The sequence below is a fragment of the Lygodium microphyllum genome, chromosome 9 (genome assembly GCF_053477565.2).
Source record: "Lygodium microphyllum isolate KBCC chromosome 9, Lygodium_microphyllum_v1.1.10, whole genome shotgun sequence".
Classification (NCBI taxonomy): Eukaryota; Viridiplantae; Streptophyta; class Polypodiopsida; order Schizaeales; family Lygodiaceae; genus Lygodium; species Lygodium microphyllum.
Genome location: NC_141143.1, coordinates 106139303 through 106283481, shown reverse-complemented (window position 1 = coordinate 106283481; position 144179 = coordinate 106139303). Strand labels below are relative to the sequence as shown.

Genomic DNA, 144179 nt, shown 5'->3' with positions numbered 1-144179 from the left:
AGATTTGCATAGTCCTCACATTCTCCCAAAAAAGTTTGTATTTCCCCTCTCTCCATTTGCTCGTACATGAACCTGACTTGCAAAGTCACCATTACATTTCTAGAATGGATTGCAAGATAGCACCGCAAACACGCTATTAAAAAAGGATATCGTAAAGTATCTATGCACAAAAGCCTCTATGCTGCCAACTTCATTAACTTCTGTGACTCTATTTCTTCACCTATCTTGAAATCATGGAAGACAATGCGAAACATTTGCTCTCTATGTTTTCTCTTTATCTCCTATGTATATTGGAAGAACAAATCATGTTCCACTCGAATGTTATAGTAGTCCTCCCAACTCAAAAGCAATCTCTTTCCCCGCCATCTTGCAACATGGCCCAAAAGGTCTCTTTGTCTTACCCAACTTCGAAATGGTGCATTTCCATATGTTCAAATCAAAGTTATGCCATTTAATACCAATTCGTCGGACTTATGATGCTGCACATAATTTAGACGAACAAGAATAACCTACGTTCAAGCATGCCCATCAACGTTCAAATTTTCCTATCATAACTCTCCATGGCCTTCAATGTCCTTATGTGATCCGCCTCATTTAGCTTTGAGGATGCCAATGTGTACACGCTCTCCTAGTTCAATACACCCCCCATCTTGGATCCCCACTCTAAGCATGAGACAATTCTACATTGACAGAAACATTGTTACTCTAGACCAATGTAGTCTGAGTACATATAAATGGTAGGTACAAAGAGGCAGTAACTTATTGATACCACTCCTCTTTGAGGCCAAGGTATGCAACTCTTAGCAAATGTTGAGTTTTGTTGACAAGATTTTCATTAATACTATAGTATGCCTTGACCCACTTGGTTCTAAACTTAGAATCGAAGAGTTGTGTCCATTTATTTGATTGGTCACATTGCCACATCATACTCATCTTGCAATTGGTAATTAAGGATAATGTCATTGCACTAGGAAAAAATGCATCATAAAAAACATTGTTAAGTTAGCTTGAAGAACTACCTACCTTCCACATGATGTGGGCAAGTGCAATCAATGGTGCCTTGTACCATGCAAGAATGGGCACTGACTTTCTGTGCACTTGCACCCATGCCTTTACCTCATCAGTTAACTTGTCAAAAATAGTTGTGTGGTCAGCCTACCCTAGCATCCTTGCTTCGCAAAACAAGGTCTAGATACAAGGTATGGATAACCCCCTTTTGTGCCAGCCTATGTACATTCTATATTAGGGTCTCATGCATAATTCATCATCCACATCAAAGATAATCCAAGCATATGAGAACATGGTCCATTGCATACTTGTTTGTATGAGATATAGTTGACAATATCTCCCCCTCTACCACACTTGTTACTTTAATAAGGTGATAATCAATGCACACATGTTGCTCATGTTATTTGGAAAGGTTGTTGCAAACAATCAATTATGTTAATGATGATGTAAGCAACAAACACATTGCAAAATGTTAAGGTCCTATGGTTTAGGACCACTCACATGTGCATGTCTCATTCATCCATATTGTGAGTAGATGGTTACCATCCCAAATATAAAACATGCAAATTGACAAAAAGACCTAATCGGTGTCGTTGATTTCTACCTTAAAGTCCTCATGCTTCTTTAGCCAATGTGGGGTCCCACTCATTCCTAATCATATCATCAATCTCCTTACACTAGTGCCTTGGAGTTTGTAATGATACTATGAATATACCCATCCCTCTAATGTACCCATTGCTAAAAAAGGTCTCCAAGAGTTGCTTGTACCTTGATGTATGTGACTTGTTTGATTGTAGGCATAGGATCTAAACAACATAATGGGATGGCGACAAAGGGGTGGATGTCCTCATTTGAATGAAACGACGAAGTAATTAATGTCCACATCAATGTAAAGAAATAAAAACCATAACCTCAATCATCATACCATCTCTTACAAGCACTCACCGATTCAAAGTTTCCAAAACTAGTCTTCTATGCATGCTTGCACAATATGTCTATCGCAAGTGACTGCGAGAGCGGTCACACCAGTTGTTTCACTGATCTTTGTCATGCGCTCCTTTTCAGTGCTTTTCGTTCGCTTCTTCTTGCTTTGCAAGCAGCCACACCCCTACTCTGCACTAAAGGACTCGATGCTTTGATATTCGTTGCTTTCCTCATTAGTATCACTTTGCGATACTACAAGCTTTATCTTACCCTTCCTCATTTGCATCATCAAAGCATGCCCATCTTCTCCTGATGTCACTCCCTCCCCACATGCAATTGCAACAGCTGCTTGTAGCTCGATAGAAGTCAATGATCACATTTGTGTTGCTCTCCCCTTTCTCTTGGAGGGCGACTCCCCCCTTGTGATTGCATGTTGCTCTGGTGACAATAGTCTGTCCTACTCTAGGTCATGGAGGCAAGTCAGAGTCCTCGAAAGACTTCTTTGATCGTTGCTCTCTTTCTTGCAAATAATTATTCGAAATAGGCTAAGGAGGGGAGATAGAGCGGCTATAACAAAAATCAAGAGAGGGACTGCTTATTGTCTATTCCATTGGCCATTGTACAATTGTGTTTTCCTCAATGTCAATTTCAGTATTGCCTTTGCCATGGGCCTTCATACCTCTCTGATGCACGATGGTGACAAGAACTCCCACTCGTCCAAGAAGCAAGCTCAATGAGGGGAACATTTGTAAAAATAAACCTTCTGTAATTCTTTCATCGCCCTTGAAAAGGGTGACATGATCTTGTATTTTGAAATTTGATTTGGCCATGATAGAGGGGCTTAGGGTTACTTCTTGTAGATATATTGCTTCCTTGATTTCTTGCCATCAAATACCAATTGAGAGAGAGAGAGAGAGAGAGAGAGAGAGAGAGAGAGAGAGAGAGAGAGAGAGAGAGAGAGAGAGAGAGGGGAAAAGCCTAGGAGAGAAAGGTGAGATAGAGTATGTGTGACTGTGAGAGAGAGAGAGAGGTGGAGAGAGAGAGAGAGAAATGGGGGAGAGAGAGAGAGAGAACCATGCCGAGGATAGGGACAAAAAACACGAACTTGAATTGCAAGGGGAGGGGGGTCCTTTTAAACATAAAAGAGAGGAGAGTGAGGGAGGGATAGAGAGAGAGAGCCACATACTGAGAGTCGTGGGAACGATTCGCAATGTGAAAAGGGGGGATGGGTTATTTTTATAGGTGGAGAGAGAAAATGGGGGTGAGAGAGAAAGAGTGATGAGAGAGAGGGGGAAGAGAGAGAGCATGCGATATGTGTATTTTTTTATTGCCAGAAAGGGGTCGCTACAGTAGCCCCTTATCAAACAACTTTTTTTTTGGCGATCCATTCCTTGTGAGATTAAATTTTTGCCCAAATGTATTTGTGGGACGACCCCTTCTCGGTGAAAAAAACAAACCATAGTTCCGAGAATAGACAACATAGGGAGAAGAGAGAGCAATGATGTAGGTTTTTTTTTTCGCTCAAGAAGGGGTTGTCGACGACCCCTTGTTGTAAAGAAAAAAACCCACGTCCGAGAATAGAGAGCATGGGGGAAAGAGAGAGTAATAGAGTGATGAGAGAGGGAAAGCATGAAATATTTTTTCATCCAAGAAAGGACTGCTGTTGATGCCTTCTTAGTGAGAAAAAATAGTACATATTGGATGCTCTCTCTCTCTCTCTCTCTCTCTCTCTCTCTCTCTCTCTCTCTCACTCTCACTCTCTCTCCCGCCCCATCACTCTATTACTCTCTCTCTCCCCCCCATGTATTATTGGACATGTGGTTTTTTTTCCACTAAGAAGGGGTCGCTGGTAGCCCCTTCTTGGGCGAAAAAAAAACCCACACTTTGTTGCTCTCTCTTCTTCCCATGCTATCTATTCTCAATACTATGGTTTTTTTTGTCCACCGAGAAGGGGTCACCGGTAGCCCTTTACTGAGCGTAAAAAAACCTATAAATTCAGTTGGATGATAATTTACTCTTGCGAAGAATGGATGGACGGAAAAAAATTTCATCCAATAAAGGGCTACCGATGACCCTTTCTAACAAGAAAAAATTACACATATCGCATGCTCTCTCTCTTCCCCTCCTCTCTCTCATCACTCTTTCTCTCTCTTTCCTCGTTTTCTCAACCAATTAACTCATAATTACTTAATTAACTTTATGAGAGAGGGATATAATTTTAAATAATAAATTAATTAGGTAATTAAATAATTATCTACTTAAATAGATATTAATTACTAATTAAATCTAATTAATAATTAATAATGATTAATTATTACTTACTAGTTATATTTTAATGGTGACTAGTTACTAAATATCGATTACTGATTTAAATTATAAACTAATGATGAACTAATTATTAATTATTAACTACTACTTATAAAGTACGTACTAGTCACTATTAATTATTCACTACTTTTTAACTACTTATGAACTAATTAATTAATTAATAATTAATAAGTAAAAATTAGAATTATTTTAAACTAATTATTAACAAAATTTATAACAAACCATTAATAAAATAATTAAATTAAATAACTAGCTAATTGAATTTTCTCAACTCATAAAAATATTAATAATTAAAAAAATATCTAAATAAAAAATAAACTAACAAAATTATTAATATAATTTTGAGTAATTAAAATATTAATAAACTAATTAACTTTTTAATTATTAACTAACTAATTAATATCGATTCAAAAATAAAATGGTTAATTATCAATAAAATTAATTGACTAATTAAATTAGTTAAGTGACAATTTTTTTATTTATCAACAATTTAAATGACTAATTAAATTGGTTAAGTAACAAATTTTTTAATTATCAACAAAAATTTTAATCGATTTAATTCACTTAATTTAAAACTAATTGACTAATGAACTGACTAATTATTAATTAAATAATTACATTAATTTAACATATTAAATTTAACTAGCTAAATTAAACTAAATTTGAAGGGGATGCCAAGCTTGTGTGTTTTTGGGGGTGAAGTTTTTGGGGGGGGGGGGGGGGCGCAATGCAAAGGGGACTGAGGCAAAAATTTTTGCACGTGAGAAGGGAGCACTGCCACCCCCTTGTGGGATTTTCTCTCTCTCTCTCTCTCTCTCTCTCTCTCTCTACACACACACACACACACATGCACGCACATCTATTTATATAGAAAAAAACATGTTTTGCTTTTCTTAAGTAAATAATAAATAAACTAATTAATTAATTAACTAATAAAAAATCAGTAATAACTTCTTTAAATTAATTAGTTAATTAATATCTAATTAATGACTTTTTGAAATAAATTAGTTAATTAGTAAATTTTTAAAATTAACTAATTAACTTATTAATAATCAATTGACCAATTAATTAAGTAAGTAACTAATTAATCATTTATTTAATAATAAATAAATAACTAATACAATTATCAATTAGTTAAAATTAATAAATAATTACTTAAAATTAATAATTATTTAATAACTAATTGATTAAATAATCATTAAGTTAATTAATTAATTAGAAAGTTTATTTATTAGTTGAAATTAATAACTAATTACTAATAACCAATAATTAATTACTTAAAATCAATTAAACTAATTATTTATAACCAATAAATATCTTTAATTCAAGTAGTAATTACTAATTTTATTTTCATGTATTTATTTTATTTAATTATTATTAAATTATTTTATGACATAATGATTTAGTAATTAATACTATTTAGTACTCAATTAATTAATATTAACCTATTAATTAAATTATTAATTATTTTTAAATTAGTATAAAAAGTAAATAACACATATATAAATCAATTAATATTTATATAGATGGTGTTGATTAGATAATTAGTGTATCAATCAAATTATATCAATTAGATTATTAATTAATATTAGTTAGCTTGTTCATTAATTCATGCATATCAACTAGTTTATTAACTAATTAGTTATTATAGTGATCAATGAGTATGAAGTGAACCATTGGTATATTATTATTATTTAACTTGTTTATTAATTTATATGTGATTATTAATCATTTTATATAAATAAATATATTAGCATAGTAATACTAATTAATTAGTTAATATGATAGTACATTAATATGTTAGTTGTATGGGCTTTTTTTTGAAAGGGAATGAAGAGAGAGTGTATGTGCATGTGGATTAGGATCATTTCTGCCTGCAGAGAAAGGGGTCATCGGCACTTGCATCTATATTAGTTATTTAGGTTTAGGGTCCAAGGTATGTGGGAGAAAGTGTGTGTGGGCGAGGATGGTTGAAAATAGAGAGTGCATGTGGACTAGGATCATTCTATCACCAAAGAAGGCGTCGCTGACACCCCAATATTTGGTATAGAAAAATATGACAAGCACCCATCCTCCCCCCTGTCACGACTCTCTTTATATGGCACATGTCTCTCAATCTCCCTCTCTCCCTCTCCCTCTCCCTCTCCCTCTCCCTCTCCCTCTCCCTCTCTCTCTCTCTCTCTCTCTCTCTCTCTCTCTCTCTCTCTCTCTCTCTCTCTCTCTCTCTCTCTCTCTCTCTCTCTCTCTCTCTCTCTCTCTCTCTCTTTGTGACATGCATTTAATGCCCCACTATCTCAAAGTGGTTATATAAGGCCACACACCCCCTATGACATATTCTCTCCCCCTCCCTCAAGTTCTGGAATATTTTCTTAATCTCATAAGTACGTATACCTCTCTCTCTCTCTCTCTCTCTCTCTCTCTCTCTCTCTCTCTCTCTCTCTCTCTCTCTCTCTATTCGTCACTCCCCGTCTCTCTCCATGGCTCACTCTTACTGCTCTCCACCCCCTCTCTCTCTGTGGCACCCACATCCACTCACACACATACACTCTATCTCCCTCCCATACAAATCTATATATCCTTACACACACACACACACACACACACACACACACACACACTCTCTCTCTCTCTCTCTCTCTCTCTCTCTCTCTCTCTCTCTCTCTCTCTCTCTCTCTCTCTCTCTCTCTCTCTCTCTCATGCACACACTTTATATATTCTCCTCTCTCTCTCCCTCATATATGACATACACCCCCATTCTAAGTCTTTCGATGACACCCATATCTTGCATGTGTATTCGTACATGTGTAGATAGCTTTGGAAATGGATCCAACATCAAGAGATATACCAAATACCAAGGTTTGCATATATGTATTCTCCCTCTCTGCCAAACCTATTATGCACTATGCAAGTAGTTGATTCTTGATGTTGAAGAATGAAGACATTTGCAATGGAAATGGCTACCATGTTCTTGCTATCACCCATGTAAATGGCCGAATACAAAGCACGCCGATCCATTGTTACAATGACCATGAGGCTAGCTAGGTATATGTTTTGGATACCTTGGTCTTGCAAGACTATATTGTCAAACAAGGAAATGGGCCTACATTATAGCCTTCCCCCACCATAGACCTCACCCAAAGTCCTTGCAGTGTCAAGAAAACAACAATCATCATGGAAGCCTCGCCACCCCCTGGACATTGAAAAAAACAAAGCAATCCCTATCACGCTTGATGTGAAAGAGGAGGGGATGCAACAATCCTCTTATGTTGTAAATGTGGTTGAGTACATAATGTCTTCAGGGGCCCGACACCAAGTGTTACGTCAAAATCTTCATAATATGAGCGCTATAGAGAGAGTGGAGGAGATCCTAGTTTTGTATTATGGCAATGTGGCATACGAGCTTTCACTAGTAGTAGTAAACAATATGTGGAGCAAAAGTACGATGGCCATTGCTAGACAAAGCCTATGTCAAGATTGATGGCATTCCTCGGTATTTTTTGCCAAAGAAAATGTGTTGGAGAACTAGAGTATCCCAATAGAAATTGTGCTTGGCATGTCAATTTCTGGCTCCCCAAACAAGGTGGCATGGACAAGCATAAGATTCTTCATTTGCTCCACTATCATTCAAATGATTGCAAAGTCGCACGACATTGTTCTAGTACCCTATTGCAAGTAAATCATATCAATCAAGTTCTAATACATGCCATGCATTTAAACTCAATACCAACATACCGACTGTCAAAATGTCAACCGATGGTCTCGGAAGCCTTGGATGCTTCTATTGTAAGAACCCCTTCATCTTGCTTTGCAAGTGCGAGTGTGTAATATATTATGTGATGTTAGTGAGCCTAATGTCAAGATTGTTCATTCATCAAGGCAGACATAACCACGAGGTGCAAAGAGGTACGTGCAAAGCTAATGTTAAAGAGGAGTGAAGGACCATAGAGGAAATGGTAAGAGACTTTAGTGTAGTTGGACATTGACACTTGCAAATAACTATGGCTAGAAGGCTAGTGACAAGTGCCTTGATTCATCACTAGTGAGCAAGGTGTCCCCATGTTTGACACTGAACTCTTGACGATGCTCGAGGAACTCCAATCACTCATTCAGAGGAATATATAACATATTCTTCCATTCACAACACATTCCAAAATATCATTAAAAAGTCATGCATATGAAGATCAATATTCTGTGCATGCAAGTTCAAACACATGGTCTGTGCAGCAATTAGGGAATGGAATCTCATCTTCTAAAGTTAAAGCAACATTGTGCATACATATTTTTCCATGGTAGCTTATTCCATGGGCAAGCCGTTGACAATGGTAGTAGGTGCTTTATATTCAAAATGTCAATGATTGGGCCAAGCTCAGGGGTTGACTCAGTGAATTGTATGTGAAGGAATGGCACTTAGAACTTACACAACAATTGGATATGCTTTAACCACGTGCATCACATTAATGATTGGACCACCATGGCAGCACATGTGTATGATCCAATGTAGTTTCTCTTAAACAATTCTACCATCGCAACACGAACTTAACGAACGTATTTCTCCTTACTTTTCCATTCCTATCTTGTGTTTCTATAGTATACAATAGTTGATGAATCTGGCAATATGTGAGATGAAGGAAGAGGATACAGATGCATACGCTCTTTTCTGGACAAAGATGAGTGAAGTGATGGAGAAGTGTGAACAGCCAAGCACTGATTTTTGAGGATTCATTGCAAACGAGGTAGCTGCCAATTAGAGGGCCGTCTGCATAATATTCAATGGTGGTCCAAAAAACATAATGCAAGGAAGGGAGAGATCTTGCTTATTTCATTAAGAACAAAGTTTCCAAATACACACATCATAGTATGTGCACAAGAGTTTCCAAGATGAGCATAAGCACTTGTGCCGCATGTGGAGGTGTGCAACCACAGAAGATGATCTAACAATGTAATATTGACTCATTTGGGCTTGGTGGGCCTTAGGAAAAGTTGCAGATTGCAATATACCAACAATGGATTGTTAGCTTAGTTGCTGATGGCATATTAGATATCCACATTGGAGGTGACACTTTGTCAGGGCAAGACTAATTCATAATAGTAGGATGTGATGTGTGGTGCATTTGTTTTCTCGTGCTCCACACCTTCCCATGCTGTACTTTTGTCTAGGTGATGGATGACATTTCTCATATGCCAACCATGAACCTAGTAGAGCCAATGCATGCAAATTGATTGGTAGGGGAGGGATTCAAGGGATCTATGAGCTTGTACAATGCATGTGTCACTACAGAGCACAAAACAACATGCATTCATTGGTGGAAAGTCCCATGGTGCAGGACCTAGTGCTGCAGAGAAGCTCTTGAGTCAATTCTACAACAAGGAATTAGCCCCACACCTCGAGCAATGGCAAGGATGGTTGAGGAGGTGGCAGGAGGAACTAAATTGCATTAATGTCTTGATTTTTGAGGGGATAATGTGACTGTAGCAAGAAAATGTAAGGTTGATGGGAAAGTGGAGTCTGAGGAAGCTAACATCTCTCATAGGATTGAGTATGTGATTGAAAACATACCTAGAAGAAAGGGTATTAAAAAAACTAAAATTTGAGGACATTTTGCCTTCAAACCAATTAAGGGCAATATCACTAAATTCTTTAGAGGAAATGGTGGTGGAGACAGTCCTTCATGATACCGTTGGGAGCTAGAGAGGGAAAATGCATTGTAATCGTGTACAATATCATTGACGGTTGGGAGCTAGAGAGGGAAAATGCAAAAAACCTATCAAAAATACAACGGATGGGGTGGTTGCACCTTCGTTTTGGGGCATCATGGAGTGGTCTAGCTCAAGAGGAGAAGCTAGCAATCAACATGGAATACGGTACTAGTTCATATGGTTTTGTAATGATAGTGTGGACCATACATGGAATGTTTGTTCTTCCATTCATCGCACACCACCCAAGGTTCCACAAGTATGGCTAGTGGCATGAGGCACAAATTTGACTGCATAAGAATTTCACATGTTGGAGAGTGGTGGGTTTGTTTTACAAAAGGTGGCACAAGAGATGGATGCTAACGAGGGATTGTGTAGATATCGAAGAGGAGTTTCACAAGCTATAAGGAAAAGGATAGACTCGGCATTGGCTCTAGATGCAAATGTGAAGGGCTACATAGTGGTGAAGTCCTTGAAGCATGAGGTTTTCAAACTAAAGACACCTAACTCAGGTGTCGTGCATGAGTGTTATGATGTGCACATTGCAAAGAATCCACCATGTAATTGCCAAGATTTCATGGACCATGTTGTAGAAGGAAAAGCGTATTTGGCATGCAAGCACCTATACTATGTGTACCTTCGAGTGTTTGGAATGGATACAAATGCCAACATGTTTATACACCAACCCACACTCATTGAAGAAAACTTGCACATTGTATTTGGAAGTAGAAGAAATTTTCCAGCACTGCCTACATGATGACCAACAATGCAATGCCAACACTACCTCTTAGCACAATCGCTTTATTTTGTCGAGAAAGTACTATTATACAATTTAATTGGATGGCTTGTGTCAAAATTTTGACGCAAAAGCACTTTTTCTGGAGTTAACATAATATAAATGTACATTTGGATTGCTTGTATAAATTGTATTGTATCAAATTTGTTGGGGGGGAGGGGAGAAGAGAGAGGGGGAGGGGAGGGAGCTATCAATCCATTGCAATTAAAGTTCTAAAAACATAGAGTGGCAACACAAGCATTCACATTATGAGAGAGAGAGAGAGAGAGAGAGAGAGAGAGAGAGAGAGAGAGAGAGAGAGAGAGAGAGAGAGAGAGAGAGAGAGAGAGAGAGAGGTATTTAGGATTTAAGAGAGAATGGTTTGTTGCAATACGGGCCATAATCTAATGTGAGGTATTAGTATATAATGTGGATTGATTGCATGCATGAGAGAGAAAGTGAGAGAGAGAGAGGGAGATAAACACAGAGAGTAAGTGAGTGATTGAGATTTATATACACATACATATATAGGTGAGAGAGAGGGGGGAGGAGAGAGAGAGAGAGAGAGAGAGAGAGAGAGAGAGAGATCATTTACACAAGATGGAGTGTTATTTGATCGAGTGTGCTAGAAAGAGAAAAACAGGATATACACATAGAGAGAGAAACTAAGAAACTGCAAATGAGAGACGAGAGAGAGAAAGAGAAGTACATAGAGTGAAGGTAGTGGTGGTGATTGTGGAGGTAGTGAGGGTAATGGTAGTGGTGGTGGAGGTGGCAACAATGGTGGCGGCAAAGATGGTGGTAGTAGTGGTGGTGATGGTTCTATCAATCCATTGCAATTAAAGTTCTAAAAACATAGAGTGGCCGCACAAGCATTCAGAGATACACACACACACACACACACATAGTGAGAAATGAATATAAGGGTCATGTACAAATACATACATATACACACACATATGTTGAGAAGTAAGCATGTGAACTCTCCTTATACTAGACAGGATAAGGGTAGCTAGGTGTAAATGAACTGGAGGACAGGGGAGAAAGGGGAAACCCTAACCCTAACTTCTCTAGAGGCTATATAAACTGCCTAAACGTCACTTTCACAGCTGAGGAGAGTGTAGTAGTTGTACTTTTGAACAACTTACTAAGCAATATCTTCTTCTTGTACTTGAGCTCTCTCTCTCCCTCTTATACATACTCTCTCATGCTTTCAACTCCGATTTTCCACATGGTATCAAAGCCATCTCTAATCCTATAGCTTCCCTTAGCTTACTTACATCATTAAGTGCACATAAGCTTTCAACTTCTACCTCTTGCCTCTTGACCACCATAGCCACATATTGACCCACCTCTATTGGAGGACCTGGGGAGAGCATTTCAGCTCAAGGTTCCTTCTCGAGACTTCATCCTCAACACAAGGCACTTCATCACGGCACGTCAAACGTGGAGATTGGGTAGCTAGGAAGACGTCATTGTAGAAATCATGAATTTGGTATAGATTTCGTAGCCTCCAATTCAGCTCCTTGGCGTGGCTTGTAGTGGGCGCAATCGTGGTGGCTATCATGGGGCTTTGTTAGCCCCCCCAGTGGGACATCTCCCTCTAAGAGGGTTTGAATAAATTCCTCCTCTCCTGGCTGCTGTGAACAAAACCCTAACTGTGGGTTTCTAGCAGCCATAGCCAAGAAGCTTCAAGCTTCTTATTTTTCCACTTTTTCAATCTAGAATCATTAACAATGATTCTAATCACTAAAGCATATGCTCTAAATGTGTTCCTGGTCTGTGAGTAACTCAAACACTCGGGGGACATCATAAGTTCACCAAGAAGCGTGACAATACCGGTAATAAGTCAAGTGTCTCACCAAGCTTGACAAGGTAATACCTAAACATCTCAATCTTGAGATGAGTGCTTCTAGGGAGTGAAAAGGCATTTAATGACATCAGTACTACTGCCCTATGAATATTGATGTGATTGAATTCTCCTCAAACTCTTCACCAAGTGTCGAGGTCATTAATCGACCTTGCTTAACAAAATGCTCATACACTACACCATAAGGTGGGGGGAGCCAAAAGTCCAGTCAAAGTTCACCTCATTGAAACCTAGAAAATAGTAAAACTTAAATCAAGGGTTGTTTGAAGGATGGGACCTCCAAAATCTTACCTTGAGATATTACATATGTATGATTTCCAACCTTTTTCATATTTACAGCTTTAAAGTTGGTTATCATTTGTAGGGCTAACAATTCTGCTATTTGGTTCATACTAGGCCACTTGTAAAGGACTAGACACTGCCATTGCCTAAGGCAATAGGTAAGACCTTCCTATAATGGCCATGGCCTATGCAGATGCAAGGCCTCAAATACGCAAGTTAATGGAAAAGATTTCTATCCTTGGCAAGTCCTGGTAAAATGTAAAATGATGGAATGAGGCTACTGGCCCTTCATAAAAGGGACCAAAGTTATTAACCCATCAAATCCCCTTGATGTAGAAGATGATGAAAGAGCTTAGGCCATCATTATGCTTCATTTGGATGAATCTTTAATTCATCATATTGATTAACTCTCCACTAGCAACAAGGAGAAGTGAGATGAGCTTAAAAGGCTCTATGGTGCTATAGGGAAAAACTCCAAGATCTTTCTAAAGATTGAGTTATTTAGCTTGGAGTATAAACAGGGAGAAGATCTAAGCAAGTTTATTTCACATATGAAGGGGCTCATGGCACAGCTGGCCTCCGTTCAAACACCAATTCATGACGAAGATGCCATTGCCATCCTTCTGAAGTCTGTAAAAAAGGTCTTTCCAACCCTTGTTACTACCCTTACTAATATCCCAAACCCAACCTTGGCAAGTACCATCCAGTCATGCCTGGATGAAGAGAAAAGGAACCATAACGAAGGTGCTTTAGTATTTACTTCTTGAGAGCAAGTGTTAGTCCATACAGCTTCTACAAAGTGCTCCTTCTGTCATTAAAAAATGGCATATTGTGAGCAATTGCTGGAAGAAATATCCTGACAAAATGAAGTGCAATAAATGTAAAAAGATTGGGCATATCACGAGAAAGTGCCCCAGTGTTCCCGAAGTACCTAAGGAATCGGAGGCCCACTTTGTCTCCCAATCCACAGACGATCGACTCTTTTGAGTCTTGTAACACTCTCTACCTATAACATCTTTTGTAGCCTAAGTTATAAAGGCATCTCATTGTGGATTAAGGGGGGGCATTCTATCATGCTTTATCTAATGCCATCTGGCATTGAGGGGGTGGCTGTTAAGAAGTAAGCATGTGAACTCTCCTTATACTGGAGAGCTAGGTGTAAAATGAACTAGAGGATAGGGGAGCAAGGGGAAACCCTAACCCTAACTTCTCCAGAGGCTATATAAATTGCCTAAAGGTCACTCTCACAGTTGAGGAGAGTGTACTAGTTGTACATTTGAACAACTTACTAAGCAAGATCTTCTTCTTATACTCGAGCTCTCTCTCTCTCTCCCTCTTGTGACACTCTCTCAGGCTTCCAACTTTGATTTTCCACAACATACATATAGAGAGAGAGACACATACACACATACACTACTCAATTTATTGCTTAATTAATAACTTAATAACTAATTATTTTTTAATTAATTAGTAAATATAAATATAAAGAGATAGAGACAAATGATATATATATATATATATATATATCTTGCTTAGACTTTTTTTGGGTTAAGAAGCGGGTTGCTAGCAACTTGTTGAGAAGAGGGTTGCTTGCAACCCCTTTTCAATATATATATTTTTTTCACAAGTCTCCTCCATCATTTCTTTGAGGAAAATTGTGAAAAAAAATTTGTCGAACAGGGGGTTGCCACCAATCCCTTCTTAGTGAAAGTTTTTTTCATAAGTCCTCTCTAAACTTTTTTTCATTGAACATGGAGTTGTCAGCAACCCCTTCCAACAAAAAAAAAAATCATAAGTCCCCTCAAAGAGATGGAGGCAACTTGTAAATTTTTTTTACTGAGAAGGGGTTGCCAGCAACCACTATTTGGTGATAAAAAATTTCACGTTCCCTTAGAGAGATAATGGAGGGAAGTTGTGATTCAAAACTGTGTGTGTGTGTGTGTGTGTGTGTGTGTGTGTGTGTTGAGAAGGGATTGCTAGAAATCCTTGTTCAAGGAAAAAAATTTTGCATCCCCTTAAAGAGATGATTATAAAGTCATAAAATCTCCCTCCCTCTCTCTCTCTCTCTCTCTCTCTCTCTCTCAAAATGAGGAAACTACTACAACATTTAAGTAGACAAATATTTGTTCTTTTAGTTCATATAGGAGATAAAGAGAATTTCAAACCAGATGATGATATTGAGACTCAAAAGTCATGCAAGTTAGTAGCATGGAGACTTCTCTATAAGCATAACTTGGTATACTTCTATAGAAGTATATTTGCAATGGTATCTTGTTGATGTGCTCTCTATATGTAATAGAACTATGAATGGTAAGTTCATGTGTGGACAATTGGAGAAGGGGATGTTGCAAACTTTGCCAGGGAAATGTATAGATTAGGTGCACTTGAAGGAGGAGTAACCCATATATAAGGATCACTAGATTGAACATCAATGGAATGAGGAGGTGTACCAGAGATGTTCTATCTTCCTCAACTGCCTAAAGGTGAATTTCCCTCTGATTAGAATGCATTACAAAAAAAATACTTGAAGAAAAAAATGTGCAAGGGACATAAGGATTCAGATTCTAGTAAGTAATTCCACATGTATTCTTTAGAATACGTCACGCTTTTATGTCTTCTTCTAATAGAATATGGCTGATCATATGAAAGTGATACCTCGAGTGCATTTGTTCTTGTAACACATTCTTTGGTAAGGAGTCAAGGTGAAGCCACAATTTCTAAAATATTTTGATGATATTGATTGGCCACACTTCAGCCCTACAATGATACTATTTGTGGATGATAGCGTAGAGAAGATGCAATGTAACCAACCTAACTCGTTTACATATCCATTTGCATTTCCAGAAAATCCCATGGATACCATCCTCTTCAAACACATGCTTCCCTATTTGATCGAGAAAAATCCCATCAATACTATGCTCTTGGAATATATGCTTCCATGCTTGCTTGACTGAGCTAGGAGGTTTTTTTATGAGGGAATCTAGGAGTTTGTTATAGAACATCCATTTCACCCTCCAGCAAGGGACAGTTGGATTGATATTTAATGTTTGCAATAAATATGTTCATTTTCTTTGCATATAGTAGTTGACTAACTTACAAATGCATTTGTGGATTTAGTATATTTTTTGTAGTAAGTTTATGTAGTACAATGTGAAATATATCTATATATTAAAATATTTAATTGTTGAAGTTTGGAGTTTAAAATGAAGAATTCTTGAAAGTAATAACAACTAAAAGTAATAAAGCAATATGGAGCTATATTTTACGGAGTTTGTGAAGCAATTGCATGCAAGGGTCTATTGTAAACAAATGCATAACTTCAATCCATATGCAAGCCTTATCAAATGAGGAAGAGAGAGAGCAATATGCAAGCATAAGTGGATGTGTTTGTAGTTTGCTCGTGTGTACATAGTTAAAGTACTAACACATCAAGATGTAATTATAAAATACGTGCAAAGAAGGGAGAGGGGGGGGGTTGTGAATGTATATTTAGTGTGATATCTCGTATGTATGCATAATTGAACCATTGACATTGTGATAATATTATCAAAGATAAGCACATAACCTTAATCTAGTGATGTAAATAAGTTAAGGTGAGAAAATGACTAATGCATTGTTAGAGAGAGAGAGAGAGAGAGAGAGAGAGAGAGAGAGAGAGAGAGAGAGAGAGAGAGGAATGTGTAAGTGTGAGAAGTGTATCTAGTTTTTCTCATGTGTGCACAATTGAAATATTAATACATCATGATGTAATTATAACATATATGCAAATAGTTAAGAGAGGGAGATGTGAATGTATATGGAGTGTGATATTGCTTGTGTATGTGTAATACAACTACTAACATTGTGATAATATTATAAAAAATAACATAAGCTTAATGTAGTGATGTAGAATAATTAAGGAGAGAATTACTAATCTATTTTATATATATATATCTCCGTTGTGGTTCTGTGATGAGGAGGTGGAGAGTAAGATGTGGTGGTGTAGTGGTGGTGCTAATGCTAGTTATGTTATTGAGGGGAGTGAGATGTCGGTGGTGGCTGGTCCTCAACATATGAGAGAGAGAGAGAGAGAGAGAGAGAGAGAGAGAGAGAGAGAGAGAGGATAATTGATTGTAGTTCTAATGGGGAGGGGGAGAGTAAGATGTTGTGGTGGCAGGGGTGGTGGCGGCAATGGAAGAGCAGCATTGGTGCTTGATATATGGCCAAAAGAAAATGAGGACTAAGCGGATTGTGTGGAATAAAACTCGAGGTTGCTAAAAAAAGCTCACTCCAAAAGCTCGGTTCTCGCACGTAGTGTGTTTGTTATGTAGCATATGGTGAATGCTATTACAGGAAAGGAGACACGTGATGATATATAGTGTGTTGATTCAGGTACATCTAATCATATGACCAATCATACTAAATGGTTTGGAGAGATGAAGGACTTATAAAATTGAGGTTATGTACAAACGAATGATGATTCATGCCACCTAATTTCACACATTAGAAAGGTTCCCTTGTCCTTACATGATAGCTAGACAAAGAGTCTATCAGATGCATTACATGTGCCATCAATCACAAAGAATTTAGTATCTATTGTTAGCCAAATGGTAGAGCACGAGTTGCAGGTTAGATTTAATGCAAAAGGTTGTTTTGTAGAAGATTTTAATGATAAGTGTAGGTTGGTTGCAAAAGGAAGCAGAGTTGGTCGCATGTTCACTTTACATGCTAGAATTCTTGCAATGAATGCTACTATGTATGCTAAAGGAAAATGAGTGCTTGTAGACATTGAAATATGACATAAACGTATTGGACATGTAAATGTGCAAAGGTTGAATTTAATGCAGTCCAAGGGATTGGTTGCAGAGTTGTCTACTTTTAGAGTTGTAGAATTTCATAAAGTGTGTGAAGCATGTCAGTTTGGTAAGCAGACAAGACAATCTTTTTTGCATGATAGAAATATGAGTAGAAACATACTTGGTGTTGTACATATAGATGTTTGGGGGTCTACACAGAATATATCTCTTGATGGCAGCAAATATTTTATTATGTTCATTGATGATTGTTCAAGGAACATGTGGGTATATTTCATGAAGGAAAAGAGTGATATATTTGAGTACTTTAAAACTTTCAAGGTTGCATTGGCTTGAAAATTAAGTGCTTGAGATCAAATGGAGGGAGAGAGTACCTCTCTAATGAGTTTAGCACCTTCTTGAGGTCTCATGGGATAAAGAGACTGTTTACTATAGATATACCCCATAACAAAATGCGATTGCAGAAAGAAAAAATAAGCATATTGCAGAAGTTGCAAGCGCATTGATGGACTGATAATAATATGCAAGAAGTTCATGAGATGACCCTTGAAGAATTCTTTATAGGCAAGAAGCATGATGCATCACACTTGAAGGTGTCACACTTGAAGAATTCTTTATAGGCAAGAAGTATGATGTGTCACACTTGAAGGTGTTTGACTATATCACATATATTCATGTGCCAGATGAGCTACAAAAGAAACTTGATCCAAAGGCTAAACAATGTATTTCTATTGGATACTCTTAAAAGCAAAAAGGGTATGATTGTTATAATCCTCTCACAAGTGAGTTCAAAGTGAGTAGGGATGTTATTTTTTATGAGATGCGTAGTTGGTATACATCTAGTGCTAATGCATTAGATGATGATAATGGTCATGATAGTTATGTGCATAAAGAAAAGCAAGGATCAAGAATCCTTAGTGGACCAAAAATATAATCTAGTATTGCATTTACAATTAGCCTTTGGTTTGGGAGACTAAGGAGTAGCCCCACATCTTCACATGGATCTACAAGTGTCGCAAGTAAAGACAAAGGAAAGAAGAAAGTGTTGGATGGTAATAATGCATATAGTAGTCATTTGAGATTTGATGGAGATTCTAGTGGTTCAGAGAGTTTGGATGATGGGCTTGATATTTCTTCAATCAAGACACTAGGTGTACAAAAAGAAGAGCACATGCTAATGTAAAGGTTCCATTAATCAATCTAGTGATATGCAGGTCAGATAACTTGTTAAAAGATTTGGTTTTGAAGGTTATGTAGCTCACCAATTATGCTTATATGGTAAACGTAGTTGAGGATGTTGAGCCCACTTATTTTGAGGATGTTGTTGGTCATGCTCATTGGGATGTAGCAATGGATGAAGAGATGGCTGCATTAGAGGCCAATAGGACTTAGAATTTGGTACCCTTTCCCAAGGGCAAGAAAACTATTGGCCATAAGTGGGTTTTTAAAATTAAGCATAATTTATATGGTTCAATTAGCATGTACAAGGCTAGGTTGGTTGCAAAAGGGTATGCTCAAACATATGGCATAGATTGTGAAGAGATATTCAGCCTAGTTACTAGGATGGCAACTATTAGATGCGTGATTACTTTGGTAGTAGCCAAAGGTTGGAATTGGATGTCAAGAATGCCTCATTGCATGGTGAATTGCAAGAAGAGGTGTATGTGGAGTAGCCAACAAGTTACAAGGATTTAGAGTATCCCACATATATGTGCAGGTTAACAAAAGTGCTCTATGGACTAAAGCAAGCACCTAGAGTATGGTTTGCCAAGATTGGAGAGTTTTAGTCAACATTGGCTTTTATGTTTTTGATGTTGACCATTAACTTTATGTGAGAAATGAAGATGCATGCTTGGTCATCATAGTCATCTATGTGGATGACTTGATTATTATAGGTGATAGTGACAATGGGATTGTTGAAGTTAAGGACTTTTTGAAGAAGAAGTTTAAGATGAAGGATTTGGGTGAGCTGAAGTACTTTCTTGGTATTGAGGTGATAAGATGTGATGATGATATATGGCTATCCCAAAGGCAATATGACTTGGATATATACTTTTTTGGTATTGAGGTGATTAGATGTGATGATGATATATGGCTATCCCAAAAGCAGTATGACTTGGATATGTTATCCAACTATGGCATGATAGCATGTAGGTCTCTTTTAGTACCGTTGAAGCAAAATGTGAAGTTGAGTGCTGATGTTAGGAATGAGATAGGAGGCCCTACTATGTTTAGGAGGATAGTAGAGATTTTAATTTACATGACTATCATAAGGCCAAACTTGAGCTATGCTATTGGCCTTATCAGTCAATTTATGCAGATATCAAGAAAGCCTCATTTGGATGCAGTTAGACGCATATTGAGGTATGTGAAGTCCACTTTACATTATGGAATTTCTTATGAGGTAGGTAAGGATGTATAGGTGTTTGGATACACAGATGCAGATTGGGCTAGTAGCATGTTAGACAAAAGATCTACCAAAAGATTTATGTTTTTCCTTGGTAGTGCAGCAATTACATGGGGTAGCAAAAAGCAACCTACAATTGCTTTATCGAGTATAGAGAATGAGTATAGAGGTGTTGCTATGGCAGTATGTGAGGTGGTATAGCTGCAAAAGTTACTAGGTGATTTGGAAGATGGTCTACTTGTCATTCATTGTGACAACATGAGCAGCATACATCTAGCCAAGGACCCAATGTTCCACATTATGAGAAAACACATTGAGATGTACTACTACTTTGTGAAAGAGAATGTACTTGCAGGAGAGATTGACTTGGTATATGTCAGGCACACAAAATCAGATAGTAGACATTTTCATACAGGAATTAGGTGCAAAGAAGCTTTAAAAGTTAGAAGCTTACTTGGAGTTGCAGAGATACAGTTGAGCTTGAGGGAGAGTGTTGAGATGGCAAGCTTCACAATTGTAGACATTGATGATGGACCGCCTGGCTAGATGGGTCCACATGTCTACAATTAGCATGTTAGTGGTCATCATGATCCTCACATAGCCACTGACTTAGCACTTCTTATATTTAGTTTATTGCACCTACCTACACTAGCATATTTATAGTGCTAGTTGATTAGTATAGTCAATTATGCATTGTTTCACTTTGTAGGCCACTTTCCTTTATGTTGTATCTTATCTACACTTTATGTATGTTGTATTATGCATGGAAGAAAAATAAGGAACCAGTAAGAAAACATTTTGACCTCCATCACTATTCTTGTGTTCTTGAGTGAGCTTTCTCTTGTGTGTATAGTGTGTGTTTGGTGCAGCAACTCAAGGAGGTCCCCCACCATGCGATTCTTGACAAAGACAACACCATTAGAGCTAAGAAAGTAAGTGCTAACACTTCCACTGATAGGTGCTAGTCTATTTTATCATAAGAGGCAATGCCAAGCATCTACACAAGCTCAAAAAGCACTTAATTAATCACCTTGATTGTAGTCTCCATCATCTCAAATGTTGGTATTTCATGCCAAAAAGCACCTTGGCTATTTAACTAGTGGTTCTTTCCCCAATAGGTGGTGCCAATCTATTTCATCATTGACATAGTCTACTTAGTAGTATATTATATTTTTGTACTTTGTAGCCTTCCTTGATCTACAAAGTATTATGAGATACATTTGATGAGCCTCTAAAATCTATATTTCCACAACCTCAAACCAGATCTATGTCTCTACCATTGATTTATTCACCAAAAGAATGCTGAAAATGGGAATTTCTTTAGTTTTCATATGCCTGCACATAAGCGATTGTTGTTAGATCTAACTTAACCAACACAATAAAACCTACTAGCACCCCCATTGTACATATAATTCTTTGTCCAATGGGTATCAATTTGGCATAAATCACATCACATTTGGCGAAGGCTTCTTTCAATATTCTAAGAAAGCGTTGGTGTTGTCTCTTGATGCACTAAAGGGCTTGCCTTAACTCAGAATACATCTTAGAATAGATACTGCGGAGTGCTAGCACTTTGATTGTTTTGAGGGATATGAAGTTCCAAATTAGCCTTGTGATCTACTATGCTATCCACTTTTCTTGTCTCACCTTGGCTCAAGGGGCATAGCACTAGTGCACCTTAAAAAGAAGGAGAATGGCTGGCACACCTTCACTGTTGGCTATGGAGATCTTCCTCTTCATGACAACCTCCAAGATTTGCGGCATACTTAGTCACATACTATACGCACCCAGTATGCCCACACTTAGTCACAATATATATGCACACTATAGCCACATACTCTTAAGTACTAAGCATGCACACTATACACAATTAGTCACTATACACACATACTAAATGTGTGCGCGTGTGCGCGTGTGCACGCACGTGCGTGCACACACACACACACACACACACACACACACAGAGTTTTTTGAATATAAGACTTAGTAGCATTGCATACTCAAGTGTGACCACTCCATCATCTCTATCATCAGGGCCATCCCTAACATTGGTTAATAGTGTGACCATTCCATTATCTCTAACATTGGCTAATAGTGACTCTACTAATGCATGGGGACATATCCATAATTTCCAAGGCTATAATGGGGCAATAGGAAAATTACAAAAAAGCCATCATGTAAGTGAAAAAGTAATTAGACAAGTAATAAAAACCTTGAACATGTTACATTTTTAAATGGTTGATATGGACTAATTATAGCATCATATGCCTTGTTATAGCTTTATTTCCTATCTTCATTGTTATACCAAATTAGCAGGAATAAATGGTTAACAACATGCCAAATGTAAGTCTCTTTTACCATTCAAACTAATGTGCTTGTTTGCTCATGACTAATCTCTTCTACTTTAATTCTAAATGCCAACCTACCGTAGGCCTCAAAACCACCTCCGTGGAATGGACTTTTTTTAGAGAAGCTTGTTTGGAATCTTGAGGGGATTAAACCAAGTTACATATAGATATTAGAGATATTATAAAAGAAACTACGGATCATAAAAATCAATGCTTTTCTTTTACAACCTTAACATTTTTCTTGTATGTAGCCCATCCTCCATACATGTGACATTGAGATCACCTAAAAAATGGCCCATTGGTGATGTCACAAAATAGTTGCATGAAAACTTCAAGATTAATTGTAGCCACTTTTTTGGTATTCCCTTTCATTGAACTGCTACACACACACACACACACACACACACACACACACACACACACACACACACACACACACACACACACACACACACACACACACACACACACACACACACACACACACACTTAAGATAGCCATAGTCCTACAATTACATTACTAATCCCCTAACCCACATATCTAAAATATTATAGGTTAAGCTAGCGTTACATTTTTCCAACATAACATACGATGGATGCTTGTACATAACCTCGTAACATATAATTTAGGATGCATATGATGCGTAATATGTGTCAATAAGGATTATGCACTTAAAGTTAATTCACTCAATAGGATAAGCTATATCAACAACAAATTCTTAACCCCAGACGACTAGCGTAATTGAACTAACCTTAAAGTTCGGTTTGGTAGGGAAAGAAGGTATGGATGCTCGTTTATCGCATTAACAGGCATGACTAGTGATATTAACAACTAAACTATTAACTTGGAAAGCAAAAATGCGATCGAGTGTTGCGAATACATGCAATGCACGTGTGATGTGATCATCTTGGGTATAAAGCTACCCTCCATCCACCTTCTAAGTTCTCGTGTGTACCTATCTATGCATACCATGACAGTGCACGGCCACCTTTTGTATCCACCTCACTGAGGCTCCATCTCTTCATGTACTAAGTTCTAATGACCCACAAGTTGCCTCACACTCAGCATACTTGCCATTCTCACGCCCAGTGTTCACGAAAACATTTTTTATAGGTAATACAAAAACCTTTAAACATGTGAAAATGTAGTTTTTCCTCAAATTTTATAATTCACAAATTTATTTCTTAAAATTTTAAGGTATTTTACATTCAAATTCATAATGTAACTATTGACAACCTTGTATCAAATAATCTTGCATTCTAAAAAATTTTAATTTGCAAGATAGAGCTAATCACAAATAGGGATCCAAGATAATAGAGAGAAAGTGAACGAATCATACAAGGTAGCTCTATTCGTACTACAAAAAGAAGCTACTACCTTGAAGCTATATCAAGTGCATACTAGAAGTTTAACTATTGTCCTTTGACATTGGATGAGTCACATAGTCCCCATGCAATTTTTATTTTACAAAGTAAGACATGCAATTGTCCCAAAATTCCATGTTAGGAGTCATCTTCAAGCAAAAAAGCATCACCTTCACATAAAAAAGAGAGGTTATGTTAGCTTCAAAACAACTTTTTAAATATCTCAAACATATGTAAAGACAATGGCAAGACTCAACTCCTTAAGTAGGAGATGAAGAAGCCAATCGGTGAGCAAGTCCACACCTGTAAAATACATAATTTGAAAGCTCAAACATAAGTAATAGTTACATAAATATACTTTATAATAACATGAAAGTAAATATAACAAAATATAGAGCATTAAAAACCTTACAAATCAAGGTTAATGAGCACCATAGATATGCCTTGATGTTTTGCAAATTTTCCATGCTTCAATTGCTCTGGTAAAGTCCATTTCTTGTAGAGTACTGCCCTAAATAGAAATCATCATTAAAGCTTCCATATGTGTTGTATCTAGCTGATTTCTATTGCATGTCTTGACTAGGTTTTGAATGGAAAAGCCTCTTTCACAAATGGCAATGCTTGAATACTGCAATAGTGCAATTTGACTAAGCTTTAATAAGTTTTGATACTTCTTGCATAGCACTCAGTTGAAGCTAATTCGAGTCCAAGTATCTTTTAAAGCTAGGTTTTTCCAATCTAAGGAACCTTGGACTTTGAAAATCTGAAATACCCTCCTTAAGCTCACATCATCAATCACACCTTCGTATACATGACTATCAATTGTTTTAGGAGATGCATAAAATTCAATCAAGGCATTCACTTCTTCAATCCCATACATCTTGAAAAGTTGTCCAATGGGGAAGGAAGAGGGACATAATATGTTTAAGTTCTTCAAGATGGAGTTGTCTTCAAACCTCTCTCTCAAACCACCCAACAATTGAGAGCAATAGTCTTTTTGAAAAGTAAGAGCAATATGAAAATTAGTCCCTATCGCACATCTTTGTAAGTTCACACCATGAAAACAATCACCTTTCATAGATGATCTCAAAGATGCCAAGTGACCTATCTTAAAGCCATAATCAAGAATAATAGGATATCCTTTGCTATCATGATTCCAAGCATTAACATCCACAATTGGGTCAATAATAAACTCTAACTCAATGGCTCCAATAGCAGCATTAATAATACTAGGAATGGTTGTGACATCCACAAAATCATTCTGAAATGTGTAGCTCAAATGTGATACATGTTCCAACAAATCAGCAAGAAAATGCATGATGTAAACAAACTCAAAGCATGATACCTGCTCAGAAAGAGATGGATTTTGAATGCACAAAAATTCCAAAAGTTGCTCAAAAACCTCACAAATGGTTTGAAGAACTTTGTGCCAGCTTAGCCATCCGATTTTATGAATGTTCTTTACATGAAGCGTAGAACAATCAAACTCTTGCTCTAATTGTTCTAACATTTTTATACGTGAAGGACTTCATTTTATGAAGGCACCAATTTCATTAAGAATCATATCTACTTTGCATGCATAATCACTTTCCCTCATTGCATCACCTGCACATAGATGCAGTCGATGTGCAACACAATGGACTGCATTAAGAAATGGACTAACTTTCTTTAACATACTAACAATGCCATTTTCTTTTCCCACCATTATTGATGCACCATCTGATCCAAAACTAACCATATTTGACACATCAACTCCATGTTTTGCAAAAAGTTCTGAAAGCAATGCATACAATCCTTTTGCTGACTTGTCATATACTTCTAGCAAACCAAGAAAAGAAACATGTGGCTCATTTCTCCACATGTAGCTAACATACACAATCATATGTGAAGTAGCTGAGACATCTATAGATTCATCTACATATAGCTCAAAGAAAGAAGATTGCTTTACCTTGTCAATAATATCATTTTTCATAGAATCAACAATAAAAGACACAGACATGGCTGCAACCTTGTCGTTGTTATACATGTATTCTAGAACATTTTTAGCACCACAACAACACAATAGTTCCAACTATGGAGCAAACTTCAAAAAAGACATATTATGCTTTGCAATGAAAAAAGCTACTCTAAACAGACATAGCACACTATCATCTGCATTATCTTACTGTCTTTGTAACCCATTTTCAAATGCCTTTTGATTGTGTCCTTACACATAAGCTGCAAACTTATGTGCCTTGGAGTCTGCGTGCTGCTCTATCGCACTAAGTTGAATATGATTTTTGCATATGTTACACTTCTTACACTTCTTATGATTTTTGCATATGATACAAAATACTCTTTCTAGTGATCCTAATATTCATCCCATGTGCACCATGCTCTTTTAATACGAATTACCTCTTCCTCACCCATATTTTCTGCAATGCATGCATCTACCTCTGAGATGCTACCATTGCTTTCAACATTCGAGTCCTTAGAGTTTTCTACTTTCATTGATGTAAAGCATGGTATAGTTAAGAGTGATGTTTGCTTTTGCTTCTTTTTCTTTTGCTGAGTATCTTTCATTTTCTACAACTAAACAAAAGAAAATTAAGATTACTATTATTTTTATTTCAAAAGTTTACCCCATCAGTATTAAGGCCTCCTCATAAGATCATTAGAGACCATTGCAAAAGGGGTGTAAGCTATTATACAAACTTAGATTAATTGATACTTAGTAACATTTTCATCCATTCATTCATTCTTCTATCCATGCCCCCAATGAAATCAACAATGCTTGCTTTGTTGCTTGATCAAATGAGAGAGGAAGATGAAGAAGCAAAAAAGAGCTCCTAGCCAAATGATGTGTTCCAAACTTAGATGTACAAATTTTGCTTGCTTGCAAATGATTGTGCATGGTGGGTAATGCCAACTTTTCTTGTACTAAAACAATTCATTATGCAAAATTCACGGTATAACTAGTGCAAGGCCCTCACACACACACACACACACACACACACACACACGCACACGCACGCGCACGCGCACGCACACCCACCCACGCACGCACGCACGCACGCACACACACACACATTTCTAGTTTTGGTGAATCTCAAATGAATACCAAGATTAACTATCTTCTAAGGTTCTCATTGGTGTATATAGGTAGAGCTTCTAATCTCGCATGAATCTCAAATGAATTTCAAAATTAACTATGCTCTAAAGCATTCTCACAACTATATTTAGAGCTGTCACAACTAGATTTAGAGCTACTACAACTAGAACTACCGCAAATTTGATTCAAGACAAATAATTTCATCATCAAAATAAATTTTGAATTGCCTAGTAGGCAACCCTGGCACCTGTTGTAGCACTCAAGGAGATCGTAGAAGTGGGATCCTGTTGGAGGAGCCCATGGAGCCATCAATAGCACTAGAGGAGCTGCAAGAGGACTGTTGGAGGTGCCACAAGAGGATGGGGGCTGGAGCAAGAAGAGGACGTGAAGGAGGACACTGTGCTGGGCCACTAGAGGAGCCACAGGAGGAGGCAGCACCGTTGGAGGAGCTTTAGGATGGAGGAGGCAGTGCCGTTGGAGGAGCTACAAGAGGACGGGGCTTGGAACGTTGTGCTGGAGCTAGAGGCAGTGCCACACTGGAGAAGCTGCAGGATTGCTGGAGGTGTCACAAGAGGGCAAGGGGATGGAGTAAGAAGAGGACACGGAGGATGATGTGTTGGAGCCAGAGGAGGCAGTGCCACTCGAGGAGTTGCAGGAGGACTATTGGAGGCGCCATTGGAGGAGGTAGTGTTGGAGGTGGAGGAGCACTTTTGGAGGAGGAGTCGGAGGATGCAGTGCTGCCGCTACTAGTGTGGGTGTAGGAGGGGGGCATCGTAAGAGTGGTGGGGGTTTGAAGAAGGAGGGGGAGAGAGATGGAGTAGTGGAAGAAGGAGGGGGAGATGGAGGAGTTGAAGAAGGAGTTGGAGATGGAGGGGGGAGTCACAGCTCTCAGAGGTGGAGGAGTGGAAGGAGTGAGAGATGGAGTTGAAGAAGAAGAGGGAGATGAAGGCCACGACTACCCATTTTCAAACTTTGTCAAGATGAAGACTCAAGGGACCATTTAATAAATTTAAATTTGCTCAGTTTGACAGTCACACTAAATATTATTGAAAGTTGAATCTTACCATGCGAATCATAATTGCCAAGTCATGACTCATCATTCATGAGTTATGCTTCATGAGTCATGACTCATGAGTAAAGATGCAAGAGTTTTTATTATTTAATAATTTAAAATGATATATTAAATAAAATAATTGTAACTAAAAATATATTTATAATACATATCATTCAAATACGTTTTAGGAATATAATATCGAGTCAAAAATTTTATACTTGATAATTTTTTCATTTATTTATTGTTTCAAATATTGTTTTACATGCAAATAATTTATCTTCTCTTTTTAATGAAATTTGCTAAACCTTTTATCTATATTTTTAAAGGTGATTTTTATAAATTTGCAATTCATTTTACATTAAACCTCGATTTTTCGTGAACACTACTTCGGCGTCTCGCATTGCATTCTACCCGCCTCATCACTTTCTTTGCACCTCGCCTCATCTCCATCAACTAGTTTTATACTAGACCACGACACCTGAGTCTTGCGTAGCCTAGCCCATGTACACCTCCTGGTCACCATCATTAGCCACATGTTGTTGGCCAGCCAATCCACGTAACGAGCGCTTATGGTACACCTCGCCACTTATAAGACGGTAACTCGAGTGAGCTACTCGAATGGCGGCAATATTAGTCAACACTCGAACCACATTGTGAGCTCATTCCACGGTCATATATTATCATTCCCCATTTATTACTAAGACTAATCTCACCATAACCTCCCTACTACTACTGATGCTCATAGGTTAGATGTGAAGTGTTGCTTGGATACACGAACAACTGGCAGCTACTAATTTGTGTCAGCTAGTGTATATATAAACATGTCGACTATAGTATAGTTACTAGTCAGCATGGGCTCATTGCCAACCCACCACACTCTCTTGGAGTGCGATGATTTTAAGGGGTTGATATTGCACCTAATTGTTTTAAGATTTGATATTGGATGATTATCTAACATTGGACAGATGCACATGTTCGTAGTTACATCCTACTTTTAGTACTCCACCCCCTCCCCCCTATGACCTCTTATCACATCTACTTAGGCACCTATCTACAGTATTCTTGGGCATGGCATTTAGTGTAGCCTTCTTGCATACAAGCTCCAGATTAATGTGGTGTTAACATATAATGGGATATAGTTAGGGGTTCATACACCTCTAATATTGGCATATAGACTTGGTATCAAGCTCTAAATTAATGTGGTGTTAACATACAATGGGATCAATCCCTTTTAGAACCTTATAGGACCAAGTTAACACATCCAAGTTCTCTTTTAGTAAGTCACAAAGGACCGATAACTCCTCCTTATGAAGGCTACTATCCACTTTGAGGTGACATTCAATACCATATACATCAACAAAGGTTAACTGCTTTTCATCTTCCACTTCTTTGATAAAGGTCCTGTATACAAGTTTTGGGTACAAACTAGACTCCTTCAAGGGAGTTGCTGATGCTCCAGTAGAACTAGCCTCTTCTTCCTTCTTTGACTGTAACTGCTTTGATATTGGTGGTTGCTAAAATGAGATAAGGGTTATTTCTAATTTTATTTTAGGGATAACTACTTCTTGACTCAAGGATTTATAGTTCGAGGATGTGTCTAGGAATGTCACTGAATAAGGATTATCTTATTTGCTTTTCTTTTGTGGCATTGGTGCTTGTTGGCAAGATGCATCATCGTTATCTTTACTTGAGAAAGGTGAATCATGGCAATAAAAGTCACTAGTGAAGGAAATCCTAGTTTGCTTAATCCATTTGTTGTACAACCTCTGTATGCTTTGAGGACCATTAATCAGCTTCAAAGGGACCATCGTCATTCCATCTAATACTAAGGGATCCTCATAATTTGTCTTCTCTCTTGATTGAATCAATTTATTTGCTTCACTTTCATAACATTGCTTCATCACTTTCATCATCTTCCTCTTCAAACTCTAATTATGCTTTTAGAAAGGCTTCGTAGTAGGAGAAAAATTACACTTTCATAACCTTGCTCATCACTTGGTACACAAGGAAGCATGAGAATCATGAGTGCTACCCATATCAAATGGAAATCCATCCATGGGATCATAGAATCCTTCGTTAGTGGCATGCTCTTCTTCATGAATCTCTTCAACCATTGGGTATGCATCAATATGCAGTAAATTTCTCTCTTGATCTTCTTATTCTTCAACTTCCACATCTTGAGTGATCACCATATTGATTTTTGAGTTCTTAGCTTTACACTTCAGCTTATGATCTTGTGACCACTTCTCCCCACATTTGAAGCATAATCCTTTTGCATGCACTTGTCTAAGTTCATCGTGAGGAAGAAACTTGTTATTAGAATTGTTTTGAGATAGTTTACGAGCATTTTCAGCTCTTGAAAAAGTGCCCCTTGTTTGAACCACATTTCTAAAATTTTACCCATTTTTTTGTGCATAATTTTCACCTTGTTTAAAGACATAAATAGTAGGAATTGTTGGCACTTTGTTGTTATAACTATTTTGGTTGTTATAACCCTTGTTTTCTTGCTTAAAAGAGTCTCTTGATTGGCTAAAAACTTGCTCATATTTTGTAGGTTGATTGGAAATATTATTGCCCATACTCCTCTATTAAAAATTTCCTACATCTCTCTTGTACTTTAAGGAGTATCTTTCAACCAATTGGATGGCCTCATGTAATGTTTTTGGTTGTTGAGCTCCTATCTCCAATGACAGGGGCAAGGTCAAGACAAAAAATGTACTTATTCAGCTTAGCAAAATCTGAAATGCCTTCAACATACATGGAGAGATTCAAGTAGGTATTGGAATAGTCTCTAACTAACATTCCTCTTTGAGCACATGCATACCATCTTCTTTGGACCCTTTCTTTTCCAAAGGAGAAACAAAAACATCAAGCATTGCCTGCTTGAACTCCTCCCAGGTGAGAAAGTTTTTCCCAATCTTGTGCATGTAACGCCACCAAGTATGGGTGTAACCTTCAAGATGAAGAGCCACGAAATAAATATTGGTTTCTTCACTTCGAAGATAAAGGGTGAAGTACAATTCAAGCTTATTAATCCACTCCTCCCATTCCAAAGGTGAAGCATTATCCGCTTTGAAATTAGTGATATTGATCATTTTCTTATATTCTTTTTCATTGTAAGATGGCTGCCCATAAGAATGTTGCCTCCATGAATCTTTGTTCCATGAGTTTTGCCTAAAAGTAGGTGGCCCAAAACCATAAGATGAGGATTGACCATTTGAAACATGTTCTTGGTTTGGGATATCATGGGCTGATCTTCGCTCATCATACCTTCCACCTTCATGAACTTGCTTGTTGATTGCATTTCCTTTTTTTTACATTTGAGGGCCGATGATAAAAAGTATCATAGAAAGGGTCAAATCCATGATAATTATTATCCCATCGATTGTTATCTGTTCCCCTTCATATCTATGACTATCTTTTAGGTTGCTAAATGAGGCCTTGGGGTATGAATGCCATGGATTTTTGAAGGGTGATGGTTGCCCCTCAATCTAGATGGTTCTCCCCTTTCAAATGTATTCATAGCTAGTTGAGAACTCTCTTTGTTTGGATAGGAAGGATTACCAACAAAGGGGATTGCATATGGATGTTCAATAGTTTGAGGTTCCCTTTGTGGCTTGCTCCCAATTTCCTTTTGGCTGAGATGAGTTCTTGGAATAAAGATTTGTTGCTTTGCTGCAAATCAGAGATTTCCTTGTTTACTTATGCCATCCCTTGCAAAAATCTTGATTCATATGTGTCAAGCCTTCATTCAAAGTCTTCAAATCCTATGAAAGGCCTTCATTGACATGTTCCAACTCTTTTGACAGTAAAAGGTAATCATTCACTACATGGACTTCATGTATGTCATCCCGTCCTTTATGTGTAATGTAAGCAATCCCAATTCTTAAATATTCATCTATTTTTTCAACATTATGGGCTTCATTTGTGTAATTTCGATCCTCTTGAAAGTCCTTGACACCATCATTCGATGCTTCAATAATGGGGTCTTTCTTCTTATTCTTAGCCATTACAAGACAGTGTTGTAATAGTAGACAATTTGTCAATTAAACCCTTGTTTCTCTCAGAGTATAGCACCAATCCCAATGCTTAATAGCTCTGTGGAAATATTATTATATGGGGATATGCATATTTCAAAAGATATGGACTTGGGTTGGATATTTTGGGTGGAATAATATCAAATAATGTCCCCCTGTATGATATCTGGGTGTTGTCTCATTATACCTAGTGTCAAAAAATCAAAAATAACTTGAGCTCCCAATATTGGGTTGCCAAAAAATTTTCTTCAAATCAAAGCTCCCCTCTTCAAAGGGAGCTATCAAGTTCTCAAATCGAATCAAGATAGAATTTTTAGTAATTGAATCTTTGGGTCTAAATAGACGTTTCCTGCACCTTGTCCACCACTTGTAAGTACCCTGTTTGACCATGTAGGAATAGCCTAAGTGGAAGAAACCCTTGTAAGCCATTATAGCAACTAAAATAGGGTTATGGAACACCTATAAGGCTCAAGGATAACTTGTAGATTGGTAGATACTTGGTGTAAGACCTGTAAAAAAACTTTATCTACCATCTATAGGTATCCTAAAAATAGGAGATGCCATACACCTCTTCCAATGGAACCTTCAACCACCTGTGATACCTTGAATAGGATTGATCAATGTTGTACTACTATCAAACTTTGAAAATGGGGAATGTATCTACGCCTAAATTTGAAAATTGCATGGTTTTAAGACAAGAGGGGTGTGCAAAGTTCCTCCTCAAGCCATGTGGACAGTAGCACCCTCTTAGCTTATTGTGCCTAAAATTTGCATTGAATCCCTAGTCATCATCCCCATGCTTCATCCTTACCACTGGCATCTTGAACAAGTCACTTAAGTGACTACAAAGTTACTATACCAAGCCACATACTCATGAACTTCCAAGACTTCCATGACACTGTCACATTTGACCATACAATGAGCAAGTTTGTGAAGTGTATTAAGTAAGAAGCTCTGTCACTTACCAATCTATAGTCATCTATATAACAATACATCTCCTGCTTTCACACTCTATGCCAAACATCCCACGACAATGGGTTTGGAAACAACTTCATGGTGTGCTTTAGCTTCAAGTTAAGATTCAACACTAGCGACCTCTTCCTCGTGCATGGGAGCTTATACAACATCTTCACATCTCTTGATAGCCATGGAATAGACTTTATGACCTTTGATAGAGCATTCCTACTATACAAGGAAGAGAGGGAAGAGCTCAAAGGGTTCCAACAAGGCTTCTACATGATTGCAAAAGAGAGAAAGGAAGAGACCTTTGTCACACTTAGTAGGATGGAGTCTCCACACAAATTGTCTATTTTTTAGATGCTCCTACCCCTATTTATAGAGTACTCGAGGAGGGTTTTGCCTTTAGCATCAAAGTGGGGCTCCACTTTTGGAACCCGATCTCTTTTTGCCTTTGAAAAAGGAAATTATTTTATGAATTTTAAAGAAAAGAGAGCTTGAACACATAATAGGCAAGCATTTAGCATCCGTTGTCTTGACTTGCTTTTGCACACTTTCACCTTCACCACTCCCCCAACTTGCCTTTGCAATGATCTTCTAGTTCTAACCCATCATTTTTCTCACCATGTACACAGTGAAGGTCATCCAACATTAGGAACAATGCTACGTATTTGTTACCATGTGTCACTATCTCAATGGTCAAGACTTGATCAAAGTACCATTGCTTGCAAGCCCCCCACTATCAAAGAGGCTCCACTTTATCGTGAACAAACAAAGCACTAATGCACTCAAGTTCTATGTACTCTACTTGTATACTCGACCTTTGAACCAAATATATCAAGCCTACAATTTTTGTCTTCAAAATTTCAAGTGCCAATGCTTGGATATTCAAGAAAGATATAGAGTCTCAACTTGTTACACTTCTACCTCAAGTTGTTGAAGTAGAGGTCTGCTCCCTTGGACTAGATAGAGGTGGGTTTGTTCTTCTAGTTTCTCATAGTACATTGACACACTTTCATGGTGCATTAACATGCTCTACGTCATCGTGTATTCTCTCATTTTCTTTATTTCCATCTCCTTCTTCTTTCTAGGAGAGGTGATCTTTTAAAGTATCTTGAAGTAATACATGGAGTGGAGAGAGCTTGTGTGTGCAATAGACTGTATGTGGCTGAAGTATGCATGTTGTGCATATGTGTATATAGTGTTTAGTGTGTGCATGGAAACAATGTTTGTGTGTATAGCATACATGCATGTGTGTGTGTGTGTGTGCACGCGCGTGCGCATGCGCGTGTGCGTGTGCACATGTGTGAGACATATAATGTATCATGTTTAGAGTTTAGTGCATGTATCATGTATGTGTGTGTGTGTGTGTGTGTGTGTGTGTGTGTGTGTGTGTGTGTGTGTGTGTGTGTGTGTGTGTGTGTGTGTGTGTGTGTGTGTGTGTGTGTGTGTGTGTGTGTGTGTGTGTGTGTGTGTGTGTGTGTGTGTGTGTGTGTGTGTGTGTGTGTGTGTGTGTGTGTGTGTGTGTGTGTGTGTGTGTGTGTGTGTGTGTGTGTGTGTGTGTGTGTGTGTGTGTGTGTGTGTGTGTGTGTGTGTAGGGACTTAAGTGTGGGTATAGTGTGTGTGTTTATGACTAAGTGTGTGTGACTAGAGTGGAGGGAATCTAAGTGTGTGTGTGACTAAGTGTTTGTTAGTATTGGTATCTATCCATCATGTAGTGCATGACTATAGTGTGAGCGAAGAAGTGTGTGTGACAAAATGTGTATGACTAAGTGTTGTGTGTGTATAGTTTGAGTAAGTGTTTATGAATCATGTGAAAGTGCTGACTTTCAAAGTGCTCTTATTATCTCCAACCATGTCGATAGGGTGCCAATGCTTTGTGCCTTGAGAGCTATAATGCACCAATGCTTCAAACCTCTACCACCAACTATCATTATAAGTGGCCTTTGATCCCCTCACTCCAATCCCTTTGATCATAGTGTCATCAATGCTAGGTCTCAAGCAATGCAACAAAAGCACCAATGCTTCTCATCCCAGTGAGCAAAAGCATTTGGTGCTTCCCTTCTCCATGAAAAATGTGCCATATCAAATGTGCAAGGTGAAATGTCCATGTTTTAGTGCTCAGCTTACTAGTGGATACCATGATTGCAATAGAAGTGTTAGCGCTTTCCATTCTCATAGTCGAAAGCATTGGTTCTTACCACCATAAGCAAGATCTATTTCTGGTCATCACACAATGGCTCTAATTCCCTTTGAAGTTGTTCTTGTTGATGATGTAGTTGTTGCTATTGTCATTGCCATCATCTTGTATTGAAGGTTGCTCATATTGTCCCTATGGAATAAGATCATGTACATGCACCTCTATATCTCTATTATACTTGGCCTCCTTAGACAATGAGACATCCTTAGGTTCATCAAACACAACTTCATGGAGCCTCTCGAATGACAACATATCCTTGGGTTTATCTAGAATTGATTCATAGGACAAAAAAGCATACTAAGGTTTATCTAACACAGTAATGGGGGTCCTTAAATGTGGAGAGAACCTTTGATTCATTTGGCATGACTTCATGGGGCCATTCTATTTGAGTTGGTTGCAACATTGATATGATGGCTCTAGTTCACTATGGTGATGGTGGCCATTTGATTTGAGTTGGCTACAACATTGACACATTTCAAGTTACTCGTGATAGTGTAGGCTTAAGTCTACGTAGTGATTGTGCAATAATTGTGCTCAAACATAGATAATGATATGAGCTTTGAGGGACTCTAAAATTTGAGTATTATATACATCAATCAAATCGCATGCACAACCTATGAAAGTAAATATAAAATGTGTAGTAGACTTCCTAGAGTGTACAATCCCTACAAAATCAGTATCTATATATCCAAGAATAGATGCATCCTTCCTTTTGAAGCATATGTACATAGACCTAGTGCCATTCAAGTATAAGATGATACTCTTTACTGCCTCCTAATGCTTATTGCCATGGTTTTCCACATACTTATTCACTATTCCCATTGCATAGGTAAAAGTCAACCCCTTTCTCTTGCTTAAATTCACTGGCCACCAGTCTTACAATATGCTCATGTATTGGCTGCCCATACTCTTGAAAAACTATGAATCTTAACTATTTTAATGGGCTACTTATGCATTTTATCCTTATTAAAGATAACAACTTGGCTACATACTATCTTCTTTGATTCATAGCCCATTTCACCTAATTCTCCATAGCCAAGAAAAATGTATTTCTTAGACTTAGGATCAATCTTACTCTTCTTGTCTCTAGGTATATGCATAAATGCCTCACAGCCAAAAACACACAAGTGACCATATCTAGGTCTCTTGCTAGACCATATCTCCTCTGGTATCTTGCCATCCAATGGCTTGTTAAGAAACCTATTGATCATATCTAGGTCTCTTGCCAAACCATAACTCCTCTGGTATCTTGCCATGAAATGGATCAAATGCATTGTTGTCTAGCTTCACTCCCCAAAATCCATTAGTGAGACCAGCATTAAAGAGCATACTATGGACCCTTTCCCAAATCGTCTTACTCATCTTCTCAGCCACACCATTTTACACAAGATTCTCAAGAGTTATCAACTCTCTCTTGATACCACAACTTACAGAAAAGTTCATAAAAGCATGCGAGGTATACTCTCCACCATTATTAGTCCTCAAGTCGATAACTTTCTGAAATGCATCCAACACATCACTCTCTTTCTAGCATTATAAGTAGATAAATGCTCCCTATGTGAAGTAACATGAAATGATACTCTAGAATCCATAAATCAATTCTAAGACATATCATTATCCATGCCCAAGAATGCATCACCAAACAGAGGATACAAAGAAGACATTATCAAAAAAGTATATAGATCGAAGACAAAGTACATGAAAAATGCCTTTACAAACCCATTTCATCCCACATAATCTCTACAAAGTGAGTATAAACTAGATGGAAAATACTCCAAGATCAGAAATTCTTCAAAACCTATCTACATCAAGAGTAGGAAGCCTCCTAATCTGAACTAATCACTGCTAATTAAATATTATAGAAATATTTATGTGATAACATGGATATCCTATAGCTTTCAAATAATGAAAAGAATGTGGAGAGTAGACCACATGATGAAAATGTATTAAGACAAGTCATTTTTAGTGTAAACAACCTCGTGGAGTATCCAAATCAACAACACGGTCCATAGACATCATTATCTTGGGAAATCATCAAGTCTCTCTCTCTTTATGTTTCTTTGTTGTTTACAGACACAAGCAAACCCCTTGCTTCACAACAAGTAGATACCAAGCTTAAGCAAGCCCTTGCTAGATCCAAGTAGATCCCTTGCTTCCAAAGAACAAGCTATCTTTGTGCTTAAGCAACCCTTGTGCTTAAATGCATCAAAACCATTTAGCAAGATCTCTTTCCAAGCATCCAAAGCCAAGCTATTTATCTCAAACCCAGTCGCAAATGGTTGCTAAACCATTGCCAAAGTGGGCTATTATAGCCCAAAATTAAGCCTCAATGGCTCAAAGACATCTTTAACTCAAATCTAGAACCCAGCGATAAGAATAGTGCCTCTACCAATGTGCAAACAAAAAACATCAATGTCAAAGAAAAATCTTGAATCCTTGACCTTCATGGCAAAGCTTTACTCCTTGTGCCCCTCCCTTCAAGCATCTCCCATGAACACTGATGGTGGAATGCGATATAGAAGCTATGGAGTACAAGAGGGTTGAAAGAGAGAAGAACATAAGAGAGTTATGTGGGTACAAAATGAATGGTATCCTTATTCTTTGTTATCTTCACTTATATATGATTGCAAATTGTGTATATCTACAAGGGGTACTCACACGGCTATTGGCCATTGGCCTTTGCCAAACATTATCACCTTTAATTTATGGAGGGAGCATATTCAAGATGTCCTTATTCGAAAGAAGTAATTAAGACCCATAACATGCATAGATGGAAAACTAGCAGATATGTCTAAAGATGATTTATCAGATGCATTGACCAAATCCATTATTAGGCCGCACTTGGTAGAATCTATGTATTTTACAGATGTGAATGAGACCACTACACATGACTTATGGAAAAAGCTATGTAGCACTCATGGGAAATGAACTGTCTCTAATAAGGTGTATCTCATGAAAAATTTTTGGAGTTGAAAATGAGGGAGGGCTCTACTATTGCCTCCCACCTTAATGAATTCAATATCATATTCAATTAGATGTAAGCTCAAAAGTTGAAGTTTGAAGATGAAGTTATATCTTTTTGTTGTATTCCTTGCCTACATCACGCAACACCTTTAGAATAGCCATCAATAATTCAGCTCCAAATAGCGAGCTAAATTTTAGTGATATTATGGGTAGTTTATTAGCTAAAGAGATATGCACAAAATCCATGAGCCAAGGTAGAAATCGGTACAAAGGCAAGAACTAGGATAGTGGACATATCCAAGTCCAAGAAAGACATTGAATAATCCCATTTGAGTTGTTAATGAAGGAGAGCTCTAGAGTTGAAGTTTGAATATGAGGCCAAGCCAATCTTTTTGTTGTGCTCCCTGCCTGCATCATGGGACATCTTTAGAATAACCATCTTCCAGATGGTGAGTTGAAGTCTAGTGATGTTGTGGGTAGTTAATACACAAGAAATCCATGGACAAATGCAAAAATGGTCAGACATTAGCAAATCAAGAAAGAAGAGTTAGAAAGTAGTACAAAGGCAACATGTATAATAGTGGGCGGCATCTAGATCCAAAAAAGACATTGAATCCTTCCATTCTGCCATTTTGAAAAAGGAAGATAAGAATGTTATGTTCATATGACACACAATAGGCATGGATCAATCCATCTTGGTAATGACTATATATGTGATATGGTTGGTGCAAGTGATGTGTAGTTTCCTTTTGTAGTCTTCAAAATGTATGCCATGTACCCAAGTATACTAAGACCTTGAAATCTACTAACTGGCTGGATGGCTTTGATTACTCTACTACTTTTGGGAGTTTGTCCTAGAAAGTCCATAAGGGATCATTTGTTGTTACTAAAGGAGCCAAATGCCATCTTGTATCCTCTTCATATATCTTCTTTCAAAAATCATGTAATTGCCATAACTGAGCATCCAAATATACATTTGTGGCATCACTAATTGGGATATATGTCTTAAAAAGAATGGAAGTGCAATCACACTTGGATTACTTGCTTCTCCTGATTTTTTTTAATCTTTTTATTTACAAGCATTGTATATATAAAAAGCATGAACATTCAACCCATAAGAAAAACTGAAATAGAAAAAGAAGTGAGTCGCTTAACTTAGTACATATGTGGACCTATGTCTATAAGGTCTATAGAAAGGCATCCTATTTTATCACATTCATCGATAATGTAATTGGAAATGTGTGGGCTTTCACTATGGGCAGGAAAGATGATATGGTGAAATTGACTACTCTTCACACTATGCTTGCCTTGGTGGCTAAGATTGATATGGACCTTATATAATTGGATATCAAGACAACATTGCTACATGACGATCTTCATGATGAGACCTACATGCAATAGTCAGAGGGTTTTGTGGAACATGCTAAAGAAAAGCTTGTCTGCAAGCTGGAAATCGGTCTCAATGGATTAAAGCAAGCCCCACATGAATGATACAACAAGTTTGATGCCTTTATGTAGTATAATGGCTTCAAGAGAAGTGAGACACTAGAAAGACTAAAGATGACAACTTAATTGTGTTGATCCTTTATGCATATGATATGTTGACAATTGGAAATTTCAAATATGAGATTGATACCCTAAAGAAAATGTTAGTGAAAACCTTTGACATGAAGGATTTGGGACACATGCAAATCACATTCTTGGCATGTGCATAAATAAGGATAGGACAAAGAGATTGCTATGTTTGTCCCAAAAGGATTATGTTTGTTGCAATGTTTCAATATGGAGGTGGGGAAGAAAACTAGTACTCCATTGCCTCCATATGTGAAACTTAGTGGTGCTGATAATTGTCCCAAATCTAATGAGGAGAAGGTTGAAATGACCAAGGTTCCATATTCATCATGTGTAGGAACTCTCGTGTATGCTATGATTGCCACTCACACAAATATTGCATTTACAATGGGAGTAGTGGGCAAGTCCAATCTTGGAAAGAAGCTTTGGAAAGCAATGAAAGGAATCTTGAGGTACTTGAGTGATACAAGAGATATATGCATGTACTTTGGAGAAGGTAGTGATGGTGTACTTGGATACATATATGTAGATTATGTACTTGGATGCAAGAGATATATGCATGTACTTTGGAGAAGGTAGTGATGGTGTACTTGGATACATATATGTAGATTATGTACTTGGATGCAAGAGATATATGCATATACTTTGGGGAAGTAGCAATGGTGTACTTGGATACACAGATGTAGGGAATTTTGATAGTCGAAAGTCAACCACACGATATGTTTTTACCTTGTATAGTGGTGCAATCTCATGGATGTCTCACTTGTAGAAATGCATAGCATTAATGGCATGCAAAGAAGCCATATGGCTTACTCATCTAGTTGGATACTTGGGCCTTGATAAAGACGTGCCATTGTTGCACAATGATAGTGACAACGCCATTGTATTGGTAAAGAATCCTTTGTTTCATGCAAAAATCAAGCACATAAAAGTGAGGTATCATTTCATTCATTGAGTGCTTCAGGATAAGGGAGTTGGGCTTATCAAAGTTCAAATTAATGATAAACCTACAAACTTTCTCACCAAGAGTCTGCCCTCTAAAAATTTCGCTTATTATATGGAGTTGATGGACATTAATCTTGATTTTATCTCCAGCAATTTAATTCAATTCTTAGAAAGCTTGTGCCCTAGGATACACTCATGTCTAACCTAAAATAGACACTATAGGGGTTTGAGAGTTACACTCCCTACATCTTATGAATACTTACCTTAGCTTATTAATATCACATTATGTCCGTAAAGATTATGTGCATCAAATGCTTGAAAGTGGCTAGTACACAATAAACCAAGTAGGCATTATAATATACATAAACACCCCCCCCCCCCCCCCCTAATGGAAAAAACTATATTGTGTCTATCATTTGGGTGGGTTGTCCAAGAAGATCTATGTCTATATTCCTACCACTCACTCTAGCATGTGCTCAGTCTATGGTAAGGGATAATTGTCTTTCTTAGTGGTTGCAATGACCTTCTTGTAATTAAGAGATCCTCTAACTATTTCATTTTCCTTATTAACAACCACAATGGGTGACATCTATTCCACATGTTTGATTTTTTAAATGATTTTGGACGCTCATAATTTATTTGTATTATCATTTATTTCTTCAAAAATTGGAGGATTCATAGGATAAGGTATTTTCTTAAGTCTTGCCTCTATATGAGTTACTACCTTTGGTGGCATTCCCTTGAGTAAGAGTAATTCTAGGAAAACACATATATGGATTCCATGAGCTAGTTGATTAGCTTGACCTCTTTTTTAGTAGTAAGGTCATGAGCTAGCTTTGGGATTTTGAATCCTCTTATTAGGTTTATATCTTCAACCTTTTTTGTGCCTTCACAATGGGTTTGCTAGTTGAGGACTCACTCTTTGCCCCTAGCATCACTACAACCTAATCTCTTTACTTGCACTCAATGAATCTTTTGGGTAGATGTTACATCTTTTTTAGTCATTTTCTTCTTCAATCTTACTACTCTTCTTTTTCTCTTTTTCTTTTGCTTCCTTACATGCATTGATACATCCCTCTTGCATTTCCTCACTTGTATAAGTCTTGAGATTTCTTCATCATTGTCACCATTGGCTCTAAAGTTTGAAGTTGAAGAATCTAAGTTAGAATCTTCATATGAGGATCAATCACTCTTGAACTTGAAGAATCCAAGTTAGAATTGTCATCGAAGTATCAATCACTCTTACTAATGCCAACATCAAAAATCAATGGTGAGCTTTGGGATTTAGCTCTTGATCGTCCATGATTTAACAACCCCAACTACTTCAACAATTCTATGTCAAATCCACTTTAAATACAATTTTGTCTTCACTCTCTTGATTGGGACTTGACTTGAATCTACTCAATGTCTCTATGGTTGATGTCATAATTTGTGCTCTCATAGGCCAAACATGTGTGTGTAGTCCATATAAGCAACCTCTCCTTATCTTGGCTACCTACAAGTGCACATTTAAATTTGACTTTTGTTCATATGCACATGTGCACCTCTAAAAAGTTTTTTTTAATGAACTCTCTAGAGGCTGGAGGTAAGCTAGCTAGTTCCTATCCAATAATATTCAACAGAACTTTAGGGCTCCTCTCAACTCATACCTATGTTTAAGAATTGAATAAGGCATATCATCAAGCATTCACCTCATTGTGCATACCATAAGTATAGGAATATCTACACCAACTTCTTCTTTCTCATCCGCATTAAATTATCACACCAAAACTAAATTGGTTCTTGGCACTCCAATGTATGTGTAATAGGTGGCTTTCTTGAAATTTCCCTATTCACAAATGGCAAGTTTAGGGTTGCAAGGATGTGTATCCAATCTTCCTCCTCATCATCTATGGATACATAGCTACTCAACACCATGTCTCAAATAGTAGGTTCTATGCCTTCCAACATGAGACTAGATATCACATCTAGGTACGTTAGTGATGCTTTCCATGTTCCCATGCCAACTATCATGGCTTCTATTCTATTCTTGAAGAGCACTAAGTTGTTGCCTCAATCTTTTATTAATTTGGCATTTCTCATCTAGGTTTTCCCAAGATAGATTCTAGTCCACTTTCTTCATGACCATAAAGTCTACATAAAACTAGACTCTCATTTCACTACTCAATCCTTGAGTGCCTCTAAAGGTTTTACCCTTGATCTATTGTCATTTCTCTAACGAGAATACCACCAAGACCCATGGACCGCTTATTGATTCAAACATTTTAAGCCAAGAGTTATGGCTGCCTCTCACATAGCTATGTGCACTCTCTTACATACAAGTGTAGTGAGGTTACCTTTGAATTCAATCGAGTTGCATCCTCCCATGAATCTACCGATAGCTCCATGATCCAAGATGCGCTTCCAAACAAGCTCCATCTCCAAGCTCCAAGCTTCAAGCTCCATAGCCATACATACAAGAAAGGAGAAGAGAAGAAGATGAAGATGAAGAGAGGAGAAGAACAGTTTCTCCACAATCCCTCACACACACACACACACACACACACACACACACACACACACACACACACACACACACTCACTCTCTCTCTCTCTCTCTCTCTCTCTCTCTCTCTCTCTCTCTCTCTCTCTCTCATACACAAGAATGAAGCAAGAAGCAAGAAACAAGAAGAGAGCAAGTTTGGCCACACACCAAAATGAGCTTCTTTATTCACTTTTTGACTTTTATACATGCACTATCTCCTCTCCTTGGGAGTAGTGAAAGGCAAGGGAATGTATTCCCTATAAACAATCCCATCAGTCATGGTCTCGACGACCACTTAAATGCAAGGGACCACGGAAGGGTAGTCAATGAGCGTAATGTCATGGCTTGGGTGGAGTATCTTGTAAGCAAAGTGTAAGAGCTTGCACTTGCACCAAGCAAAGGAGCTCCACTCATATAGGAACCAAAAGGCCAGTAGCATCAATCGATGCGAAATCACCCCAAAAGGGCCGAAGGTACCCCCCCTTGAAGTATCAACTACTTCAATGCCCTTAGCAATGCACAACACAGAAGAGTATGATGAGCTGATAAAAGAACTTCAGAGCCAACATGACAAGATGAATGAAGAAAGAAAGGCTACACTTGTTTGCTGAGCTAAACAAAGAAAGAAATGTCTTCACAACTTAACATTGCCTAGAAAAAGGAGGCAGATGACCATAGTAGCCAGGAAGGTGATGGCATTAAAAGAGGCCTTAAAGGCAAGGTAGAGCGAAGAAAGTCTAAAAGACCTAAATGATGAAGAAAGGGAGAGTGCATTGCTCTAGAGGCACAAATGTGCTCTCGTATCTTAGGATAGGAAACGCCTTGAGGAAGAAGTTAGTAGCTTGAAGTAGCAAAGAGAACAACTATCCAAGGAGAGGCAAAGGTGCAAGGTGAGAAAGAAGAAAGGAGAAAGATGGCAGAATTGCATAACCAACAAGCAAGCCATCCTAAGGGAGGGTTGCTCCATTGATTTCCTTTTGAGTTCATCAATTGTCTCTTCCTCTCTTGTCTTGATCACATTGAGTATTGTGTTCTAGAAAGCTTTTTGCTACTCCAACGTCCTTATCTCCATAGCTTTAGCTTTGCTTTCTTCCATAATGTGTTCACTCTCTAAATGGGCCAGTCAATAAGCTAAGTCTCTAATCATGTCCTCATTCTTGGATACCCATCTTTCCACCTTACCTTTCATCTACTCCAAACCTTGGTTTTGGTATTGGGATAGGGTGGTGATTACTTGCTCTTGCTCTCACCATAATAAATTCATTTGTTTCTTTTATTGGTTCCTGCACTCTACCTCTTCCCTTAGGATGACTTGCTCGTGAAGTGTTGCATGAAGTTGGTTATGCAATTCTGCCATCTTTCTCCTTGCTTCTTGCTGACCTTGCACCTTTGCCTCTTATAGCTCCTTGGATAGTTGTTCTCTTTGTTGCTTGAAGCTACCAACTTCTTCCTCAAGGTGTTGTCTATCCTGAGATACGAGAGCACATTGTATCTCTAGAGAAATGCGGCTCTCCCTTTCTTCATCATATAGGTCTCTTAGACTTTCTTCATCCTATCTTGCCTTTAAGGCCTCTTTTAATGCCATCACCTCCCTAGTTTCTATGGTCATCTATCTCGTTTTTCTAGGCAATGTTAAGTTGTGAAGGCATTCCTTTCTTTGTCTAGCTTAGCAAAGAAGTGCGGCCTTTCTTTCTTCATTCATCTTGTCATGTTGGCTCTAAAGTTCTTTTATCAACTCGTCGTACTATTTTGTGTTGCACATTGCTGAGGGCACCGAAGTAGTTGATACTTCAAGGTGGGGTACCTTTGGCACTTTGCAAGATTATGCATCAATTGCTGCTGGCCTTTTGGTTCCTGTATTATGAGTGAAGCTCCTTACCTTGGTGCAAGTGCAAGCTCTTGCACTTTGATTACAAGATATTGCATCCAAGCCATAACATTACTTTCATTGACTACCCCTTCCATGGTTCCTTCTATTGAAGTGGTCGTCGAGGCCATAATTGGTGGGATTGCATATAGGGAATCCTTTGCCTTGCCTTTCACCACTAGTCTTTGTTCCCCCTCTTCTACTGCAACACTTGTGCTTGGCGTGTCCTCCATGTGGAGCTCATCATGGCTAACTCTTGAGATCGGGAGGGTTGCTCCACTAATTTTCTAATGGCAAGAGCTATATGCTCCTCCTTCTCTTGCCTTAGTCTTTCTTCCTCTTTCTCTTGTCTCTTTTTGTGCTCCTCTTTAAGTTTCCTAGATTCCTCTCCAAACCTCTACAATTCTATGTTTTCTTTGGTGGTGGATTTGGTTCTCCTTGTAGGAATTTTCAACATGATTCTTCTTTTTTTCCTTGGCTTGATGACTCTGAGCCCTGATGTTTGCTAACCATCCTTGGTTTCCTACTGAGTGGGCTGTTAGCTTCTCTCTTCTTAACAACTTGTTTTGCCTCCTCCTAGTGCTGAACTCTATTAAATTCTTCCTCCCTCAAACTCCCTATTGAGAATGAAGTGGAAGGGCTCATTGGAGTGGGAGAGTGATGCTCTTCTTAGGTCAGCGATTGTTCATGGGTCTCCTCCACTACTTCTTCTCTTTCCATCTCTCCCACAACTTCCTATATTATGGCCATCAAAACCCCTCTAAACCCTATGGTTGATGCCTTGGATGCTAGTTTTTTCCTCTCTAACTCTACTATTGTAACAGCTAGAGACTCTCCTCGTACTGCCCTTAGAGCTATTGCTAGCACCTTTGCCAATGCCTGGATTTTTTTTCTAACATAAGCATTCTAGTTTACCTCATCCAATGCATTTGCTACAATTCTTTCAAGCAAGGGCACTTGTATTCTATTCATAAGGGAGTTATATCTTTGACTCGAGAAGAGGGTGTGGACCATCTTCGCTTGCAATTTGATGATGGGCTCGGGAATATCAGCCAAGTTAATTCCCTCATTCGTGTAGATTTTCTTCTTATCCATTCCCAACATCCCATAGACATCTCTCTTTAATCTCTTCTCCGGCTTGTCCACCAACCCCAAGGCCTTCTCCATGATCTTTTGACTTCCACCCTTTTAAGTGGCATCTCCCTGTCTGATTGTCATCGTGCCATTATTTTTTTGGGCGTCAAATATTTTCAAGAACTCACTACATTTGCTATGATCTATGTCCTGGCCCACCTTCTCTAGGTACTTAGCAAGATTGCAATGTTCTATCATCTGCATGATTGCCTCTCCCGATGTCACCAACTTCCCCAAGTTATGGATGTTATGGTATTTCATCTTGTTGAAGGCACGTGTCTCCATGGCTAAGCCGTATTTTATATGTTCTTCCTCCAAGAATGGGAGCTTGTTGGTTTTATCTTGTAGCCCCACCATTTGTGTTCTTATCACTACACACAACAACCCACAATGAATTCTCTCTTAATGATATTTCTTGCATAAAAGGTAAAGTGATTATGAAGAAACACTATTAGATGTCGAAATGTATAACCCACAAAATGAAAATTTCCACATCAATCAATTCATACATTTCACTTAAGAACTTCCTGGAGAATTTTTACTGAAAGAAGAAGAAAGTTCAATTCATCATTTTCTTTTGAAGTTCAACTCCTATTTCGATTTTCCATTCACCTTCCCCTTTACCCCCTCCCCCTTGGAAATGATAAAAATCCTTCCTAGAATTGTGGAAGTAAATGTGTAAGGGCCTGCAATGCATCCTTGGCGTGCCTCACTATTTCAAGAGCCAGTTGTAAAAGGTTGGGTTATACTCTAATGTCGCATGACAGTCCATATCCTAGGACAAAGGCCCACTTGTGTGATATAAGTTAATACATCAGTCAAGAGGTCACCTTAGTTGATTCGACTTGCAATATGGAGTTTCTCCTTTATTAGGATCCTATTCAAGTATGGATGTAGCGTGATATTGTCTTCTAATGGTCGATTTCTTATCATTACTAATACCCTAAATGACGTTGGGGCCACATATGTTTGGCCATACTTAGAAGTCTTGATGGCACGTCATTGCTCTGCATTGGTCATGATTTGATAACCCTCTTATGCCCATTTAATACCACCTGCATAAGAAATTGGACTCAGATTCAACTAATCATTAGAGCTCAACAAGTTCGTGTGGTGGCATGGGAATTTTGCTCTTCTTGAAGGATGTAATTAAGTGTTGGCTTAAGGCTTGTTCTCTCAAAATTTCATTAGGAGTCAACTCTTCTACAATGGTGGAGGCCTTTGTGAAGATGAAATTGTATTCTTCCTAAGAACATTGCAAGGAATGTACCTTATTTGCTATATGTTTGTCAAGTAGGCCTAAGTCCAAGCATTCATAATTTCTAGCAAACAAAGTGAAAGTTGAGTCCAATCATCGGATGCACGTGACTAAGTCATCTATTGTGTCCATTGCCATGTTGGAAGCCAAGTCAAGAATATATCATTATTGTTGCAAGGGCTTAAGACTAGCTAGTGGTTATTGTTTAACTAGACTAGGCAGGTTTGTATGTGGTATTTCTACTTTGGGATTCTTATCAGGTTTGGTGAACATGGTTTGAGAAGTTGATTGGGTTGGAATTTCAGTTGACACTTTGTCGTTAGATTATGCAGTGGTGATCACATCAAAGTTATTAAGTGGGGGCTCATTGAGGATTGGTTGCTCACTGATGATTGGTTGAACTTTTAGTCGATAGACCATTGGAGCACTCATGAATTGAGCACCCTTCCTCTTGGCTTTTCTCTTACCCTATTTTGATTTACATTTCTGGGCTTTTTTTTTTTGGGACCTAAGATTGAGGGTCATACATGCCACTTGTGAGTTTGGGTAGCTACACCAAGGTGTTACCCTCATAGTAACCTTGGGCAAACAGTAGGGCTTTTGGAACCCAACGCAACCTAGTTGCCTATGTACCACAATGGTGTCAATTCCTCCATTTATGTCTAGAGTGTGAGGCATGAAAACTATGAGTTCTAAATAATTGGCTTTTGTGAAATTGTGATCTATGCTTGGGGAGCCGCTTGATTGTTTGGTCCGTAGCTTTGGGTGTGGTTTCTAGATGTTGGTGGGGCTTCACAATGGGTGTACGTTGTGGTGCACTATCCCCCTCCTTAGGGTTGACACTATTGCTAACTACCGATGGCACTCCAAGCTTTTAGGTGGTTGTGGTACCCTTGCTAAAAGCCATTACTATTCTAACATTGCCTATGGCAAGGTGGATGCACTATGAGTCGTAATCAACGTGACAATGAACTTGCTTTTTGAACATGGGACCCAACAATGATTCCTTATGAACACTTTGTTTGTTAATATAGCACATAAAATATTATGGGTAGGCTCCCAGTTTTGATAGAAACCATTGGTTTGCATAATGGATAAGAGTATCCCCAAATGGGTTGAGTGTTACATTGGTTGGTTGCAATTGGGATTGACCCATAGTGATCCAATGATCATACATTAAGATGTTATAGTCAGCTCCCTCATCAATTAGCATGTTAGCGCATCAAAGGCATATGCCTTTTGAGTGGTCACTATTATACACAGGTAGGCTAGTGTTGTTGCTTCCTCATCCTCATCCTCTATTTCAATGATAGTTGCAACTCTCACCTTCATTGGTGGTTCTATCATTGGAGGTTCATGATGTGGATGTGACAAAGGGTAATACTTTTTTATGCGATTTTTGTTGAAAAAGCCTATGCCCTCACCCACTAAGGTTTCGAGTTTTACATTGCCTATTCTACTGATATCGCAAACCTTTGAAGTCCCAATCCCCTGAATTCCATCTTCTACTTGTGTCCCTTAACAGAGTACATCAAGACTAGGTCTCCTTGCTCGAAGTCTTGTTGTTTGATGTGCTTGTCAAACCAACTCTTGTGTCACACCTTCTCACAAATTAGGCATGGGTTGCAATGAGATGAATCTCAAATAGGCATTTTAGCTCTACCAAATGATTGGTCCATGCTGCTTTGCCCTCCCATCTCTTCTGGACTACTATTCTCAAGCTTGGAACAAAAAATTCCACTAGCAGAATTGCTTCAGTTCCATAGGTCAATTTGAACGGGGTCTATCCTATGGTCATTTTGTAGGCCATCCTATATGCCCATAAAACAGCCATCAGCTTGTTGTCCCAATCACTTCATAAAGTAGAGACTACCTTTGTTAGGACATTCACTAAGATCTTGTTTGTGGATTTAGCTTGATCGTTAGCTTGAGGGTAATACTATAAGGAGGATTTTATGTGGATTATGAAGAAAGTGGATAACAAGTGAGCAATCACTTCATTGATGAAGTGTGTGTCTTGGTCACTAACCAACTCTATGGAAAAATCAAACCATGAGATTACCTGCTCCCAAAGGAACTTGGCCATGGTCCTAGCATCACTTTTGCGAGTTGCTCAAGCTTCCCCCCACTTGGTGAGATAGTCTATGGCAACAATGATGTACTTGGCTTGTGAGTATTGTCTCGTATGGCTAATTGGACCAACAAAGTCAAATTTCCATTTCTCAAATGGTTGGTATGCGATTACTAAGATCAACTCCATTTTGTCCTTATGAATAAGGACTTTCGTCCATTGGCACTCATCACAGTGCTTCACAAACTTAACAGTGCTTCACAAACTTAGCCATATCACGAAATAGAGTAAGCCACCATAGTTGAGACTAGAGCACCTTGTAAGCTTTGGTGTCTCCACTGAAATGTCCCCCAACAATCTCGCCATTGTGCTACCATAAGCACATCGTGCATTTCATGTTTGCAGACATGTCTCCTTAAGAGTCCATTCTGTCCTAATCAATATAATTGACCAGCAATCAACTAATAGGGTTGGATCTTCAAATTTAGTATTTCTAACCTAACTTTTTCTATCCTTAAGTGTCAATCCTATCCTAACCAATATAATTGACTGGCAAATCAACTGATAAGGTTGGATCTTCAAAATTAGTATTTTTAACCTAGCTTTTTCTATGGCTCGTTCAAGCAATCCATTCTCTAGGATGTGGACTATATAATCTACCCACCAATATGGTGTGAGGTCTGCTCTAAATAAGTCTCATTCGATGGACATTCTAAAAAGATGTGCATCTAGTAGGTCATCAATGATGCCCTATCTAGTTGCTTCACCTATGGGTATACAGGACGTATGATCTACCATATATAGTACTATTTGCCCTTGCATACTACCGCAAAGAAATCAAATTCCAAAAGAAGAAGTAACCACCAAGCAATGCATCCTATTGCATAGGGTTTGTTCACAAGATAAAGCAATGCTTGATGATCCACAAAGAAGGTAAAGGGTAACACTAGAAGATAATGTCTAAACTTCTTTACAACAAACACAATAGCTAATCCTTCCCTCTCTGTTGTGGAATAGTTTATTTCCATATTAGTGAGTTATCTGCTAGCAAAGCTTACTAGATAATCAAGGTTATGCTCACGAGGTTAGCACAACACTGCCCCCATGGAAAACTTTGATGCATCAATGTGCACATGGAAGGTGATGGACCAATATGGGGCTCTTAAGATAGGAGCTAAAGTTAGAGCCTATTTAATCCTTTCATAGGCTTGCTAGCATTTTCTAGTCCACTAGAATACTATCAATAGCTTATACAAAGGTCTAGCAATCAATGCATAGTTTAGCACAAACCGCTGGTAGTACCTTGTGTGTCCTAAGAATCATTGAACTCCCTTGAAGTTGGACAAAGGGGGAAGGTCTACAATTACTCTAGTTTCAAGGAGACTATGGCGATCCCATTCCTCAACACAACATGCCTTAAAATACAACAGTGCTTCACCCAAAACTGGCACTTTAAGGGGTTTAGAGAGAGATTGTATTGCCTATACCATTCAAAGACTATTCATAGCTTTTCTAAGTGCTCTTTCCAATTGGTGTGGATGCACAAGTCATGGAAATGGTTCTTAAAACTGCGTAAAGTAGATTAAAATCCAGTCAATTGGCTTAAATCTCAATCAACTATGTAAATAGTTACGAAAGGTATTGGCTTAAATCTCAATCAACTACGTAAATAGTTACGAAAGGTTGTACAATGCTTATTCAGCATATGAAAATCTCATTTAAAAAAAAGAAGTTAGAAAAAGGTTGCATGGTTCACATAAAACCCTATCGCTTAGTAGCATGAATCTTAAATGCATCAATAGAAGTTATGTCGTAACTTAGCATATGCTTTGGTTTTAACCAGAAAAGTAGGGTTTGTAAATATACTCAAACGTAGGAAATGAATCATGTGGTTACGAGAAGGGTATCGTAAATACCTTCAAGAATAGATAAGTAAATTGGTTTATCCTAAAAACACCTAAACCGCAAGCAACTCGTTCAAGAAGGGTTAAATCAATGCAACATATCCCAAAGAGCTAACTAGGGTTTAGCACATTGAGGACGTGACCTAATCGCTCTAATTGCCAAAGCCGAAACTCTTATACCCTAAAGACTTGCCCTCATTCACGGAATGTAGGGACAATAGGACACACTTGCGAGAAACGATCTAGGGTTTTTACCCTAAGGATCGCTCGTTAAAAGAATGAAACTTGATTTGGATTTGGACCTTTAGGACCGACAATATCGACCTAGTGCAATCAGGAACGGATTGTTATGAAGATACCCTAACCCTGTTTCCTATCTAATCATGATTTCGTGATTAGACAACGCCATTCGATGGGTAAAATAGTCCCATGATTTTTAATGCGACACTAGCGCAATAGGTTGCAGAGTCGCATGATCTTGTGATTTGATCAAAAGGGAATGGCAAATTCCTCGGAATGAGATTGGCAGATTCTTACGCAACTTTATCTTGCAAGAGGAGAAATAATCGTCGTGATATAGTACCTTTCTTGGGTAAAGTAACCAAGATACGAGGATTAGATATTTGCTTGGAAGCAAAAGACCAATTAGTAAATTGGAATAACATATTTACTGTTAATAGAACTTAAGGTATTGGTTAAGTTGGGTTAGTAGGGTACGGCCCTAACCCAAGGATATAGGGTTAACAAACAAACCCTTGGGGATCTTGCCAAGTTGAAATTGATCCTGGATCGAGTGCTGGATGCATTCGGAGAGAAAGATTCACTCCTTAGCAATTGGCCAAATAAACGACCACTGGAATTGATTGTGCTCGTAACAGTTTAGAAAGCATTGTTTGCATTGTTTGCTCAAGGAACTAAAGGATGAAAAGATATCTAATGCTTCAGGTTGAAGGCCTGAAGGGAGAGGCAGCTTCAGTTACCCCCGACTGCCTGCCTGACCCTAACCAAGGGGGTTGTTGACCTCGCCGGGAACGTGGAACCCGTCGCGAGAGATCTCTCCGTTGAGTTCTACTTGGAGCAGGAGGACGCTTGGGTGCCAGAGGGGGCTCTGGCCGTAAATCCCTCGCCTTCCGGGTCCTGCACAAGAGGCTAACGTGACTCGGGATTGGATCTCGAGGCCCGCATACTAGTTTACGGGCGGAAGCTTGGAATAGTGATCCCTGGGGATTACTGGATAGCCCTCGAGCAGATTATGGACAAGCCTACGAGCGGAAACTCCTTGTATTTCAAAGATAAAATGATGAAATGTTAAAAAAAGAACTTGCTTGATATTGTTTTTCTATGTCACGTGATAAGATTACGTGAAGGAACCAGTGCTTAACAGGATTAATTAAAGAAGCTGATTGTTATATGTTAAATTAATGTGTTAGATAATTACATAACTAAAACAAACTGAGGAAAGTGCGGAGGATGGGCCATGGATCCGTCCTACGAATGGGTGGTCCTGGTTAGCCGAGAACTTTTCTCAAAAATCTCGAAGAACAGCGGGATGATCATCATCATCAAAACGAATAACGAGAGCGATGACCTAGAGTTACGTCTTACCCGATTTACGCTGTTTTAGGGGAACGTAATGGGACTATGCCTTATGGCGGAGAGGTTGAGCCTTGCATCCCTCTCGTTTCCCATTCTCCTTGAACCAAGTGCAGCGTGAATCCGCTTCGGACCTGGCATTTCTGCGTAAAGTAGTTCGCTCGGGTCTGATGCTAGTTGTTGTTAGCTAATGACCAATCAAGAAAACCCTAATTCCGGTCGATCCTAAGTGGAAACGGCCAGGATACTTCCGCTACGTGGCAGACGTGGAAAGACCTAGATCGCAAAACCCGTAACATTCCATGGGAGTGCCGGGCGGAGTTTTTCTAGACATCCTTTCCGATGGACTGCTAAGACGTGTCCTGGATGATACTAGTGGACACATTACATCAACCAGACAAGATCTTAACAAGCTTTATTCTGGAGAACTGTAGCCCTGCTCCTGGAGCTCCTCTCTATCACCTCAGAGCTCAAAATTAGGCCATTTCAAGCTCAACATTGTGAGTCTACACAGTTGCTGCCCTGTGTGTCTGCCATAGCCAGATAGACCCTGCCAACTTTGAGGAGTTGGATCTTGCAATAGAGGGCATAACTCTTCACACTGTCTTCTACAAAGTTGTTCTCCAACTTCAGTGCATCATTGTGGCATAACACAATATGACATTGATCACCCTTTGCTCTAGCATTCACAAAATCATGAGAATCTGGTTGAGCTGCGCCTGCTGACGTTCGAGATGCTGCTACCATCGCTACGGGCTGCGATCTGGATGAGCATCATAGGGCTTTGATAGGCCTTGAAGAGAGCTACATTTTCATTAAAATTTTTTTGAAAATGATCCACCATAGCTCCTGCAATCAGCAAAAAAACCAGGCCCCTGTCATGAAACCCTAGAATCCACCATAGCCAATTTTTCACTCAAGCTAAAAAATCTCATTATTTTCTCTCTCTTGCCACTTGGAGCAACACACTGCCACTCTGATCTATTGTCCCAGCATTAAATCAAGGAGGGGAAGAACCTAGAAAGATTGAAGAAGGAACAACGACCTCGAACAAAGAAGATTCACGCTCAACATCAACACATACATAGTCTCTGCATAGTGTGTTTTCACACTGTCATTACTTGTGTCTCTTGACACATTGTAATCTGCTCTTCCACTGATAAATCTCAAAATTCTGAAGTTGATTTACTACTGTTCCCGTAAGTCTAACATGGGCAAAGATTCTCCAACTGCTCATTTCAAAGGAGTCAAGTTTCACGCCGGCCAGACCCGCATCAAACTCATCCTGATGAAGAAGGGCCTCTGGGCCATTACCATTGGAAAAGAAAAGAAGCCTCGTGATGCGGATCTTGCTGTAACTTAGCAAAAGAACAATGAAAAGGCCCAGGCTATTATCAAACTAGAGCTAGATGACAGGTATATCCACCATGTGGATAACTGTGAGACCTCACAAGATACATGGAAGAGACTTGATACCTTGTTCGGTGCACAGTCTAAATCATCAAAGTATGGTCTCCTGATTGAGTTTTTAAGACTTGAAATGAAGTCCAGCACATCACTTGCCACACATCTAAATTACATGGAAGGACTTCTAACCCAACTTGCAGGAATCAACATTAAAATGGAAGAAGATGTTTGCATCGGTGTTCTACTTAAGAGTTTGCCTCTTGAATATAATAATGTATCAACAACTTTAATCAACATGCCAAATCCTGAACTTGTTGATATCCAGGCATTACTGTTAGAAGAGGAAAAGAAGCTAAAAACTAAGGAAGAACCAAGTACCTCTAGAGATGAGCATGCATTATATGTTGGTAACAGGTACAAAGGCAAGAAGAATCGGCTCTTCTGTAACTTTTGCAAAAAGGACCGGACACACCGAGAAGTTCTGCCATGCAAGAAAGAGGTCCCAAAAGGCCTATCTAGTTGCAGTCAAAGAAGAATAAGAAAATGGAGTAAAGGAAAAAGAAGAAAAAGAAGACCACCAGGAGAAGGACAAACCTCATTAGTCCTTCTATTTAGATAGACTTTTTTAGTTTTATATTTCCTAGCCCTGATGTCTCAAACACAAACTTGTAAAACTCCTCAGTTATCCTTGTACTACAGCCTCTGTACACTTTGTAAGGCTCCTGCTACAGCCTTCGGATGTCCGTCATGTTTGTGGTACCCACACTTAGCCTTTTCTGCGACAACCTTTGGTGTTTTGCCATGTTTATGGTGTGCCCACACTTTGCAGGTGTTGCTTTCACTAAAGCCTCTACACACTTTGTACTTTTGGTTGTGATTGAGGAGGGATGTTGAGATATTTGCAATCACGCCTACTTTAGTCCCTTTGTATGGAATAGCTAGGCTAGGAAGATGTAGTCCATTCTAGGAAGAGAGAAAGATCCCATATGCACAGTGGATGTTAAGTGCTACCAAAGAGCTCTATATAATGATGTACTTGAACTATCACTTTCACATGATGATAATGCAATAGTACTTGTCTCTTTCTGTCAAGTGTTTGTGTCATTGTTGTCCATACACAAGATTGTGTTTATGAGTTCAAGTCTCAATCTTGAAACCTAATTCACTTGTGTAACAGTTGTCTACATTGTCATGTCAACATGAGTTGTGTCTTTATCTTCCATTCCCCCATAGCTTCCGCCTTTGCCATGCTCTAGATCCTGCATCTTTTACAGATGTACATTAACTTAAATATGATAAGCATCTATTTAGATAGTCTGGACTTTATCTAAACCTTTTACACTTGAAAATAAGGCACGATGGTGTTTCTCCCTCTAATGTTCGTGAAGAACCAAGGATTCATGTCAAGCAAATTTCGAAACTCTTGAAAAAAATTTAAAGAGAAGGTTTTAAAGTTAATTGGGTCTACTTACGTTTTTATAAAATTCCATTGGACATTTTTTAGAATCCCTTGAGACTTTTAAGTTCAAGGTTCACATATTACTTCTCAAAATTTCTATTCATAAACACTAGCTCTATAGTAAGCGTTAGACCCTTGACACTGCCAAACTTTTATGTTTTATGTGATGCTCTTTTGGTAGATTATTAAGGTACCCTCATAATGCCCCACATGGGAAGAGTAAGAAATCCACTTGTTAATCCTTCTATACATACCTTCAAGCACTCTAAATGTTGTTGGGTAACCTTGCCAAAATCACATCATTAACTTGGTATGATTGGCATCTTAAACCACTAGCTTACACTTTTGTTAAGTTGGTAGACACATTTTCCCGCGTATAATGGTTAGTCCAATGGAGGTTTTATGTAAACTAATTCCAAAATTTAGAATTATCATCTAGATTTTGATGAGAATGTTTTAAAGAGTCAAGTTCAATTTGATATTTGTGAAGTGATATTAAACAAATTTTGAAAAACATCTGATTCTAAGTTGATGGTTTTCATATTGCTTCTTAAAAATGTTTTTTATAAATACGAGGTTCATCTCAATAGAGTTTTCTTTGTGAGATAACACACAACACACACATGTGCACATGTGTGCGTGCACACACACACACACACACACACACACACACACACTCTCTCTCTCTCTCTCTCTCTCTCTTTCTCTCTCTCTCTTGAACGCTGAAAAAAGAAGGGGCATCTCGTGAGAGTTTGAATCATTGACATTACCAAATACCAAATACCTTACCCGATTTCTTTCTAAATGATGTCATAGATGTTTGTTTTTTGGCACATTATTAAGTGAGATATTTGTTAGCATTACCCTTTAGGGCATATGCTTGTATAATGGTGCGATGATAAGGTGATAGAGATCCTTAAAAAATTTACTAATTGTTAACCTCAATGAAATGATCCATTTAGCCTTGAAATATGTGGATATCTTACTTTCGAGAAAAAAAAATTATTTTAGAAAATAAAAAAAGTTTTTTTTTGCTCTCTCTGGATTGTTAACGAAGACACCAGTCGTTAACCAGTCCTCTCAAGGCCAACTCCCATTAGGCTAGCCTATTAACCGGATGTTGTTAACCGCGGTCTTACGTCTGACGAAGCATTTCTGAATTTCGAGTTTGTTGCCTTGGTCGCCATTTCCGGCCTGAAGCAGGTCGTATCAAGAAGAAGCTACGGATCATCATCGCCGTCCTGCCAGAAATCATGGTAGGCGCTCCTCAGGTTGTCGTGGAAACGTCTATGGGTGCAATAACGCTCGAGGTAAGAGAGAGAGAGAGAGAGAGAGAGAGAGAGAGAGAGAGAGAGAGAGAGAGAGAGAGAGATTTTTGGTCTCTTCTGATTCGATTCCTGCTCGTGACAGCTCTACACTAAGCATGCTCCTAAAACTTGTCGCAATTTTCTGGAGCTATCACGGAGAGGCTACTACAATGAAGTGAAGTTTCATCGAGTAATTAAGGTGAGAGTTGCTTTAATCTGGCCATTTCTGCGTGTATTACCAGCGCAGTTTGTGAATAAATAACGGAGCTTATTTGGCAATGCCTGATATGCAATGCGTTTGGTTTTTTCATAGAGTAATTAGCGTGAACATTGCTTCAATCTAGCCGTCTCTGTGTGTTCTCTGAATGATATTTGCCTTGCGTCATTCTCTTTTTGTTGTTTCCCGGTGTTTACGTGCTCCCTGTCCTGCTATAATTCATGAGCTCCATTAACGTCCCAATTCCTCTGAGGTTCCAATTCTGTGTAGGAAGCTGCTTCCATCTGTACATTCAACTGTTTAGCCACACAAAATTGGCTGAGATTTGAACGTTGGAAAACTGTTGCATAGAAAATAAGAGGCTTAATGTGCTCATAAGCTTGCTGCAGGTTAAAAAGGTTGTGAAGTTAACAGTGAACACTCCCTGGATTTGTTAACAAGCCACTCTTAGATAAAACTTATCTTCCTGTACATACAGAATGATATGCCAAAGAAGCAATATATGCAGATATGATGACAGAAAATGTGAGTGCATGCCAGCAATGGGAAGCGATGGAACAGTAGTGAAAGGCAAAACTTTTATAGGCAAAGAGAATGCAGGGCGTGAAGTTGGTCAAACATTCTAGAGACAAACACAATTGTTTAAGCAAGGTAAAACGGGTGTTGAAACAATGAGTGTAGACACATGGTGTGTAACTAGGAGTGAAATCTACCCTACTCCATGTAGGGCATGAAGTTGCCAACCACTCTAAAACTAAGGTAGTTGTCTAACAAAGGGCAGCATGTGTGGAGGTAGACTAAATGGCATAGAAACCCTAAAAATATGCTTGGATGGCATCTTGGGCCAAAAAGATGGACGGGGCAAAATAGGGACCAAGGACCATAAGACCAAAAGTGACCAAAAAGAGTGGCCCCAGACAGAGTTCCGAATGCGCCTCACTGACTTAGTGTAGGGCTTACGTTGAGGAAATGACCATGACCTCTAATAGTTGGGAGTTGGGTGCTTCCTCACTATGGTTGAAATTAGATCAGTTTTCCAAGGTTTATAAAATGCAACATTACAAGCGTGTTGCAAATGCAAAGCCTGTCAGGAAATCAGTTTTGCAGTCTCCAAATATTTAGGGGCTTTTGTTTCAGCTGAATGTTTTGAAGGAGCTTAGCCTCCAATAATATTGAAGCTCAAAATGGGATTGTAGTCCCCAAAGTTAGGAGATTTAGGATAGGTCCTCTCTTTGTATTCTTAAGTCCATTATGAATTACATTTGTATGTGTTTGAGCTAGAGATCTCAATTCTTGTGTTTCAGAGACTTGTTGAATTGAGGAGACATTTTCCTTTGAATGGCATAAGCAACATATCTGCCTAGAGCACGACTGAACCATATAGTTGAGGAAACATTTTGCTTTGCATGGCATGGATAAAGCATCCAATTAGAGCATGGCTAGACCATATGGCATGATGGTAGCATCATTAGTGTAAGCTGTTATCAGCCATTTATCTTAGCTCAGTGTGCGTGACTTTGCTTTATGTAGGATTTCATGGTGCAAGGTGGAGATCCTACAGGGACAGGTCGAGGTGGTGAATCAATTTACGGGTACTTTGTTTTTTGTCAAACTAGGCAATGTTCATTTTATACTTTACAAATACACTTCTATAGAACTTTTGCCATTAGTCACCTGCGATATACAAGTTAATTCTGGCTTTGTATCAAGGGTTCTGAATGATTTCACTATGTAAGATACACTGTCTTTGTAGAATACTCTCAATGAGTGTTCCTTTTCTGTGGTTGATCTTTGTTTATTGCTGGCTTGTCCATCTGTAAGTAGTTGAATATTTGAGAAGAGTGCAGCAATCTAAGACAATATGCAGGTTAGCAGCAATTAATACTCTCTAAATGGAAAGGCTAGGTAATCCACCTGGAAGAGATCCTCTTGTGACAGTGGCTAGTTACTTGCTTTGTTAAGGGGGATTATTGAAGCCAAAGGATCAGCCCACCTATGCACACTTGAATGCCAGGTGAAGATATTTTGGTCACATTAGGGTATCTGTCCATTTCTAGGACAGGTATTCCAGTTTGACCTCAGATTTGTTATCTTCTCCTTTTCTGCTTGCCATCTTGTGGTGCTGTATTAGGCCTTTGCAGGAATATTTTTTGTTTACACTTCATTGGCTTGTTACTATTTCTTGTTTAAATCACTTTGGAGTCTATCTGAGGGTGTCTAAGGTAGAGTGGTCTATGGACTCTCTGCATGCGGCTGTTCAAATGATGGCAGAAATGAGCTTCATTGTGTGACAGTGGCCTTTAGTCCTCTACGTCCCGGAGTAACCAGGCTTCAGAGTCACTGTGATGTTATGATCATAAAGGGATGCTCTTTTGCATATCTTCATAATGCAGGCTCCCCAATAAGTGACAATGAACTGCAGCCCAAGTCACTACCATTTGCTCCTGAGTGCCTCTGAATACTAACTTTATAGCCTGTGTTCAAAGCATCTAAGGCAAGTATTGAAATCTGTGGAAGCCACTCCAAGCTGCAACCATAGAGCTAGGGTATGAAGGATAGGGACAGCAGATATATTTTCTGCTTCAATAAGAGGTGACAGTAGAAGAGGAGGGCTCGCCAGCAACGTCAGGCATGTTGGGGTTTTACCGGGTTTTACCCCCATTTGGAGCTGTTGGCGCTGGTAGAATTGCCATCTGAGTTACAATTTAAGAGGTAATGCAGGACAGCTGTTATTGAGTGGTTTTTGGGGCCTATTTGCTGTTTGCTAGAAATAGCAGCATGCACGATTGATTTTCTGCTTCACAGAGGGTTGCGAGTTGTCAGAGTGCAGCGATGCGGAAGCGTGGGACCAAGACTGAGAGAGAGAGTGAACACAGAGAGAAGAGAGAGAGAAAGAGACAGTGGAAGATGAAGATCTGCTGTATAAGGTATGCTGTATACAAAGATATGCAGATATGTACACGGGCACAGTGCGTGTGACTGCGTGTCTCCACCTCGATGATGCAACCTGCTGTCCACCTTGAAGTACACTGCAATCTGCCCGATCTCCTGCTGGAATCTGCAATCGCAAGTGAGTAATAGTGTCCTGGCTGCCGGCTATAAATAGCCTGAGAAAATGCGATAAAATATGACAGGTCGGCTGCATTGCAGTCGACTGGTACAGATCTGGCTGACCTGCACCAGACTGCCACGTGGCAGCTGTTGTGGCACTGCTGACGTGGCTGCCTGCTCCGCACTATCCAGGGGATGACAATCGCTAACACGAGTTGGGTCTTGTACCCTACTTGCAATGCATACTTCTGGTGGTATTGATATGGAGTTCCTTCATGAACGTATTGGTGATGGTACGGAGAAAGACGCTATGGATTTGGATGTGGAATCCCGGGCTGAGGATTTTCATAAAAGAGGAGGAGATGGAGTTGGCAAGCGCCACAAGCTAGTGGTTGATCCTTTAGGCTTGGGATTCTAGAGGTCCCTTAGTCAAGTTCTTTTCCTCCTCAACATGAGAGGAATGATGCATTTTCAATATATGCTTGCTCAAGCTAATAGTGTGATGAGACAATATGCTCATGCAAATAAAGGGAAAGCAACTAGTTTACCAAAAGGAGAACATGTAGTGGCAGTTTTGGGGACAGATATCATGTTGTAGCGAATTGCAACCTTCCATGAGAGGACTGCCATCTTCTATTTCATAGGCCTGTTGGTGGCATGTTTTGAATTTGACTCAAGTAGGCAAAATGCCACAGTCTTTCCTTCTCTCGAACGTGATTGCTTCTTGGCAAGAGATCCTTCACTTTACTGCTTGTGTGTCCCCTTGACCCTAGAAACAAGGCTAACTCATTGCAATATGAGGTTTTAGCCACATTCAAGTTGCTTGACTAGCTTGATAAGCACATGGAATGTGATAAGTTTTATTAGGATGGCATGCTTGAGGACTATATGAGATGTTGTTATCCCTGGTTAGTTCTAGGTTTATTCTTTCTGTGTATGTGTTAATACTTGCGAGTTCCTTGGGGTTACAAGTTGATTTGGTCAACCTTGGAGGAAGGCTTTTGCAACATTCCCCTTTTACTTGCATTTCAGCTTTCATCCCTATGGTTGGACTGAGCTTTTGTGTGCTTGGATGATTTCATGAGTAGTCAGCCAATCAAGTTTATCATAAGATGGTTGAGGATAAGAGATGGGTGATTGAGAATGCAAATAAAGTTTGGTCTTCCCAGGATAGTAAAGCTAAGTGGTATGATTGGTTGCTTCAATTGTGGAGCTTTAAGCTTCCTTACCAAGGTGAAATTTTTTATGGAGGCTTCTTATTGGGGGTGTCTCCATAGGGGATATGCTACACAACCATGTTAAGAAGACTGCTAGGGTTTGCACTGAGGACACACAGAGCGTACGACCATGGCAGAAACACAAAGACATAGACACAGACACAGAGGGCAAAACTCAAACCCTAAACGCAAAACTCAAAACTCAAACACAAACAGAAGAAGGGAGAGAGAGAACACAACTCTGAAGTGAATGAATGCTGTAAATGAATGTAAGAGTGTATAGTGTGCTCAAGGGCAGAGCAATGTCAGAGTGTGACGTCCATCGAAGACGGATCCCAAGTCTGTGACCACCAGTCGGAGTGTAGGAGTGCTGAATAGTGAATGGCAGCAGGCTGGTCACCAAAACACAGTAGTCTGGAGGCTGGAAATTGGTAAACGCAGCAGTGTACCACTGATTGGGGGCTGGAAACTGTGCATAGTCTGCTGTAAACAGCAGGCTGAAACAATGTTTGAGAGTGTCAGGGCCTGCAATGCTGAAAACGCAGGCTGGCTGACCCTGGAGATGATGGACAGCAGGTTGAACAGCAGTCTGGGACAGTTTGGAGCTGTCGCCAGCAGCTGAGAGCTATCGCCTACAGCAATGGACAGGCTGAAGATGATGTGGCTGCAGTCGATGATGGCTGGACAGCAGATGGAGGCGGGCTGCAGGCTGGAAACCGGGCGTCGACAGCAGCAGAGGGTGTGTGGGCTGGTGTAACTTGCAAAACAAGGATGATGGCTGAATGGGGGCAGCGTGTCTATTTATAGATGTGGAAGGGCGCCCCAAAAATTAGGGTTTCCACTGAACTCTCTTGAACCGCTCCCCGTTTTAGGGTTTCCACTGAACTCTCTTGAACCGCTTCCCGTTTTAGGGTTTCCACTGAACTCTCTTGAACCGCTTCCTATTTTAGGGTTTTACTCTAAAAGAGCATTTTTAGTGTGTTTTGGGGCTGTTTAAGAGGCTAATCAGCAAGTAATGCATATTTTAGCTTAACAAACTGCAATATCTCTAGTGGTAGATGTGCCTTGTACTTCATGTGAAGAGGCTTTTGTCCATCTTTTTATTCCTTGCCAAGTAAGCATCAATGTACTATCATCTGTTCTTGGATTTTGAGCAAGATGCCATCCACAACCACTTTACAGTTGGGGCACCCTTGTCTTTTCATTTTTTGCAGCGGGCTAGTCTTTGGCACACTTGGCGGACATGCAATGCATTTATTTTTGATTTGGCTTCAGGTGTCTATGGTTATGTCGGCCGTGTTTGAGGATTGTTCTTATGGCAAGTTAGTTCCATGGTTTCAGCTGATGTGATTCTTAGAGTGGTGGTTGCTCCATGGGTGGATATCATCCGCACCACCCAGGTTGTGCTCACTTCGTGATCCCCTTCTTTTATTCTTGTAGTCTTGTGTTTTTCGTAGCCTTTCGGCTCCATGTGTTGTTTTCTACCCGTTTTTGAGTTAGGTTGGTTGGCCAAAAGTCCCTTTATAAATATTACAATTCATTAATTTAAATTTCATGGGAAGAGAAAGAAAGAAAGAAAGAAATATTAATGTCTATTGAGGCCAAAGTCGGCATATGAGACATAACCATGTACAATGATCGTCACTAAACATTTAAGTGTGATGTTGTAGACTATGATAAGTGATGGTGAAAACCAATGTAGAGGGAGACTAAAATGAGAAGATATCGAGGATACAATAAGAGAGATAATGGGGGGTATATGTAGAGTTGTATACATCTAGCTATGTAGCTAGGTATGAGGATATAATAATCCCTAGTTCCACTTAGTCGAAATTAGTGGGTAGAGTATATTGTATGTCATACATCCTTGAGGAGATAGTATAGGGGTAGTATCTCGTTTGATCTCCCAGCTTTGTCAAGTATTTGTCGTGGCATTGGTGCATCTCCCTCATCTCTCTCTGGTGTAGCCTCTATGTCTGGTATCCTTGCCGGGTTCTTGATCTCGAAAAGCCATGTTTTACACCTTTTATTGCATTTTCGTGCTTTCCTTGTGTTTCGTTAGCTTTTCAATTAAACAAATAAAATTTAATGTTAAGATTTAATCAATCACCCATTCAAGTCTTAACTCTTAAGTATCCCAACCCAAAACTTTTGGCCCATGCTACTTTTCATAAATTAAATGAAACTTTCACATTAAGGCTCATTCGACTTGAATCACCCAAATGTGCACACAAACTTATATTATAATTAATTATTGTTAGTTCATAGAACCTTAGCAAGTAATGGATCTGTCCATGTCTAATCCTAGACCTGCCAAAAGGCTCCAAAGATAAATCATGTCTACATGCCACTCTGATCTTAGGTGTTGTTGAAGGCCAAAAGAGTAGAGAAGGCCATAGAAGAGGGCTTGCAAATGCTGCAAAAACCCTCCAAAGCTAGTAGTTATTGAGCTGAAGAAGAGAAGACTCAGCTCTCTACCCCTGAAAAGGGAAAAGGATTGAAAATCTCCAAGGAATTGCAATGGATCTGAGGATAGGAGAGGAACCAATGGAAGACCAGTAGATGTTGATATTTTTTGCCAAAAGAAGAAACTAGTCAAGGAGTATGGCTTCCTCTCTAGAAAGAAGCCTGAAGAAACTTGTCACCAGAAGATGCCAATGGGAATGGAGAGGCCTTTGTTGGATCACACAAGAAGGATATCTTGTCGGAAATGGATTAATTGGATCATTGGCCTGACTGGATGACGATAGTGAGGAGCTATTAGAAGTGCCAAAACACCTTCCTGCCATGTGAGCAAATTAGGGGCTGAAGGGCAAGGGATGGCTTGCATGCAAGGATGCCAAAGGCAAATGGTGGCTAAGCGGAGAAGCAAAGGATTTGTTGCAAGAAGGAAAATCCTTAGGGAAGTAGAGAACCCCGAATAGAAGGAAAAAATTCATTTGAATGGGATGGAGAAAGATCTTGCTTTGAAACTTAGTTGAACCAATGAGGCCACAGACTTGCCATTGATGTTGGAATCCTCCTTTGACATGGATAGAGAGTCTGAGCGAAACACTGGAGGAAAGGGTGGGGGACAGTGAGAAATATGTGAAGAGGAAAGGATGGATGGTAGCCTGAAAAGTGGGTGACTGTGGGGATGTTGAGGAGAGCCCTGCTTAGAAGGAGAAATAAAAGCAAGGGAAGGGAGTTGGTAGAGTCCATGTTCTCTTGATGACCTGTCCAGAGGGTGGCTCTTGAGGTAGCATCCTCCAACCTAACCTCCTGCTCGATTATTAATCAATATTCTTAATGTCTTTAACATCAACACCCCAGCTAATGGCTGCTGATGAGGGTTTGACAGATAAAACGATTTGACAAGCTCTGCTACTGCAGCATCTCTGAGAGGGTCTAAGGAAAATCCCTTGGTAGTGAATGTCTAAAGTTAATTGGACATGCTAAATACAGTGTGAATGTTTTAATTCTACAAGTCAACATGGCAAAGTTTTTCATGGTGTCCATGATTATGTCACAACAATTATATCTAAGTTTGGCTTTGAGAATTTAAATTTTTTTTCATCTATTGGTTGGTACAACAATAACACAACATTATGCATTCTAAGGGGTGAACGAGTCAACAAGGTGCATTCTGAGTCAAGGACTTTTGACTTCTTGGATGGTAGGCAGGTCAAGGAGAAGGATGGTCCTTTGATCCCCTTGCTTAATGACTCACCCCTTGCATGTTTGTGTGGACAAGCTTACTGAGCACAGGCCAACATGTAAAGGGCTGCATTTTGCTTCCAGCATATGCAGATAACTTTGTTCTGTCCTACAATAAATCAAATGATCTGCAGGATGCATGCAAGATGTGTGCCATGGCTTGAGTCTTCTTCTATAGTAGAAAAATGTCTGCTGTTGGGGATGTCCCCTGCACTTCAATGTTTTATTCTAATATGCATTTTAAGTTGGAGCAATGGAAGCTATTGACATAGCAACCCACATGCTCATTAGAGTTGTTCAATGAATGTTGATTGTTGATACTTAGTTCATCTTGCACTCTTTGATTTGGAGGGAGAACTAGCTTGCTGTTGCGATTATCGTGTTCCTCCCAAGTTCCGGTGTGAATGCTCCCTTATCCATTGGCACTTTTACCTTCTAGCTAGAGAAGGGTTTTTTCCCCCGTGTGAACACCCATCAGTGGGTGTGGTACTTAGTATCTTAGGGATTGTACTCTCATATCATTCTCATATAGTGGATGTGACATTCCAATACTCTCCTCTCTTGTTGTTCACTTGTTCGTTGTGAGCGAGCGTGTGTGTGTGTGCACACGCACCTGCTGTTTAACCCTAACCTAAGAGTGGTTCAGAGCCATACCTCTTCTCAGCTGCCGCTGTCATTGCGGCCATTGAGCCATGCACTCGGCTGCTCTCACACACTAGTTGCTGCTCCAGGTTCAATGGGCTTCATATTTGCTCCTCAGTTTTGCTTTTCAGATCAGTCACCTATTGCATGGTATTAGTCACTTTCTGTTCATCAGTCTAGTCAACACTGCCTGCTCGTCAAAGAGCCACCTGGTCAATGCTACCCCCTCGTCAGATAGTCCCCCTTATGCTTGGACAGGCAGCACACAACAGATTGCCGTTCACGCCTGCTGCCCTCGTGCTGACTGATCTCACCATCATCCCCGTAGAGAGGCTATGTGTCTGACTCAACAATCCTTGTCACATCACGTTGTGCCAACCCGACAGCCTACATACATTTCGCCACGTCAAAGTTTGCCATCTCTACCCTGACATTCCCAACATTAAATTATTCCTATTTCCCAATCTTAATTAGCATTAATCCCATCAAACAGATCACTATTCATGTGCAGTCCCTTCACAGGCACAAAATTAAAGGGCTTTTGTAGCAGGTATCAATTTCTGTCATATTTCTTCAAAAATTTTGGGGCTTTGTTTGAAACCATCAAATCTAACTAAAATTTTGGGGATTTTGTGTTTGGTGCCCAAAATTGTCCAAATTTCTGCCAAAAAATTGGGACTTTTCATATTTGAGCCCAAATTTTACAAAATTTCAGCAAATAAATTTGGGGCTTTTGTGAAAATTTCCCAAATTCATTGACATTGAGGCCAATCACGCCTATACATTTGACATTCGTGGATATTGGAGTTGTTTCAACTGCAAGTTCTTCCTCACTTATCATCAAATTTATGAAAAATTGTATGTTTTTTTGGCCTTTTCTTTGCTTTATTTTTGTGTTGCCCTTCATTTATACTTTGGACAGCAGCTGGTCACACATACCAGCAATTTGCAGCAAGAAATGGCAAGGCAAAATGATTTGCTCAATATGTTTAGGGACTTTGATAAATTGGATGGTGCCAAGTAGCTTTGGGGTTATGTATGTGGTTCAAAGGTTAGGCTTGCAAGCTTAGCTACACAGAGTGCTATAGGTTCTTCTAGCTCATCCATTGTCACAAGTGGATCTTTTGCTTCCTCTAGTACTTTCCACCGGTGATTAGTTGAGATGGGATGGGTGTGATGCCCAAGCTCATGCTTTGATTTCACTCTTATGCAAGAGACAGGTTATTACCTATATTTAGTCGTGCATAATGCCCAAGGATACTTGGGATAAGCTTGCTTCATTGTATCAGGTGCACAATGAAGCTCGTGTAGCCTATTTACGCAAGTAGCTTGAGATGGAGTACATGACAGAGGGTGATTTTATGGATGCTTACATTACATGTGTCAAGGACATGATGGAGCAGTTTGCAAATATTGATAAAATAATTCCAAATACCTCTTGTATTTATAGTCTTGGTTGGTCTACTTGATACTTATCAAAGTTTTGCCACTACAATTCGCTTACTTGTAAAAGGAGATGTCGAGGCATACACATTTGATGCATTGGTGGTGTTGTTATTGCAAGAAGATCTTGAGAAACCCTTCACCCTTCACCCTTCACTTGCAGTTTGCGTTTTTGCGTTCAGGGTTTGCAGCCCCAAAAAGGGATGCCACCCTCGACTGACTGTGCTTGTTTACAGGCCACTCTCCCATTCATTCCTTATGGCTGATTCATTCAATCCGTCACCTCTTCTCTCCAGCCTCTCCATTGCCCTCACACCCCTTCGGGAGGACATCGCGGTTCGTGGTTCGTGGTTCGTGGCTGTCTTCATCATTTTCCTTGTGCTACAGCACCCTTGTTCCCTTGTATCACATTCACTCCATGATTTAGAACATCATTTCATTCATCAGAGTTTCTTCTCTCTTCTCTTCTCTTCTCCATGTTTGCCGAGTTCACTCTGTGCTCCTCTCCGCAAACCCTATTGTCTCACTGGTATTGGGATAAAGGCCCGTCTGACCTCCGTGTATAGCACACACACTAAAATCTAATCGTACTTTCACTCTCCCTCTCTGACTGTCGCCGTCACTCTCTCACTCTTCTCGAACTGTTGCACATCCCTAGCTAAGCTCCAACAACTTGTATCAGAACACAGGTTGTGTTGAATGCTTCAGCAGTCGTGCAGGAGTTGGACGTTCAGCAGGTAGAGTCGGTGGTGCAGTGGGTTGCACAACGTGTGGCGCCAGGCATCATAGCGACTAACGTCAGCAGACGTGACCTATAGGTCGTACAACGATTAGGCGTGCATATGACTCAGCAGGCAGTAGTCGGGCGATAGTCAAGGCGATAGTCAAGCCGCAATGGACGGGTGACCAGGCCATCAACCAGCGCCTAGCGCGGGCAGGCGGTCTAGGCACGCGCAGGCGACGGGGACCAGGTACGCAAGGGATAGACGCCAGCGGTGGGCGGCACATGAGGGACGGACGCCAGCGAGTCGTTAGACGTGACCCGTTTGATGGGTCATCGAGAGAACCCCCCCCTCTGATCGTACTTTCACTCTCCCTCTCTGACTCTCGTCGTCACTCTCTCACTCTTCTCGAACTGCTGCGCATCCCCAGCTAAGCTCCAACAACTTGTATCAGAACACAGGCTGTGTTGAATGCTTCAGCAGTCGTGCAGGAGTTGGACGTTCAGCAGGTAGAGTTGGTGGTGCAGCGGGTTGCACAACGTGTGGCGCCAGGCATCATAGCGACTAACGTCAGCAGACATGACCCATAGGTCATACAACGATTAGGCGTGCAGGTGACTCAGTGGGCAGTAGTCGGGCGATAGTCAAGGCGATAGTCAAGCTGCAATGGACGGGCGACCAGGCCATCAACCAGCACCTAGCGCGGGCAGGCGGTCTAGGCACGCGCAGGCGACGGGGACTAGGTACGCAAGGGATAGACGCCAGCGGTGGGCGGCACATGAGGGACGGACGTCAGCAAGTCGTCAGACGTGACCCGTTTGATGGGTCATCGAGAGAATCCCCCCCCTGGGTTTTTAAAATCAGAAATCCATTTTTCTTAAAATTAAAAATCTCTCAAATTTCTGAATTATTTTCTCTTTGCCTTAACGAGAGTTTGTGCGTGGAAGCACATGTCTCAGAGTTGTGCAAATCTGAGACTGAAAATTTGGGGCTTTTCCCAGATTTGACCTCGTTTATATCCTGGTAGTGATATTGAGGCAAGAATTTGCAAACATTGCGTGTGGTGACCTCAATTAAATTGGGGATTTTGCCAAATTTGTCAAAATTTCACTCTTTTGAGTAAAATTTTCCGACATTGGATTCCAAAAAATTGGGGCTTTTCATGTATTGGTAAAATTTTGCTTAGCTGGGTCAGATTGGTTGACATTTATGCACTTTTGGACCTGAAATTTTGGGGGTTTATGCACAATTTGGTAAATTTCTGCATTTTTACCCGTGTGATAGCTGGTTTATGTATAAACTGCAGAGATTTATCATTGTTTGAGGAAAAACAATAGTGTATTTGTTTGAGGATGATTTCTAGGAAGATAAACCCGCACAAATATTTGATGCAGATTGGGCTAGAGTAAACAAAAAGGCTGTGGCTTACATTAAGATGGGTGTCACTGATGACATCTTGACAGACATTGAGGGTTTAGATACAGGTTATGCAATATGGGAGAAGCTGAAAACTATCTATGCGATCACCACACTTGTTAATCAGGTGCACTTAATGTGCAAGTTGGTGAATATGTGACTGGATGAGTCAAAGCCTGCAATTGAGCATTGGAGCTCATTTACATGTATTTTAAATTAGCTCAAGGATGCAAATTTGGACTTTGATGATAAGTTGAGGGTGATCTTTTTGATCATGACACTGCTTGACTCTTGGGAGACCTTGGTGGTTTCTCTCAGCAATAACCTAAATCTCTCATATTTGGGGTGAGGGGTTCAATCTTGAATGAAGAAATTAGACGTATCTCTAGTGGAGAAGGCAACAATTCAACTTATAATGTAAGTTGCATGGCTGAAAAGAAAAATGCAAATGCAGGATAGAGAAACAGAAGCAAAAGCAAAGGAAAAGAAAAGAGTGACATTACTTGCTATCATTGTGTTCGGAAGGGCCACAAGAAGCTTGATTGCAGGTGTTACAAGAAAGAACAAGAGAGAAAGAAGAATACAGGAGAAAAAAAGGAGGAGGATAAGATAGATGTATTTGAGGCAGCCAAAGGCAAGGAAAAGGCCAATGTGGCCTCTAGTATGGTCATGGAGGAGGTTTCGGATATAGAGGCTGATGTATTATGTGCAGTTGATTATGATGCCCTTGTATGTCACATGCATGATATGCAGATTACCAAGGCTGATGTGATTGATGCACTTTTGTCAGTTGTTGATGATGGTGTCACTCAGACTTGGATTGTAGACGCTGGTGCCTCTTTCCATGTAACTTCTTGCTTGGAGTGTTTTGCTATGTTCAATGTAGGCAGTTATGGAAAGGTGTATCTTGGAAATAACCATGCTTGTAGCATTGATGGGATTGGCACCGTACATTTGTCTTTAGACAATGGGCAATAGCTTGTGTTGAAAGATGTCAGATATGTTCCTGGTATTAAAAAGAGTTTACTATCTGTTGGTTAGCTTGACTTGCATGGTTACACTACACTGTTTGGTGGTGGTTTGTGGAAAGTGAAAAAGGGTTTCATGCTGATTGCAAAAGGAACCAAGAAGGGCACTTTGTATTATTTGCACTGTAAAGCCTTGAATGGCAAGTTTCTTGCAGTTGCTGAAATTGGTAGTCACTGGAATTATGGCATAAGAGATTAGGCCATATGAGCCAAAAAGGACTTGATGTCCGTACCTCTCTGAAGAGGGTTGATGGAAAAGGCTCTAAACTTGACTTTCGTAATGAGTGTCAGTTTGGAAAGCAAATAAAAAATCCCTTTTAATTTGGTCTCTCTCATAAGTCCAATGTCTTGAACTTAGTGCATTCTGATGTATGTAGTATGCCCGTGAAATTGTTGGGTGGTGCTGTATAATTTATCTCCTTTATTGATGATCGTTTCAAAAAGATTTGGGTATACCGGTTGAAAAAGAAAAGTGAAGTGCTTGCTGTTTTTAAAACTTTTCATGCATTTGTGACTACTTAGATAGGTAGAAAGTGTTGAGATATCGAGCTCCACTCGTGATACGCCAGGATGACCGTTGTGTATTTATGTCACCGACTTGTCAGTTGCAGACGCGGTTGGTACACCGCCCATGAATAATAGCTACATGATAGCTATCCTTATCTACTCTAGTTCGTGGCTCAGTTAGTATGCCACCTTAGTTGAGTTTGGTTTGAGACCCATATATAGGGTTCTTCTATTTCTTTGTACTTGAGTTCTTTTGGCTTACACAACTAAGAAGAGGAAAATTGTTTTCAGCCTCCACCCTTGTGTGTATTCCCCCATTGTGCAAGCAAGAAAGCTTCAAGTGAGACTCATTTCTTTTCTCCCACAATCTTGACATGGTATCAGAGCCTTGTTCGTGGTAAGGAGCTCAAGAAAGCAAGCCAAGCTCGCGGTGTTCTAGTAAGAGGAGCAGTGTTGCTTTCATTTTCTGTTTTGGGAGCAGATCTCTGCAGGTAGCACAGCCAGAAAGTGTAGGAGTGCATTGTCTCAGGTTGAGACGCCCTTCGCGGTGAAGCAAGAGGGCAGTATATGCTGTGGGAGAGGGCTTTAGCCCATAGCGACCTTGTTTTTTTGATTTGAGGCCATTTCGGGGTCTGTTTTGGAGGCGGAAGTTTTCTGCACGCACTCAGGAAAATGCCTAGTTTTATGCTGTGCGACCACTGTTCTACAGGTCGGTGAAAAGTTACTGTAGAAATTGCATTGTATGCTTGTGCGCAGAGACATTGGGAGTTACAGAGTCATCCCTGTTGCCTGTTGATGCAAAATCGTCACTAGGAAGTGACTGTGTGGTCAAATACCACTTTCGTCAGTTTTGCAGATTTGCCCTTGTGAGGCTGAAGCTGTGTTCTTTGCAGTGACAGAATTTTTTGCAGTGTTCTGTAATGGCGTCTGATTCTCTTTCACAGATTGTCACTGAAAAGCTTGACAAGAACAACTTCCAAGCATGGAAGTTTAGAATGACAAATTTCCTTATGGGAAAAGGATATTGGGAATTTGTTGCAGGAAATGAAGAAGAACCAGTTCTTCCTGATGTTCCCAATCAACAGCAAATGCAGGCATTCAAAACATGGCATGAGAGAGCCATGAAAGTTATGTATTGGCTGTCTATCAGTATTTCAGACTCTATGATTGTGCATATTCAGGATGCAAGTACGCCAAAGGAGGCATGGGATACTTTGTCAAAAATGTATAGCACAAATACGCAAGCCAGGAAAATGTAGCTCAAGCAAGAGTTGCATAATGTGCAAAGATAAAGTATGAGCATCAACGACTACCACATGAAGGTGAAGAAGATTGCAGATGCACTTGCTTCCATTGGGTCGCCAGTGGAAGATGATGATTTAGTTTCCGTGACCTTGAATGGTCTAGGAAAGGATTATGCACAGTTCCGAACATCCATTTCCGTCCGTGAAAGATTTCCTGATTTTGAGGAGTTGATTGCTCTTCTAATTTCTGAGGAGCAGAGAAATGGTGGTGCATCTTCTTTAGGAGGAACTTCAAAAGAAACTGTCTTCTACTCAAATGCTGGAAGAGGTAGAGGCAGAGGTAGAGGAGGCCGATTTGGAGGCCGTGGCAGAAATCAGAATATGCAGCAAACTCAAGAAAACCAGTCCTATGGAGGAGGACGTGGTAACTCTAGAGGCAGGGGGAGCCAAAGAGGTCGTGGTGGATGGTAAAGAGGCCAAAATACAAACAGTAATGTTGAATGCTACTACTGTGGTAAAATGTGTCATATGGCTAAAGACTGCTATAAAAAGCAGAATGACATCATGAATGGAAAACTGCAACAAGGGAATTATGCATCTTCTAGTAGACAGGGTGATGACAGAAATGAGCACTTGTTTATGGTGCAGCACATGAACAATTCTGTGACAAGTGCAGAAGAAAGCAATGATGTATGGTATGTTGACTTAGGTGCATCAAACCACATGACAGGTCATGCAGAATGGATGGAGGATGTAAGAAAAATGGAAAAACCAGGATTTGTGGAGACTGGTGATGATACTGCACATCCTATTGTGCAGATTGGAAAAATTCCCTTGTCTATGCAGGATGGGAAAAAGAAATACCTGTCCAATGTATTTCATGTCCCGAATATCACCAAGAATCTGGTTTTTGTTGGTCAAATGGTTGAGCAGGGCTTGCAGGTCAGATTTAATCCTCATGGATGCTTTGTTGAGGATATGAAAAATAAAGGTCACTTGATAGCAAAAGGAAAGAAGAAGGGCAGAATGTTTACATTGGATGCAGACATGTCTAAATTGAGTGCAGCAATGTTTGCACATGGGACTGGTGTAGTTGCAGATATTGATATCTGGCATAAACGCATTGGTCATGTTAATGTACAACGACTTAAATCAATGCAGGCCCGAAATATTGTTGCAGGTTTGCCAAAATTCAAGGTTGCAGAAATGCATAAGGTATGTGAAGCCTGTCAGTTTGGAAAACAGGCAAGGAAACTATTTCCTAGATATGTTCAAGAGAGTAAGAAGCCATTGGAATTAATCCACTCTGATGTGTGGACAACTAAAGTTGCATCTCTTGGAGGCTGTCCTTATTTTGTCAGTTTTATTGATGACTATAGCAGAAAAGTTTGGGTATATTTTATGAAAAAGAAAAGTAAAGTTTTTGGGCATTTCAAAACTCTTAAAGCGATGGTTGAAAAAAAAACAGGCATGCAGATAAAATGCCTAAGGTCAGATGGAGGGGGAGAGTACCTCTCAAATGAGTTTGTAAGGTTTCTACAGGAGCATGGCATAAAGCAGCAATATTCATGCAGTCATACACCACAACAAAATGGAATTGCAGAAATGAAAAACAGGCATATTGGAGAGGTATCTCGTGCCATGCTTAATGAAAAAGACTTGCCAGATTTTTATTGGGCTGAAGCAGTTGCTACAGCAGTCTACATAATGAACAGGACTCCCACTGCAGCAATACATGGAATGACTCCAGAGGAGAGGTATACTGGTAGGAAACCAGGTATTTCTCATTTGAAAATTTTTGGTTGCATTGCCTATGTACATGTGCCAGATGAGTTGAGATCCAAGTTGGATCCAAAAGCTGAGAAGTGCATCTTTATTGGTTACTCTCTGCAGCAAAAAGGGTATAGATGCTATAACCCTTCTACTCGTAAGTTTACAGTGAGCAGAGATGTTGTTTTTGATGAGATGAGTAGCTGGTGTAAACCAGTAAATGTGATTGATGATGTAGATGCACAAAATGGTAATGCTGCACAGAATTCACAGCAGCAGTCACAAAATATTAGTGGACCTGGAGCGTCCTCTAGCAGTGGTTCACATTCTTCGCCATGGACAGGCAGATTGAGATCAGGAGAATCTTCTCAAAGTAATGCAGATAGTGGTATGCAGGTATCACGAAAAGGAAAAGAGAAGGTTGATCAGCCCATGTTTGATGTGAATGCAGGTCACTCTTATGTGGATGGTGAATCCAGTGGCTCAAAACAGAGCATTGATGATGAGTTGGGTATTCCTTCTATTGTTACACCTGGAGTAAGGAAGACTAGGGATGTTTTGAGAGCACCTGGGAGTGAACCTACTTTGCGCAGGTCTACGAGAGCTAGGTATCCTGTGGATAGGCTGAAATATGATGGATTTACAGCCATTTACTATGCATATATGGTCAAAGTGATACAGGAACCAGAACCCACTTCTTTTGAGCAAGCCATGGGAAAAGAAAAATGGGAGAACGCCATGGATGAAGAAATGGATGCCTTGGAAGCAAATGCTACATGGGAATTGGTACCTTTGCCTAAAGGTAAAAATGCAATTGGCTGTAAGTGGGTTTATAAGGTGAAGCACAATGCAGATGGTTCTGTGAACAGATACAAGGCAAGATTAGTAGTCAAGGGGTATGCACAAACATACGGCATTGACTATGAAGAAACATTCAGTCCGGTTGCAAGGATGGCAACCGTAAGAGCAGTCATTGCTATGGCTGCATCAAAGGGATGGTCTTTACATCAGATGGATGTAAAGAATGTCTTCTTGCATGGTGATTTGCAAGAAGAGGTCTATATGGAGCAGCCACCAGGTTATGTGCATGATGTTCATCGTGAGTTTGTTTGTTGGTTGAAGAAAGCCTTGTATGGCTTGAAGCAAGCACCTAGAGCATGGTCTGACAAGATAGGACAGTATCTTGTCACTATTGGCTTTCAAATTTCCAAGGCAGATTTCTCACTTTATGTGAGAAAAACAGAGAAATGTATTATGCTACTTGTCATTTATGTTGATGATTTGATTATGACAGGTGACAGTGATGAAGATATCCTTCATGTGAAAATACTATTGAAGCAGAAGTTTGAGATGAAGGATTTGGGAGAGCTGCGTTATTTCTTGGGCATTGAGGTGATTAGATCACTAAGTGGGATACAGCTCTTGCAGAGGCAGTATGGATTGGACATGCTGTCCAAATATGGGATGACAGGCTGTAAGCCTATTTCAGTTCCTTTGGAGCAGAATGTGAAGTTGAGCACAGATGCAGGTGAGCTTCTAGAAGACCCTACTATGTACAGACGCATAGTAGGAAGTTTGATTTATATGACTATTACCAGGCCAGATTTGAGCTATGCTGTTGGATTGGTAAGTCAGTTTATGCAGGCTCCAAGGAAACCACATTTGGATGCGGCTAGACGCATACTCAGGTATGTGAAGTCCACATTGCAGTATGGACTATTTTATGAGACTGGGGTTCAGATACAGTTGCATGGATACACTGGTGCTGATTGGGCTGGTAGTATCTATGATAGACGATCTACCAGTGGATATGCGTTCTCTTTTGGGAGTGCTGCAGTCACTTGGAGCAGCAAGAAACAGCCTACAGTTGCCTTGTCGAGCACAGAGGCTGAGTACAGGGGTGCAGCAATGGCTGCATGTGAGGTAGCTTGGTTGCATAAGCTACTTTATGATATGCATCAGTCTACAGATGGGCCAGTTGTCATTTATTGTGACAACATGGGTAGTATACACTTGGCAAATAACCCAGTCTATCATGCTAGAACAAAGCACATTGAGGTGCATTATCACTATGTGCGAGAGAGGGTTTTACTAGGTCTTATTGATCTAGTTTATGTCAGCACAGAGGATCAGGTAGCTGACATATTCACGAAGGCATTGGGCGCAGAGAAGCTGCGCAAGTTTAGAGACCTACTTGGTGTGCAGGAATTGGGATTGAGCTCGAGGGGGAGTGTTGAGATATCGAGCTCCACTCGTGATACGCCAGGGTGACCGTTGTGTATTTATGTCACCGACTTGTCAGTTGCAGACGCGGTTGGTACACCGCCCATGAATAATAGCTACATGATAGCTATCCTTATCTACTCTAGTTCGTGGCTCAGTTAGTATGCCACCTTAGTTAGTTGAGTTTGGTTTGAGACCCATATATAGGGTTCTTCTATTTCTTTGTACTTGAGTTCTTTTGGCTTACACAACTAAGAAGAGGAAAATTGTTTTCAGCCTCCACCCTTGTGTGTATTCCCCCATTCTGCAAGTAAGAAAGCTTCAAGTGAGACTCCTTCCTTCTCTCCCACAATCTTGACAGAAAGCTGAAATGCTTGAAAACTGATAATGGGGGTGAGTTCACATCTACTGAATTCAAGTCCTTTTGTGACTTATGTGGTATTAAGAGGGAGCTTACAGCTCCTTACAACCCTTCTTCAAATGGGGTGGTTGAAATATATAGTAGGACTTTATGTGAAAGAGTGGAGTGCATGCTATCCACTACTAATCTCCCTCATGAATTTTGGGGAGAGGCACTCAAAACCGTGGTTTACATTTGCATCCGCTCTCCAAACATGTCCTTAAATAATGGTATCCTTGAGGAGGTTTGGTTTGGCAAATTGGCCTCATATGACCATTTACGCATATTTGGTTGTGATGCTTTTGTGCATGTTAGAGATGAGTTGAGGAACATACTTGACCCAAAATCCACCAAAGGCATTTTTATGGGCTATGGTGATGAGGGTGAATTTGTCTACAGAGTTTGGTTGCCTCAGTTGTCCAAGAAAATTATTCATAGATGTAATGTTGTGTTTAATGAGGCAAAATTGTTGAAAGGTACTTTAGTCTCTAATAAAGATATGAAAAAGGTCAAATTCCAGAATTTGCAGCCACCTATTACTTCAGAAAATGAGCCTCATGGTGTTGTACCACAGGCTGAAATTGATGATTAGCCGGTTATTTTTGAGCCAGATGATGAAGGACAGCAAATAGGAGCACAAGGAGGTCATGGACAGCAAGATAGACTTGCTGATTATGAAAATGCAGGTGCTGGTAATGAAAACGAAGGTGTTGTACAGCATGAATAGCATGCTAAAAATGGCTTTCAACATCCAATAAATGTTGCTAATAACATACCTCCAGATGTAGACCCAATCCCTAAAAATGTTGATCATTGGCTACGTAGGTCTACACGCGTGAGAAGGCAACCACATAGGTTTGACTCCTCCTTACATTATGTGATGCTTACAGATGAGGGTGAGCCTCTTACATACAAAGAGGCCAAGTCGTGTGAATTCAACAGTAAGTGGGAGCTAGCTATGCAAGAAGAGATTAAATCTCTATATGCTAATGATGCTTGGGATATTGTGTTGTTGCTCAAAGGAAGGAAGCCTCTTCCAAACAAATGGGTTTACAAAGTAAAGACAGTTGATGGGAAACCGAAGTACAAGGCAAGACTGGTTGCTAAAGGGTATGCATAAAAGGAAGGGGTCGACTTCCAAGAGGTCTTCTCACCTGTTGTGAAGATGACCACTCTACGTGTGCTTTTTGCTCTCATTGCTGTATTGGACTTAGAGCTGTACCAAATGGATGTAAAAACAACTTTCTTGCATGGTGACATTGATGAGGAAATTTATATGAAACAACCCGAGGGCTTTGTAGTTCTTGGAAAACAGCAGATGGTGTGTAAACTAAAACGCAGCCTGTAAGGTCTGAAGCAAGCACCAGAGCGGTGGTAAACAAAAAGTTTGACACTTTTATGCTATCTCATGGGTTTACACGAAGCCATGCAGATCATTATTTATACATGAAAAAGGATATAGATGGCAGCCCCATCATACTTGTTTTGTATGTGGATGATATGTTGCTAGCTGGGAGAAGAAATACTAGCTTGGATGCTCTCAAAAATCAGTTGAAATCAGTCTTCCCATGAAAGATTTGGGGAATGTAGAGCATATTTTAGGCATGAGGAATCGCAGAGATAGAATGCAGAAATTGCTGTTTTTATCTCAAGAAAAGTACATTGAAAAGGTACTGGATAGATTTAACATGGCTGAAGCATCAGGCTCCTCATCATCAAGTGTGTGTGCTGCCATAACAAACTCCATAGTATTAGCATGATCATGTAGACGAGCTTGTCTTCTAGTACGACCAACAATAAGAGCATCCAAATGACTATCTTTCAAAGTTTACAAGTACCATCTAGGCATCTGTCTAGCTTCTTGACTATGTAAAAGCTCCTATTGAACCTCGAATTCAGTATCTTACTGAATATTCAGATTAGCTATAGGTTGAATTTCTACATGGCTCAATGGAGCAGCTGGCTGGACATTGCGTTCATTTATTGAAACTCCAGTTGTATCATCAAAAGAACTGGGCAACAACCCTTCAAACACATCATTTGCAACTTGATATGTATCAAAACCAGCAAAAGATAATTCCGATTTTTCACCGAAAATCACATCCCTATTGACAAAGACTTTCTTGGAAACAAGATCATAAACTCTATATCCTTTGCTCTCATTGTTGTGCCCTATAAAATTGCTTTTGATAGCCTTGTTGTCCAAACTTTTTCCTTAGTACTTTGGGAATATGAGCATACACAAGACACCCAAAAGTTCGAAAATGGCCAACTGAAGGTTTTCGGTAATTCCAAGGCTCAAAAGACGTAACACTTTTTAATGCCTTGGTAGGGCACTTGTTCAAAACATGACAAGCACACATAATTACATAATTGCTTCGATCCAAAAGCCATGTGGCAGGCTCTTAGCTTTCAACATACATCTGGCCATCTCCATGAGTGACCGATTCTTCCTTTCTGCAACCCCATTTTGCTATGAAGTATATGGAGTAGTTTACTGATGGACAATGCCTTTTTGCTTCAAAAAATTATTGAGCAAGGAAGAAATGTATTTCCCCCCTTGATTTGAAGAGAGAGTCTTAATCCTGCAGCCAAATTGATTTTCAGCAAGTGTAATAAAAGCCAAAAATGCATCATACACCTCTAACTTTTTCACCAATGAGTAGACCTAGCAAAAACGAGTAAAGTCATCAATGAAGGTAACGAAATAATAACATCCACCTAATGACTTTGTCTGCATAGGTCTACATACATCCGAATGCATAATTTGTAATCTGGCAGTTGCTTTAAAAGCAACATCACGAGGAAATGAGAATTGATGCATCAAATGGAGAGTAGAGCCATTAATGGCTTTGAAGACAATCTCCCCAACACCTCTAACAGGGTAAGATGCATCGTTGGCACACTGCATAGACTTGCCAACATGAGCTACAATAATAGAGGAAAATAAATCCCTTTGGGATGTAATATGCTTAGAAGCACCACTATCAAAGAACCAAGTGCTAGTATCCTTAGTAGAACTAAAGGCTCTATTAGCCCAAGACGAGTTATAATTTCAAGTGTAGAAACAATAGTCATGGTCTATAGCAAAAGACGTGGACTCTCTAGTAGTAGAAGGTGCATTAGAAACAAACATTGTTGACTCCTCCTTGGCAATGTGCTTCTTACGTTCTGTGATGTAATGACTTGGCTTCTTACAACAGTGGCACTTGCCCTTCTTGGCTTGTGTGTCTCCTTGTTTCTTGTTGCTCTTTGAAGTACTTGAACTTCTAGAACTCTGCGGAGCATTTTTTATTTGGCTGCCTTGCCCTTTTGCCTCGCCATAAAAGCCTTTTCAGAGGTTACTACATCCACCCCACTGTTCTTTCTTGTTTGCTCTTCTTCTAGGAGCAAACTAACTAACTGAAGAAAGGTAAGTGGCTGTAGAGAAATTCCCATGGCGAGATTTAGGGCCATATGAAAGGCTAAATAAGAGGGCGGCAAAGAATTCATAGTAGTAGAGATCAATTGTGCATCCGAATAATACTCATCTACATTCATTAACTGCTTACGTAAGTCTTGAATTTTGTTAAGATGATCATGCATGAAATCACTTTCATCCATCTTCACATCCTCTGGTTTTTTCTTCAAAAAAGAGATGCGTGTCTCATTTTTTCCAACAAACATCTGCTCAAGTGTAAGCCATGCTTTGTGTGAAGAAGTTATAGACTGTATGTGTGGGATTATAGACCACTGAATTGCTAATGCAATCAGTGACAATGCTTAAGCATCCCGTGTATCCCAAGCCTTTTGTGCTGTTGATCTTTGGGGAAGTGGTTGAGTTGGAGCGGGCCTTTGACCACGTCCTCTTGGAGGAGGTGTTCCAAGGCGGCAATCAGCAATATGCTGAAATCAGAGATTAGAGGCTGAGATGCTTCGATAATATGGACAGCAGCAAGATTTGAGAGAATTCACCCAATAAAATATTACCTGAACAAGGCGGCAATTAGCAATATGCTGAAATCAGAGATTAGTGGCTGAGATGCTTTGATAATATGGACAGCAGCAGGATTTGAGAGAAGTCACCCAACAAATGCACCAAAATAAGAGAATTTTTCTTCAATCTCGACGGGGATAGTGATGGGTTAGGTTGATGATGCAGTGTGACGATTGGCAGTTTGGTGATGAGGCACGTTGGGCATCGGAAAGTGTTGACAAATTGTTGCGATGGTTTGTAGGTACGTGAATGTCAATAGTTGTGTGGTGGCCTATCGGCAGGCAAGTGACGTGGCAGACAGAAGGCGGAAAATGTAAATCTGATGTGGTGAACAGGGCCTGATCAAGATGAGGCAGCAGCAAATGTGTGCAGCGCATGAACAGGGTGGCAGACTTGTCGCACTTTTGATTGGCAGATTGGTAGATGACCGGTGCACCAAGCGAGAGCAGACAATGCTCAGGTTGTGAGGCGTAGATGGGCCTGGTTGGAGCTTGCTGGCTGATTTGAAGTCTGCAAGGTGTTGTGCTCGGGAGCAACAATGGTGAAACTTGTTGCCAGCAATGAAATTCTAAGATGGATCAGCTCTTGGCATGCTGAAATCAAGACCTTGTGGCAGCAACAATGGTGGCATGGTGTTGTGCAATCGCCAATAAGATAGTAGGGTGGGCATGAAGGCAATTGCTTGTGGGCAGTTGGCCGAGTGCGAGGAGCTCAATGGCAATGGATGGTGGTGATGTCGTGAGCGATAGCAAGGGCAATGAAGATAAGTGGCTCTGATACCATTGTTGGCCTAGGCGTGAAGTAATTGCATGATTAATTGATAGAAAATGAAAGATAGAGAATGAATTACTCGATGTACAATAACTCAATCACAAAATGAAAGGTGATGTATTAATGAGTGAGAGATAATACAACACCGAAGGCAATCAAAATGAATAATGCAGCACTTGTGTGCTAATGAGGCAAACAATGTATTTTTATAATAAAATAAAACCCTAATGGCTTAACTATCATAGGAAACCCTTAATGAAACCCTAACCCTAGTGTCACTTAGTGCCTAGGACACATGTGTCACTTAGCGCCTAGGACACTAGGGGCAACAATTGCATTTAATGACAGTTTATATGCCTAGGGAGAAAGGATCATGGATCAAAGGGCATCAATGCGCAGCCCATGAGATGGCCTATAACTGCCAAGAGAATGGTTTTTGTTTCCAACTTATTTTAGTCAAGAACACTGAGGCTCCAATTTTGAAACATATTTGTTGGAGTCTTCAAGTAGACTCTTTTGAAAGATAGCAGCTTAGTTATCGGGATAGGCCTATAGGTTGCATGCTACTAGGCTGACTCAGGATTAAGAAGTATTCTCAACAGTTTGGTAGACCTCCCCTTGTTATACAATCTTGAGTCAAGAGAGAGATTGTTGGGCAGGGGCCTTGTTTTCCTCTGATCTTGCAGACTCTTTGAAGAGCATACTTCTTTGCTCCCAAAGGGTGGTATTAATGATGATGGAACCCACATTGTCAAGATGTAGCTTAGTAGAGGGTAATGTCTTATCTTGTACACAATTATGCGAGAGATCCTCTCGGTATTGGATTCAAGTTTAATGAATTTTTCAGCTAGCTACTACAGGATGCTTGTGAGCATTCACGAAGAATTGGCTCTTAAAAGTGGTACACAGGGTACTGCAGGATTCTCCATGAGGATGGACTTAAGATTGGGTCTTAAAAGTGATTAGCAAGGGTTTTGAGAGAAAAGTCCAACTTTTACTTTCCAAGCATTGCTTCTCTGAATATGCTGGAACCTAATTTGAGGAAGCACCATGCTCTTAATTAGGGGTCCTTAGTGCAGATGTATTGCTGGAGCACTTCTTGTGGCTGAAGTTTTAGCCAGAAGACAGAAGTGTTCCTGCTTAGTGTCCTTAATGAGCAACCTCAATGATGCATTCATTTTGGCTATCCTCTCATGCAGGATTTTCTGATCTCTGGCTGAAGTGTTAGCCAGAAGACAGAAGTGTTCCTGCTTAGTGTCCTTAATGAGCAACCTCAATGATGCATTCATTTTGGCTATCCTCTAATGCAGGATTTTCTGATCTCTGCATAAACTTTTCACTCTATTGAGTGGAAACGTCATGTGCAGCTCTTTTTTCAGGGACCAGGAATTTTGGGATCTTTGACAATGGATGAGTGGTGCTTCCTCTTTTGTCCTGGACAGTTTGGATCATGCTTTAATGCTGCACTTTTTCAATTAACACAGGCTGATTCTGTCAATCATTAAACCATATTCCAGTGTCATTTGTCCTCATCAAATCACATAGAGCTACCGTAATGAGATCTGTTGTCCCACCGTTTTTAGTCATGGTGTTAAGGAAGCTGTGGGAACTTTATTGAACAGTATCACCAGAAAGATACGTGTGCATGTATGTGCATGCAAGTTATGGGTTCAAAAGCTTTGACTGACATTACATATGAGGCTCTCTAACCAATATGGGGGATCCTTCTCAGGTTCCTTCTTTGTCAAGCATTAAAGTGCCCCCTCTTAGCAGCCAAAACAAACTGCTCTCCTGAATCAGCCAGCACTTGAAACCTGTGATTGGTACTGGACATTGGAATTCTCTATACATCACGGAAGCTACCCATTGACACACTTCATCCCTTGGTATGGGCTTCTCAGACACGCAGTCGCTTACGAGAGTTGAGAGAGTTAGTACACCTAGCATAGTTAGGCTAGGGTTTCTTATGATGCTTAGTACAGTTCATCCTAGGTCTTTTTTAAATAAAAAGACATTTTGTGCCTTTTAGCACATTATTAAGAGAGATCGATCATTATGATCATTATTGATTCATTGTACTCTGATTCATTTCAGTTGAGTATATTCATTGAACATCATTGTGATTGAGTATTCTTGTGTGCTTTGTTTCTCTCCTCTCTTGGACAATTACTCTACACCCGGTCCAACCAGGTGCACATTTACGTACTGAAAGGATCTGTTTACTATAAATGCCAAAAAAAAAAAGGCCAGCCATATGCCTGTGTCCACTGGTACTTCATGGGGAAACTGGCAGCTTATGTTGAACCATACATTTTTTCCTTTGCATTTCTTGCTGCAGAGCATTTGTAGTTGGCAAGCTACTGGCTGAAGAAAACTTGAATGCTTAAATGTTCATTCCTTCCTAAAGTAAATTAATCATCCTTCCTGTTTGGAGCTGTCAACTTTCTTGTGGCTTCCTTTTTGGTCTCTGACAATTAGTAAACTTTCAATGAGATTTTAAGTTGAGATCATTTTGGATCTTTGGAAGTGTCTCGACTCTCTACCTAGGAGCGTTTGGATGGCCCAGATTAATTGGTGCTGGATAATCAAATGTATGCTAGCTAACATGCCAGCGCTTTTTTTGCAGCTCATTATTTAAATCATAAGTTTGAGCCATAGAATTAGATGTTGATATTCATTGTGCATTCTAAGCAGACTTACTGTTGTCATTTTATACAGTGCAAAGTTTGAAGATGAAATTAGTAGGGAACTAAAGCACACTGGAGCTGGAGTATTATCTATGGCCAACTCAGGCCCTAACACCAATGGCAGTCAATTTTTTATAACACTTGCTCCAACGCCTTGGTTGGATGGTAAGAGCTTTGCTTATTGCCTATTCTGGACTTGACTGGTTGTACGGGCGTGAAGTATCAGATGAGATTTGTGACTAGATAATTGTTATTTTTTTCCAGGTAAACACACGATATTTGGTAGAGTCTGTGGTGGAATGGAGGTGGTGAAACGACTTGGAAATGTGCAAACTGACAAAAGTGACAGGTTTGTGCTTTTCTCCTCACAAGTGTTGTTGAACCGATAAAATATTAAGGTGTCGCAATGATACCTTTTGGTCAACATGTCACCCAAATAGTTTAGGATTGGAATGTTTTGGTTCCAAAGAGAGCCTTATGTAGTCCAGATAGTTTAGGATTGGGACGTTTTGGTTCCAAAGAGAGCCTTATGGGCTCAGTGAGAGTGGACGATGCACTTTGGATTTCTGGCCATCTATGCCCTGAATGGTGGGAAGACATGAGATGATTTTGGACCATCCTCAATCAAGCACTATCTAGGTGGATCATTAGTAAGTAGGTGGGAACTTCAATATCATGGAGACCCTAGAGCATAGGAGGGGCAAGATTAATGAGATTATAGGAGGAGAGTATACTGCTTGGAAGAGTTCATTCTTCAGATTGGAGGTTAGGATCCTTAGTTCATAGCGGAGTTGGTTAGATCCATAGGCTCTCTTCAGTTTCATAGGAGAGACAAGGCAATGTACACAGTGAAGGGAGCGAAACACAGTCCTCTGGGCAGTGGGCTACCAAAGTAATCACTAGAAGGCGAAGGATAGAAGGTATTTGGGGTGCCAAAGAGGTTGAAGAACTCCCAGATGTGGCCTCTTGAACTTGAGTAGTCGAGGGTGGGGAAAGGGGAGGCTCATGCTGAGCCAAGGGTGGGCAATAGTCTCTATCTCTCAATGGAGTGGACTATAGAGCCGAAGAAATGAAAGGTGTTGAATAGCCACTGTCTCGCGAAGGAGCAGAATGATGAGCAGATAGTATTCAACAATCTATGAAGATATGCTAGGGTTTGCATTGTGGGCGAAGCAACAAAACGCAACAGTAGAATATTGTAGTAAAACGTTGTAGTAAAATGCGGTAGTAAAACACAGTAGTAGGACGTCGCAGCAAAATACCATAGTAAAACGCAAGAGTAAAGTGCCATGGTAGGATGCCGTACTAGAGGAGTAGACGAGGTGATGACAGGAGTGATGAAGGCTGACCGCCAGGTGGTGGGAGATTGATAGCTGAGATCTGCACACAAGGGTCAGAAACTTATACGAAAGAGATAAGACTGAATGGTGGGCAGCCTGTCTATTCATAAATGTCAAAGGGTGTCCCAAAAATTAGGGTTTTGGAGACCACTAAAACTCTCTCGACCGTGCACCAAATTTGCATTTTTCATTAATCAGGCATGTTTTGGGGCTATTTAAAAATGCTAATCAGCTATAAAGTGTGCTTTAACTCAAGACCTCCTCTTAGATCCAAAATTGAGCCTAAAAGGGAAGGCATGTAATGTTTACCCCAAGGTGTTCAACTCCAAAGTAGCTAGGGCATCAGACAAAGGGCGCATGTCGACTGTCGAGTGGCCTTCCACTTATAGAGGCGATGGTTATCTTACTAAGGGAGTCCAAGTAGTTGCCCCAAAGAGGATAGGGCATCGAACAAAGGGTGCTTGTTGGCTGCCCAATAGCCTACCAGGCCCTATAAAGGTGAATGGAACCACATTGAACTTTTATTTTTTTGTGGTGGTGAAAAGTTAATTTTAGGGGTGGTGGCTGATTGATTAACAGTGACCCAAAAGACGTGAGTAGGGATGGTACACCCAACACATCACAAAACAGTACAAGCTTACTCATCATTGGAGGATTGCAACGATGAGGGAAAGATGGTGGAGTATCATGTGAAGAAGTATGGTGGTGTAATCTGTCGGTAAAAACAACTTAGGATCCATCCAGTGGTGCTTTGCACAATGGGATGCATAGTATGCTATATATTGAAGAATGCTCATGCAATAGGTGCCACTTGGACAATGTCCCTTGCGGGGAAATTGTTTACTTATCCAAGCACCCTAGTACAAAGATGATGAAATCATGCAATGCATAGGGGAAGGTACAATAGAGGGGGGACATCAGCATGTCGAAAGGTGTAGAATACTAAGAAGGGTAGGAACCCCCTCTCAACTTGGATGTTAATGCCGAAGAAGAAAGAGGAGCATGAGGGTGTCGGTCTTTATGTGGTGCCAAGAACCATGTGGATGAAGATGATAAAGCATCCCTACTGGAAGAGCAAAGATAGAAGTCACCGCCATGATAGCATCAAGAGAGATACTGCACGACTGCCATGGGAGGGGAAGCCTCCATACTGGTAGAAGAGCAAAATTCCAAGTAGATGGAACCATGAAAGGAACGGCGCATATCTTCTTTCTCCAACTTAGAAAGGATTGGTGCAAGCCTATGTGTTAGCCCTATATTGAAATATAAAACCATGCAAAAGAGAAAAAAATTTGTAAGCATAGAGGTGAGTAGTGAGATGCTTCAAAAGATAAATTTGAAAACAAAAGAAAGCAAAGCTAAGTGCAATGCAATGAGTATGCAAGTATGTGGCGGAAGTGAAAAAAGGAAAAGGCTAAGTGTGTGGCCACCATTGCGTACAACGAGGTGGGGAAGTGGTCCTAGAAGGTGCAGTGGATGTCCTAGGAATGGATGCCTAAAGTACAATAAGTGAGCCACTAGTAGACCAATCAGCCAATCCTTCAAGAGTAGTGAAGGAGATAGGCTGCTGAGATTGTCCATATGCCACATATCTAGTAGCGGCTGGGGCAGATGGAACAAATGGTGCAATAGCGGAAGGTGTAGCCCCATTGGACTGGCCAACTGGAGTTGAGGTAGTTGTAGTAGTTTACTGTGGTTTTCTAGGAGAAAGACCTTGGGCCTTGGTGCGACACTCCTCGTCCACATGGCCTGATCTCTTGCAGTGTGTGCAAAACCTATTTTTCTTAGGAATTTGTTGCCAAAGGTGTCGTGTTTCTTTGGTTCTGTCAGAGGAAGTGGTGTCATCCTTGTTTTGGCTTGTCTTTGCATCTTGCGAGTTCTCGCTACTGTTGGTTTTTCCTTTTGAAGAAGAGACAACCAACCCTCACCCCTGTGAATAGATATGTGGAGAGGATTTCTTGTGGACTTGATCGTGCAACCGTGCGTAACACAAGAACTAGCAATCAAACTTATAGAAGGTTGGCAATCTAGGGAGTGAGATAATGTGTGGGATAAAATGGAAGTATTTGTTAGGTAACTTGTTCAAGAAGAATGTGACCTGATCGTCGTTTGACTTCGAGATGCCAGTACTGGCAATCTCGGTGAGTAACCATCGATATTCGGCCAAGTGACTTTCAGATTATCCCTTTCTCAATGGAAAAATCTTGAAGCTCAAAATCAAGATCACATGTCTACATAGCGGTCAATGAGATGACTCCAACGTTTAGATGTGAGGGGAAAATGCTGTAACTGAGAGTGGAATTTAGGAAGCAACCCTTGCATTAACTCAACATTGGTTGTGGCATTGGGGGCTCTCTATTGATATATGTGATCAGCGTGAGCTAATCGAGGGTTTGGCACCAATGATGAGGTCGCAAGGTTCTTGAGATTCAAGCACTTGTTGTATGAAGTTTGACTAAGTAGTGAAATTTGACCCGTTAAAACAAGTCTTATTCATGAAGGCATTTTTGGCCGTTGCAACAGGAGTGGTAGTGCTAGGAGATGGAGAAGGTGTATAATGAGGCAGAGTGAATAGAAGGAATAGGGTGGGGCCCGGGGGAGCGGAGTACACTGGGAAAGGAATTTCAAAGTGCTCACCATGCGTACGAGAAGTATACACAGTGGCTCCAAATGTGTGCAAGGGCGGATTGGGTATGGGCTTGGTAACCACTTGTAGAGCCCAAGGTGGAGGGATAGAGACACGGGGAGCAGAGGATGGAAATCCCTCACCTAAGGGATGTGTGACAATAGTCCATAAGTAGAGGATGGATAGCCTTGCATTTGAAAGGTCGTATGAGGGGTTTGTGAGTGTTCGGGGGTAGTGAGGGGGATACCCATCAGAGTTGTCCTAGAGTGAAAGGAGGTGATAAAATGAGAGTAGGTGGAAGGTACAATGTTATAAGGGTGGCATTTCCCTTAATAATGCACCAAGAGGTGGATGTGAATGGAGGGTAGATAGATGGGGGAATGAAGAAAGAAAAAGTGCTAGGAGCAGAGATAGAAGATCCAACCCCTAGTGTGCTTTGAATAGAAGTGGAGTGTAATCCAAGATTTTGGAATGAAGATGTGAGTAGATTAGAATGTGGAGAAGATAGTGGTGGGATGGGAGGGAGTGGAGAAGTGTGGCTTACTTGCTCAAATGAAACAAATGATAGAGATATACTTGACAAAGGGAATTTGCTTTGAGAGCCTCCTCTATTGAAGTTAACATACTGAAAACCATTCAGATCTTGTATACCAAAAGGAGAAATAGAAGAGGGTTTTGGCTCATATGACTCAAAAGGGTTATAAGAACCTAACACAAGGCTTGATTGAGATAAAGAAGATGGATTGCTAGACGTGCCAAATGTCACGGTCTCTCCAAGATTAGAGAGATGGCCAATCTCACCAATTAGTCCCTCCAAGATTAGAGAGATGGTCCCTCCAAGATCAGAGAGATGGCCAATGTCACCAATTAGTCCAGATGGAGTAGTAGCACTCGTTGGAGGAGTGTAAGCCGAACTGTACGTGATGTGCAAGTACTCCTCAAACTCTTTATATGTAAGATAACCAAAACGAGAAGAAGAAGGTGGTAAAGGTGAAGGTGTGTCTACCTCCTCCTCGAGACCATAATGCCTTCTAGAGCCTCCAATGATGGAGAAGCTTGCTAGGGCATCATGGGATTCGAAGAAGAAGGTGCTTGGGATGTTATGGGTTAGAATTGACGAATTGTTGAATAACCCTACTTGGCATTGGACCAACCTATATCAAGCCTTGTTTGGTTTCCATAATAGTCTCTTTATCTCACTATCAAAGGAGCAAGGCATGGAAACAAGGGAAGTAAGTGACTCCAAGGAGGACCAGTCAATTCAAGACGACAAATATTTGGACTTTGATTTGGTCAATTATAACACAATAGTTGAACCATTGAGCAAATTTGTATGGATCCCAAACCCTCTCAAGCTAAGAGCTTACTCATTGATGCGGGTAGGGTAAGACTAAACTCAAAATTGAAATGGCTAGAATTTCTTAGGGTCTTGGACTATGAACAAATGGGATACCATGTTAATGATCATTGTTTGGATTGCAAAGTATTTACGCGTGTGAGTTTCGCACAAAGACTAGCCTTCACAATCATCGTAGGATACTCTTTAGAAGAGCTTTGGCTTTGATACCATGTGAAGATATGCTAGGGTTTGCATTGAGGAAACACAACATGTATGGCCAAGATTAAAACACAAAGACTCAGATAAAGACAAGCAAAACTCAAACCCTAAACGCAAAGCGCAAACACAAAACTCAAAACTCAAACACAGACACAGAGAGAAGAAACTCTGAAGTGAATGAATGCTGTAAATGAATGTAAGAGTGTGTGGAATGCCCAAGGGTAGAGCAATGAAGTGTCAGAGAGTAACGTCCATTGGAGACGGATCCCAAGTGCTGTGACCACTAGTTGGAGTGACCGAGTGAGAGAAACACCAAATGCTGATTACCAGAGTGTGAGAAGACTAAGGTGATTGTAGATGATGATGGTTGATGGTGTGGGTGAAGTGGTAGAACGCGACGGTAAAACACAACAGTAGAAATCTGTTAAAATACGCGGGATCTAGAGCATGGCTATGGCGGATTGTAAGCATAGACTAAATTCATGATGACATTGACTGAAGACCACAACTGTTACACAAGTGAATTAGGTTTCAAGACGGAAGCTTGGACTCATAAACACAATCTTGTGTAGGATTGACAAGTATAAGACTGACACTAATTGATAAAGAAAAGCATCATCATGTATTCATTCATCTATCAGAAGTGGTAGTCAAGTACAGTGCTTTATAGTTGTTGGATGGGTACAGTTTTCCCTTTCTGTGCATATGGGATTCTTGCAGCCTACATGTATTCATCCCAAACTGCCTCATACAAAGAGGCTACATTAGGTGTGATTGCTAATATCTCAACAAAATCCACTCGACAATTGTTTTTTGTTTCATGGAATGGTATGTTTATTTGCCGAATTGATACGATCTTCATCAACAAGTTCGGTTCGGCACAGGTGATACGGCACTCAGCTAGCCCAGCCATTCCCTTAGCAGGAACAATGTGATTCTTGGCCGATAGACAGTTTCCAGTGGCAACTTTTAAGCCCTGTAACAGGAAGCACAAGTAAACTAAGGTCAATGATCTCTCATTGCAGGGCTAGCAAATACATAGATTGAAAGTAGAAGGTCCATCCACGGTGTGCCTTGTGTGCTTCTGTGCACTTTGGCAAGCTAAGCCTATGTGTGCCATGCCAGTTCTTAGTAAGCATTTCTACGCCTTTAGCAATCACCCCAAAAATTCTAGCATCCCCTACCAAGCTCTGCTCTTCTTGCCCAAGAAGCTGTAATACTGCTGCAGTAGAATGTCACAGTAAAACACATAAGTAAAACACAGTAGTAGGACATTGCAGTAGAGGAGCAGATGAGGTGATGGTAACAGTCGCAAAGGCTAGACCGCCATGTGGTGGGAGATTGATGGCTGAGATATGCACACATGGATGAGAAACCTGTAAGGAAGAGATAAGGATGAATGGTGGGTAGCGTGTCTATTTATAGGTATTGAAGCGTGCCCCAAAAATCAGGGTTTTGGGGGGACAATTGAAACTCTCTCGAACTATGCACCAAATTTGCGTTTTTCATTCATTAAGCTTGTTTTGGGGCTGTTAAAAAATGCTAATCAGCTGTAGAGCGTGTTTTAGCTCAACACAATTATTGTCTCTCGGTGGAGCGGAATGCAAATTCAAGGCTTGTGGAAGCCACTGTACTTGAAAATAGGTGAGGGGAAACCTTCATTGGCGTTGCGGCGGTCTCTAGGAGATCGTAGCACCACTTGATCCTCCTTGCGCTCGGGAGAACTTAGTGCGCATTGGATGCATCTTATTGCCTTGAGTATAAAAATCTGATAGTTGGTGCAAAATAAACTTTGTGGTCCAGAAGGGGGAGGTGGTCCAAGGAGTGCGTAGAGGTAGATTCGCACACCCCAACAGCGTAGGGAGTAAAGGCTGATGTCAATAAGCATTGGTGGTGTGTCCGGTGATGCCATAGTAGGAGCACCCAATGGCCTTTCCATCTACCTATGGAGAAATCATAGCACTAGAGTGTCAAGCAGTGAAAGGGAGGGTGGGAGGGAGAAAAAGAGAAGGTTACCTCCTGGTGATGTAGCGGAAATAGGGAGAAAATCAGTAGATGATGCTGAACTTGCAACCTGTCTTTGCCTTCTCTGATATAGAGGATCTTCACGGCTCTTTGAGCACCTTTGGCTTTGATACCATGTCAAAGTAACATGTATGCTGTGATATCATATTAAAATATGCGACAAACTAGAGAGACAATAGGGTTTGCAGGGAGAAGCATAGTGTATGTACGGTAAATACTGAGAGGGAAGAGAAACTCAGAAAACACAGAAGAAGCACTATCCTGGTTGAATTAGGTGGCAGCACCTGTGGGGAATCTGTATTGTGAAGGGAGTGAAATGTATTTCTTTGGGTAGTGGGTTGTTGAAATAATCACTGGAAGGTGAAGGACGGTTGTTGAGTGAGCGAAGTGCAATCCTTTGATATCGTCAAGGGTGAAGAAGAAGATTACCAGTTGTCAAGGGAGCCAAGCGTAGTCCTTAGATGCCAAGAAGTGGACCAGGTTGCAAGATAGAGCAATAGAATATGGTAGTAGAACACCACAGTAGAACACCGCAATAAAACACAATAGTAGAAGGCCACAGTAAAATGCCGCAGTAGAACATTGCAGTAAAATGTAGCAGCAGAACGCCGCAGTAAAACGCCAAGTGGAGATGGATGTAGAAGCCATGAACCATAATGTGTTAGAGTTTGCCAATTCTATGGCCATTGCCCAATGTTTTAGTCTTTAGTTCTTTTTCAGTTCTTAGTGTAAACACAACTGAAGTTATTAGTTGTGCCACCACTCTTAGAGTTACTTATGAAGAGTTAGAGTCAGTTAACTCTAGTTGAGTTAGAGCTAGGTCTATCGTAGACCTATCTTGTATCTTTCATTCTCATTCTTTCCATTCAGCAAGTACACTCTACTCTTTTTCTTTGGCACACACTCATTGTCTCTCTTTTCTCTCCTACATAGCTAGGTGTCATTAACCAACATTTGGTATTAGAGCAAGGTTGTACGCATGGATTCAGTTCAGCCACCGTCAGCCTGTGCTGCACCGTCAGCCTGTGCTGCCCTGCCTAAGGTCCTGTTGCCATTAGCCAGCTCTTTGTTGGAGGAAGAGAAGGATGAGCTGCTGCTGTTTTCAGCTTGTGCGCAGCCCTACGTGCAGTCCTACACGTGCAGCTAGAGGAGCTACTATTTTGGAGCTGCTGCTGCTGTTTTCAGCTCTGTTCTTATTTTCTCACCTTTGCTTGCCATATTCTCAGCCTTGCCTGCGATTTTCTGCAAACCCTAAAAAGTGCAGAAATCTTAATTTTCAGATTTGGGGTTTTTTCAAAATTTCAGCAATTTCCCATCCATTTGGCCATCTCTTTTCGAATCTCAGGTTGTGCTTCCCAAAATTTGGGGCTTTTGTCAATTTTCGCTCATGGACTTCAAATTGACAACCAATTCAAAGAAAATTCACAATTTCTTTGACATTACTGCCAAAATTTTGGGGCTTTTGCTCGATTTGCAGTCCCACATCTTCATTGGAAACACCAACATTGCACAATTTCATCGACATTTGTGCAAGAAATTTGGGGCTTTTGTCCTAGAGGCTCTAGCACGCATCACGAGGGAGATTCCAGCTGTTGTTCATTATTGGCACGCACCCTGAGTTGACAATATTGCAGAAATTCAACATGTAAGGTATAAATTTCTTCAATTTCTTTGAAATTTTATGAAGAAAATTGGGGCTTTTGTGTGACAGGCATTCCAAGGCAGCAAACAAGTTGTACAACAACATCTAATTGCTGTTACAGTCACATTGAGCAAATTTTTTTGAAAAAATTCAGTAAATTTTGGTAAGAATCGGCATTAAGTTGCTGTAATTTGTATTTTTGGGGACATGCGTTACAAGGCAAGTGTGGTACAGCAGTGCATTGCTGTTATCTCTTGGCTGAGTGCTGATTTGGGTCAAATTGGTCACAGTTTGGCATTTGTCTGATAGTTTGGTACTTGTTGCATAATCATGAGGGGATTTTTAGCACTCTGAAGAGTACAAGCTATACTTTAGCAGAGAAGTATTTGGTTGAAGATTTTTATCCATTACTAACAGTATGGTACGTCAAGAGACTAATGATCGGAGCAACATCCTTGGTGTTCTCACTTAGGAGGACAAACTTGATGGATCAAACTACCTGTTGTGGAGTTTTATGGTCCGCAATCTTCTTGTAGCGAAGGACTTGTGGGATTATGCTACAGGTGATTTGCAGTGACCAGGAGGTCTTGCACCTCACACACCTCAGTATAATGCTAGAGGATAGGTTGGCTGTTACTGTTGTTGCCTCTCCTCCCCCTCCTATCGAGAATCAGAGATGGGACTCAAAAGATGCACAGGCACTTTCTTTGATTGCCTTGTCAGTGAAAAGATCAATCATTCCACACATCCGGTCTTGTAAGACCTTAAAATCAGCATGGGATGCACTTGAGCGTATGTTCAGAATGCAACGAGGCCAAAATGTCTTATCTCCGTAGAGAGTTGGCCAATGTGAACATGGATGAGGGTGATAGCATGATAGATCACCTTACTCACATACATGATTTGTGCGAGTAGCTGCTCAATGTGGATGAAATCATTCAAGATGTTGAATTGGTAAACATCTCATTGAACTCTCTTCTAGAGTCGTATCTTGGTTTCCACACCTCTTTGATGTTGTCTTTAAGAGGGGGGGAGGGGGAAGCAATAGCCCCTTACATTTGTGGAGTTGGAAGGCCTCTTGTTGCAAGAGGAACAAACTTGGAAGAATGTGGCATTGCATTTAGGAGATGTGGCTATGCTTTCCAAGTCCAAAGACAAAGGAAAAGTCAGGCAAAATGCAGAAAATTAGCAAAAGGGTGATGCTAGACAGCCATCAAATAAGGCTGTCCAAGACATAGAAAAGTCTAAAAAGAAGGGAAAATGTCATTATTGCAAGAAGCCAAATCACTATATTGATGAATGTAATAAGATATTAGCCAAAGAGAAGAAAAAGGAAATTTGGTTGGGTTGTCCAAGAGATATCGGCCAGCAAATTACTGATATTGATGGCTTACGGCTGAATTTGGTTTGAAAGTGCACACACTTCACATGGATAGAGGGGGGGAGTACATGTCTTGTGCTTTTGAGACATATTTGTTTGATCATGGCATTATGCATCAAGCTACTATTAGAATGACTCCTCAGCAGAATGGTCTTGCTAAAAGGAAGAATCACACTCTTATGGAGATGACTTGTTGTATACTTAAAAGCAAGGGGTTGCCTCATAAATTTTGGCTAGAAGGCCTTTAGTGTGGAAATCATCTGTTGAATCGTGCACCCACTAAGGCACTAAGGACAATCACCTTGTTTGAAGCTTGGTATGGCAAGAAACCCAAGGTTGACTACTCTCGGGCGTTTGGTTGCATAGCATATGCACGCGTTTTGAAAGAACTTCGTGAGAAGCTTGATGCAAGGCCGTAAAATGCATATTTACTAGCTACAGTTTAGAGCAAGGGCTATCGCTTGTATGATCCACGCACAAAGAAAGTTTTTGTTAGTGGGGATGTCATATTTGTTGAAAATGCTGCATTTTCACATGATCAATTCTAAATTCCAACCACCCATGAAATTGGTGATGCCTTTGAGGGTCTCTTGTTACTTTCTTTTGGAGTCCACGCGTGCTGTAAATGACCGGACAAACATAATATAGCAAGTTGTTATTGCACCATATGTGCGTGTATTGATGATGGTTTGCCATGTGCAATGGAAGATGCTGTATAGCAAGAAAGGGTTGTTGAGAAACCCTTCACCCATAGTTTTCGTTTTTGCGTTTTTGTGTTTTGCGTTTAGGGTTTGCAGCCCCAAAAAGGGGCGCCACCCTAGACTGACTGTGCCTATTTATAGGCCAGTCTCTCGTCCATTCCTTACGGCTAATCCTTCAGTCCGTTACTTCCACTTTCTCTTTGTTAGTCTTCTGACACTCGCTTCCATCATCTCTTTCTCTCCTCTCCTCCCACCATCTCCACACTTTCCTAGCGCTAGCCTTCATCTCCAGTTGGCTGCGTTTATGGTGGCAATGTGCTCCTCTTCAGTTAATGTCCATCCTCCATTGTTGGCGATAGGATCTTCTGTGCTCCTACACCTTGCGTTTGGAGTCCACACTCTCTTGGCATCAGCAGCCACCCTATCTGGTGTCATCCTCCACCCTTTTGATACCTCCACCTTCTTGTGTTTGGCTGCCAAGGAGGTTTCTCACCATTTGGCGTCTCTCTCTAGCAGGCGTCACTTTTATCAGAGATAGTTGCACCTTGCGTTTGGTTCCTAGTTACTTCCCACCCTTCTGACGTCACTTCACGGCTGGTGTTTCACTCCCAGAGACTGTCTTCACTTGTGTTTTCAGCATCTGGCTCATTCTCACCAGACTTGCGTTTGCAGATTCAGAGGCTCCTCACCCTTTGACGGCAGTCTCCTTGCACTAGGCGACACCTCCTCATCCTCCGTTTTTAGACTCAGAGGCTTCTTTGGCAGTCTTCCTGTACTCCAGGGCTTCCTTTGTGCTACGACACCCTTGTATCATATTCACTTCATTAGCATGATTCATCTTTCATCATCCTCGCAAACCCTACCGTCTCTCTGTTCACTTAGTCATTTTGACAAGGGCTGTTGTAAATGCAGCAGAAGCAGTCCTGGGATGGTTGTTACAAACTCTCTAGGAGAGTAAAATGGATGCTCCTTTAGCTCAAGGCACTAGAAGGGCTGCTATACATGCAACACATGATGTAGGGGGAGCCCATTTGGCTGATTGTACGGAAGTAGATGATTGTGATGAGCATGCAATTATGAGCTTACTGTTGGATGATAATGAGCCTACTTCCTTGGACAAAGCTCAACAAAATGTACATTCGATGCAAGCCATGCAGAATGAGTTAGACTTTATTGCCACTAACTCTACATAGGATCTTGTGGATTTACCACTTGGCAAGACGACCATTGGCACAAAATGGGTTTTCGAACTCAAATGCAAGGCTGATGGTACCATTGAGAGGTACAAAGCACGGTTGGTAGCAAAAGGCTATGCGCAGAAGAAGGGCGTAGATTATGAAGAGATTTTTGCTCCTACATCCTGTACGAGTACTGTGAGATGTGTAATTGCTATGGCTGTAAATTATGGATGGAAGGTACATCAGTTGGACATTAAGGCATCATTCTTGAATGGGGATTTGCAAGAGGATGTTCTTGTGTCATAATCTCTAGGGTTTGTGGTTAAGGGGAAATAGCACATGGTATGCAAGCTAAACAAAGCTCTTTATGGTCTCAAACAGGCTCCTCATGCATGATACTCTAAAATCGATGCATATTTGGCCACAAAGGGTTCAAAAACAGTCCAATTGCTCCCACTCTATACATTAAGAATGAAGAGGGAGACTTGTTGATTATCATTCTTTATGTAGATGACATGCTTCTCATTGGACCTTCCGTAGCAAAAATTGTAGATTTCAAGGCCGAATTAAAACATGCATTCGCTATGTCAGATGTGGGCTGTCTACACTAATATTTGGGGATTCAATTCACCCAAAATCAGCATGGTATCATTATGTCACAATCACAGTGTGTGGATAAGCTGTTACGTAGGTTTAATATGCAAGATTGCAAACCTATGTGCACTCCTATGGAGCCAAGCTTAAAGTTGTCTATGCATGATGGTGAAGAGACGTTTGATGTTGCAATTTACAACTAGGCTGTTGGTTGTCTTATTTATCTTTGCAACTCGCACTGACATTCAGTATGTAGTATCTTAGGTGAGCAGGTATATGCATAACTCACAGACTATAAATTGGCAAGTTGTTAAGTGGATCTTCAGATACTTGCAAGGCACTTAGTAACATGTTCTTTCTGATAGTCAGAGTCCTATTGCAAATCCTGTGTTTTATGCTCGTATGAAACATATTGAGGTGCATTACTACTATGTGTGAGAGAGAGATGCTATGCAAGAGAGATCAGCTTGATGTATATTCTTACATAGGAAAATGTTGGAAACATTTTCACCAAGGTTGTACCTCGTGAGAAGTTTGAGGCTTTTCGCAAGTCCTTAAACTTGCTACCCTTTGGATAGTGCCCAATGCTTTCGTCTTTAGTTCTTTTTCAGTTCTTAGTGTGAATACAACTAAAGTTACGAGTTGTGTCACCTCTCTTAGAGTTAGAGTTAGAGCTAGAGTCAGTTAACTTTAGTTGAGTTAGAGCTTGATCTATCTTAGACCTATCTTGTATCTTTCATTCTCATTCTATCAATTCAGCAAGTACACTCTACTCTTTTGCTTCAGCACAATCATTGTCTCTATTTTCTCACCTCCATAGCTGGCTATCATTTTCCAATATAATCTCTTGCTCGCAGGGTGTGAATGGTAGTGGAGACGATGGAGAAAGGAGAGAAGAATATGGAAAAGAGTGATATAGTGTCAGAAGGAATGAATGTGTGGGATTTTGGTGTGTATTTAAGGGGAGAGGTGGCCCGTATGTAGGCACGGCTAGTCTAGGTGGCATACCATTGTGTGGGCGCCCATTGAAAAATTCCTAGTATGAGGGCGCAAGACCTTTTTGGGGCCATCAATGTTAAATCCTAATTGAAGAAAAGGTTTCTCAAAAGGATCATAGGGGAGTCAGTTGAATAAGTTTAGGGGTGAGCTTTTTTCACTTAGGTGTGCACCTAGAGTCTTGGATTCGTCTTCAGGAGATCAACACTTGCTTCAAAGAGAAGGGCTCGAGGAGTTAGGGCCTTCTAAGGAGGGAGAGTACATCTAGAGCATCATTGGGTGCCCTTTAGAGGGAGGAGAGATGCCTAGGCTGTAGGTGGGTGGCTGAGAGGATGCATGTTACTCGAGCAGAGATAGATGCAATGAAGGAGACTAGATCAGAGTATAGATTTCATTCTAGATCTTCCTTGTGGATTCAGGTTGGAAATAGAGTTAATGGAGACTTCTTTCATATATTGTGGGACCTAGACACTCTAGATATGGAATGGGGAGACCTAGGAGAGTTGGTAGATCCATAGCACAAGGTTCTTAGGGAGTTGAACAGGTAGCTATAGAGTAATACACAGTCGTATTGGAATCCATGAGTAGATCCCAAGGATATGAGAGAGAGAGAGAGGGATGATATGGCAAAGCACTAGGAGGGTGGTCATAGATAGGATGAGCAGGCATCTAATGGCTATAATTGCAGCTTTCTAGGAGATCGTGGCATCAAGAGACATGCTAGAGAGGCCATCCGACTGAGTGATTCACGTCATTCCTAAAGGTAGTAGTGACAATTTGGACATCACTGAGGGGAGACCAATTACTTTGCTTGGAACTACTTATAAGATCTTGGCAAAGGTGATTAGTCTTACATTGTCCCCTTTGATACTTCACATTATTTACTCCACTTAGGTTTTACTTAGATGCATAACATCCTATGCAACATCTTTAGATTTTAGGAGTCCTTAGTCATAGTTGTCATGTACGAAAGGTGTGATATGGTAGGGTACGATGAAATATGGTACTAAGTGGTACCTTATGATTTTATAAGGTACAATACGACATTAGTACAAAAAAAACTTGATAAAAAAACCAAAAATCATTAAATGATAGAACACATGTTTAAAAGTGAAAATGCTCATTTTATTATAAAATAAGATGTATACATGAGGGCGGCCCTAGCGGTCACATGCGTTGCATGCAAAATGTGATACAACTAGAGTCTAGTACATGCATGGATGATGGATCATAGTGGCATGTGGATATGATGATAGTAGATACAAAAGAGAGAGAGACCTATGAATCTATGATGAGGTATCATCATCATCATTAGAACCATTTGAGTGCTCATCAAGAGAGTTTGAAGATAGACTCCTCGGCATTGGATGATGAGACACTCTGATACTCATCCTTACTAATGAGGTTACCATCATCATCAAGTGATGGATCCCTAAGTGCCGGCTATATAGGCAAGTGGGGGGTGTCATCATGAGGCACGGGATGATGGAAGCTACTAGAGCTCCACCTTACGTATGTCTGCAAGCCACTCAAACTACCTCTCATTGATGTCGGAGGGTGCCGAATGACCATGCTGGTGCTACCACCTACTTGAACTCCTCGCCCATGAGCACACTGACTGTGAGTGTCAGGAGTGTCTGTTGCTATAAGCTCTCTATAGAGCTATACAAAGATCATCTCCTCCTCCTCCTCCTGTATACTCGGAAGAGTGTTGCCCATCAACTTGAATGTATCATTATTCACCTACACAATGCACATAAGATTGTAAATGCTAAAGTCTGAATTGTTAAGTATAAACTTTAAAGATTAAAACAACAAATTTTAAATTTTATAGTTAAGTGTTTACTTGCTTTGGATTGCCCATGCTCATCATCGCCCTCATCATGGGTAAGTTAGTGCAGCAATAGATTAGTTTCTCTAATTGTTGTGTGCTAAGCTGATTGCAAATCTTCATGTGGATGAGAGAATAGGCACTCTATTTTCTCTCACATGCACTTGAAGAGCAATTCTGAGCAAGGACTCTCATAGCTAAGGGTTGAAGGGTCTCTAATGCATTTCCAAAATTTTGCCACAAAAATAGAGGCTTTACAAGTGACTCTCTCCTCCAACAAGTGAAAGAAGCAAAAGTCACATGCTCTATTTGATTTGCATAGCATCGTAGCTTCTCCAACATTGCATCGTGGTCATCCATAGGGACCACACGAGTCAAATAAACAGGCTGGTTTGAATGGAGTTCTCTATCGTCCATCAATGCCGCTCTAAAGAAGTGAACAAGAAGGCCTGGTGAACCCCTCACAATCACTGATACGTAACACCCTATGCAAGGGAGTCACAACAATGACAATGGCATGGACTTTTTGCCAAAATTGCTCATTGAGGCACAAGCATTGCATGGCTTTGGCCTCCTCTATCTCATGCTTATCCCACTCATTTCATAGAGTGGACACCACTGTCTAGTGTAGAGTGAACCACACCTTATAAAGGCACTCGGAAAATAATCACATGTAAGCAAAGCAAGTTGAAAAAGGCTTCTTCAACTGGAGTGTGCTATGCTCGTGATACATCGCAAGCACCTTTATCTTTATTGTGAAGAAGGTGACAAATGATATGGCTTTATGAACCATCCTCCTCACCCACTTGAGCTTCCCGATATTCTCCATAAGCAAGTTCAAACAATATGGAGCAAGTTCAAACAATGACTTGCACATGGAGTCCACACAATCATGGAGAACTTGGCCTCAAGCAAATGCCCCATTTGCCGACAATTTGATGCATTGTTGGGAACCACTTGCACCACATCATCTGAGGGGCCTATCTACAACTAAAAATTACAATAGAGAGAGAGAGAGAGAGAGAGAGAGAGAGAGAGAGAGAGAGAGAGAGAGAGAGAGAGAGAGAGAGAGAGAGTTGAGCCTTGAAAGATTCAGCTTTCAAGAATGAAGAGAGATAGAGGCTTGGTGGGAAGAGAGAATCGAGATAGATATTAGAGAGAATAGGGACATAGATAATTATGAAAAATGAAAGAAACAAATTTAAAATACAATGTATACCTCAATGATAGCTTGCCAAATGTGGCGATAGATTAAGGCATCTGTCACTTTCCTTCCCCTCTTGCTGGTGTCTATGGTGCCCGCAGAAAGTAAGGGTCAAGTGGACATGAGCCGAGTCATCAATCTTTTTTGTACTCATGTCATTGTATGTGACACTAGTCCATCCTTTACATGGACCCACATTGGCAATGGCTTTTACGATCTTTTTCCATTGCTCTTGCTTTAGGACATTGAATGCAAGATTGCACTCAATCATTGTGCATGCAATTTCAATGTCCACAAGTCATTGCCTTTCTCTAAGAAAGGCAACCGATCCACGCACATGATCGGGAGCTTGAGAGAGAGGAGATTGCCTCTCTAATGCCACATGAGCCTCTACACTTTGTCTTTTGCTGGAGCGAGATGTAGATGTGGAGTCCCCACCACCAATGGTGGAGGTCTCACCCGCATCGCGTGAAGATACACCCACATTCCATGCTTCATCATTAGTAGGCATAGATGTTTTGAGGGATCCCTCTCTCATCTTGACAAGAATCTCATCCGTGATGTTTTGAGGGATTTCCTTTCATGGCTCAAATTAAAGGCCGGGTGCTTCTCACGAGTCATGATGCCAATGGAGAGGGAGAGTCACGAGCAAGAGAGAGGGGCTTGAAAGATAGAGACCCAAGGGATATTTGATAGTGAGAGGCTTGAGCTTTGAGCCTTGAGGAATAGAGGGAGAATGAGAGGCTTGAAAGTTACAGAGAGAGGGGGTGGGAATCGCGATAGGCTTGAATCTTGGTAGATAGATAGCTTTCTTGAAGAGAGAGAGGCTTGAGCAGTGAGAATGCTTGTTGATTTGGTGTGGAAGGATGGAGGGGAGGAGCACCTTTTATACGCTAGAGAAGAGAGGGGAACAAGAGAGGGACCTTTCATAGGCTAGAGAAGAGAGTGGAATAAGAGAGGGACCTTGGATCCAAGGTGGAAGAAGAGAGAAGGTTCAAGAGTGTAGAAAAGAGCATCCAAGGCTAGAGCATGGGATCCAAGGGGATCGGGTTGGTAATGGGCATCCAATGGCTCAACCTTCTAAGTGGCAAGTGGCAATGGGCTGGCAAGTGTGCCATGTGGGTAGAAACGGGACAGTCATACACAGAATCGGCTTTAATGGGACGCGAAATGCGCCAGATGCAGTAGCTCAAAATGACAAATTTTTCGTATGAAAACATACGGATTCGTACCGTATTGTACCATACAAATTGTATGGAATGGACAAGTCCATACTATGTACGAGGACAACTATGTCCTCTGCACTTGCTAGTTGTAGGAATCAAGACTTCGTTTTGCTATGAAGGAATATGGAGTAGATAGGGAGTTCTTGGAGGGCATCGTGTTGTTGATGGGATTTCCAAAGTAGTGAGCTAGAGTAGTTGCAACTCTCTATTTGTTAGCTCACTGTGAGGTCCTTGTCAATGGGGCTAGAGAGCGGTTTAATATCTAAAGATTAGTGAGATAGGGCTATCCACTTGTCCCCCTTCTGTGAAGATAAGCGAGGGTTTGCACAGAGAAAGCACAAAATGTACGAACACGACTAAAGTCTAAAACACAATAACTTAGATAGTAACACAATAAACACAAACCCAAAATGCAAAATGCAAAAAACACAAACACAAACAGAGAAGAAAGAGAACTCTAAAGGGAATGAATCAATGCTGTAAATGAAGGAGAGAACATATAGAATGCTCAAGGGCAGAGCTGTCCAATAGTTGGTACCTCTTATGGGAGTGGGCTGAGGGACTAGTTGGAATGTGATGCCCACCAAAGATGGATTCTTAGTGCTGTAACCACCAAGCAGAGCTGAGTGAATACTGAATATTGAAGGTTAGCAGGCTGGCCAAAAAATGCAACGATCTAGAGGCTGGAAATTGGTAAATGCAACAGTGTACGACCGATCGGAGGCTGAAATCCGGTCAGTGAGGCTATAGGCAGGAGGGGGACAGCTGAGGAATGTGTGTTAAATGCCGAATGTGCGGTCAGTGAGGCTATAGACAGGAGGGGGACAGCTGAGGAATGTGTGTTAAATGCCGAATGTGCATGTATTGATGAAAACTCCAGCTAGCTAATGCGCAAGGGATGGTGCTGTTGGCTTGCAGAATGTGAAAACATAGCCGTCTAGGGCTATAGGAGCAGTCGCCAGCACAGCTGGGAACTGTGAATGGCAGCAATGGACAGGCACCAAGGGTTGATGATGAGGTAGAAGCAATTTGCAAAGGCTGGACAGCCACTGGAGGAGGTGTTGAAGGTGGAAACTTCGAAAATAAGGATGGGTTGAATGGTGGGCAGCTTGTCTATTTATAGTGAAGTGAGTGATGCGCTGCGGAGATGCAATGTCCGGCGATGAAATGTCAGGTAAAGAGCAAACACGTGAGCAACAGCAGCGAGTGAGAGCGAGAGATGCAAGATGTTCTTGGGTACAATTGGAGTGTGTACCACTTTAGGTTTTTAGATAGATATATATGAAAGTACAAGTGTGCTAAGGGTGCGTTCACACCCGTGCACATATAAAAGGCACGATGGCCCTTTATTCCCAACAACCTCCCACCTAAAGGCAATGTGCCTTAAGAGGAGAAAAGTATCAGCTAAGTCTAAGTATGTACAAAGCTGAAATACATATATCTATCCAACTCCCATCATCTGTCGGCAATGAGCAAACCGCTCTGCTGGAAGACCCTTCGTGAGAAGATCTGCAGGATTATCATCTGTATGCACTTTGACAAGCTCAATGCTCTTGCTGTCAAGTACATCTCTGATGAAGTGATACTTCACCTGTATGTGCTTCGTCTTTGCATGAAAGACGGGATTCCGTGCTAGCATGATAGCACTCTGACTATCACAATGAAGAACGGGTAACTCTGTAATGCCAAGATCTCCCACCAGACGTGAAAGCCATAAAGCCTCCTTGCATGCCTCAGTAGCAGCCACATACTCTGCCTCTGTAGTAGACAATGCAACACACTTCTGTAGCCTGGAGATCCAAGAGACTGCTCCTCCTGTGAAGGTAAACACATACCCAGAAGTGGACTTTCTACAGTCCGCATGACCAGCATAGTCTGCATCCGTAAAGCCAACGACAGATGCCTTCTGCTTTCCAAAGCAGATGCACAAATCACTTGTGCCTTTGAGGTATCTCATAATACCTTTCACTGCTTTCCAATGCTTTTTGCCAGGGTTTGCTATATATCTGCTAACCACTCCCATTGCAAAGGCAATGTCAGGACGTGTAGCAACCATAGCATACATCAAGCTGCCAACAGCTGAAGCATACGGAATCTTGGCCATTTCAGCCTTCCCATCATCAGATGTAGGGCTGTCCTCTGCACTGAGTTTCACATATGGAGGCAATGGAACACCAATTGGTTTCCCCCCCTCCATATTGAAACGCTGCAAAACGTTAGAGACATACTCCTGTTGAGATAGAAAGAGTAATCGCATGCCAAGAATGTGATTTGCATCACCAAGATCCTTCATGTCAAAGCTGCCATGAAGACTTTGCTTCAACGAATCCAAGGCATGAGTATCCCTGCCAGCAATCAGCATGTCATCAACATACAGAACCAAGATAATTAGGCTGCCATCTACGGCCTTCTTGGTGTACAAGCAGTGATCCACTTGACTTCTTTGAAAACCTTGAGACTGCATAAATGTATCAAACTTATGATACCATTCTCTTGGTGCTTGCTTCAGCCCATACAAACTCCGTTTGAGCTTACATACCATCTTCTCTTTGCCTTTAGCCACAAACCCTTCAGGCTGCTGCATATATATGTCTTCATGCAGATCACCATGTAAAAATGCAGTCTTTACATCCATCTGTATGAGCTCCATATCTTCAGCTGCAACCAAGCCCAAAATGGTTCTCAATGTAGTCATTTTGACTACAGGAGAGAAGATCTCATCAAAATCAACTCCATGTTCCTGCTTGTACCCCTTAGCAACCAATCTGGCTTTGTACTTTGGCGAGGAACCAGAAGTGACCTTTATCTTATAAACCCGTTTGCATGGAAGCGTTTTCTGCCCTTTAGGCAACTGCACCAAGTCCCAAGTGCCGTTTTTCTCAAGAGATTCCATTTCTGACAGCATGGCTTTATACCATTTCTTGCTGTCCTGTCTGTTCATTGCTTCCTTGAAGCATGACGGCTCACCACAGTCAGTGATCATGACATAATCAGCCACATTATTTGCACCAGGAACGAATCTGTCGGGCTGTCTAGTAGCCCTAGACGATCTCCTAACCCAATGATCATTGTTTGCTGGCTGTTCAGCCTGCATATTATCATTTACAGCTTGCTGTCCTGGCATTTCAGCCTGCAAATCAACATTAACAGCTTGCTGTCCTGGCTGTTCCTGCACATTTAGTGGCTCATCATTATGGGCAATGGCTGGCTGATCATTTCCAGCATCATTTTCTGCATTCGCAGGTTCATTTACAGCAGGTATTTGCTGCTGTACAACGGGCATATTTTGCTGTCCAAAAGGTACTTCTTCCCGAAATACAACCCTACGAACCTCCTCAGTCTTTTCGGGCTGTTTATGCATGCGACCTTCCCGGAAGATAACATCATTGCTGCGCATTGTTTTCCTTTTCACAGGATCCCACAATCTATACCCCATTTCACCCTCGTCACCATATCCTAGGAATATGCATTTACAGGACTTTGGCTCAAGTTTGCTGCGGTCTTCCTTACGAATGTGCACAAAAGCCTCGCAGCCAAACACTCGTAAATGAGCATAAGAAGGTGGCTTGCCCGACCACGCTTCCTGAGGGACTCCCCCCCCCCCCAAAGACTTGTTTGGTGACCGATTGATCAAGTGAACGGCTGTCATAACAGCCTCTGCCCAAAAACCATGGGGTAATGCAGCATGAGACAGCATAGTACGGACTTTATCCTGTATAGTCCTGTTCATACGCTCTGCAACTCCATTCTGGGGTGGATTATGAGGGGCAGTGAGCTCCCTTTTTATCCCTTTGCTGTCACAAAATGCCTGAAAGGCCTTGGACACATATTTCCCACCATTGTCAGAGCGAAGACACTTAAGTGTCTTATCAGTCTGATTTTCAACCAATGCCAAGAAGTTTTTAAACTTGTCAAGTACTTCATCCTTGCTACGAATGGGGTAAACCCATACCTTCCGTGTAGCATCATTGACAAAGGTGACAAAGTACTTCTTCCCCCCCAAAGACAATCCTGGCATCTGACATACATCTGAATGTACTAACTCTAGAGGTGAAGATTTCAAAGAAAGAGATTTCTTATGAGATGTCTGCGCATGCTTACCATAGACACAATGATCACAATGCTCAAAATCAGCATAACGGAGACAAGGCAAGTAACCCAAACGAGAAAGAACTTTCATTCCTGTTTGACTCATGTGTCCTAACCGGCCATGCCACAAAGAAACACTTGGCTGCTCGGTTACTGCGACAACATGGTCACGCACACTAGATACATGAAGAGGATACAGAGTATCACTCTTTGAACCCCTGGCAATGACTCTAAATCTTGTACTGATCTTCCATTTTCCATCGCCAAATGTGGTATGATAACCATCATCATCTAGCTGCCCAGTACTGATTAAGCTCTTCTTGAGCTCAGGTACATGACGAACATTCTGAAGAGTAAAGACAGAACCATGCTGAAGCTGAAGCTGCACACTGCCAATGCCTGCAATATCACATGCTGAGTTGTCCCCGAGATGGACAACACCATGTCGACCGCCTGTATAATCGGAAAACCAATCTCTGTAAGGGGTGATATGAAAGGAGGCACCCGAATCTAAAATCCAGGTATGCATGTCATCAGCCGAATCGGCAACCAATGCATGGGCATCAAAACATGAAGACACGAAGAGTACATCGTTCCCACTGTCACTATCCTGAGTGACTACATTCACCTCTTCGATCTTGACGCTGCTCTTCTTGGGCTGGCTCTCTTTCTTCTCTTCCTTGCTGTCCTCTGTCTTCTTGCCTTTCCCTTTCTCTTTCTTCCACTTGTAACAGTCACGTTTGAAGTGACCCTTCTTGCCACAGTGGTGGCATTCCACATTCTTGCCGCGAGACATGCTGCGACCCTTGCCATCAGATTTTCCCTTCTACTGTGATCTGCCCCTGGTATGCAAGGCACTAGACGACTTACTTGATGCATTATTTTGCCTATTCATCTCTTCCATAAGCAAAGAGCTTTCCACGTCAGAATACATAAGCATAGCATTCGAGTTACTCAAGGCAGTCCTGAATGTATCCCAACTCTCTGGTAGAGTGCAAAGCAAAAAGGTAGCTTTAAACTCGTCATCAATGACAAACTTCAAAGCAACCAGCTGGCTGAAAATTGAGTTGAATTCACTCAGATGATTTGACATAGCAGTTCCTTCTTTCATCCGCAAATCCATAAGCTTTTTTAGCCAATACACCTTACTAGCTGCACTCTTCTGAGCATACAATTCCTCCAGTCTAGTCCAAATGGCATAGGCAGTGTCCAAACCCTCTATGTTAAACAGCAGAGCATCAGAGACAGATAGCTCAATGGTCGAGCGTGCAAGCTCGTTCAACTCATCCCAGTCATCTTGTTCCACATTTGCGGGCTTTACCCCTTTGGCCTTGATCGGCTTAGCCTGCTTCTTCTGCAACAGGATATTGTAGCATTGCTTTTGCCACACTGCAAAATTATGTGCACCCTCAAGTTTCTTGATGTGCATAAGATGGCTGCTATTGCTGCTGCCAGCCATGATTTTCAGTCCAAAATATGACCACAAATTCAGCAAATGCAGGCCCAAACTGTCAAACAAGTGACCAAGGTACAAACAAGTACCAACCAGCAATAAGTACCAGTTAAAAGCAGAAATTTCAGATCTGCAAATCAATTTTCAGAAGCCCCAAATGTTGTGCTACAGCACTCCACAACTGATGACAGCTGTTCCAAGGACAAATACATCACATTACATGAGAAGTCCCAAATTTTAGCTGCAATTTCTGCTGTACATGCACCCACGGGCATAAAATTTGACCCGCACGGTCAAAAGCCCCAAAGTTTTGTGCTCAAAACATCAACCATACATCTGCACTGTCTCTGACATGCATAGAGTAGACCAATTTTGCCAAAATGAAGCAATTTCAGCAAAACCCCCAAATTTTTCAAGTGTTGGGCGTCCAAATTGCATGAAATTAAACCTGCATGTACATAAAATGACCAATTTGCGCACAAATTTTGCTCAAACGGCAATAGCCCCAAATTGCACAGGGTCCAATGTGCATCAATGTCAAGAAATTGGGTCAATTTCAGCCCAATTTTAACATGTACATGAAAAGCCCCAAATTTCGGAGGCAAAATGTCACAAATTCCTGCAATTTCTGAGACAGAATCTCACTGTGTGTCTTGCTCGTGTCAAATCCGGACAAATCCCCAAATTTGTGGCTCAAATCTGCCCAAAACACAGAACTGTGCTTACACGCGCGAACTCCCGTCAGTGGGCAAAGGGGGGCAGCTTGCAGTAAACCTTTGAAAATTAAAAAATTTTGCAAGAGAAATTTGACGAAAACTGTCCCGTAACGTGACGACTGCTGCGTTTTGACCTGCCGCCAGCTGCACGTGGCCTGGAAAGTCACGAACTGACCTGGCGTGACCTGCGTGACCAGCGCCTGTGCAAAACACGTCACTTCTGACCTGCGCCTGACCTGCACGCTGCCTGGAACTGCACGCCTGACTGCACACTGTCCAAGAACAGTGACGAGCTGACCAGAAAATGACTGACTGACCTGCGCGCAACCTGGGAAATGTCGCCTGGCTGAAAAACGTGACCTGTGGACTGCGAGAAGCACGAACACCTTATCCGAAGCTCTGCACGGACTGCGAGAAGCGCGAACACCTTAGCCGAAGCTCTGATACCAGTTTGAAGTGAGTGATGCGCTGCGGAGATGCAATGTCCGGCGATGAAATGTCAGGTAAAGAGCAAACACGTGAGCAACAGCAGCGAGTGAGAGCGAGAGATGCAAGATGTTCTTGGGTACAATTGGAGTGTGTACCACTTTAGGTTTTTAGATAGATATATATGAAAGTACAAGTGTGCTAAGGGTGCGTTCACACCTGTGCACATATAAAAGGCACGATGGCCCTTTATTCCCAACATATAGATGCAGAAGGATCCTCCCAAATTAGGATTTTGCTTGAAACTTTTGTTAATTTGCATGTTTTGGGGCTGTTTTAAAGAGCTAATCAATTTTTTGTAATGCATGTTTTGGCTCAACACCCCCTCTCACACCCAAAACTGGAACCAAGAAGAGACTTAAAGCAAAGCTCAAGCCCATTTGTACCCCAAGGCATCCCATCCTAGATCAACCAAGGCATTGGACAAAGGGTGCATGTTAGTTGCCCAGTGGCTTACCAAGGCTACACAGGCGATGGTTATCTTACCAAGGTGCTAAAATGATCATTGAAGAGAGACCACGGCATTGGACAAAGGGTGCTCATCGACTGTCTAGTGGCCTACCATGACTTGCAAAGGCGGATGGAATTTTCAAATAATAACTGTGCCCCGAGGGGAGAATAAAAAGGGATGGTTAGATCCAACACATCACAAAATAAGACAAGCTATTTGACCACTTAAGAATGTCGATGATGAGGAAAAAGGAAAAAGAAGTATATAGGTGTAGTGGTAAGGTGGTGAAAGAACTACTAGTGGAAACAACTTAGGATCCACTTAGGGTGCTTGGCACAATGAGATGCATAGAGTAATGCTACACGATGAGAATGCGCATGGAGGAAGGTACCACTTGGACAGTGTCCCTCGTGAGAAAATTGTTCACTTGCCCAAGCGCCCTTTTACAAAGTTGATAATGATCATGCAATCTGAAGGGGAGGTATAACAGGGAAGGGAGGCTGATGTTGAGGATAAATGTCGAAACTTGTAGAATGCCAATGAAAGGGTAGGAACCCTCTCTCAACCATGGATGTTGATACTAAAGAGGAAGATGAAAAGTAACCTACTAAGGCTACAAAGTGTCCAAGTGATCATTGAAGAGAGGCCAATGCATCGAACAAAGGGTGCTCGTTAGTTGCCTAGTGGCCTACCATGACTTGCAAAGTGTTGGGAATAAAGGCCCTCGTGCCTTTTAATGTGCTCGGGTGTGAACACACCCTTAGCACTTGTACTTACATATATATATATATCTATCTTAAAACCTAAAGTGGTACACTCGTCATTGTACCCAAACAAAACGTACTCACTCTCTACTCTCTGTCTCTCCTCGTGCTAACAGCCACTGTCTGTCTCGATCTTCATGCTTCAAATCACTACAAAATGGGATCAGAGCGTGCAAGAAGTGCACGCCTCTCGAGACGTTAAAAGTGTGCCGGGCTGCAGAAGGCGAGCAGGTTGTGAGTTTGTGGGAGACGGTTGCTGCAGGTGTGACAGGGCAGCTAACAGGCAAGCTCTCAGTGGGCAGTAGATGAGCTGACAGGCGAACTCTTGGGAGGCATCAGTCTGATAGTCGATTAGACGAAGGCAATGTGGATCAGCGGGGCGCTAATGACAAACGCGGCACGGTCCAGCAGGCGTGACGGGCAGCAATAGGTGCGATGAGCAGCAGTGGGGCTCATGGACGGGACTTGCGTGTGATGGACGGGACCAGTGGGGCTCACGGGTGCCAGCTGACGGGTCAACGGACCTGTCGCTCATCATCCATTTCTTTTTTTTCTCAAAACCTTTTTGAAATTCCTCTTCCCCTACCGAGGGTTCATGTGTGGAGGCACAACTTCAAATTTTCGTGCAATCTAAGCCAAGAAATTTGGGGCTTTTACTGTATTGGTGAGATTTTGTTTAGTTGAGTCAGATTGGCTAATATCGATGCACATTTGGACCCGAAAAATTTGGGGATTTTGCAAAATTTTGCTAATTTTGCCCATTTTATGCTTTCGGGAACATGTTAACAATGCAATTGGGATAGATTGGCCAGTAAAATTTGGGGGTTTTGCTGAAATTGCTCTATTTTGGCAAAATTGGCCTATTCTATGCATGTCAGAGACAGCTTAGATGTATGGTTAATGCTTTGAGCACAATTTTTTTTGGGGATTTTGACCGTGCGTGTCAAATTTTATTCCCGTGGATACATGTACAATAAAAATTGCAGCTAACATTTGGAACTTCTCATGTAATGTGATGCATTTGCTCTTGGAACAGCTGTAATCGGTTGTGGAATGCTGTAGCATATGGTTTGGTGCTTCTGAAAATTTACTTACAGATCTAAAATTTATTCTTCTACACGGTCATTTATTGCTGGTTGGTACTTGTTTGTACCTTGGTCACTTGTGTGACAATTTGCGCTTGCATTTGCTGAATTTTTTGTCACATTTGGCCTGAAAATCATGGATGGCAGCAGTGACAGCAGTAATCTCATGCACGTAAAGAAGCTTGAAGGAGCACATAACTTTGCAGTTTGGTAAAAATAGTGCTACAATATCCTATTGCAAAAGAAGCAGGCAAAGCCGATTAAGACAAAAGGGGCAAAACCTGCAGATATGGAATAGGATGATTGGGATGAGTTAAATGAGCTTGCACGCTCAACCATCGAGCTATCGATTTTTGATACCTTGTTGTTTAACGTTGAAGGTTTGGATTTTGCATATGCTATTTGGACTAGACGGGAAGAACTGTATGCACAGAAGAGTGCCGCAAGCAAAGTGTATTGGCTGGAAAATCTTATGGATTTGCGCATGAAAGAGGGTACAACAATATCTACTCACTTGAGTGAGTTTAACTTCATTTTCAGCCATCTGGTTGCCTTGAAGTTCTTGATTGACGAAGAATTTAAGACTACATTCTTGCTCTGCACTCTTCCAGAGAGTTGGGATACTTTTAGAACTACTATGAGCAATTGTAATGCGATTCTTTTGTATGCTGATGTAGAGAGTGCTCTACTCATGGAAGAAATGAATCGGCAGAACAATGCATCTAGTAAGTCTTCTAGTGCTTTTGCATACTAGGGGAAGATCACAACAGAAAGGCAAATCTAATAGCAAGGGACTTAGTAAATCACGTGGCAAAGATGTTGAATGCCATCATTGTGGCAAGAAGGGTCACTTTAAACGTGATTGCTACAAATGGAAGAAAGAGAAAGGAAAGTGCAATAAGTCAGATGATAGCAAGGAAGAGAAGAAAGAGGGTCAACCTAAGAAGAGCAGCGTTAAAATTGAAGAATGTAGTCACTCATGACAGTGACAGTGGGAATGACGTACTCTGTCTCTTGACACTTTGGTGCACATGCTTTACTTGTAGACAGATGATGACATGCATACCTAGATTCTTGATTTAGGTATTTCCTTTCATGTCACCCCTCATCGTGAGTGGTTGTTTGCCTATACAGGGGGTCGACATGGTGTTGTCCATCTTAGGGACAACCATGCATGTGACATTGCAAGTATTGGCAGTGTGCAGTTGCAGTTTCAGCATGGCTCTGTCTTCACACTTTGATGGATTTCATACCACCTTTGGTTTTGGGAAATGAAAGATCTGTAAGGGATCTAGAGTAATTGCCAGAGGTTGTAAAAGTGATACCTTGTATTCTCTCCATGTATCTAGTGTAAATGATCATGTTGTTGCTGTGACCGAGCAATCAAGTGTTTCTTTGTGGCATGGCCGGTTGGGACACATGAGTCGAATTGGAATGAAAGTGCTCTTTTGTTTGGGTTACTTGCTTTGTCTTCGTTATGTTGATTTTGAGCATTATGATCATTGTGTTTATGGTAAACATGCACAGACGTCTCATAAAAAGTCTCTTTCGCTGAAATCTTCTTCTCTAGAGTTAGTACATTTAGATGTATGTCAGATGCTAGGATTATCTTTAGGAGGAAAGAAATAGTTTGTCACCTTTGTCGATGATGCTACACGAAAGGTATGGGTTTATCCTATTTGTAGCAAGGATGAAGTGCTTGACAAATTTAAAAAATTCTTGGCATTGGTTGAAAATCAGGCTGATAAGACACTCAAGTGTCTTCGCTTTGACAATGGTGGGGAATATGTGTCCAAGGCCTTTCAGGCATTTTGTGACAGCAAAGGGATAAAGAGGGAACTCATTGCTGCTCTTAATCCACCCCAAAATGACGTTGTAGAGCAAATGAATCGGACCATACAAGATAAGGTTCGTACCATGCTGTCTCATATTGCATTACCCAATGGTTTTTGGGTAGAGGCTGTTATGATAGCCGTACACTTGATTAATTGGTTACCAAACAGGTCTTTGGGGGGGAGGGGCGGGGGGAATTCCCCAGGAAGTGTGGTCGGCAAGCCACCTTCATATGCTCACTTGAAAGTGTTTGGCTTGGGAGGCTTTTGTGCACATTCATAAAGAAACATGTAGCAAACTTGAGCCAAAGTCCTGTAAACACATTTTCCTAGGATATAGTGACGAGGGTGAAATGGGATATAGATTATGGGATCCCAAGAAAAGGAAAGTAGTATGCAGCAATGATGTTATCTTTGGGGAAGATTGCATGCATAAACAGCTTGAAAAGACTGAGGAGGTCCGTAGGGTTGTATGCCGGGAAGAAATACCTTTTGGACAGCAAAATGTGCCCACTGTACAGGAGCAAATACTTGCTGTAAATGAACCTGTAAAAGCAGAAAATAATACTGGAAATGATCAGCCAGCTATTGCCCATGATAATGAGCCACTACATGTGCAGGAACAGCCAGGACAGCAAGCTGTTAATGCTGATTTGCAGGCTGAAATGCTAGGACAACAAGCTGAAAATGCTCAACGGCTGGCAAATAATGATCGTTGGGTTAGGAGATCTTTTAGGGCTACTAAACAACGTGATAGATTCATTCTCGGTGCAAACAATGTGGCTAATTATGTCATGTTGATAGACTGTGGTGAATCGTCTTGCTTCAAGGAAGCAATGGACAGACAGGATAACAAGAAATGGTATAAAGCCATGTTGTCAGAAATGGAATCTCTTGAGAAAAATGGCACTTGGGACTTGGTGCAGTTGCCTAAAGGGCAAAAAACACTTCCATGCAAATGGGTTTACAAGATGAAGGTCACCTTTGGTTCCTCACCGAATTACAAAGCAAGATTGGTTGTGAAGGGGTACAAGCAGGAACATGGAATTGACTTTGATGAGATCTTCTCTCTTGTAGTCAAGATAACTACCTTGAGAACCATTTTGGGCTTGGTTGCAGTTGAAGATATGGAGCTCATACAGATGGATGTAAAGATTGCATTCTTACATGGTGATCTATATGGAGACATATATATGCAGCAACCTGAAGGGCTTGTTGAAAAAGGAAAAGAGAAGATGATATGCAAACTCAAAAGGAGTTTGTATGGACTGAAACAAGTACCAAGAGAATGGTATCATAAGTTTGATACGTTCATGCAGTCTCAAGGTTTCCATAGAAGTTAAGTGGATCACTACTTGTACACCAAGAAGGCAGCAGATGGCAGCCTGATTATCTTGGTTTTGTATGTTGATGACATACTAATTGCTGGCAGGGACACTCATGCCTTGGACTCATTGAAGCAAAGTCTTCATGGCAGCTTTGACATAAAGGATCTTGGTGATACAAATCACATTCTTGGCATGAGAATGATCAGAGATAGGTTAAAAAAATTACTCTATCTATCTCTTTGCAACGTTTTTATATAGAGGGGGGAAAAACAATTGGGGTTCCATTGCCTCCATACGTGAAACTCAATGCAGAGGATAGCGCTACATCTGATGATGAGACGACTAAAATGGCCAAGATACCATATGCTTTAGCTGTTGGCAGTTTGATGTATGCTATGGTTGCTACACGTCTTGGCATTGCCTTTGCAGTGGGAGTGGTTAGTAGATACATGGCAAATCGTGGGAAAAAGCATTGGGAAGCAGTGAAAGGTATTATGAGATACCTCAAAGGCACAAAGGAGTTGTGCTGCTTTGGAAAGCAGAAGGCATTTGTTGTTGGCTTTACGAATGCAGACTATGTTGGTCATGCAGATTGCAGAAAGTCCACTTTTGGGTATGTGTTTATCTTCACAGGAGGAGGAGTCTCTTGGATCTCCAGGCTAGAAAAGTGTGTTGCATTGTCTACTATAGAGGCAGAGTATGTGGTTGCCACTAAGGCATGCAAGGAGGCTTTATGGCTTTCACGTCTGGTGGGAGAGCTTGGCATTACAGAGTTGCCTGTTCTCCATTGTGACAGTTAAGAGTGCTATCATGCTAGCATGGAATCTCGTCTTTCATGCGAAGACGAAGCACATACAGGTGAAGTACCACTTCATTAGAGATGTACTTGACAACAAGAGCATTGAGCTTGCCAAAGTGCATATAGATGATAATCCTACAGACCTTCTCACGAACGGTCTTCCAGCAGAGCGGTTTGCTCATTGCTGACAGATGATGGGAGTTGGATAGATATATGTATTTCAGCTTTGTACATACCTAGACTTAGCAGCTCAAGAAAGAGTTTTCAGCTGTTGTGAGGTGCTGCTGAAGTGGAGGAGAAGCTGTAGCTGAGCCGTATCTTGTCTACTCCAGATCTGTATAGTTCAGCCATCAGCTCCAAATCTATCCATTTGCTCCAGATCTGTCCAGCTTAGTCATCTGCTCCAGATCTGTTGTTTTCAGCCTGCATGCAGCCCAAGGAGCTGCTGTTTTGGAAGAGCCGCTGCTGTTTTCAGCTCTGCCCGCCATTTTCTTAGCTCTACTCGCCATTTTCTCAGTCTTGCTCGGCAATTTCTGCAAACCCTTAAAAGTGCAGAAACCCTAATTTTCAGATATGGAGTTTTCTCGAAATTTCTAGAATTTCCAGTCTATTTCAGCCATGTCTTCTCGAATCTCAGCTCATGCTACCCAAAAATTTGGGGTTTTTGCTAATTTTTGCTCACGAAGTTCAAATTCACAACCATTTCAAAGAAAATTTTCAATTTCTTGGATATTCCCACAAAAAATTAGGGGCTTTTGCTTGATTGGAGACCCTTTGCACAAATTGTTACCAAACTCATAAACATTGCGTAATTTCTTCCACTTTGGCTCAAGAAAATTTGGGGCTTTTCAGTGTTTTGGATCCAGCACACATCACGAGGCAGATTTCAGCTGCTGTTCACTGCTGACACGCATCCCAAGGCGACATTTTTTGCAGAAATTCCAGCTATAAGGTATAAATTTCTTCAATTTCTTTAAAATTTTAGAAAGAAATTCGGGGCTTTTTCTCGACACGCACTCCAAGGCAAGCAACAAGCAGTACAACAGCATTTAATTATTGTTACAGTCAGATTGGGTAGAGAATTTTGAAAAAATTCAGTAAATTTTGGTAAGAATCAGCATTAAGTTGCTGTATTTTGTACTTTTGTGGACACACATTTCGAGGTGCGTGTGGTATAACAGTATAGTGCTGTAATTTACTGGCTGAGTGCTGATGTGGGTGGCATTGTGCACACTCTGGCATTTGAGTGACAATTTAGTACTTGTTTCTTAATCTTGTGGGGGATTTTGATACTCTAAGGAGTATACTCTATACTTCAGCATTGAAGTATTTGGTTGCAAATTTTTGTCTATCATTGACAGCATGGCACGTCAGGGGAATAATGATCAAAGCAACCTCCTTGGTGTCCTCACTCAGGAGGACAAACTTGATGGCTAAAACTACCCACTGTGGAGTTTTATGGTGCATAACCTTCTTGTGGTGAAGGACTTGTAGGACTATGTTACAGGTGATTTGCAGCGACCAAGAGGTCTTGCACCTCAAACACCTCAGCGTAACGCTCGAGGATAGGCTACTGGTGTTGGTGGTGGTGGTATTGGTGTTGCTACTGCTGCTGCCCCTTCTCTCCCTCCTACTGAGGATCAAAGAAAATGGGACTCAAAAGATGCACATGCACTTTCTTTGATTACCTTAGCAATGAAAAGGACAGTTATTCTACACATTCGGTCTTGTAAGACCTCAAAATCAGCATGGGATGTACTTGAGCGTATTTTTGCAGTACGCAATGAGGCCAGGATATTCTATCTCCGCAGAGAGTTGGCCAATGTGACCATGGATGAAGGTGATAGCATGATAGAGCACCTTACTCACATACAGGATTTGCGTGAGCAGCTTTTCAATATCGATGAGGTCATTCAGGATGCTGAATTGGTAAACATCACATCGAACTCTCTTCCAGAGTCATATATTGGTTTCCACACCTCTTTGTTTACCTCTTTGCATTTAGCCCCTGCTGGGAAGCATGTTACATGTGCCAATAGTAGCAGTTATGATGTATGTGACATTGGGATAGTCACTATTACTGCTGTAGATGGTTGTGATTTCATGCTTCTAGATGTCTTGTTTGTACTTGGCATTACAAAGAACTTGTTGTCTATCTTTGCTTTTAATAAGCATGGCTTTCAGGTCATCTTTGAGAATGACAAATGCATTGTTAGAGACAGAGAGATGGATTATGCCCTTGGGCTGTCCGGACCCTGCATAAGGGTCTATTTTTGTTGGATATATATGACAAACAATCTCATGATGCTTTAACAGTAACTACTCTTTTGCCCGCTATGCAAAATGGGGAGCTATGGCATGCCCGCTATGGACACATGAGCTTTGGGAGTTTGATGACCCTTCAGAGGTGTCATATGGTAGATGCATTGCCTCCAGTGGAGACTCCACCTCCTCATGCATGTGAGGGATGTATTTTGGGCAAGATGCATAGGTTTGCCTTAAAAAAGGATGGTGCAGTGCGTACTGTTCGAAATATGCAGCTTATTCACTCTGATGTTTGTGCTCCCACGAGGACACGTGCACTTGGAGGTCATCAGTACTTTGTTACATTTATTGATGACTACTCTCGGTATACATGGGTGTATGGGCTGAAGGCAAAATCTGATGTGTTCATGCATTTCGAACATCTTGTTGCAAAGCTTGAAGTTGAAACTGACTTAAAAGTGCAGACACTTCGCATAGATAGAGGGGGGGAGTACATGTCTCGTGCTTTTGAGACATATTTGCTTGATTATGGCATTACGCATCGAGCCACTGTTAGAATGACTCCTCAGCAAAATGGTGTTGCTGAAAGGAAGAATCAGACTCTTATGGAGATGCACATGGTATGCAAGCTGCATAAAGCTCTTTATGGTCTCAAACAGGATCCTCGTGCATGGTACTCCAAAATTGATGCTTATTTGGCTAGCAAAGGGTTCAAAAATAGTCCAACTGCTTCGACTCGATACATTCAGAATGAGGTGGGGGGACTTCATGATTATCATTCTTTATGTAGTTGCATGCTGCTCATTGGACCTATAGAAGAAAAAATTGCAGATTTTAAGGCTGAATTAAAACATGCATTTGCTATGTCAACTTCAGCTCACTCTCTTGCTGTCATTGTCTCTCCTCTCTCTCTCTCTCTCCATACCTGGCTGCCATTTTCCAACAGGCAGCAGGATGATAGCTGAAGAAGGTGTGTCAAATGCCGAACAGGCCTGCACTGATGAAAACACCAGCTGGCTGATACGCGAGAGATGGCTGAACAATATGGCGGTCTGCAAAACTTGAAAATGCGGCTGTTTGGGGCTGTAGGAGCAGTCGCTAGCAGCTAGGAATAGTGAGTGACAATAGTGGACAGGTGCAAGGGCCTGATGATGATGTGGCAATAGTTTGCAAAGGCTGTAACTCCATTGGAGGAGGTGCTGAAGATGGATACTTGCAAAATAAGGACGGCGGGCTGAATGGTGTGCAACTTGTCTATTTATAGATACAGAAGGGTCCTCCCAAATTAGGGTTTTGCTTATGGGTCACAAAAAGTTTTTGGACACCCTCTGATAAAACTTTTGGTAATTTACATGTTTTGGGGTTGTTTGTTGTAGGCTGAATACACTAAAAATGCCTCTTACATAGGCATTTTTAACAAGTGGCAGTCTTCTCAAATGGTTTTTCCAGCATTATCCATAATTAAATATTAATTCAGTATTTAAATACTACAAATTAATCTCATAAATATTTCGGTGTCCTGAAAAATAATGTGACTGGCCAATAATTAAATTGGCTAGGCAACTTTCATTCCTGAGTGCCTCTGTGCCATCTTTGACCATCAGATTAGCGTTAGATATCATTAAACGCCACTTCTTTAGTGTCACCAATCGACACTTATGGCAACAATTGGCACTAGATACTACCAATTACATGTGCGGCATAACTTATAGCAACTTTTGCCTTTGACATCCCGTGATTTCCTCGGGTCCTGGGCTCGTAAATTTACTCTAACCCTAGTTACACCTCACATGTGCAACATTTACTTAACCATGTGATTAAAAATTAATCCACATGTTAAGTGAGGTTTCAAAAATACATGTCGCCATGATAGTTTTAGTGGGGTAACTTGGATGTCATGTAGGGCTTTATATTATCTCAATGAAATAGCTCACACCTCTACCCTTGAGCATTAGGCAAAAGCTCCTTCATTGGAACACCGCAAGACTTTCTTTAAGTGGGAGAGTAGTGGTTGCTAATACTTGTTGTTGGGCATTCTCTAGGTCATGCATTGGCTATGTGAAGCATCTTATTAGGAACTTTCTTTGTTCAAGGGGAGATGGAAGTCTAAGCTAGGTGAAGATGGAATGGGATGTTATCATTTGCACCTAGATTTAGAGGTGGTCTTAGAATTATTGACCTAGGTAGTGAGAGCAAAGCCTTATTGGTTAAGCTCATTGTCATGGATCTTCTTCTAGTTGAGGGACCTTGGAAGAAGCTATTGTTGTAGAGGTTACAATCTATTGCTCCCCATTCTTGGAGGACCATGGCAGCTTGACATTCACAAGATATTTTAAGAGCTTAGGACTAGAGATTTAGGAAGGAGTTTGAGGTCAGATTTGTAGCTACCATTATCTAAGCTTGGAGATCTATATCATCAGGCTTGCACTAGTTAGCACCAATGAGAGTTGAAGAGAAGATGAGAATCTCTTTTCTTCAAGCATTATTTGAGATCAAAGTTTGGTCACACCCTTGGACAGAGTATACAATTACCTTAGAAGCGATTCCTCTTGTAGGTTTCTTTTCTCAATGGGAGAGTGGTTTGTTTTTTAGAATCTAGTGCAAGAGATGTAGAGATAGAGATTGAGTATTAGAGGTGCCAAATTATAGTAGACAAAGTGATAAGAGGGTGTTCCTCCCAAGTGGAGGACAAATATAAGCACTTCTTAGATGTGGATAGTGTCTTCTTAGAAGGGGACGTCCTATTGGGGGGTGATTGTGGCTAGTTGAGACATTGCCTTCATTTTGACCATGGAGGATGATTGTTGGCTCTTGAGAGAGAACTTGGATCAAATAAGTTTGTAGGCTGCTTCCAAGAGAGAATCAGAGTAGTGGCACATTGTGATAGGAGATGGCAGAGACTTGAACTCAACCACTTGCTTAATGAAGAAATGGAGACTTGGGGAATTATCCTATCAGAGCATATAATTCGACCCAGGAGAGAATGCTTGGAGAAATCTTTCTTGATAGATCTAGTGATCTAGCCTTGTTTGGATACACCACCAGGTAAGAGAGATATATCTAGATGAGAAGGATCAAAGTAGACTCATCATCATCTGCTCAACATAGGTAGGTATCTCAATGCCTTCCTTGATAGATTTGTAGAGGAGATTAGATGATAGCTTAAAACCCAAGAAGATCTCTCTCTTCTTGTAATTGATTAGCATCAAGAGTCTAGTAGTTGGCACTCCGCTTTGTTATAGGAGGGCTCGTAGAATGTTCGAGATGTGGAGAGATAGAGGAGACTCATAGGTATTTTTAATGGAATTACCCAGAGCAAATGTAGTGTGGAGAAGAGCCATGAGGATAATTGTTCATTGCACATCTAAGACTATGGTGGTGACTTTTTTTTGTTGGGAGCGACTTTTTTTTGTTGGTAGCTTGGGAATATGGATAAAGGCGCAGCTTGTTGAACGAAGGATGTTCAGGGGTGTCACTTTTTTCTTATTGTTGCTCAACATTTGAGCAAGATCGTGAGTCTAAATTACTTGCAGTTCAATTACTCAGGGGCAGTAAAAAAGATGAGAATTGGTTGCCAGGATTATTACTTGTTTCATTTTAATTGCGAGATATAGCCTCACCATCGACCTCGGGATGTCTCCACGTCCAAGATCTGGACAAAGATTATTCACTCTTTCTGTTGGATGTGGACGAGGCTATAGAAAAACTCCAAGAGGGATGAGGATGAGGAGATGCTTTTATGCTGACATGGGACTCCAATACCTTCTCTCATTTAGCGCCTCACATGGTCTGCCATTGTAGCCCAATTGGTTGTTCACTTAACCAATGTATTTATGATGTACTTAGTTGTCCTTCGCTTGGCTTTTTGTACTTTTTTTAAACCTTCGGTTTTTTGGGAGGTATTATTGATAAAATCTTCTTCCTTGGGAGCAAAAACTGGGCATGGATCATGGGCCTTGTGCTTTATGTTTCTTGTAGATGACTTGGAAGTGAGGCTACCACAACAATTCTAGTCATGCTAACTCAAATGCCCACACAGTTCCAACTTGCACACATGGCATGAAACAAGCTATTCAATCAAAGAAGAGAAACATAGAGGGTTGGATATTAAGTTCACCTCCTAGCCATATGGCCAATAAGGCTCACCACCGAGCTTAGCACCAACAACACAACATGCCACACTCCCATTGCAAGGGCTATTGTGCAACTTCCCAAATTTATGATGCATCTCATATGAAGAGTAGAGTGTGCTAACACTCGCACACATGGCAAGACACAAGCCATTCAATGAGAGAGGAGAAACATAGAGGTGTGTACATCAAGCCACCTCCCAACCATATGGCCAATAACAGACTCACCATTGAGCTTAGCACCAATATAGCACAACATGTCATACTCCCATTGCAAGGGCTGGTGTCGTATTGCAGCCTCCTAAATTTATGATGTATCTTATATGAAGAGTAGAGTATGCTAATACTTATAATGCAACACATATTGTGTGATAACTTAGTAGTAGCTGAAGAACTAGTTGGCCCATATGTTAGCTATGATGATATGTGTTCATGAAGATCTCTAAGGATGTCTTCTACAGCCCACCCTCCTAAATACTTGTGTATAGAGACTCTCCCATGGGTCACCCTAACTTTGAAGACTTTTAATCGTAAACTTAATCTTACTGCCTACCTGAGAAATGGCATGTATGAAAGGACATTAAAGCCCAAATTTGCAACATAAAGGACCTTGGAAAAGACTTGTGGCCTTGTTGGTGTGGAGGTAGAGGTAGAGGTATGATATCCACATCATAAACTAGGATTATACAGTTGTTGCTTGAATAATTGTTACATCCTTGGACATCTAGGATGGGCATTTGCAATATCAGCCAATGACTAGATTGACCATTAAATTGCTAGGATTGAACATGTGCTCTAAGGCTAGGGTGGTTAAAGGGTATTGTAGTGTGAACATGCTATTAGAATTTGGTAATTTTGGACAGTGCCCAATTTATTTCATGTGGTGTGGACACTTATTCAAGTGTCAATCTAGTGTGTGTACCTAGTGTCTTTAGACATTTAGTTAGTGACACTAGGAACTAGAGTAAGTTAGCCTAACTCTAGTTAGTTGGTGGAAGGCTGGTTAGGTTAACTCATGATGTAAACCATGTTGTACTTTCACTCTTTAAGTCCAGTTCACCAAGTACACTCTACTCTCTTGTTGCAGCTCACTCACTATCACTGTCTCATTTCACTCTCCATTGCTGGTCCTATTTTTTCATAGTTGGTATCAAAGCAACTTCTGTATGCGGATCTCAAACAGCCATTGTCAGTCGTCGGTGCTACTCCGCCAAGGTCCTGCTACAACTAGCCAATGCTCAGCCCGAGGAAGAGGAGGAGCCACTTGCTGATTCGTCGGCTCATACAACTGAGGCACCTCCTATCTGTATGCACCACCAACCAGGCTTCAGGCTGCTACTCGCCATTTTGTAGTTGAGTCCGCTAGCCGAGCGTTGCCACTAGCAGTTGCATGAGTGCTATTGATTCTGCCTCCACTCTGAGCTTCGCCCATTTGCCTAACCTATGTCCCATGCACCATATGTGCCACCCTTATGCCCTATGGCTATAGACACTTGCTCTCAACTTGACCTCCCGTTGCCCTACTCCAGCCACCACTACCTGCAACACCACTTGTCTGTAGCATTGCCACCTGCAACGCCACTTGACCTCCCGTTGCCCTACTCCAGCCACCACTACCTGCAACACCACCTGTCTGTAGCATTGCCACCTGCAACGCCACCTGTCATTTGTGCCACCTTTGTTCTAGTGGTGCCTCCGCCCTTGCCCACTTAACTGGTTGAGCCACCAACGAATCTCGAAGGCATTGACGATTATGCGAGCATCCTGAGGTACCTAACATTTGGGGCTTTCGACTAAATCAGCCTCTTCTGCGCAATTCAAGGCTAGGAAAGTTGACATTGCACGATTTCCACTAGATTTGTGCAATAAATTTGGGGTTTTTTGGTATAGAAGCTCCAGCATGCATCCCGAAGCAAATTTTGGCTCCTGCTCCCTACTAGCATGCATCTCGAGGTGCAATTTTGCAGAAATTTGAGCTATAAGTTAAAACATTCATCAATTTCTTTAAAATTTCAAGAAGAAATTTGGAGGTTTTCCTTGTACGCATCCCAAGGCAGAAAATTAGTGGTACAGCAGCATTTAATTATTGCTACAAACAAATTGAAAAGTAAATTTGGGGGAAATTCAGAAATTTTGGTGAGAATCAGTATTAAATTGTTGGAATTTGTAAATTTTTGGGTACACATTTTACGGCAGGTGTATTACAGTAGTGTAGTGCATTGTTGTTATTAGAGTAGTGCAATGCATTGCTGTTATTATGATGGCTGAGTGCTATTTTGGGTGACATTGTGCACACTTTGGCACTTGTTTGATAATCCTGAGGGATTTTTGGTACTTTGAGGAGTACACACACTATATTTCAACATCGAAGTATTTTCTCATTCCTAACAATATGGCATGCCAAGGAAACAATGATCAAAACAACATCCTTGGTGTCCTCCCTCAAGGGGACAAGCTTGATGTATCCAACTACCCATTGTGGAGTTTTATGATCCACAACCTTCTTGTTGCGAAGGACTTGTGGAACTATGTTATAGGTGACTTGCAGCGACTAGGAGGTCTCACACCTCAAACCCCTTAGTGTCACGCACAAGGATAGGTTGTCGGTGCTGGTGTTATTGCCCCTCCTCCCCCTCCTAGGAGGATTAGAGGAAACGGGATTCGAAGGGTTCTCATGCACTTTCTTTGATAGTATCGTTAATCAAAAGGGCTATCATTTTGCATATTCGGTCTTGCAAGACCTCCAAATCAGCATGGGACATACTTGAGTGTATGTGTGCTGCCCGCAATGAGGCTAGGATCTTCTATCTTTGCAGAGAGTTAGCAAATGTAAACATGGATGAGGGTGATAGCATGACGGATCTCCTTACTCATATACAAGATTTGTGTGAGCAACTACTTAATGTTGATGAGATTATTTAAGATGCTGAATTGGTGAACATCACATTGAACTCTCTTCCAAAGTCATAACTTGGTTTTCACCCCTCTTTGATGTTGTGACTGAGGAGGGGGCAGCAGCCCCTTACTTTTGTGGGGTTGAAAGGTCTCTTGTTGCAAAAAGAGCAAACTCAAAAGAATATTGCATTGTGTTTAGGTAATGTGGCTATGGTTTCCAAGCTTAAAGGCAAGGGTAAAGCTATGTAAAATGCAAAAAATATCAACAAAAGGGTGATGCTGAACAGCCATCAAACAAGGTTGTTCAAGACTTAGATAAGTCTAAAAAGAAGGGAAAATACCATTATCGCAAGAAGCGTGGTCACTATATTGATGAGTCTCGAGAGAGATTGACCAAGGAGAAGAAGAAAGAGTCCCGTTTGGCTATCTAAGAGATATCAGGCAACAAATTGGCAGATGGTGGTGCTTTAGTCAACTTGGTAGAGGAGGATTATGCATTTCTCACATGTAGTTATGATTCTTCTATGGCTAATTCAACATTTGATACTGCTAAGATGCAACAAACATGGGATTTTGATAGTGGTGTTTCAAAGCACATCACTTTCAGGAAGTGCTTGCTTGCTTCTTTGCATTCAGTCCCTATTGGCAAGCGTGTCACATGTGCAAACAATTTGTGGCATCGGGACCATCGCTATTACTGGTACAAATGGTTCAGACTTCATGCTTCTAGATATATTGTTTATGCTTGGCATTACAAAGAACTTTTCTATTTCTACCTTCAATAAACATGGCTTTTAGGTCATCTTTGAGGATGACAAATATATTGTCAGAGATAGAGATATGGATTATACACTCAGGTTGTTCGGCACCTTGTACAAAGGTCTATTCTTATTAGACACTTATGACCGATAGTCTCATGATGCTCTAGTAGTCACTAGTCTTATGTCCACTATGCAGAATGCGGAGCTTTGGGAGTTTGATGACCCTTCAAAGGTATCATATGGTAAATGCATTGTCTCCATTGCCTCCTGTGGAGACTTCACCTCCTCATGCATGCATGGGATATATTTTGGCCAAGATGCACAGGTTTCCCTTCAAAAAGGATAGTGCAATGCTTGCTGTCCGAAAAATGTAGCTTATTTACTCTGAAGTTTGTGGTCCCATGAGGACATGTGGACTAGGGGGTCATCTTTACTTTGTTACATTCATTGATGACTATTTGAGGTATACATAGGTGTATGGATTGAATGCTAAATTTGATGTATTCATGCATTTTAAACATCTTGTGGCAAAGCTTGAAGTTGAAACTAGTTTAAAAGTTCAGACACTTTGCACAGATATATTTGATGGATGGTGGCATTACACCATTGTAGGAATGACTTCACAGCAAAATGGAGTTGTTGAAAGAAAGAATTACACTCTCATAGAAATGATTTGTATGTTGAAAAACAAGGGGCTGCCACATAAATTTTGGTTAGAAGGGCTTCAATGTGCCAATCATGTATTGAATCGGGCACCTACAAAAGCTTTGAAGATGATCACACGGTTCAAAGGTTGATATGGCAAGAAATCCAAAGTTGACTACTTTTGGGTATTTGGTTGCATAGTCTACGCACATGTTCTGAAAGAGCTTCGTAGGAAGCGATGATAAGGCTGTAAAATGCATTTTTATTTGCTACAGTTCGAAAAGCAAAGGATATTGCATGTATAACCCACACATAAAGAAGGTGTTTGTCAGTAGTGATGTTTTTAAAGGCCTTTTACCATTTTCTTTGGAGTCTGTGCCTGCTGTAAATGGCAAAACAGACCTATTACAGCAAGTTGTTGCTGCTCCATATGCTCCCAAACAGCAGTGTATTGATGAGGGTTTGCCACATGCAATGGAGGTAGTAGTTTAGCATGAAAGGGCTGCTGTAAATGCAGCAAAAACAGTCCTGAGATGGCTGTTACAAACTCTCTAGGAGAGTAAAATGGATGCCCCATTACCTTAGCGCACTCGAAGGGCTATCAAACATGCAGCACATGACAAAGGGAGACACATTTGGTTGATATAAGGGAAGTAGATGATTGTGATGAGCACGTGTTTATGAGCTTACTATTGGATGATGATAAGTCTTCTTCCTTGGACGAAGCTTAGCAAGATGTGGATTGGATATACAGGCCATGCAAGAGTTGGTCTCCATTGTTACTAACTTCGCATGGGATCTTATGGATCTACCACCTTGCAAGAAGACCATTGGCACTAAGTGGGTTTTCAAACTCAAACGTAAAACTCATGGTACAATTGACAAGTGCAAGGCACAATTGGTAGCAAAAGACTATGCGCAGAAGAAAGGCATAGATTATGAGGAAACTTTTGTTTCTACATCTTGTATAAGTACAGTGAGATGTGCGATTGCGATGGGTACACATTATGGTTGGAAAGTACGTCAGTTGGATATTAAAACAACATTCTTAAATGGGGATTTGCATGAGAATGCTTATGTATCTCAACTACTAACAACTCCCACTGCATGAGCAATGTCAGGGCAAGTTGCGACCATGGCATACATCAAAGAACCACAAGTTGATGTATAAGGTATTCCCTTCATAGCACTAGCAGTTGCATCATCTTTTGGGCAATCAACTCTGCTAAGAGGCTTAGCGTCAGCCATATTAAATGTGTCAAGTACTTTGCTGATGTACTTGTCTTGTTTGAGAAACAACAAGTGCTGCCCTCTATTTCTTTTAATACGCATGTCCAGAATGTGTTCAGTTGTCCCCAAATCTTTCATTGAGAAGGCTGAACTCAGCTGCCTTTTAAGAGTATTCAAAGTACCCTTATGTTTTCCTGCAATCAGCATGTCATCCACGTATAAGATCAACACAATAAGGCTTCCACCATCAGCCATAACTTATTAGTGTATAAACAATGATTTGCATGACTGCATTTAAATCCATGGTTGAGCATAAAAGTATCAAAATTTTTGTACAATTGTCTAGGGGCTTGTTTCAGCCCATATAAGCTACGCTTCAGCTTACAAACCAAATGCTCTTTTCTTGGAATAGCAAAATCTTCGGGTTGTTTCATGTACAGATCTTCATCCAGGTCACCATGAAGAAAAACAGACTTCACATCCATTTGATCCAACTCAAAATCCAAGGATGTAGTGAGAGCAAACAAAACACGGAGCATAGTCATCTTCACCACTGATGAAAAAACCTCCTCGAAGTCTATGCCTTTCTTCTATGTATAGCCCTTAGCTACCAAATGTGCCTTATAGTTGGGCTTCCCATTAATACATTTCACCTTGTAAACCCATTTATTAGGGATAGCTTTCCTATCCTTGGGCAAAGGTACAAGCTCCCATGTGTTATTTGCATACAGAGACTTCATCTCTTCTTGCATAGCAAGCTTCCACTTTCTCTTGTTTTCACATGATTGTGTGTCTCTAAATGTCAGAGACTCACCTTCGTTAGTCAATAAAATGCAATCCAAAGATGGTTGAAACCTGTGTGGCTGCTTTCTGACACGTGTAGAACTTCTTACCCAATGATCTGTATTGTCAAGCAATGGGCCTACATCCTTAGGTATGTGCCCCCCATCATCTAGTGGTTGATTTTCAGCATTTTCTTGCTACTGTAACTTGTTTTCAGCATGTCTTCTTGCTGTCCTATTCCATCCTGTGCATCTATTTGCTGTCCATTATCTTCTGGCTGTAGCACAATAGGTTGTTGCTCACTTTCATCATCAAAAGGAACTTAATCTTCAGCTAATGGCTGCTGAATGGATGGCTGTTCATGCTGAAATTAGACCTTCTTTTTGTCAAGGTCACCCTGTGTAGCATTTTTCAACAACTTCACCTCATTAAATATTACGTCTTGGTTGCATACTATCTTCCTATCCCGAGGAAGCCAAACTCTATAACCCATCTCTCCCTCATCTCCATATTCTATGAAGATGCCCTTGATGGATTTCATGTCTAGTTTAGTCCTCTTATTTACAGGAACATGCATAAAAGCCACAACCAAAGACACACAAATAGTCATATGAAGCAAGTTTGCCAGACCAAACCTCTTCAGGAATGCCATTTTTCAATGCACGATTGGGAGAGCTATTGCATACATGAACTACAGTTTTAAGAGCCTCTCTCCAGAATTGTTGCAGGAGATTAGTTGTGGATAGCATGCATCTAATTGTCTTACAAAGTGTGCAATTATATCTTTCAGTCACGCCATTTGATGCAAGATTATAAGAGGTTGTCAACTCCCTCTTAATGCCATGCATCTCACAAAATTTTTTGAACTCATTAGAGACATACTCGTCCCCATTATCCGTTCGTATAGCTTTTAACTTAAGCCTTTTCTGTGTGGTAACAAAAGCACGAAACTTTTTAAAGGCATCCAACACTTCCTTTTTGCTCTTTAACACATACACCCATGATTTTCTACTGAAATCATCAATAGAAGTAACAAAGTATTGTGCACCCCCATATGAAATAACAGGCATAGTGCACACATTAGAGTGTACTAAATCAAGAGCATTGGTCTTTTTAACAGCACCAGAGTAATAAGGAGACTTCACATGTTTTTTATATATGCAATGATTACAAAAGTCGAGACCAAAGCCTTTTACATCAAATCTTCCTAAAGATGAGAGAACTTGAAGGCCTTTCTGGCTCATATAGCCAAGTCTTTTGTGCCAAAGTTCCATGTGTGAGTTAACTTCAGCCACAACCAAAAACTTGCCAAGTAATGCTTTACAATGCAAATAGTATAAAGTTTCCTTTTTGTTGCCTTTAACAATCAACATAGAGTCCTTGTGGACCTTTCAAGATCCACTACCAAAGGTAGTAAAATATCCTCTTGCATCAAGTTGCCTCACTAACAATAGACTTTTCTTTATGCTAGGTACATATTTGACATCCTATAAAATCAGCTCTTGGCAGTTTTCAAGGGCCAAGTGAATGGTTTCTACACCCTCTATCTCACATGCATAGTTGTTGCCCAAGTAAACCTTGCTTAGGCAAGATGCAGTGTATTGTGAAAATGACTCCAAAGAGGGAGTAACATGAAAAGAGACATTGTTGTCTACTATCCAGGATTGGGACAACCCATCATGAGCTGAATGTAAGGCATCGATCACCTCCTTTTTGGTGATGTGCATATCACCTGCTACTGCCATAACATCTACATCATTGCATGAGGCTGCAACAAGTATCTCTCCAATGTCAGAGAGCTCTTCAATGACCACACTAGATACAACATTTTCCTTTGCAACTTCTTTTGAGGGAGAGGTCATCATCTTTCTTGTCATCCTTATTTTTCTTTCCTTACTGTTTTTTTCTTTCTCGCTCTTTTTTGTAGTACTGACAATCGGGATTTTAATGCCATTACACCCACATTGATAGCAAGTAACATCTTGTTGTTTGCCCTTGCTTTTGCCTTTATTTCTTGCATTACCCCTCTTTTTTGACCTACCTCTAAGATGATAGGCGGAACCATTGCTTTCTCCACTGGACTTTCTTCTGATCTCCTCATTGAGAATAGAGCCCCTAACACCATCAAAGGTTAAAGCATGGTTGTTGCTTAGTGAAACAACCAAAGACTCCTAGCTATCAAGCAAAGTCATCTACAAGAAAATAGGCTTCAGTTTATCATTGAAGGGTTGCGAGTCTTGCAATTGACCCAAAATCCCTGTGAAAACACTCAAATGCTTAAATGCTTGCTTAGACTCATTCAACTCCATGTTCACAAGCTTGTGCATGAGATGCACTTGATTCACTAGAGTTGTATTTTCATAAGTGTCCAACTTTTTCCATATGGCATAAGCAATATCAAGACGCTTAATGTCTGTGAGTACATCATCAAACACAACCACTTTAATGTGTGCAATGGCCTTCTTGTTGAGTCTAGCCCAATCCTCATTTGTCATAGCTGCAGGCTTGGTTTCCAAGTGATTGTCATCACAATCCTTGAGAAACAAGATGCCTTGCATCTTGTCCTTCCACATATCAAAACTAGTGCCATCAAACCTCTTGATTTCAAGAAGGGATTTAGTGTCACTGCTGCTAAAAGCATTTGTGGCCATTATTCAGCAAAGTGCCAAGTACCAATGTTGTATTTTATGACAATAAATAATAGGCTGAATATTCAACTAATTTCAGCCCAAACTTTCAGGAATTAAGAGCAAGATTTGATCCAAATATATCTACAGTAGTAGGAAGAATGACTTTCATCAATATAACTGAGATTTCAGCATACATTCCATGCATACACCACTGCAAGGTGACTCCCACTTCAGCAATATCACCAAAAATACATTTGCAATGATACCAAATCTGCAAATGATCACTAAGACTGCTGCATCATGAATATTCAGCCATACATCAACTCAATAAGAGCTGCCTAACTTGTGCACTACATACATATGTGCCCAAAAGCACTTTTGATACACAAAAAACGCCAAAACTCTCTGCAATTTCTCCAAAATCTCACAAGTGGGAGATAATAAACTTGCAAAAGCCCCAAATTTCTTGGGTCCAAATGTGCACCAGTGTGTCAGTAAATTCAGCTCAACTGAGCAAAATTTCACTGATACATGAAAAGCCCCAAAAATTTCAAGGCCAATGCACGCAATTTCTGCAATTTCTAGTTACTGTTACGCATGAACAACATCAAATTTGGGGAAACCCCTAAATTTTCGAGCATAAATATACAAAAATCTGAGAGCTATGCTTATATGTGCAAAATCCTGTCAATGAGAAGGGGGTTTGCTTGCAGAAATCAATAAAAATTTGACGAAAAAAAAACAGCCGAAATGTGACGAAAGATAGTCGTTGACCTACCATGAGCAGTCGCTTGTTGTTGCGTGGCCTTCGCTAGGCCGTCGCGTGCCTGCGATTGACTACTATAGGCCTGAAAAGTTGTCGCGTGGTCACATCTGGTTTGCCTAGTCAAAACTGGCCTATCGCTTGTTGTCATGTAGTCCGCCCGCTCAAAACTGACCTGTCGATTGCCTCGCCCAGTACACACGTGTCTAAAAGATCACAACCTGACCTGTGTGACCAAAAAACGAGCCTGAAACACTGTCGGCAAACCATTGCCTACCTCAGGAAGCGTGCTCACCTTGCCCTAGCTTTGATATTAGTTTGTTAGGATGAGTGCACAATGGAATGCGAGATAGAAATAGAGCAGGAGCAGTGTTGAGAGTGAGAGTGAGTGAATCCCAAGATGAGTGTACCAACAAGTGACGGTACACCAAGAATAAAATGTATTTATATGTTAGGGTACAAATAAGGGTGTTTTCACACTTATATATGTTTATACCTATGGAGATTAAGAGACTTTACACCCAACATTTGCAACACACATCCTAACATTCAGTATGCAGTATCTCAAGTGAGCAAATATATGCACAGTGTATGAACCACACATTGGCAATCTATAAAGCGAATCTTTAGATACTTGGAAGGTACTCAATCACATGCATATTATTTCCCAAAGAGGGAGACTCGCACTTACAGGCTTAAAGTGATTCAGATTGGGCTGGTGATGCAAACACTAGGCAGTCTACTAGTGGACAATGTCTGTTTCTAGGCAGTTCATGCATTTCATGGCTGTTTTGAGATGCATTATTGTTATGTCAAAGAGAAATGTTATGTAGGAGAGATCACATGGGAAGTTTGAGGCTTTTCAAAAGTCCTTAAACTTGTTACCCTTTCGTGATTGATCATCCTTGTACTTCATGACATTGGCACTACAGGGGGTGTTAGAATTTGGTAATTCTGGGCATGCCCAATGTATTTTGTGTGGTGTGGACACTTAAAAAGTGTCAATGTAGTGTGTATACCTAGTGTCTTAGACATTTAGTTAGTGACATTAGGAAATAGAGTAAGTTAGCTTAACTCTAGTTAGTTGGTGGAAGGTTGGTCATGTCAACTCATGATAAACTAGGTTGTACTTTCACCCTTTCGGTCCAGCTCAGCAAGTACACTACTCTCTTGCTGCAGCTTACTCACTGTCACTGTCTCATTTCTCTCTCCTCCATTGCCGGTCTTGTTTTCTCACACGTGCATGGGTGGTTAAGAATTCCTATAAAAATTATAGAGCCCCAAGACAGCTCCCTTACTTTGCAGTATGCCAGTGTTGGTCATCAACATCAAAATAGAGGACCCTTCAACAGTAAGACCTCAACAATTGGCTTTGCCAACCCCACCTGACCAAAGACAAGCTACGCTAGGCTGGCATTAAAGCTTCAGGGGTACCAAACCTTCGGTTACAATTTTGACTCGCCTATTGAGCAATGTGCTCGTACACTATTTTGAAGAACCGCTTGAAGAAAATGAATTCACGAATCCATATGTCACATATGATGAGGTGGACAATATGATCCTTGTGTACTATTGGCCCATTCCTGGGATGAAGTTTGGATGCAGTCGGGGTAGAGGTATGATTCAAACACGTGAGATAGTAAAATGTTGAAATTATGATCCACGAAGATGTTGGGAAGGAGATCCTCCCAGGATGACCATTCTAATACCAAGTGAGTACAATGTCGACTATGTGGACACTGGACAGTCACAAACACTTGACATTTCTGGGAGTGAGTTATCTCATCTTTTCATTTTGGGGTGGACGAGGAGGAAATAACTTTGACCTCACCACCCACAAGCAGGGGAGTAAGAAATCGTTGGAAAATTTGCTCAATACACAAGAGTAGAGATTACAACCTTTAAGCAAGTCCCTCGCCTTCATGGTTAAAAAGAAAGTCTACCCAATATTAGTAGAAATATCGTAGAATACTCCCTATCCAAGGCTAGCTTTGGGATTGGCTTCACTCCACGTTGCGTGGGCAAGGAATCTTCATGGTACGACTCACCTTGGCAGACGCAGTCCATGAGTTAGTGGCCAGTTCACCCTATGCCTCCACGAAGGGGGCATCTACATGGTCCCTTCGTACAGTGGTTTCACAGTGGAGGCATTCTCACTCCACAATAGTTTCCTTAGACACCCGGTCACCCTACTCTTCCCCGGACTTGTAATAGAGTATCGCCAGCTTGTGGAAGACTTTGGACGGCTCTTCGGCACTGTCCTTCCTGCCTCTTTTGTGGACGCAATGACAGCCACAAGTGTCCCAAAGGTACGGGTAGCAGTGAAAGAGACAAAGAGCATACCAATGTTTCTAGAGATTGAGGCATACACACACTCCTTTAGGTAGCAGGTTATTGTGACTTGGCAGCCCAAGCAGTGCCTGCGTTGCCATGACTTTGGGCATCTGGTAGTAGAGCGCATGCACTTCGAAGCCAAGGCAACTTTGCCGACAAGCCCACAAGTGGATGCGGATGGCTTCACATGGGTCCAGAGACGACAAAGAGGGAGATGGCAAGGGGGGCCACAACTAGCCCCTCAAACACAGCCATGGCAGCAGGGAGTAGGGGGACGAGCGTCGCCCCCCGAACAGATTACGCCATCGGTGCCCATAGCAAGAGTGGAGGTGTATGCACCTCTATTGGCCCAAGCCTCACCGCCTATGTACAAGACCACGAGACGATCATGGCAAGGAGGGTTCTATGGATCACATTGGATATTGGGAACTCGTGCCTTAGGGTCCTCAATGTCTATGCCCCTACTAAGGTTAGGGCACGTAGCAAGTTCTGGGTGGAGATTGCAGCAAGACTCCTAGAGGTAGACTCCTGGATTGTTGGAGGAGACTTCAACAACCTGGAGGCCTTAAAGGACTAGCAAGGCAGAGGCAGAAACTACAAGGGCATGGTTGGGGAGGAGCAGGAGGCATGGGAGGTCTTCCTACTGGCGGTAGGAGCACGCGATGCTTGGGGAGACCCAACTTTTCACAAGAGGGAGAGGTCGTTGGACTTCTCTTGGGGATACAGGCAGCTAGGCGAAGTCCTGCTAGAGCAATTGGACAAGTTTTATGTGGGAGAGTGAGGATGCTCTCGCGGAGGCCAAATAGGGCAGTTGGTGGGCTCCACCTTGTCCGATTACTGCTTGGTTCTCTTAACACTTGACTCCCCAACATCTCCCCTAGACACACGATCCTGTCGGATCCCTGACTTGATCTATAGGAGGGAGGAGGTGAAGAGACAGATTGAGTAGATTTGGACCAGGGAGTGGGGCAAAAGGGACCGGATTGCAGAGGAAGTTGCAGAGGTCCTAGTCGAGTCGAGCAATATCTGCCAGGAGGCAGCCTTATAGGTAAGGCAACAAAGCTGGGAGGAGGAGAGAGCACTCCAGTGGGACCTAGCAGCCATGCAAAGATTACTACAGGAGGCACTAGGGGATCCCATCCTCCACGCACAAGAGGTGCGCGCACGAACGGCCATTACTGGCTTAGAGAACAGGCGTTCGGAGTTCTCATTCCGTACCTCAGCAGCCTTTTGGGCACGGAAAGGAGACACAATGTGCAGGGAATTTTTCTCAGTCCCGCACCTCAGGAGAGCAAATACACAGTCTTTGAGATTAGTATGGGAGGACTCGTTCTAGCCCAGACGAGGTGATGGAGATTGCCACTCGCTACTATAGACGCCTTTTCTAGCAGGAGACAACTGCAGCTAGAGAACAACGATGTAGACAACAGGTCTGGGGTCACGTCACGTCCCTCGTCACAGAGATGGGACGCTCCCTCCTAGCCCCCTTCACAAAGAAGGAACTAAAGGAGGCTTTCCATACATAGGATGGGCAGAAATTCCCGGGAGAGGATGGCCTCTCTAAGGCCCTCTTCACTACCTATTGGGAGGTGGTGAAGGATCCCTTACTACTGGCCTTCCAGGAGATTTTCTCTTCTGGACGGATGCCAAGGAGTCTTTTGGCAGGTCTTATTAGTCTCCTCCCCAAAGTGGGTGACCGGTTGGAGCTATCCTAGTGGAGACCGATCACCTTGTTGTCAATGGTCTATAAGGCACTGGCAAAGATGATTGGTAGGCGACTCTGCTCTATGTTTCCAAACATCATTCATGGTACACTGATAGGCTTTGTCCAGGATAGGAGCATCCTAGATAATGTCTTCACCTTCTTTGAGGCAACAGAGTGGCCCAACACAGTGGTCAGGGAATGGCCGTACTACTCTTGGATTTTGAGAAAGCCTATGACAGGGTGGAATGGGATTTCTTAGAGGGCACTATGGTGAGGTTGGGCTTCCCCGAGGCATGGATCCATGGGGTCTCAGCACTTTATAGATCGGCAACCAACAGGGTTTTCATAGGTGGCAGACGAGGGGAGGAGTTTCGACCGGAGAGATCGGTCTGGTAGGGCTGCCCCCTACCCCGTACATATTCTTACTCTTTGCAGAGGCGATGTCCCACTTCCTCAGGTCACATGTGAGCGGGTTACACGGTCTCCGACTTCCAGTGAGTGTTTTCATTTCATGCACACTTGGGGCGGCTTGGACCTATCTTTCGTGATGCAAGCAAGCAGCCCCAGATGGCGATACATCCCCTCTCCATGGCTTCTTGCCCCCATCCCCCCTAGACCGCCCTGAGAGGCTTGTATACTTGATATATCTGTGACTCTGCATCAGCTCCAGCTAGTCTATCAAGCATGAGCACTTCCTTGTATTCAGATTTTTTCTGAAGTAATATAATTAGCCACACTTAATTTGCCCCAAAAAAAAAAAAAAAAAACATCAGTGGAAACACAAGGGAAATCAGAAGGTGGCACTGACAATAACACATTGTCTCCTAAGGCTGTCAAAGCAAAGTGTATATCGAGTGAAGTAGGAGACAGAAGGTGGCGTTTCTCACCTAGGTGGGTACCCGAGGTCCTAAAGTAAATAATCTATTATGGGTTTCACAACATGCCCAAAAACTCAAACTACCCAATGTGATGGTCCAACCCTCAAAGACCCTCTCGGGACCCCCTGGGGACCCTGTCTAGGCCCGGGGGCAGCACTAGACCCATTCCATAAGTTTGCCATCTTGACCCCTCAACACGTCATGGAACGCGACATGGCACATAACATGACACAAGATTCACCCAAAGGGCCCATCTTGAAGGCAACACGTCATATTCATATGTGGAAAGCATTTACAAGATCACCGGGGGCTCAGCAAGGGACCATGTCACGGTGGGTGGGTGGAGCTATCAATGCACTACGACAGGACGCCACAACCGTGGGTGAGGGAGCTACAAGGGAGAAGTGGACCAATGAAGGCCTATGAGAAGGCCGGAAGAGTGTTGCTCGTGAACCTGGGGCGAGCTTAAAGAAATCGGGCCCTGACTCTCGCCCGACTACGTTGAAGCCAAGGCGTCTGGGACCCAAGGTGGAGACTAGGAGGTCACAAACCAAAGTGCAGGTCTGGATGCAACGCGGTGGGGTATGGGACCCAAAGTGAAGCTGAAGGGCATGTACCATAAAACAGGGGTGAAGACGCTTGTGCGGGTGAATTGGACCCCGTATGAGTGGAAGCATTTCCTGCGGCGGAGCCCTTCGTGAGGCAAGGGCAATTGATCTCGACCCCGGAGTACAAGCAGGGGCCAGGGCGACTACGGCAACCAACCAAGGTGGGCGGCAACATGCTGGGGAACACTTGCGGTCTACTGCGGAAGGCTACTTCAGGAGTCCTGCTGCAGAGCCATGCGTGAGGCGATGGCGTTGATCTCTCGTTCCCGCGGAGCCTCTACAGTGGGATGGCTAGTCTCGCCATAAGAGGCTCGGAGCCGTTTGCGCGTCCGATGCGTAGACGGTTTGCCCCAGGTTGTTGGGGGAAAAACAACCCTTCTTGGGTACGGCGCGAGGCGTATGTTGGGATGCGGCTTAGGCCCTGGTTGAAGCAACACCAAGTCAATTTGCCAAGGAAAAGGAAGGTGGGAGACAACTTCGATTCAAGTTCAGAAAACAACTCAAGGATGCAAGTGGCAGTTGTGTCTTTGACGCAGAAGCTGGAGCAGGTGGCAGCGCAACAACTATCTGGATGAGGAGAGAAGCAAATCAAGGCAAGTATGACCCTTCTTTGGTCTTCGGATCAAGGTCGGACCTGCGGCCAGTGGGTTGATATCTGGCCAACTTAGGCGAGCTCTTTCCCGCGCTAGGTGGATGGGGAATCTCGCAAGGGGTCCCGGGACGTATTGCAAACGGCCCGAAGAAACCGCTGCCTCGGCTCAAGATAACTCTGTGCCATAGGTAACTCGAATGGTTGATGAATCCTCATGATACTCCTTTTCAGGGTGATTAACCTCGATCCAGTTTGTAGGGAACCAACTCAATTCGAGCGAACTCGAATTCGATCGAGGGGGGGTATGTATGAGGGAAGGGAGTGTGAGGCTTGGGCAACCCATGTCTCCCCACCTCCTCCATGTAGGCCGTGCCTCGTGGAGCAACCATCGTTTTAGCCTCCCGGCGTGCAGGGTTCTCAATTTGAGCGAGGCAGCCGGGCCCCCTGTTCTGAGTTTGAGTCGCCATGACTTCTTATGAGGAAAGGTGGGTTATGAACCGTGTCGCCCCCGTGGCGCCGTGTTCCAAGATGGTTGAGTGTGGATCCTTGTGAGCCCGGAACTCTTCCGTGGCGCGATCCGGCGACTCCAAGCGCCAAGTTACCCTTGTGCGAGTTAGAAAAACGCGTTACGCGTGTTGTGAGCAAACCGCGACGCGGGAGGGATATCATGGGGCGTAACGGCCCGTAACGCGACGCGACGGGACGGGGTCATGCTGTGACGCGACGCGGTGCTGGGTGCCCGTGGGCCATGTTTCTTGTGCGTGTTTCGCATGCGGACCCGTGGGACCAGGACGGCAGCGCCACACCCAAGCCATAGGAGACTAAGCCCAAAAAAGTTGAGGAGCAAGTCCAAAAGCGGGCAGCAAAATCTCAGAACAAGAAGGAAACTGCATCTTCTAAGAAAATCATTCGCAAGAAGCCTCTAGTGATGTACAAATGCAAGGAATGTGTCACCATCAGTCAGTAGGTTCATCATCTACTTGGAAGCATGAAATGTTTGCCTAAACAACAGTGACGACTCTGATACCAATTATTTGTATGCAATCCATCAGAAGTGAGTAGCTAGGTATGGATGATAGATATCCTATCCTTTTATATGTTTGCCCCCCCCCACACACACACACACACGTATATGGAGAGAGAGAGAGAGAGAGAGAGAGAGAGAGAGAGAGAGAGAGAGAGAGCTAAGAGTGTTAGGAAGGAGCACAACAAATGATCTATTCCAAGGCAAAGTAAAATGATTAAAAAGTGTGTTTATTGTGTGTCCCCGTCAGCCCCTTCCCAGAAGGGGAATGAGACTGGTGTGTTCCAACTAGGGAATGGTTGTTAGGAACAGGTTTACAACGTTCCCTTGTCTTGGAGCACATTCTCCATCCATTCCTCACTGTGATGGAACTGGGTTCCCCCAATCCAAGATGGCGACCCCTCCGTTCAATGTTGCTATGCTCCACAGGCTTCTTCTCTTCACACCAAGAACCTTCAAAAAACCCAAAACATGGATGCAATGCTTTGTATATGTGAACGTGCATATAAACTTGCACTTACTGGAGGACTTTGTTTGGTTTCAAATAGAGGAAAGGTAAAGAAGCTTGATTTTATTCCTATTGAACTAAATTAGAATTGTTAGTTTGGTTTCAAATTGATTGGATGTGGCTCTGCGAGTATGAGGCTTTGAAACAGCCACTTCCAATAGTATAAGGGGGCATGATTAACAAATGTTTAATGTGTCATGTTTAGGGCTTTAAAGTATACGTAAGATAACTCGATTTAATTGCAATGCCTATCTTGATTCTTTGCGCACATATACTTAATTAAAATATTGGGTTCTCTGGTTGGTTTGCATTATTACTAGGATCGTATTATAAGTCCCGCCCTCTTTTTTTTTGTGGGCGATATGCAGGCCTGTGCAAGATGTTAGGGTCTTGCGGACTACCGTTCTGGACGAGTAAGGTTTGTTGAAGTTCTATTACACACATGCTTGCGACATATTTCCAATGGAGGGGTTGATAGCGCCTTTCATAATTGCACAGCAGCTGAGCATGCCTTGGGAGTAGGAACATCGAAGTTCTTTCCCCCCAATTTAGCAGGGCGTGCCCCTGCACTCTTTGAATGCAAGGAATGCCAGGACTCTTCGTGAACTGTATTCAGCCTTGTTGGTCCATTTGCACAGAGAGAGAGAGAGAGAGAATAGAATTTTTTCTGACATAGCCGTGACATACCCTCGACATATACAAAGCCTCACATTGCTTCCTTGAGAGAGTTGTGTTAGAGTCCTTTGGGCTCGAGTCATTTTGTGTGTGGTGTAAATAAATAATTCAATATCGCACCCTACATGGTGAGGATGAGCTAGAGCTCATCATGGGTGAGGAACTATGTAAGCCTGGTTTTGGGGGTGGGGGTTCATTAGATGTCGTAGGCATCTTTGGTCCTCAATACTCCATGATTTGGCCTAGTAGTTAAAAGAGGCAATGGTGTCGCCCTATTATCTTAGAACATTGTGCAACATTATATGCATTTCTCCCTCCACTTAACATATCTAGCTGATTTGTCCTCTACTGTAGTATTCTTGCATTAGGAGATTTTGGAGGTCATTGAAGGGTCTTTTAGAGGAGAGAAAATTGGGCTCATTGGTAGGTGGGGATAATGCAATGTTGCAAAAATGATTTTTGAAATGTTGTACACACATTTCTGTTTTACCTAGAATATGATCTATGTTCTTGAAAAAGATTTGTTAAATATTCAATTGCAATAATGGTGGCACACTTGAAAAGGAGAGAGAAGATACCTCATCCCTCATTGTAAGTTGCATTTTGAAACATTTTGTCATACTCATTCTTCATGGAAAATTTGAAATTTGACCTCATCGTTGAACCTTAATCCTTGTTATTTTTGGTGTTTTATAATTGCCTTATACCATCTCTTCATTATTTTTCGTGCGTCTTCATTTGGTCATGTAATGGCAAGGAAGCCTCAATTTTGAATGGCAATATTTCACCCTCATATGGGAAATGATTATGATTTAGTTCAAAAGGGCAAAGAACCATGGCCTTCAATCTTCTTTGGTCATATCTATCTCAATAGATGAGCAAAACCAATGGATTGAAGTACATGCTAGTAAGGGTTCTTGGTTCTCAAGCAAGAGTGAAGGCCCAAGAAGATCATGATTGAAAGACATTCAAAAATGTGTAGAAAGGCAACCTCAAGGACTTCAAGATAGAGACTTGAAGAAGACTTTTAAGAAGGTTCTAGTTTGGCATATATATACATGCATAATGAGCTTGTGCCTGAGAGGTAGATTGAGAACTCTTTTACCCTCCCACAAAATAAGCTATAAACTCCTAAAACTCTCACATCATCAAGTTTTTGTGTGCTAAATGCTAATAACTTGTTATATTTAAAACTGTGTAGAAAGGCAAGGTCAATCACTTCAAGATAGAGACTTGAAGAAGACTATTAAGAAGGTTTTATTGTAGTATATATATACATGCATAATGAGCTTATGCTTGAGAGGTAGATTGAAAACTCTTTACCCTCCCATAGGATAAACTATAAACTCCTAAATAATCTCCCATTGTCAACTTTGCATGTTAAATGCTAGCATATCTTCTATATTTCATGTAAATGTGGATTCTTCATCATTTGGTGTATCATAAGAGCCATGACTATGATTTGCTCACATATTGGCCAAATACAATTTGAAGGGTGAAGGAACACACTTGCAATGTAGGATGACTTCTACAAGTTTCAAAAGGACCACACTCATGGGTGATTGAAGCCATTATAGTTGCAATCATATTGAGACTTCCTTGAGTAACCTTTTCTTGATCATGTTGGAATGAAGTTGGCAAAGAGTCATCTCTTTAGAGATGTGTAATGCTCTCTTTGAGGATGTATGCCAACAAGACTAGTGGAAATTATATAACAATCTTTTAGAGTTCTTTAGTGTGTTTAGTATCAAGATAAAAAAGAGTATGTGCATGTGTAAAAAGCTGGAGGAACAAGCTCTACAAGGATTTTCAACAAGGGATTGTTTACAAAGGTGGTTGATGATATTCATTGTTCATTTGCAATAGACTTTGCTATCACAAAATACATGATTGCAACATAAGCATTGATCTTTTCATTCTAGTATAAGCACTCAATAATATGTCAATGGTAAGTTGGTGACAATGGATAATGTATATATACAAAGTTGTACACAATTAAGTATATTAAGTAAGATTTGATCATAATAGCAAAATATCAACAAGGGTATTTACTATGTTCACCATCCTAGCTCCTTATGTGTATGTAATGAAGAAATTATAGTCTGCATTGTCCTCTTGTATAATTCAAGCAATACAAGGATCCACTAATGATTAGGTTATTTGTACTTTTGCATTAAGTGAGATACTTGGATTGGTAAGGTAAAACAATAATGGTGGTCTCCACCATTTAGTAGAATATCAATCACTTTTATATGGTATCTTGTGTGGTGGATGTTGAGCATAAGCATTTGAGGGTGGCATTCTTGAGTGACTTGGATTTTGATCAATTGCCATGAAAAATTAATGATTCTCATAGAACAAAGAAAATGTTTACTTGTGAAAATTACATCTATGTACATTCTATAGACATTTACTTGAGGCATACATTATAGTGATAGAGATGTGTGCTTTGGATTCGTCAAAGTCTCCAAATCTATAGTTTCTAGCCTTAATTGGCACTAATCATCTACTAGGGAAACAAAAAGATTGTCATGATTTTTTGAAAAAGCTAAACACTTGTTTGATAGCTTCATCTTCTACAATGTTCTATATATTTTCTCCTCTCATTGTTGACATTTATAATATATATTTTCTCCTCTCATTGTTGACATTTATAATATATATTTTCTCCTCTCATTGTTGACATTTATAATATTGTTCATTTGCTAGGTGCCATGGTCTTTCACTGTTGTTGTACCTTCATCCTTCCCTTTCTTTAGCTCTTCTTGCCTTCTTATGTCCTATTTGTGACCTCATCTTGACATTCACTTGATAGGTTGCCTCTAGCACTTTCACCTCACGACTCTATGCCTTTGTTGGAGGTAGAAGAAGAATATTCGATGTCTTCAAGTCAACAAATTATTTAGGATGGAGCAATTTATCATCTCCATCTCTCTCAATTAATTATCTTGGAGTCCTTGTCCATGATCGTAACCCGATGTGCATAATCAAAAGCCTCCTCAACCTTGGTTGCTTGAGCCTGTGCATTGGTCCCCCATTCTTTTGCTTCTACTTGGGCTACTTGAGTATGTTCATTGGATTTCCTTGCTTTCACTTCTACTTCAAGGGGTTTATGGCTACCAATGGAGGGTCCTTTCCACATTTTGTGGCCATAGCTTTGGTAGTACTAAACATCACCTAGCGTAAGAGATTCTATCAATGAGAAACATTAACTTCACATGCCCTTAAATAGTCTAGATATGTATCATTAATGGCTGTAAATATATAAAAAATGTAAATAAATCAAAACTTACCATGGATGTTTACCATGCCGCAAGGGTGTATCCACTCAACCCACCTAGTTAAAGGGAAGTACCTATATTGACACATACATTTTAAAAATAGCATGTCAGTAGATATACTCGTGTGAATATAATCCTTTCCATACAAATATTGTGTGGTTGGGACAACATATTGATGAGCTCAATGACTTGTTTGTACTAGCTCCAACTTTGGCGAGCCTTGATGTGTCCTAATACTTAAAATGTTGTGCCAATGCTTTTGATATAGGTATTAAGAGTAGTTCTATATCAAGACATTGTTTAATTGCATGTGAGAACTTAAATTTACAAGGAGTGAACTATCCATGTCTATGCAGTAAGAAATGTTGTTATCCTCCACATGATCAAAGGGCTTAAATCTATGGCCCTTACTATTCATGTTTGCAAAGCAAGAAATTCTATTATCCTCCACATAATAAAGTGCTTATCTATGGCCCTCACTTTAAAGTCAAAATAATCATAAGAGCTTAAAAACGTGTCAGTAGAATCTTTCACCAAGTAAATAAGGTGGCTTGTAAGATTAGGATTTTGGAATCTCTTACATAACGCTAATGCAACATCAATAACACAATTTATCAAATACTAAGAGCTTCACAAGATTGGAAAGTTTAATTCCAACAATAATGTTTTACTTCCATTGTATTACAAGTATTACCCTAGCACACAACTTTTGAAATTAGCACTTATTGATTATAGCTAGTACTTGCTTCCATCTCATTGTTTGAGAAAATTATCTCTTGTAATCAAATTCATAATGATTGTTATTTAAGAGGCCTTAGGGAGGGTGTGAACCTTTGTTACTAATTATTTGTATTGTCAAAGGCTAAAAGCCTCACTTCAAAATCTTTAACATTTTTGTATATCGAACATAAATTGGACTTGCCTAGTTTAACAAATTAATAAACCAAAAAGAGAGTAAACATGTTACTCAAGAGTTTATTCCCTTGACTTACTTCCATTCATCTATTGGTTGTCAATAA

General features: G+C 41.0%; 1 protein-coding gene and 1 long non-coding RNA gene across 4 annotated transcripts; one reads left to right on the top strand and one right to left on the bottom strand.

Annotated features, from left to right (window-relative positions):
• Window positions 1-23725: 23725 nt before the first annotated feature.
• Window positions 23726-27455, bottom strand: LOC148031393 (uncharacterized). Its single transcript, XR_015691994.1, has 3 exons — window positions 27133-27455; window positions 24052-24097; window positions 23726-23964 (listed from the first exon to the last, which is right to left on the bottom strand). It is a non-coding gene; the product is annotated as an uncharacterized LOC148031393 (long non-coding RNA).
• Window positions 27456-56918: 29463 nt separating this feature from the next.
• LOC148031392 (Cyclophilin-like peptidyl-prolyl cis-trans isomerase family protein) lies at window positions 56919-141751 on the top strand. Of its 3 annotated transcripts, none has more exons than XM_087685745.1 (6): window positions 56919-57141; window positions 57242-57337; window positions 58886-58947; window positions 84180-84313; window positions 84413-84497; window positions 141374-141751. In XM_087685745.1, the coding sequence occupies exons 1-6, from the start codon at window positions 57085-57087 to the stop codon at window positions 141402-141404; spliced, it is 465 nt and encodes a 154-aa protein (XP_087541871.1). In that variant the 5' UTR covers window positions 56919-57084; the 3' UTR covers window positions 141405-141751. The 3 variants fall into 3 exon arrangements, with proteins under 3 accessions (XP_087541871.1, XP_087541869.1, XP_087541870.1); XM_087685743.1 differs by lacking the exon at window positions 141374-141751 and adding an exon at window positions 116306-116375; XM_087685744.1 differs by lacking the exon at window positions 141374-141751 and adding an exon at window positions 139573-140424 and having other exon boundaries at window positions 56922-57141.
• Window positions 141752-144179: the final 2428 nt, after the last annotated feature.

Bases quoted from the DNA above. Each gene is read 5' to 3' on its own strand.
- LOC148031392 (XM_087685743.1), top strand. From the start codon at position 57,085: ATGGTAGGCGCTCCTCAGGTTGTCGTGGAAACGTCTATGGGTGCAATA. The intron at 57,142-57,241 runs GTAAGAGAGAGA...TGCTCGTGACAG, and splicing joins TGGGTGCAATAACGCTCGAG to CTCTACACTAAGCATGCTCC. The intron at 57,338-58,885 runs GTGAGAGTTGCT...TGCTTTATGTAG, and splicing joins AGTTTCATCGAGTAATTAAG to GATTTCATGGTGCAAGGTGG.